This window comes from Thermobia domestica, chromosome 14, assembly GCF_964235325.1.
Source record: "Thermobia domestica chromosome 14, izTheDome1.hap1.1, whole genome shotgun sequence".
Taxonomy (NCBI): Eukaryota; Metazoa; Arthropoda; class Insecta; order Zygentoma; family Lepismatidae; genus Thermobia; species Thermobia domestica.
The window spans coordinates 186,439,935-186,584,113 of NC_137467.1; positions in this window are offsets into that span (position 1 = coordinate 186,439,935).

Consider the following 144,179-nt stretch of genomic DNA (forward strand, 5'->3'; position numbering starts at 1 on the left):
TAATGTAACTTTTGATGTCTTTAGAGTAGTGCTCTCAACGGGTCGGGTCGGGTCGGGTCGGGTCGGGTTGAAGATCGACCCGACCCGAACCGTGACCCGAATTGACTGACCAGACCCGACTGACCCGAACCGTGATCCGACCTGATTGACCTGACCCGAGCTGATCCGACCCGACAACCCGACCCGACCAGACCCGTAACCCGACCCGAGCTCACCCGATCCGAGTCGGGTCGGGTCGGGTCACGCGTCGGGTCGGGTCAACCCGATCCGTTTGAGAGCACTATGGTCACGACACTGGGTGAACGCCAAAATGCACTCACATTGGGAATTAAGCCCGGACCACGTGTACCGAAGTCTTACACGTTAACCACTAGCTAGATCGAACGGGGGTTTGTATATGCATCTTAATGAATATTTGGCACTTTTGAAGTTTGGTTATTTCTTTTTATAACTATTAACAACGTCCGACGTGGGAAAAAATAATTTTTTCTTGCTTTAGTTCTATGTGACAAAAATTTTCTTCAAGGTCAGTGTTCTCACCTGCTCGGACGGCAGGGGGTCTTCTCGGAATGCAGTAGCAAGAGTCTCTTGGCGGAGACAAAAGGAAATCGTTTAACTACAATGATAAGGGTTGAGGAAACAGGAGAACACCTGTGATTTTTTGCAACCCTTCAAGTTTCATTCCAAAATAGGTTCTTATGATTCCGGGACCCGTGCCACTTTAATTTTTCTTTCTCGGTAATTAAAACGTATTTTACAGTATATATAGTTGCACGTAAGAAGATACATAAAATGAATTTTGTAATTTAAAATTTAAAAATACAGTATGATATTTAATTATAAAGTACTAATTTTATTTCATCACTTTCAGCCCAACAAATAAAATTCAAACGATTCGCTCCCTGGGTCTTGGTCATCAATACTGCGTCTTATTCTTTGTCTTGCAGTCAAGTATTGGTCCTGCATTTCGTAGTCTTGGTGGTCTTTCATGCTATACAAGAGCCAAGAATGCTCGCCTCATCGGTACAAATGAAGACCAAGTGTGATTTTTATTATGGTCTTTCATACTATACGGAAAGCAAGAAAATACGCTCATCGCTACTTGGTGATCACCAAAAGAAGGCCAAGAGCAAGATTACTATGCAATTCGTCTTGCATATCCAATCTTTATCTTGTTCTTGTATCGATGTCCTTGGGCTTGGTGAAATAAAATGAAAAATTCAGTTTAAGGTCCCTCGATTCTGCACCGAGGCTAAGGGATATGGTGACCATGAGAAATGAATGAAACGGTGGAATGAAGAAAGTGGGAGGAAACACGAGAACCCCGAGAAAACCCACTACACGGCGTTTCTCCACCCCAAAGCCTACTTAGCACAAGCTGGGATCGAACCATGGACACTATGCACCAGAGATGAATTCTCTACCACTGAGCCACCGCAGCCCTGCTTGGGCTTGGTCGTCCATATCCAATCTTTCTTTTGGCCTTACTTAAACAACTTCTAGTTTTGTTCTAAATCCAGACTCCATATTGGCGTAGATATTAATATTACAGTCGATTGGTAAAATCAATCTTCCACATTTAAAAATTAAAGTACACAGAATTACAAAAATAAGCATTTATCATAAAAGTACTAGCTTCAAGTGTTCAAAATAGATTTATGGTTTCTATAAAATCAATAGAAAATTGCTATTTTCAATTAGGCAGCTAGTAAAAAACAGCAGATTTCGACTCCAGCCGAGTTTAAGCTCAACCTAAACTCAGTTGACCAAAGTGAACTGACCCGATTGACCCGATCCGACAACCCGACCCAAGCTGACCCGACTGACCTGACCCGATAACCCGATCCGACTTGACCCGATTGACCCGACCCGACAACCCGACCCGAGCTGACCCGACTGACACGACCCGAGTAGACTAACCCGACAACGCGACCCTTGCTGACCCGACTGACCCCACCCCACAAACCGACCTGATTTGACCTGATCCGACCAGACCCGTAACCCGACCCGAGACGTGTTTGAGAGCACTACATTGGAGTAATCAAAAACCGATATGTGCGTATAATTTCCTAGGATATTTTTACCCCCCCTACCAAATCTTCGAATTTAAAGCCATCTTACCCAAAGTGAGTATGTATGTTAATAGATTCTACGGAGTGGTATCAATTTATAATGCAACATTTGAGATTGTCTTTGAAGTAACCAATAGCCCACAGGGACGTAATAATTTCCTAGAAAATTTTTACCCCTACCGAATTTTTGCATTTAAAGCCATCTTGGCTGAAGTGACTGTGTCTGTTAAGAGGTACTACAGAGTGGTATCAATTTATAATATAACATTTGTGTTTGTCTTTGAAGTAACGAATAGCCGACAGGGAGGTAATAATTTCCTAGGAAATTTTTACTCCCCTACCAAATCTTCGGATTTAAAGCCATCTTGGCTAAAGTGAATGTGTCTGTTAAGAGATACTACAGAGTGGTATCAATTTATAATATAACATTTGTGTTTGTCTTTGAAGTAACCAATAGCCGACAGGGTGGTAATAATTCCCTAGGAAATTTTTACCCCCTACCAAATCTTCGGATTTAAAGCCATCTTGGCTAAAGTGACTGTGTCTGTTAAAAGATACTACAGAGTGGTATCAATTTATAATATAACATTTGTGTTTGTCTTTGAAGTAATCAATAGTCGACAGGGAGGTAATAATTTCCTAGGAAATTTTTACCCCCCTACCAAATCTTCGCATTTAAAGCCATCTTGGCTAAAGTGACTGTGTCTGTTAAGAGATACTACAGAGTGGTATCAATTTATGATATAACATTTGAGTTTGTCTTTGAAGTAACCAATAGCCGACAGGGAGGTAATAATTTCCTAGGAAATTTTTACTCCCCTACCAAATCTTCGGATTTAAAGCCATCTTGGCCAAAGTGACTGTGTCTGTTACGAGATACTACATAGTGGTATCGGTTTATGATATAACATTTGAGTTTGTCTTTGAAGTAACCAATAGCCGACAGGGAGGTAATAATTTCCTAGGAAATTTTTACCCCCCTACCAAATCTTCGGATTTCAAGCCATCTTGGCCAAAGTGACTGTGTCTGTTAAGAGATACTACATAGTGGTATCAATTTATAATGTAACAATTGAGTTTGTCTTTGAAGTAACCAATAACCGACAGGGAGGTAATAATTTCCTAGGAAATTTTTACCCCCCTACCAAATCTCTGGATTTAAAGCCATCTTGACCAAAGTGAGTGCATACACTGAGAGAACACATTCAATTATATGAATTTTTAATGTGACTTTTGACTTTTCCTTTGAAGTTACCAGAAACCGACAAGGGGGTAAAGATTTCCAGGGGGTAAAATTTTCCAGGGGGTAAAAGTTTCCAGGGGTAAAAAATCCCTGTGACACCGGCAGTTGCAACGAACGGTGCACAACTACCTTAAAGCTTACAAATTGGGATGCTGGGTCAAAGCTTGCAACAATCTCGTTTCACTTTCACACCTTACTCAATACTGGAAACGATTCCGGCAACTTACAGGTCACAATACTCGCACAACATATCCTCTTATCGACAACAATACTCCGCTGCATACCGATACAGACGTAACACAGCCCCTGGCATGGATTGTATTACATATAGACATATTAAAGAAAGTCCGTATAGTCTTAAATCTGCTTTGTTACATCTTTACTTTTATTCTTCGCACTGGCTTTGTACCTGCTGACTGGAAAACTTCGAAAACTCTTATGTTTCTCAAACCACATAAACCTGTTGCTTCTGTTAGCTCATACCGTCCTATTCAACTAACATCGACCTTAAGTAAAATACTGGAACGGATCATTGTCAAACATCTTCATTCATACCTGGCACATCATGACGTCATTTCACTCGAACAAGCTGGTTTCAGACCCTCTTTTAATATTAATGACCAATTGCTTCGCCTCACAAATTTCATATCTAATCATTTTAACACAGGCAATCCATCCTGCTTGGTCCTGTTTTATCTCGGGAAGGCATTCGACAAGGTCTGGCATCCCGCTCTCATCTATAAACTCAAACAGCTTTGCCTGCCTATTGCTTATCTTCGATTCATCTTTAATTTTCTTAGCTATCGACTGGCTTACGTCCGTATCAACACTAGTTTTTCATTTCCTATTTTTCTTCATTCTGGAGTTCCCCAAGGATCGGCTTTGTCACCCTTACTATATATCCTATTCGTTTCTGACTTCCCAGCAATCCCAGGTTCTGTTAAGCTCTTTCAGTATGCCGATGACAGTGCACTTTTTGCCACGGGAAAAACATTTCATCAGCTCAATTTGGCCCTCCAGATTGCTATCAATGCCTTTGTTGATTGGTGCTCCCACTGGAGACTGAAAATAAATCCAGCAAAAACTCAATCAATGGTATTTCCTGCTCCGAAGCGTTGGTCCCGTGTACATCGCAACCCAACACTCTTGAACCTCATTGTACAAGATGTACCTTTAAAACCTACTCGCAGTGTCAAATATCTAGGAGTAACCTTCGATCATCATCTAACCTGGACAGCACATCTGAAAGATATCTCCAAGAAGGCGTACTCTCGCCTCAATCTTCTGAAAAGTCTTGCTGTAACTACCTGGGGGCTCCATACTCATACAATTCTGAACATATACAAAGTTTTTCTCCGCCCTATTCTCACGTACGGATTTACAGCTTGGATATCTGCTCCGACCTCATACTACGAGAAATTACTCATCCTGGAACGTCATGCCTTGCGAATCGCTTTTCGTATCAAATTACTTAGTCCAACTCAAGATCTCTAAGATAGACTTACATTTCCGCACATCTTATATCATCTAGAAACACTACATACTAAATATATCACCCAGCGCTGCACAACAATCATCCACTCCTTCAGCAAACTTTTGCCGACCACGCTCGAAGTACTTCCTCCGTTGCTGCTCTGTACCCTCCGCTCTCATTACTATTCACTTTGAACCATTACACTCTGCCTCCAGACCACCCTGACGCCGTCTACTATGAGCCATACACTACAGCCGCTTATCTACCTCACATATGGCCATCATACGCACAGTAACACTTCTGTACTAACAGGGCTCCTGTGTCTTCATTAATGCCTAGCGCTGCCCCTAGGCGAGAAGATAACCTGCATTTGTTCCACTAACAGAACCTATGTGTTGTGATGTGTTTCGCACTTCATTTCATCATCTCACATCATATCATTACCAGTTATTACTTCCTTCACTGAAGTATGTACCTACCTTACCTCATGTTTATAATTAAATTCCATAAAGACCATTAAAGTTTGTGCAATAAAGTTTTTGGATCTACCCATATATCCACCATTGATTCCTGTACATTGTACTACATTTTCTTGCATCTCTTCCCCTACAGATGACGTAACCCTCTTCGGGTAGTAGCTAGCGTCAGCTAGCTGGACAAAAAAATTCGGTTGAATGAATAAAGTTTCAAATAAATTGATTATTAAGTAGCACGTAGACCCTCTAATAATAACTTGGACCTCTTATGATTTTCTGTCTCTTACCGAAGGAAGGGCGCAACCCTTTGAACGGGTAAACGTTAAAAAAAAAGAAGTAAGAGGTTTTCCCTTGCTCCACTCCTAAACGCTTTCATTGTTTTATTGATTTATTTTTAGAGAAGCAGCAATGGGTAATTTATACCCTTGCTTCAAGCAAAATGTTTGTTATCTGTGTGTTTGTGTAACTCTGAAGATAAGTGACTGATAGTGTAACCTGAGAATTTGATATTAGATTTCTTATACACGCTAACATTTATCCTTTCTTACAAAAACAATCTGGTTCTATAATTTTCTTCTAAAAGCAAGAAAAAATGAAATGAAATGAAATCTTTGAGTTTTACGTCCCACGATTATGCCGGTTAAGCTAAAGGAGACGGTGATGATGAGTAATGAATGAAATGGTGGAATGAAGAACGTGGGAGGAAACGGGAGAACCCCGAGAAAACCCACGCACACGGTGTTTGTCCACCACAAAGTTCACTTGGCGGGCGCTTCTAAAAGCAAGAGTAGCAGCTTAAAAGTTACGTATTTTCTTCTCGGTGTAGAATAACTTCGGCACAATACTATGTAAATAGTACATAAACGTAATGTGTGCAGTAATATTGGACTCCAGGCTCAAACTTCGGCCCCTTTCCGGTCTAAGAAAGATTTATGGTTGTGTCCCTGATCTGGAGACTAATTAAGTCCATGAGTAGTGCCACACTTGTTTTCAATATGTTAACGCAAAGTGTAAATAAACGGTTTTATTCCATTTTGTGTTTTCAAATACCGAAAGCGACCATAGTCATTTTAATTCGAACCAATCAACAGCATCACCACATTCGCTCCATTAGGTTCCATTATTTTATATCAATCGGTTGTGCTCGCGGCTCACAAAGCAGTTGTATCATTTCTGAATTAGCCATTGTTGTGAAGGTTGTTGACCTATGATTGCCTCTTAGTATATAATTTATTAAAAGCGTTTCCTTTTACAAAGGAGGGGGGAGGCAATTGCGTACTGCAATGGTCATGATGTCACTGTAACAAAGTGGTTACAAAATGAATGTGTAGGAGTTGATCGAAAGAAAAGCGTGATTTTACAAATTTAAGGGGATCTAAATTTCTCACTTTATGTTAATCCTAAACTAACAGCACGTTTTATACCTGATAGGATAATGACCGGGATATTCTTACAAAAGATTCATAGTATTTCAACTTTACTACGGTAGTTATGATTATTAGTAACTGGAGACAACATAGTCTGGGAACCTGTATACCGGGCCTACAACGAAAGCGATAAATCCTCTTTGCAACCAACACGCATAACAATGTAACAAATACAACTCTTGTAACAAGCAACATCTAACAGAAATGAATCTCAAACTACTGGTAATGTTGGGGAGTACTCTGGAGCGGCTCTGTTTGAACGTAGAGATCTCAAAAGAATCTGGAAAATAGTACTTGGTACACTGAATGTGTGTGCCTAATTTCAAGTTTCTATCTTGAATACTAAGGGCGGGAGAAATTTTACCATGAATTCCCACAATGCCTCAAATTACCGCAAAACACCATGATCTCAGGTAAAAAAAAATCCTGAGACATCTCTATTTACCGTAGGACTATAATCCGCCAACCATTATCTTCAGAATAGAACTTCCTTTGAGGATGTACCATTCACATGTCTCCATCATGTATCTAAGGCGGGAAAATCAAGAAAGATGGGATTTTTGGTCTAAATATCCCTTTTTTCAACTTTTAGCTCCTCTGGACCCCCCTGGTTTAACGCAGAAATCTGAAAATAAAAACTCTGTTAAATACTACTCGGTGGACTGAATGTTTGTGCACAATTTCAATCTTCTAGGTGCAAAAATAAGCTCGCCAAAAAAAAAAAAAATACCGAAATTGTCCCATATTCCCCTATACAGAAGTATAGTTTGATAAAAATTCCCTGACACATCCCTAATTACCCTAGGGTCATCTTTCGCCCATCATTTTCTTCAGAATAGAACTGCCTTTCAGGCGGTACCATTCACATGTCTCAATCGTGTATCTAAGGCGGGAAAATCCCGAAGAAAAGAATTTTTTGGTAAAAAATATCACTTTTTTTAATTTTTTGCCCATCTGGATACCCCGTGTTTTAACACAGAAATCTGGGAAAAAAATCTGGTAAATACTACTCGGAGGACTGAATGTTTGTGCAAACTTTGAATCTTCTACGTGCAAAAATAAGCCCGCCAAAAATCATAAACATAGGCTTAATAAAATAAAATATATTTTAGAATTATGACGTCATCACCTCCTATGTCTCGACGCAGGAAGGTGTGAAACCATACGTAAGGTCTTCTACAATGCCTCTGGACTTGGAAAACAAAACAAAAAAATGGACGAAAAAGCTCAAATAGGAAAGTTATAACGCAATGTACCATGAAACACCCGTATGGTACAAATTGTACCGTCGGATCAATCATCATCAATACGGTTTCTATACCTAATTGAAACAACTAAAATTAATCATGCTTTATATTCTCATTTCCCTAATTGGGTGCACTGTGAACTCACTACTATATTATTGCATAATAATATGGGAGTTAATATTTTTTCCCTTTAGTATTTTAATCTACATAAACACAAAGTCAGTTAATCAGACTGCTATAAACAGCATTTATTTTCTTATGAATAGCTTATTGATTCATCTTTTAAACTCCGGTTTTTAACTTCAGTGCTGTCAAGATCCGTCTTTTGATAAGGAAGCATTGTGAAAATAGAATATGCTCATACTATGTATGAATGGTGAGTTAAAATGCTTTCATGTTGTGAAAGAGGTAATTTGTTCTGCTTTTAATATGTGAAAAGCTTGCCTCCCCCTGAAAGTAATATTCCTCTAGAACAACCTGCTGGCTACACCCCTGATTATCATGTAATAAAAGTTGTGAGTCCTATTTGCAAATCGAAACAAAATCCACTGGAAATTAGACGTGGAACTCAACGCTCGTTTTACTAATTCTTTTATACGGAAACATTTCAAAGCGTCTATCATGACAAGCTTTTGACATAGAAAGATGTAGTTTTCACGTATGTGTTCGTAATTCTTTTCTCTACTTCCTAAAGTGAGCAGTTAGTGTGCTAATACAATATTTCTAAGTAGCGCCTCTGATATTGTCAAGATTTGCAGTAGCGTGAGAAGTCAGTGTGCAGAACTGCTTGTCGCGAACTGTCAACACCGCTCAAAGCCAATTGGACGCCGTGTGGAGCCAACTCAAGGCCATGTCGTTTCTCATTTGAAACCTGCAATATATATATATATATATTCATCCTCACGGCATTGTCAAGGCTCTATATTTGTATTTTACATTTAAAGTTGCAACCGGGTGTCTCTGACTGCCGTATTCGGTAGCCCGATCATCACCCCTGTTCTTCGCGCGCAGAGTCATTGGAAGAACTGAAAACGTACTCTGTACACAAACAGTTTATGGTTGTGAACTCGGAAAGCCTGGTACTTCTGCTTGTCAAGGTCAAAAAGTGGGAGAAAAATTGAAGTGAAGAATGTAAAGAGGGTTCAACAGTGATGGATACTTGTAAGAAACATATTCATTTGTAGTTCGTGCACATTCCGCCTGTAGCGCTACTGTGGCACAACGTATATGGTAACTGTATAACTCTTGTACACCGCTAGTAGGTCTATTCGCGTTAGTAACGACCGAAACTATGTTGTCAGCTCTGACTGCGATAAGGCACTGCCGTGCTGCTTTTGCTTTTCTTTTTTCCCCTTTTTCATTTGTGAGACGCCAAACATGTTGTTTTTGCTTGTTGCACGCGCTGAACGGGTTCCTGCGAGCGAAGTATTTAAGAAGTTGACTACATATTCTTGTTTGCGATAGTTTTAAATTGATTAACTGTTGAAAAATATACGAAAATAAAGCTGTACTTGTTAAGGTATATTAGTCGACGACGTAGCTACTGACAGTGTTGATTACAGATTTTCTCGAGGAAGAATTTAATTACAGTAGAGGTGAAAAGGAGACGTCCATTTAGACAGCCCCCCCCCCCTTATCAGACTCAATCGGAAATGGTCTCAAAAGTTTGTACACAAATGTGCAGGCGAAATTTTCGTTTGTACACAATTAGGGGCGCCCTCAGAACGAAAACAAAGTGGGGGCTGTCTAAATGGTAGTCCCCCACTATGTACAATTGAAACAGAAATTGTCGCAATCGTTTGTACAGAAATCTGCAAGCAAAATTTTCCTTTTTAGACAATTAGGGGCGTCGCCAGAACGAAAAAAAGTGGGGGACTGTCTAAATGTTAGCCCCCCAAAATGTCCAATTCAATCACAAATTATCGCAATCGTTTCTACACCTTTTGTACAGAAATGTGCAGGCAAAAGTTTTGTTTGTACACAATTAGGGGCGCCGCCAGAACGAAACCAATGTGCGGGCTGTCTAAATGGTAGCCCCCCCCACCATGTCCAATTCAATCACAAATTGTCGCAATCATTCCTACATCGTTTGTACAGAAATGTGCAGGCGAAATTTTTGTTTGTACACAATTAGGGGCGCCGCCAGAACGAAATCAAAGTGGGGTCTATCTAAATGATATTCCCTTCCACCATGTCCAATTTAATCACAAATTGTCGCAAGCGTTCCTACATGGTTTGTACAGAACTGTGCAGGCGAGATTTTTGTTTGTACAAAATTAATGGCGCCGCAAGAACGAAAATAATGTGGGGGCTGTCTAAGTGGTAGCACCCCACCATATCCAATTCAATCAGAATTTGTCGCAATCGTTTCTACATCATTTGTACAAGAATGTGCAGGCGATATTTTTGCTTGTACATAAATGGGAGCGCCGTAAAAACTGAAACAAATTGGGGACTGTCTAAGTGATAGCCCCCCACCAAATGTCCAATTCAATCACAAATTGTCGCAATCGTTTCCACATCGTTTCTACAGAAATGTGAAGGCTAAATTTTCGTTTGTACATAATTAAGGGTGCCGCCAGATCGAAAAAAAGTGGGGGTCTGTCTAAGAGATAGCCCCCCCTACCATGTCCAATTCAATCACAAATTGTCGCAATCGTTTCCACATCGTTTGTACAGAAATGTGCATGCGAAATTTTCGTTTGTACATAATTAGCGGCGCCGCCAGGGCGAAAACAAAGATGGGGACATTCTAAGTGATAGCCCAATCACCATGTTCAATTCAATCACAAATTGTCGCAATCGTTTGTGCATCGTTTGTACAGAAATATGCAGGCGAAATTTTCATTTGTACATAATTAGGGGGCAACGGCAGAACGAAAACAAAGTGGGGGCTGTCTAAATGGTAGCCTCCCACCATGTGCAATTGAACCACAAATTGTCGCAATCGTTTGAATATAGTTATAGAGAAATGTGCAGGCGAGATTTTCGTTTGTACCAGGGCCGGCGCTAGAAGTTTTGCCGCCCTGGGCGGTTCTTTCACATGCCGCCCTTTTATTGTTTTCTTTCTCAAATTTTGCCGCCCCTGTATTCTTTTCTTTTTCAAATTTTGCCGCCCATCAGACTTGCCGCCCCGGGTGGTGGCACGGCTCGACCCCCCTCGCTCCGGCCCTGGTTTGTACACAATTAGGGGCACCGCCAGAACGAAAACAAAGTGGGGGCTGCCTAAATGGTAGCCCTCCCACCATGTTCAATTCAACCACAAACTGTCGCACTTGTTTGTACGCCTTTGTACATAAATGTGCAGCTAAAATTTTCGTTTGCACATAAAAGTGGCCCCGCCAAAACGATAACAAACTATGGGCTCTCTAATTGATAGCCCTCCCACCATGAATTTTCGATTGTACACAATTGCGAGCGCGCCAAAACGATAACAAAGTATAGGCTGCCTAATTGGTAGCACCTCCCTACTCCGATTCAAAAGAAAATTATCTCAATTGTTTGTACATCGTTTGAGCAGTAATACGCAGGCGAAAGTTTTTTTTTCTACGCTATCAGGTGCGTGGACAGAACGAAAAAAAGGGGAGTTGTCTAAGTGCTAGCCCCACCATGTTCGATTGAACCACAAATTGTCGCGATCGTTTATACATCGTTTGTGCAGAAATGTGCAGGTAAAATTTTCGTTTGTATTAAATAATATACGGATGTGAGTATTTTTAATATCTGCGATCAACGTCAACCGGTTTGAATAACGGTTGCTGAGTTTGAAAATGGTACCTATTACACTAGTCGAAAAAAAATTCTTTTTCTCTGGCACACGGAAGAAAATACCTGATGCTAATAGACCTTTTCACGTAGAATTCGAATCTGCAATCAGTTTTTCTCTATCACCCTCAGTTTTTCCGTGACAGAGGTGTTTTCGGAAAATTTCCCCTCAAATTTCTTTTCTTTTTTCTTTTTTTAAAAACCATTTTCATACTTGTAGTTTGGGTACGTTAGGTATATAAACACACAAATTATATTGTATGTTAGCATGATTTGTACTTAGTAAGCCCTCTAAGTAGCATTATTCTATCTAGAGAAATAAACATATTTATATAAAAATATGCTATGTGTACTGTTCATTTTACAATATTCATTAGTGCAGATAAAATTACATATAACTTCCATTACAATATAAGCACGGTTTATATCTTATTGGATTTGAAATAAAACATATTTTCAATGATGTATACACCGTGTCAGCATTTTATATCTACTTAATAAATAATACAATAGAAGTGAGTGGTATCTTCTTAATAAATGGACACTTACTTACCTCAACTAATATGTTTTAGTTGTCGACTTTCTTCTGTGTTTGGTTTCTAGAACATCTCTTTTAAGTGTCCAACAGTAATCAGCTAGCATTTTTGAACTTCACCGTCACTGGTATCTCTTTTCCATGGAAGAATTGTCCTGATGAAAATGTTCCCCATACTCATCACTAACAGCACCAAAGTTTTCAGGAAAGAAATGCATGTGGGAGTCTAGAAAGTGAACTTTAAGTGACATGTTGCAACCCATTGCATTGAATGATTGCTGGAAATCACTCACAATTTCACGGTAATTTGGGGCTTTCTTGTTTCCTAAAAAATTCTCTGTTAAACATTTAAATGGACACCAAGCTGCTTTCTCAACCAGAGTTAAGAGATCCTCAAATTTTTGGTCACGAATCAAACATCTTATTTGGGGGTCTGCAAAACTCCCTAGCGTCACTAACCCGAGGATTTTTTTCCTTGAGGTAACAAGATCCTGCATTACTTTTGTCCATTGCCCTAACAAAGTTTTTGAAGAGCCCCAACTTTATGTGAAGAGGAGGTAGAATTATCTAATCAGGGTTCACCACTGAGGAATAAACAGCATTCTTCTGTCCAGGAGTTAATACATGCGTTGGCCATTCCTTCTTGATGTAATGTTCCGCTTTGTTCCTGCTGTCCCATTCGCAGAGGAAACAACATTTCGTATAACCAAGCTGCAAACCCATTAACAAAGAAATGGCGTAAATCACAGCAAACGGTCCACTTGTATTTCTCATACTGAATGTTTTCTAACACTATTTCGATGTTTTCATAGGTTTCCTTCATATTAGTTGCATAAGCCAAAGGCACTGAAGGAAATTTGTTGCCATTGTGCAAAAGGACAGCCTTAAAACTAGTTTTCGAAGAGTCATTAAGCAATCTCCACTCTGTACTTATGTGCATGTCCAAGTGTATCCATCACAGCACAGACATTATTACAATACACTAAATCATTTTCTTGAGAATAATAGTTTTGAAACTCTGTATGAAGGTTTCGAAAAATACACACTTTAGTGTCACGATGGAGCAGATTCTAGCCTTAAGTTTAGTATCAAGAAGTTCTGTCTGTGTCTTGGAGAGTTTTAAATCCCGTACGAGGTCATTTAGTTCACCCGGAGTTATCAGATGGGGATCCAATGTAGATGTGCTTCCTACATAAGTAGGATCATCATCTTCATTTGGAACTTCAATAGTTGCCTCAAGTACGTAATCCTCATTTACCGTAAGATGAGGAAGAGGTACTGGTACAGGTAATTCTGTACTGTGTGGAACTGGCCTAATTGCTTATGGCAAATTAGGGTACTGTACTGTGTGGTTAGATTTACTGCTTATTTCTTTTATCTGTGTCATACAAAAGTAGCAGTCTGAAGAATGATCTTTTCGTTCCCTCCAGATCATCGGTACTGCGAAGTTCATGTTTCGTCCACCATTTGCCCACCCAGTCAGACGTTTCACGCAAGTACAACAAATGTAGTGAGGAACCCAGTTCTTATCTTGGTCTCCTACACAGCAACCAAAATATAACTGATAACACTTCCTCACAAGTGGAGTAAAACATCGACGTTGTGATTTAAATATCAGCTCCCCACATACATAACAGAAATTGTCCGGTTTATTACACACTTCCTCGACATCTTGTATCCTGTAACGTATCACACACACTCACACACACACACACACACACACACACACACACACACACACACACACACACACACACACACACACACACACACACACACACAGGAATCTACACTCCATCAAATTCCCACAAAATCCCTCTAGAAATTTCCTCATACAAAAATGGTGACATGGTGAACACATCATTGAATATGTTTTATTGGAGGTCCAGTGAGGTATAAACCGTGGTATATTGTAATTTTCGTGGAAATTATATGTGTTGAAGACCGACCCGACCCCACCCGTGACCCGAATTGACTGATCCGACCGACAACCCGACCAGAGCTGACCCGATTGGCCCGACCCAAAGTGACCCGAGTGAACCAACCCGAAGTGACTTAACCCGACAACCGACCCGAGTGACCTGACCTTACAATCTAATCAGTTTGAGAGAGCTAGAACCTTACAAAACTGCCACCAGAAAAAAAAAATGCTGACCAATTCTTATGCATAAACCATTGTTTCGGCTTTTTTATTTGTAGTATAATTATCCTCCTCCTCCTCCTCCTCAGTGTTCTGCCATTAATGACAGGCCAGTTTCTGTGAACTAGGTAAGAAGCTTCCATTTTTGCGATTTCCCGCTAATATCTGCCTCGCAACCCAACATAAAGTACCACCCTCCTTATTACAATCTATCAATTGCTACCTTCTTACACACTCTCGCTCTCCTGCTATCACCCCTTTTACTACATCTCTCAGAATGCAATCCCTTAGCAAGATCGAAACTTGTGATCCGTCCATTTTTTCGCTTCCTTATATCGTCTAATATTGCTCTCGTCTCTTGCATTTTTTCAGCATTTCCTAATTCGTTTTCCTCTCTACCCTGCTAACCTTCTTTATTTTACTCCACATCCAAATTTCCAAGGTTAAAATTTAGGCAATCAACTTCGAAAATCAAAATAAAATTTGACTGAGTTCTGAAGACAAGTTCTGAAGACTAAAAGAATAAAAGTTCTGAAGACAACATTATTTTCTAGTAAGGAATGTATATAGAACTTCTTTTAATATTTTTTGCTGTGTAACAAACAAAAATTTCATCACGTTAACATCCCGATTTTGCTATTTAAAAACAGTGTTGCTGTCTGATAGAATCATAAGGAACTAATTGCACTGAAATTTCATTCTGTAGGGAATTACCTTTTATTTTTTCTTGATTAATTTATCTAGAAGATATTTGCAACATTATATAAAATTAGCAAGTATTTTATTGCGGAGAAAGTCAAATCACTACCGCAATAATAATAATAATAATAATAATAATAATAATAATAATAATAATAATAATAATAATAATAATAATCTGAAGATGACCAAGAAAGTTCTATCTCTTTGTGGAGGTCTGTGTTCAATTGGCCCTCACACCGTGAGTTGAATGCGAATGGATGTAAGGTGAAGGTCAGTTTCTGGACGAGACGAGACGAGGCAGAATTTTCATGAAGTGGTACGAGATGAGACAGAGCTCTTTCAATAGAAACATATGCACTTTTCGAGACGAGACTACCTTCACGACACATTTTCGAGACGAGAATGCCCCAAACCTGGTCTCGTGAGCAACACTAGTAAGTATATCCAACATACTACTTGGTTGTGGCTGTTCAGATACACCGTGAACGTGCGTAAGGACTGAGTGAACATGGGGCCTTCACAGAGCGTCATAAGGGCTTGTTTGCTGTACGAGTTCAAATTGCTGCTCCGCGGGGCGGAAGATATGACAGACCTTTGGTGAGGGTGTCGTGACTACGCGGAGAGTGCAGTGGTATAACGGTTTAAGGACGGTGACGAAACACTCGAAGACGCACCACGTGCCGGAAGACAAACAGATGTTCAAAATAAAGATCTTCAGGCAGCAATTGAGGAGAAGACAGATATGTGAGGAACTGGTACTACATTTCAGTGTAAGTGGAGAAACCATTCGGCACCACCACCATCAACTTGGAAAGCACTGCAAGTTGGGTTGATGGGTCCTAGATTATTTGACTTGGAGCCAGAAAGCAACGCGAGCAGACACCTGTGTTTCTTTGGTGTCTCGTCTGAGGAAGAAGCAATTTCTGGACAGGGTGTTGACATGTGATGGGAAGTGGGTCCTGTACGAAGCTCCACGTCGCTGTCATTGTTGGTTAGCATCCCATGAACCGGTTGAAAACAGCCCAAGCCAGTACTACACCAGAATAAGGTTCTCCTGTGCATTTTGTGGACTGCTCGAGGCATCGTCCATCGGGAACTGCTACAAGCTGGTCAGATCATCAATGCAACTGTGTACTGTCACTGTGTCCTGTCTGGATCCAGCAGTTCTGAATCGCAAAGGGGTCCTCTTGTTACAAGGCAACGCTAAGTCCCACGTGGCTAAAATGACCCAGTACATCATTCTACGCCTTGAATTTAAAACACTATTGGATCCGCCATACTCCACGGACATTGTACCGTCCGATTATCACCTGTTCCATTCCTTGGACAATCACCTTAGAGAACGCCAATTCAAATCGCTAGTAGAGGTTCAATATGCACTTGATACTTTCTTCACTTCACGTCCCACCAAGTTCGACTGCGATGGAATCCATAGCCTTCCAGAACGTCGGCAGAAGGTCGTCGAGGCTGATGGAGACGATTTTTGATATTCCAGGTACGTCTTAAGTTACATACCAATGTTCGAAGGTGTTGGGGAAAAGGCGGCGGAACTTTCTTGGGCACTCTTAAAGTTATAATAATAATAATAATAATAATAATAATAATAATAATAATAATAATAATAATAATAATAATAATAATAATAATAATAATAATAATGTGTCCTGCCCAAAGGCAGATGTTTGACCCGAAGATCCATGGGTATTGATTCCAGTTCGTACCAAGTAAGTTTTCTGGTGGACAAACACCATGTGCATGGGTTTTCTCGGTGTTCTCCCATTTCCTCCCACTTTCTGCATTCAACCACTTCAATTATTTCTCATCATCGCTGTCTCTCTTAGCGTTGCTGCATAACGTTGGAAGTTAACTAGATATTTCCTTTCAATTTCACTTAATGTGACATTCAACTTGACATAGAAACGCAGAAAGGAAAAAAGTCAGTAGTAATATTAATTACAATTACAATGCCAATTAGTTAATATAGGGTTAAATTAAAATTTTGTTACTATTTCACGTTCAATTAGTCACAATTATCATTCATTCACCAACTTCGAATTGAATTCTACAACAAAGCTCCTTATAGTATTCCGTATAGAAAATAAGTGAAGAATGTGACGACTCGACCCGAGTGACCCGACACGAGCTAACCCGACTGACCCGACCCGACAACCCCACTCGACCCGACCCGACCCGTAACCCGACCCGTTTGAGAGCACTATCAGAGGGGTACAATTTACAGTACAATTTATTTTGTATGGTTTAGCATACTTTAAGGCTACCACACTTTTTGAAAACAGAAAAAACGGGACATCTTACAAATAGTAGTAAATATTGCATTTTGTATTAATTTTATCTTTCCAATTTTACTACAGTATCGCACTAGTTATAAAACTTAAAATAATGTTTTAATATAGTCCATACTTAATCAACAGTGCTAAAAATTATTATAGAAGCTAGAAGCTGTTATACAATATAAACGCAATCAGTGAACATACAATATTAGGGCAAAAATTATATTTTCAATATTATTACACATACCACCTTTAAATGCTCTACATGTCTATAAAGAAAAAAATCCAGATTTATGAAGTTGTTTCCAAATTTCAATAGACTGATTTATTTTTGTTAACCTAAAATGCGAACTAAAAGAAAGCAATTTGCATAATTGTTTTTCTGAAGCAGAAAAAATGTGTTTTCGGGGCTGGTCTGCAAAGTCACCAGAATTTGTTGCCACCTCGGGGTATACATTCTTACTTTTAGTGATAAGAGTGCTACTTAGGAGGATTTAAACATTGCATGTTATATCCGGGGAAGCAGCGATTGGAATAATAATAAAGATTAGAATGAAATTGTTCCTCTAGTATTGTCGGAATTGAAAGCAAAAGGAATAAGTCGATTTTATTATCTTTTCAGAAATTTTGATATCTAATTAATAATAATAATAATAATAATAATAATAATAATAATAATAATAATAATAATAATAATAATAATAATAATAATAATAAAGAAAAAAACAGGACAAGAAGGAAAATTTCTGCACACCGGAACAAATTTTAAGAAACCGGGGCGTATGGTAGCCTTACATACTTATTTGCATGCGGAGTGTCAGTACGGAGCCACTACGTAGCAGAGTTGAAACAAAACCTCGTAAATAGGTTGCCAACTCAGGAAAACAAAATTACCGGCACACCTTCAAAATTCTCTGTACAAATGAGAAACTGAAGAATGTATTGATCGTTATTGTTTTTACCAGCAATTGCCACTTGTTTAAAATTATCGAAACAGATGAATAATACTGGATATTAATCTTTATGTAACAATAGTTGATTCATAAAATGAAATTTACTCTATAAACTTACACTTCAAACAAAGGAAATTGCTTTAGAAAGTCATTTTCTACTCTCAACAAATGTATAAAATCCTTTTACAATAAAACATAAGTGTTATCAAATTTGTTATGTTAAATAAATAAAAAAACTGCCATACATTAAAAAAAATATCGGTAATGTATAATACAACGGAAATTTGTGTTTGTAAAGGCACTGTTGAAAAATTTCGATGTTCAATGTTATATTCTGGATTGCAGATTCCAAAATACCCGTCAGAAGGGGGCTAATAAGTTTGTACCGGTCACCGGCCTTAATCAAAATCACAGCAAATACCGGCCAGTTAGCAACTCTACTCGTAAATCAGAATGCTGAATGCACCAAAATACTTCACCATGCATTCTATAGTTTCTGCAAAATGAGTTTAATGAAGATGATCAAATAAAACAACATACTGTGTTATAATTTTCCCTTTAACAGTCTACTTTGTGAATTTGTTATATCTTCCACTTATCAATTTCCTGTACGAGATGAGAATAACGGTTTCTGCGCAAGATAGAAAGAAAAAAATAAATTCTTTTCATAAGGATTCAGCTCACGTAAGAAATAATGAATAAGTTTAATAATAAGAGCAAAGGAGTGATAAACTAACTCAGCAATAATGATTGTAAGTATAAATATAAACAAAAAACAAAAAAAACAAAAAATAAACATTTAATTCCATCATCGTTAGAATAAGATCAATATAGTGAATCACACGATAGTGTGAACATACCAAACCAAACAAAAGTGTGAACAAAGTCCTGTTAGAAAAATATTCCATAAATGTGACACATTCTTTTTAATGCTTCTACCATTTAGACAGCCCCACTTTGTTTACCTTCTGGCGGCACCATTAATTGTGTACAAACGAAAATTACGCCTGCATATTTCTGTACAAACGATGTACAAACGATTAAGACAATTTGTGATTGAATTGGACATGATGGACGGGGTACCATTTAGACAGACCCCACACTAATTTCTTTCTTGCGTCGCCTCTAATTGTGTACAAAAGAAAATTTTGCCTGCACATTTCTGTACAAACGACGTACATAGGATTGCGACAATTTGTGATTGAATTGGACATGGTCGGGGGCTACCACTTAGACAGCCCCCACTTTGTTTTCGTTCTGGCGGCGCCTTTAATTGTGTACAAACAAACATTTCGCCTGCTCATTTCTGTACAAACGAAGTACAAACGCTTGCGACAATTTGTGATTCAATTGGACATGGTGGAGGGGTTATACTTAGAAAGCACCCTACTTTGCTTTCGTTCTGGCGGCGTCCCTAATTGTCTACAAACAAACATTTCGTCTGCACATTTCTGTACAAACGAAGTACAGATGATTACGACAATTTGTGATTCAATTGGACATGGTGGGTGGGCTACCAATCAGACAGCCTCCACTTTGTTTTCGTTCTGGCGGCGCCCCTAATTTTGTTCAAACAAACATTTCGCCTGCACATTTCTGTAAAAATGATGCACAAACGAATGCGACAATTTGTGATTGAATTGGACATAGTGGGGGGCTACCACTTAGACAGCTCCCCATTTTTTTCTGTTCTGGCGGCGCCCTTAATTGTGTACAATTGAAAATTTTGCCTGTACATTTCTGTACAAACGAAGTACATGCGATTGCGACAATTTGTGACTGAATAGGACATGTTGGTGGGGGACTGCCACTTAGACAGCCCCCACTTTGTTTTCGTGCTGGCGGCGCCCCTAATTGTCTACAAACGAAAATTTTACCTGCACATTTCTGTAAAATGACGTACATAGGATTGCGAAAACTTGTGAATGAATTAGGCATGGTAGGAGGCTTCCATGTAGACTGCCCTCCCACTTTGTTTTCGTTCTGGCTGCGCCCCTATTTGTGTACAAAAAAACTTTACGCCTGCACATTTCTGTACAAACGAAGTACAAACGATTGCGACAATTTGTGATTCAATTAGACATGATGGGGGGGCTAACACTTAGACAGCCTCCACTTTGTTTTCGTTCTGGCGGCGCCCCTAATTGCGTGCGAACATGCATTTCGCCTGCACATTTCTGTACAGACGAAGTACAAACAATTGCGACAATTTGTGATTGAATTGGACATAGTGGGGGGCTACCACTTAGACATCCCCCAATTTTTTCTGTTCTGGCGGCGCCCCTAATTGTGTACAAACATACATTTCGCCTGCTCATTTCTGTACAAACGAAGTGCAAACGATTGCGACAATTTGTGATTCAATTAGACATGGTGGGGGGCTACCACTTAGACAGCCCCATTTTTTATGTTCTGGCGGCGCCCCTAATTGTATACAAACGAAAATATCGCCTGCACATTTCTGTACAAACGAAGTACAAACGATTGCGATAATTTGTGATTGAATAGGACATGCTGGTGGGGGACTACCAGTTAGACAGCCCCCAATTCGTTTTCGTTTTTTCGGCACCTCTAATAGTGTAGAAACGAAAATTTGGCCTGCACATTTCTGTACAAACAATGTACAAACGATTGCGATAATTTGTAATTCAATTGGACATGGTGGGTGGGCTACCATTTAGACAGCCTCCCACTTTTTTTCGTTCTGGCGGCGCCCCTAAGATTGTTCAAACAAACATTTCGCCTGCACATTTCTGTACAAACGATGCACAAACGAATACGACAATTTGTGATACAATTGGAAATGGTGGGGGGAATACCACTTAGACAGCCCCCATTTTTTTTCTGTTCTGGCGGCGCCCCTAATTGTGTACAAACGAAAATTTTGCCTGTACATTTCTGTACAAACGAAGTACAAACGATTGCGACAATTTGTGATTCAATTTGACATGGTTGGGGGGGCTACCACTTAGACAGCCCCCCATTTTTTTCTGTTCTGGCGGCGCCCCTAATTGTGTACAAACGAAAATTTCGCCTGCACATTTCTGTACAAACGAAGTACAAACGATTGCGATAATTTGTGATTGAATAGGACATGTTGGTGGGGGGCTACCAGTTAGACAGCCCCCAATTTGTTTTCGTTCTGGCGGCGCCCGTAATAGTGTACAAACGAAAATTTGGCCTGTACATTTCTGTACAAACAATGTACAAACGATTGCGATAATTTGTGACTCAATTGGACATGGTGGGGGGGCTACCACTTAGACAGCCCCCACACTTTGTTTCCGTTCTGGCGGCGCCCCTAAGTTTGTTCAAACAAACATTTCGCCTGCATATTTCTGTACTAACGATGCACAAACGAATGCGACAACTTTTGATTGCATTGGACATGTTGGTGGGGGCTACCACTTAGACAGCCCCCAATTTGTTTTCGTTCTGGCGGCGCCCCTAATTGCGTGCGAACATACATTTCGCCTGCACATTTCTGTACAGACGAAGTACAAACAATTGCGACAATTTGTGATTGAATTGGACATAGTGGGGGGCTACTACTTAGACAGCCCCCATTTTTTCTGTTCTGGCGACGCCCCTAATTGTGTACAAACGAAAATTTCGCCTGCACATTTCTGTTCAAACGAAGTACAAACGATTGCGATAATTTGTGATTGAATAGGACATGTTGGTGGGGGGCTAAGAGTTAGACACTCCCCAATTTGTTTTCGTTCTTGCGGCGCCCCTAATAGTGTACAAACGAAAATTTGGCTTGCACATTTCTGTACAAACAATGTACAAACGATTGCGGCAATTTGTGATTCAATTGGACATGGTAGGGGCTACCATTTAGGGGAACTCCCTCCAGAAGAATCACTCTACTTATTTATTGCAAAAAGCAGAATTTAAAAATTCGCATTCGTTCAAAGTTATCGTTGGAAGTAACAGCCGTTTGTATGTACGTACTAATAGCGATAAGTTGCACTACGCGATCCCAATTAATACTTCATATACCCGCGCCACACACACACACACACTAGCATATGTACACACGAAAGTATACCTGGTAGTATCCACATGCTTACGCCGGAAACTAGAAACAAACACACACACACACACACACACACACACAGAGAGAGAGAGAGAGAGAGAGAGAGAGAGAATATCTTGTTGTACCTTTATACTGAATGCACCATTACTCACAAAATCAGTTAAAAAAGAAAAAGGAAAAGAGTTGTAAATGAAACTCTCAAAGATTGGTACCACTGCTGGGTGTCACACATGAGATTGTTCCATAATGATTGATTCGTAATATGATGTATATGGGTTTCTTAATGGTAGTATAACAAAATGCCTTCAAATTGACCACTAAATAAAAAGTGAAATTTATTTTTCAAATTTTGTAAAATCGAAGTCGGTGGGCATTATGGGAACAGTCTACAATAACAATATATGCAAATAGATATTAATATACTTCACGTTTTTCAGTGGGTGCAAGAAAGCTTCGAATTGTGTTTGTTCTGATAATGATTAGCTGACGTAAATATATATATATATATATATATATATATATATATATATATATATATATAGAGAGAGAGAGAGAGAGAGAGAGAGAGAGAGAAAGAGGTCATACTTCACCTTAAGAGAGAATTATAGAGATTTGTAGTTTCTAAAGCATGTTACTGATTTTCATTTTTTTTTTTTTCATGGTGGTACTAATAACGCACAACTATGTTTTCCTTATGTCTTTTTCGTAAACAGTGTAGGAATATTTCAGAAGAGAAGCTTTTTCTTCCTGAAAGAAGTTGCAATAATATGTACAAACAGCATCTTTGTACCACAACCAGTTACATCCAATACTAAATTATCGTCTTCCTATACATGTTTGCAAGAGTAATGGCAGCTTCTTTCCTTTCCAGTACGGATTCCTTTCAATCTGATATAAACAGCAATTTGTACCTTTGGATTAAATTCTTTATTTCCGGTAAGATGCATGCAAATGAAATGAAATTAAATCTTTAAATTTTACGACCTTCGATTACGCTGGCTAGACTAAAGGAATCTGTGATGATGGGAAATTAATGAAATGGTGGAATGAAGAAATTGAAGGGAAACGGGAGAACCCCCCCAAAAAAACACGCACACGGAGTTTGTCCATCACAAAGTTTATTTTTCGCGAGCTTGGATCGAACCAAGGACCCCATGCATCAGAAGTGAACGCTGTACTACTGAGCCGCCGTGGCCTCTGGTAAGAAGTATGATTTCGAGTTACTTGATTACCCCAAAACAAGAATCTGATTCTTCTTCTGGGTCAAATCCTTTGTTCCTAATCACTATTGAATTACTTTATTGGTATCGCATGTGCTTCTCTAATAATATTTCTCCTTTCATTCAAGTTAATCAAACCTTTTCATCAACACAAGTTATTACAGTATCTAGAGCCGCCGCGAACACATATATAAGCAACCAGATACCCAGCAAGTGGTTATAGGAAGAGATGCAATTCTCTGGACTACTAGCGTTTTACATACTCAGAGTAAACGACGAGTATTTGAAGCTATTAGTAACTCAACAAGCATACTGACACATTGCATATACATATATGTAATCACGTCCTTATTAGTATTATTATTATTAATAATATTTTCAGTGTTCTATCTCTGAAACACAAGTTTTGACATTACGGCGTTTGTTTCCCTTTGCGATTATATGGGTACAAATGAAAGTCAAGTCAGTTTCGTTCTACAGTGTACACTATGGTAGACTCGTAAACTACGTGAATAATACACACAAGCTTCAAATAGTTTACGTATAACTAATGGTTTCAATAAAGGAATAAGTTATGATAAATAGACTTTCCTTCCGACCTTGAACCCATATTTAAAAAAAGAAAATATTCGAAACCTTTACTGCTTTTCCCCATATTGAATAAGAACTCCCTTGTGACTAAGTCGTTAGCGCGCATGCCTTTGGCCTGAGAGACAGGGTTTGATTTCCGGTAGAAGCTAATGCAGTTTGGATGCCACAGTAAGGTAGAAGTCAACGTTTCACATAACGCTGCAGGTGAAAGGGACGCTAAATTGAAATCAAACTCAACTCTATAGGATTAACATTAAAACAAAAATCGATAACTGATAACCCATTTCTTGTTAGAATAACATTAGAAACAAAACATTTTTTTTTTACTGCTAGACCTTCGTTATAAAGTATAAGTATGCTATATTATTCCGAAATTCTTTCATGAAGCAAAGGCATAAGTGCCCATTCTTGCTTCTCTAAAAATTAAAAAAAAAAAAAAGGCTATAATTCACGAAAAGGGCACTTTCGGATGCTTGTTATTGTGAATTAATACTAGGATGCCCATTAAAGTACTGTGAGAAATAAAATATTAATCCCAGAATTCAACAAAATCTCTATTACTGAAAGAAAACAAAAGAGTGATTGATTTAAAAGGCAAGAAAATTAGGATATGGTTTTTAATGTGTTATCACTGTCCTTATGTTTCTAACCATTCAGTATTGAGTTCACAAATTACTACGCTGCCACCTATGAGCAACTTCTGTAGCTATAACACTGAAATTTCGGCAGTAATAAATTAAATATATTACCTTTTATATCATTGTTAGAAGGATGACATTACTATTAATTATGTGTAGATTACGTCTCAAAGACGAGCTGAACTTAGCAGGACCACTTTTGAAAATTATAAATATTTGCGTAACTTACGTTTGTAGTGCTTTTGCACCGGTTTATACCGTAATTTTTTTCATTTGTACCAGCAAAAAAAAAAAAAAAAAAAAAAAAAAACGAAAAATAATGAGTTTCTTCTAAGTTCACGTGAACATAGCATGACCCACTTTTAAAATTCTACAATTTTTAAGATTTTTCTGTATGAATCGTTTGTACTGCGTTCGTAACGGATTGTATCGTAAAAATTTTCGATTGTACTGGCCAGATATTTTAAAAAAATTGAAAAATAATGTGGTCCTTTTAAGTCCATGTGAACATAGCAGAACGACTTTTAAATTTGTACAAATTTCGAGATTCTTGTACACGGGCCGTTTGTACTGGATTGTACCGTAAAATATTCCTTTGTACCGGTCTCAAATTCGAAAAAATCGAAAACTAACGTGGTCCTATTAAGTTCATGTGAACACAGCAGGACCACTGATAAATTTCTACAAATTTTGAAATTTTTCTGTACGACTCGTTGTAAGTTACTGCGTTTGTACCGGATTATAACGTAAAAATTTTCATTTGCAACGGTCTCAGATTCGAGAAGAAATAAAAATAAAGTGGACCTGCTAACTTCACATGAAATGAGAAGGAGCAGAATACAATTTTTTTACAAATCTGAACACTTTTCTGTGCGAATCGTGTGTTCTGGGTTTGTACCGGATTGTTCCGTAAAACGTTTCGTTTGTAACGGTCTCAAATTCAAAAGAATCATAAAATAAAGTGGTTCTGCTAAATTCGCTTGAACATAGCAGGACAACTAATAAATTTCTACAAATTTTAAGATTTTTCTGTACGAATCGTTTGTACTGCGTTTGTTTCTGCTTTTAGCGTAAAAATTTTCGTCTGTACTGATCTCATATTCGAAAATTTCCAAAAACGATGTGGTCCTGCTAAGTTTACGTGAATTTAGCAGGAGCAGAACACAAATTTCTACAAATCTGTAGATTTTTCTCTATGAATCGTTTTAACTGCGTTTGTACCGGATTGTAGCGTAAAAGTTTTCTTTCTAACCGGCCATAATTTCGAAAAAATCGAAAAATAATTTGGCCCTTATAACTTCACTTGAATTTAGCAGAATCAGAATACAAATTTCTACAAATCTGAAGACTTTCGTGTACGAATCGTTTATACTGCGTTTCTACCGGATTGTACTGTAAAAAAATGTTTGGGTCAGTCTCAAGTTCGACAAAAAGAAAATCGAAAAATGAATTGGTCCGCCTAAGTTCACGTGAAAATATCTGGACCACTGATAAATATCTACAAATTTTAAGATTTTTGTGTACAAATCGTTTGTACTGCGTCTGTACCGGATTGTGCCGCAAGAATTTTCGTTTGTACCTGTCTGAAATTCGAAAAATCGAATAATAAATTTGTCCTGCTAAGTTCACGAGAACAAGCAGCAGCACTGTCTGATTTCTACGAATTTTAAAATTTTCCTGTACGAATAGTTTGTTCTGCATTTGTGTCGGATTGTAACGTACAAATTTTCATTCGTAGTGGCTTCAAATTCGAAGAAATCGAAACAAAATGTCCTGCTATGTTCACGTGAAATTAGCAGAACCAGTATACAAATTTTTAAACATCTGAAGATTTTCCTGTACGAATCTTTCGTACTGAGTTTGTACCGGATTCTAACGTAAAAAGTTTCGTTTGTAGAAAATCTTCGGGTTTGTAGAAATTAATCAATGGTCCTGCTACGTTCACCTGAACTTAGACGGACCACATTATTTTTTGATCTTTTCGAATCTAAGTAAGGTACAAACGTAAATTTCTACGGTGTAATCCGGTTCAAAGCCAGTACAAATGTATGGTATGCAAATACTTATAATTTTCTAAAGTTGTATTTCCACCAGAGCAAAGTGACTTTTTGGTTCTCCCCTAGTCATATTCTATATTATACGTTTTATTACAGTGATTTTAATATTTTAAACCTATTTTCCAGAAAGAAAAAGTAAATAAAATATTTAGTAAGAGAATTTAGTACTTAAAAAATAGTATCAATTACATTGTGGTTTTAATTATTATTATTATTATTATTATTATTATTATTATTATTATTATTATTATTATTATTATTATTATTATTATTATTTATGAACTGATATGTACAAACAAAAACAATATCCAACGCCATTTATTGAATAGGGTGTCACTAATCCTGGCATAATTTTTATTTTATTGTAAATTCTTTTGTTATATCAGTAACATCAGGAGACATTCTACCAAATATCCGACTATGTTCTAATAACGTGAAATACCAATTAGTACATTTACGATAGGTTGAACCTTTTTAACGCATATCAACATAAATAACCTTTATGTAGGTTCTAATAGTTGAAGTCCTTACTATTCACAAACCACCGCAAAAGATCACCACCAAAAAATGGCAAACAACTCCATTCAGACTCAAGGGATACATCAATTATCAATGAAACATGGAAAACTGCTAGACCCGAAACAGTCAATAGAGGTTAAGGAAACTTTTCAGTGTCACGAATCTGAAGAGAGATCATTGCTGAAATTAACGAATAATGATAAACATACTAAAAAGAAGGAAAAAAAAAACACGGAAGAAATTATATAAAACATGAGGAGATTTCATTCTTTTAATTCTAGATGTTACGGCAGTCTGATTACAATAGAGGCAGATCTGTCTCACATATTATCGCAAATGGCAATATTTCTAGGTATTAACATTGTTGATTTATATCAACGACTTGAATTTGTGTGGAGTTAGAAAATAGATATGATCACATTTAAAAGTCAAATATAAACGAGTGCAAGCTTATTGGAAATAAAAAGTTAAAGAAAGGAGGGGAATGTTGTTGGGTATTGAATAGTGGGGAATATCAGAGTTGGCAGCAAATGACTAGTGTTTTAACGCCATGTACGTGGAGTAATAGAAGAGAATGTTATGCATTCACCTGTGGTTGTTGTAAACTCTATACTGCAATGAGTAGTTATATTCATTTTACGATTGCTTGTGATTTTAAGACAAGAGTACAGCATTATTCGTAAATGTATTAAGATTATGTCGAAGTTTATTAACGTATTAAATAAGTGATTAATAAGAGTTCATGATAATTACTTGTAATAATTTAGCTACTCAGATTTAGTACCTGATCAGTGCAATTTGCTGCGCGCAATCTTTGGTTAGTCCTGTTTTTTCCTTTCATCACCTTTCAGCTGCAAAACTATGTGAAACGTAGACTTCTAGTTTACTGTGGCATTCAAACAGAATTAGCTCCTACCGGAAATTGACCCGGGGTCACCTACGCCAATGGCGCGTGTGCTAACCGCTTAGCCAAGAAGGAGTTCTTATTCCCTATATGGGAAAAGCAGTACCGTAACATATAGCGAATAATGTTTCTTTTTTAAATATGGATTGAAGGTCGGTGGGAAAATCTATTTATCATATCTTATTCCCATGGGCACCAACAAAGGGGGCATGAGGGGTCAATTGCCCCACTTGGATTTTCGAAAAAGATTAACTCTTATAGGCTGTTGTGGTGACAAAAGCTTGAGTTCAATTGCTTTCGGAAGCCGAAGATACTGTTTATTTTTAGTTTTTTAATCTCTGTTAATGGTGGTGTTCAGAATGCATATGACTTCTTTTCTAAGAGGCGAAAAAGGTGAGAATAGCGTTGTCCTTATTCCGGAATCAAGCAAATCAAGGTCCTATATTATCTTCCATCTTTTTCTGCATAACACATGATATATTACTTCGAGGTAATTAATCAAACTCGGGTGTATTCCTTGATCTCCTAGACTTATTCCGCCTTATGCAGAGTCGTTTTAAAATAAGATTAGCGTCATACTAAAGGCCTGAATACTGCAGGTAACATACGTTAGTCGAACTTTTTAGTATGGCAGTAATCACGCTTCAGAACGACTCTGGATAGGACCCTTTGTGTCGCGCCTGGAGACACTCCGCCTTACGCAAAGTCGTTTTGACGTGTGATTAGCGTCATACTAAAGGCATCACTACTGCAGGAAATATGTTAGTCGAACTCTAATATGGCACAAATCACTCGTCAGAACGACTCTGCATAAGGCCCACTGTGTTGAAAGAACACATTGAAGAACTATGCGGAAAAAAACTCCACAATGAATTCAAAATGAATTTACAGTTTGTGAAAAGGAATTTTAAAATGTTTTGTTACGGAAGCAAATAAAGAAAATCATTCAGAGTAACTGCTGATGAAAGTGTGGTCATTTCTGGTGTAGAGCAGTTGTCAGTAGGAATTATATAATATTTAGACTCAACTCTAAATCATACCCAAATAGAAGAATTCCGTGGTTTTCTGGCTCTACAGGAACTTCCAACGAAAGGCAAAGGCAGTTCCAACGAAGTTTCATCCTTTTTGTCAAAATGTGACTTGATAGTCGAAATTATGTGGACAGTGTTATGCCCTATGGGCTACAATGGTAGGAGTGGAAGATGGTGTGAACAGAATAATACAAAAACAATATCCTAAGGCGTTATTTCTTCACTGTACTAGCCATAAATTAAATTTGGTTATTAATGACACTACTGAAGTTAAAATATATTCGAAGTTCAGTTGCAACTATGCAAAATATAATCTTTTTTTTTTTTCGTAAAAGGTCTGTTAGAAATAAATCTTGTTCCTAATACGTCTCCCTTCTGTGAAATATGGTGATCTGTAAAGAACAAAAGCATCAGAATATTTTTGGAAAAATCTCAGAAATAGTGAATTGCCTAAAATAGCTCCCCCTGGTGGAAATAGAAGTGCCCAACAAAGTACTCATTACATACTTACAATGTTCAGCGTCACCTTCTACATTAGTAATATCAATGCACATCATGGCCAAACACACTGCTATTTTAGAGCCAACTACAAATGCTCTACAGGGAGAGGCAATAGATCTTTCCACGCTCGAAGATTACATTGAAGTTATTTTGAACATGTTTGAAAATCATCGCTGAGATGTCACAAACTCTTTCACCAACTATACACAGATACCGAAGCCTCAGCTGCCGCTTTTGGGAGTGTAACATAAATATTTCTTTCGCTTCCGGTGACTAGTTGCACAGTAGAACGTTCACTTAGTACTTTAATTAGAGTAAAATCTTGGTTACGCTTAAGAATGCAAGAGAAAAGATCCAGGAAAGACTGAAAACATGTGCTTCTAAACAAGAATGTGTTCATAGAGCAAGCAAATACTAGATTCATTAACGAGAGTCCTAGTCCGCTTGTATTTGTGTTTAAGGAACTCCAGTGAATGAAATGTATACTAAGTAGATTATTTATGTTGCATTTTTTTCTTGTCCATACTATTCTAATATCTAATCTGTTGATTTTTTTAAAAAAAAATATGTTTACTATATAGTTAACGAAGATATACTATGCGTTAAAATAATTGATCAGTTCGACATGAAGAATTACGTGCATATGTCTTTTGATGTGAGAGTGGGATATTTTATATATATATATATATATATATATATATATATATATATATATATATATATATATATAAAAGAGAACGTACAATTCTTTGTCCGCTCATCACGCTAATACGGCTGAACCAATTTCTTTCATTTTTGGGGGTTATTAGGATTTGGACCCTAGATGGTTTTTATCATATCACTTTAATTTTTAATTACCAGTGTCTTGAGATAATTGACCATTCAAGTGTCCATAACGTACAAATCCTTTGTTATTAGTTCATCATAGGTAAAAATAAACGTATTTATATGCAACCCGCATGACCGTGTCACTCGGCGGGTTAACATAAATGACAGGCGATATACAGCGGAAAATAGCTTGAATCTTCTGTTTAAAATTTTTTAATTGATTTGCTTATTTTTACAGACACTTTTACAATATGCCAGCACCGGGATGACCGCAGCGAAGGGGGCGGGTTAACATAAATGACAGGCGATATACAGCGGAAAATAGCTTGAATCTTCTGTTTAAAATTTTTTAATTGATTTGCTTATTTTTACAGACACTTTACAATATGCCAGCACCGGGATGACCGCAGCGAAGCGGGGCGGGTTAACATAAATGACAGGCGATATAATGTTAAGATTTACTGCAATCTTCTATGGTTTTTATCATATCACTTGAAAGCGAAAAAGTAAAAATTATCTAAGTAACAAAGTTTATTGCGTTCCGGGGTGACCGCAGCGAAGCGGGGTGAACGCTGCTAGTATATATATATATATATAATATGATTGTATGAATGTGTGTGTCTTGCCCCTCCTTGGAAAAAATCCTGCGGGCGCCCATGCTTATTCCTGCATTACAACCATTAGCTAGAGATGTATTATTCCAAGTTTCTGTGTATTGTTCACATAGTTTAGAAGTTACCATAGATTAACACTGCTGATCGTAATTGACTTTATTTTTTTAATTTATACCCATATAACTGAAACAAACTTGATAGTGTCAAAATTTGTGTTTCACAGGCATAGTGAAAATATTATCAGTATTCATAATAATAATAATAATAATAATAATAATAATAATAATAATAATAATAATAATAATAACAATAATAATAATAATGACTTGATTACGTATATGTATATGTAATGTGTCAGTATTCTTGTTGATTTAGTAATGGCTTTAAGTACTCAACGATTGCTCTGAGAACGTAAAGCGCCGAAAAGTCCAGAGAAAATGCATCTTCCCCTAAAAACACTTAATTTGTGTACGATTCATTATATACGTGGTCGCCTTGGGTCTAAATACTTTGTAAAAATTTGTGTTGTTAAAAAGGTTTGATTAGCTTGACTGAAAGTAGAAATATAATTAGAGAAATGCATGCGATAGCACAGTAATTCAACATTCATTAGAAACAAAGGATTTCACCAAAGAGACAAATGAAATTCTTGTTTAAGGGGAAACAAGTAACTCGGAATCATACTTCTTACCAGAAGCCGCTTCGGCTCAGTTTTACAGCGCTAACTTCTGACGCATGCGGTCCTTGTTTCGATCCCAGCTCGCGAAAAGTGATCTTTGTGATCAACATACTCCGTGTGTGTAGGTTTTCTCAGAGTTCTGCCCTTTCCTCCCGCTTCATTCCAACATTTCGGTCATTTCCCGTCATCACCGTTTCCTTTAGCCTAGCCAGCATAATCGAAGGTCGTAAAACTTAAAGATGTAATTCCATTTCATTTGCATTCATCTGACCGGAAATAAAGGATTTAATCCAGAGGAACAAATTCCTGTTTACATCAGATGGAAAAGAATCCATACTGGAAAGGAAAGAACCTGTCATCATTTTTGCAAACAAGACGATCATTTAGAATTAGATATATTGCACCTGTAATGTGGCACCAAGATGCTGTTTGTACACACTTTTGCAAGTTCTTTCAGGAAGAAAAAATGTATCTTGTGAAATATCCGTACACCGTTTACGAAAAAGACATAAGGAAAACACCGCTGTGCGTTATCAGTACAAATATAAGAAAACTTGATAATCAGTAGCACGTATTAGCAACTAAAAATCTCTATAATTCTTTCTTAACTGAGATATGATCTCCCTCGTTTTCTAGATATATAAACGTAGCACTGTTACTTGTGCTTTGATGTAAAATTTACTTTCCATATCTCAAGCATTCGTTTCTCGTCAAAGTGAATTGGACCCAGTCCCTTTCCCAACAACCCTTGTAAATCTGCTGGTAACTGAGATCATGTTTATATAACGCTGAAAGTGAATTAATTTTTTGAAATAAATAAAAAAGTGATATATTGGGAAGAAATGGAGAACCTCAAGTAATTTTAAATCAAGAAAATGTATGACTATTTTCGACCACAGTCTCTCTTGGCTACGGCTTACACTTGCAACATGAGCGCCTTTCACAATTGTGTAGAAAAAGCAGACAACGAAGTTTGGCATTTGTGTGAAACAAGAATATCAGGGACAGTTATGATTTCGGAGTGTTGCTCGAGGGAAATTTGCCCCGGAGATGCGAAATTAACCCTGAAGGCAGAACTCGTATCGTCGTCAATTTCCAGTATTTAAGCAGTACTTTTAAACTGCCACTAAATTTAAATCCCCATTGGGGAAAACCTTCTGAAGTCATCAATGATTTTTAGATACAAGTCTGAAGACTGTTAATCTTGTATCAAAAATTAAAGTATTTGCTAATAGTGAAAGGGGTAATGAGCAGGGTGGAAAAAAATCATGATTTTTTTTTAAAAAAATCATTTTTGTTGATTTTTTTGATTTAAATCGATTTTTTTGATTTAAATCAAATCTTTCTCCTCCTATAATACAAGTCGCGAACTGAAGAAAAAGCATTAGGAATTAGTATTAAATGCTAATTATGTCATTTCAGTGAAAATATTGAGGTTGAATATTGAATTATCCCCAATCGTTAAACTATATTAATCCCAAGAAATGTTTCTTAATCCTTTTAAATTATGGTTCTTTTTAAAGGTAAATTATAGACTTTCAGTCAGGCAGCTACAGCATCATTCCTATTTATCCTAGGATCATGGTATATGCATCACTCTCTTTAGAATAGAACAGCTTTTGAAACAGTAACATTCACATTTCCCTATCATGTCCTTGAAGCGGGAAATTTTGAGAGTAATGGACATTTTTTTTTTACTATTTTTAAAAATTTTTGATCCCGTCTGGACTCCCCTGTGTTAACGCACAGATCTCAAAATCAACTGGGATATAGTAAGGGATGTACTAAATGTGTGTACAAAATTTCAAGCTTCTATCTTGAGTAGTAAAGGTGAGGAAATTATTTAACAGTAAGCTAAGAACATTCCCACAATTCCCCAGATGGCCCGGATATAATATAAAAATTTCCTCAGACATCCCTATTTATCCTAGGATCATGATTTGTACATTATTCTCTTCAGAATAAAACAAATTTTCAAACGGTACCGTTCAAAAGTTTCCATCATGTATCTGGGGCGGGTAAATCACGAAAAAAGGAGTTTTCTGTTAAGAATATCTTTTTTTTTTTTACCTCTGTAGACCCCTTCCCCTGTTTTATAGCAGAGATCTGAAACAAATCTGAAAAATACTGAGGGGTGCACTGAATAAATGTGCAAAATTTCAATCTTGTAGGTGCAAAAGTATTCTGAGCCTGCGAAAAATAATATTCCCCAAATACCCCAGATTCCCGTATAAAACAGGATCTCAGGTAACAGTTTCCTGAGACATCCCTATTTATCCTAGGAGCATAGTATGTACATCATTTTCTTCAGAATAGAACAGCCTTTGAAACGGTACCATTCATATGCCTCTGCCTCCATCTAAAACGGGAAAATCACGAAAAAAGTTTTTTTTTTGTTAAAAATATCTTTTTTTAAAACATGTTTGCCCCTCTGGACCCCGCTGTTTCCACGCAGAGATCTGAAAATTATTAAGGGATGCACTGAACGAGTGTGCAAAATTTCAGTCTTCTGAATGCAAAATGTAACCTGCCAAAAATAATAATAATACGCATAATAAAAAATATCTTTTTAAATTTATGACGTCATCACACACTATGCCTCAACGCAGAAAGGCTTGAAAGCATATGTAATGTGTTCTAAATGTCTCTAGTCTTGAAGAAAACGAAGTAAAAAGTCTTATTGGTACTTTTTAAATCGAATAATGAAGATTGTATCTTATCACCTAAAAGTAGATGATATCATTTAAAAGGCTAAGCATTAAGGAAAAAGTAAAGCAACGTTTATCAAAATGACACTTTTTTTCACAAAAGTTACTGATATTTGGCAGAGGCCTATTTTTAAAAATTCAGAACTAGCTTGCGGCATGAAATACATAAATTTCGCCTAAAATTATAAAATTAACAAAAAAAATTTTTTTTGGAGGGGATAGGACCCTTCTAAATACGTCCTATTATCTGGGAACAAACAAACAGACACGCACAAAAAAGAATTTTCGTCTTAAATGTCGATGGTGATTTCCCCGTTGAAATAGTTAACGATTTTAAAACCCAAACCCAATGTTACGAAAAGAAGAAAGCAGGATTGCTCCCTTACCTATTCAAAACGGGATTTTCCCTAATCATTCTCTGCATGAGACTTGTTTTCATACTATAATGTACATTTGCGTCTCATTGTATTATGATTATTAACTTCCATAATCGAAATAACAGAACAGAAACGGGATTTTACTTATTTTCACTTTAAATTAATTTATTTCGGAATTTGATTTAAATCAACGATTTTTATTTTAAAAAATCAAGTGATTTCAATCTTGATTTAAATCGTGATTTAAATCAGACTGATTTAAATCAATCCACCCTGGTAATGAGCGTTATGGTGTTAGTTGCATTCACATATTATCAATAACAAAAAAAGAAAGAAAGAAAAGACAAAAAGACAAGACAGTTGAAAAGATACTAGACATAATACAACTTGGTCGATAATAATTGAACTTTCCTTGTTTATAACCTAGACATTTCAGTGCAAGATGTCTCAACCTTATTTTCTGATAATTGAACAGAACAACTCCCAGCAGCTAAGGTTAAGGGATATTCCCTTCGTTGCGTTGCATGGGAATATTAAAAAAAAAGTTAAAAGTGTTTTCACCAACTTAAAATATGTCTATGCATATAGCAAGCAAGAATCAGAAATAGGGAAGAAATGGATCTTAATCATGGGCGGCGATTAGGGGGGCAAAGGGGGGCAGTTGCCCCCCCACTTTTTTGAAGCAACCCATTAATATATATACACACACCGTAGTTTCATTTGAAAATATAAAGTTTATGTATGTATTACTGTTTCACAAGAAAAATGGTGCTATGTAATATTTGCCGTTGCGTGAGTACGTATTGGTTGTCTTCCCGTGAAGTTAAGAAAGCTAGAGGAATTGCGTTTTAAGTGCGACGGAAAACAACCCAAAAAATAATCTATTGGAGCACAACAATTCGAGCATACTTTCAATCCAGAGGTATAGAAGTCAAACCTGCTAAATCTATTTTCAGTTTTGTCACGAAACGAAGTGATGTTCTTATGTTTCAGAATTGTTTAACAATTTTCTTGTTTAGAGGTCCCTACTTAATACAAATGAGTGAAATCAGCCATTAAACAAAAAAAAGTTGTTCAACAATTCTGAAAACATGAGGGTGTCACTTTTTCTTCGTTCCCAGACAAAATCCAAAAATGGATTTAGCAGGTTTTGCTTCTATACCCCCTTTTTACAAGGGCTCGATATGTTTGTCAACCGCTTTGAAACTAATTGAGAGAGCATTAAAAAAAAAATCACAAGTTATTCTATAATTGCACAAAAATTGACAATTCCTAAAATGGCTTCTCTTCTTTCTAAAGTAAGGAATATTGATTAAAAAGAGCGTAATAAGAAACAACTTCTACCTTTTCCATTGTTTTGTAATGTAATATACGAGTGAAGGGGTGCGTGTTTAGGGGTGTAACTGTATATACAATTAAATTTAGTGAATTCAATATAATTCTAGGTTTTAGGATTATTTTGTATAACTGGAGTGTAGAGTGATTCTAAGTATTGTTGTCTTTTGATGTGTTCCAAGAAAGTGAAAACTACACCTAGTGGCAACGAACATGTTTCGAGAAGCTGCAAAAGTAAATATTGCTTTAAATGTCGTAGCATATGCTTGTAGTATTTACTGTCTTTCATTTTCTAAGAGTAATAACATGCATTTAATAGCATGTGTGGAATTAAAAATTAAGTTGTTCAATTATCCCCAGTTTCAGTATAGCATTTACAAACAAGACTCCTTATTCATTACTATGATTAATATTATTATTTCTATTTATTTGGTTTTCAAATTTGTTATTAAATAATCTGATTACACATTTTTCCAGACAGAATTTTAAGATGTTCATGAGCAAGGAATCAAATCTCTTCTTACATTTTCGTTATTTCAGAGTACAAATTTCTAGTACCTACTTGCGTTGGTTTTGTCAATTTACTTAACAAAATATGAAATACGATATACAGTATTTTAACTTAAAAATATAGTATCCTATTAGTTATACAACCTTTCGTGAAACGAAGTGTTAGAAACAACCAGGAAAACTAAGATTGATATACAAATATTCAGATCATGTCTTGCCCCCCCCGTCGGATATGGAAGTTTAATTCGATACACCAGACGAATAGCATGTCGTTCCAGGATGCTAAGTTTTTCATAGAAAGAAGCAGAAGCATTGCACCAAACGGTATGTCCAAAAGTAAGGATCGGACGAAGGAATGCTTTGTAAGTATGAAGCAATATATCGGCTTTTAATCCCCAAGTTGTTCCTGTGAGGCTTCGCAAAAGATTTAATCTAAGATTGGCCTTGTCCGTTAGTTTTTTCAAGTGAGCATTCCAGCTGAGCTTTGAATCGAAAACCACGCCTAGATAGGTAGCAGTGGTGGAAGGGCGTACAGGGTACCCATCAACACTTAGGCGCAAAAGAGTTGGGTTTCTATGGACTTTGGAACGACATTTAGGCGGTAGAAATACTAGAGCTTGTGTTTTCTCGGAGTTGATCATTAAGTGCCATTTCTTACACCGCTTGACGGAATTATCAAGTGTTGCTTGTAAAGCAATGTTAAGCTGATGCACAGTTTTACCGAGTGCAAGAAAAGCTGTATCGTCAGCGTATTGAAAAATAAATACGTTGCGTGGTACAGAAGGGATATTGGATGCATAGAGGATATATAATAAAGGACTGAGAGATGATCCTTGTGGTACACTAGTTAGAGGAAAAATCGGCCAAGAGAGGGCTTTACCAACTGTAACATAAGCAATGCGATTTGAAATGAAAGAATATATTAACCTAAGCTAGCACACGGGAAGTTTGAACGACTGCAATTTTTTAATGAGGCCATATGCCAAACCTTATCGAACGCCTTCTCTAAATCCATGAGAATAAAACATGATGGTAAAGCTTTGTTATATTGGTTAGTAATTATTGTGCTAAGACGAAGTAGCTGGTCATTTAAGGAAAATCCAGGACGAAAGCCCGCCTGATGGATAGGTAACAGAGAAGTTGTGTCAAGATACTTATGGAGTCGACAAACGATAATTTTTTCCAATAGCTTACTGAAGACTGAGGTGAGCTGGATGGGTCTGTGAGAGGATACTGAATGTACAGGTTTATTAGGTTTGTGAATCATGCAAATTTTGGAGACTTTCCAATTTGAAGATTAGAAACCAGTTTTAGGAATGAAATTGTATATTGTTACTAGGAGTAGGAGTGATGGCGGGGCTTCTTTGATATGTCGGTAAGATATCGAATCGATCTCAGGTGCAGTATTTCTTTTCCGTGCTAGTGCCGTATGGAGTTCATCGACTGTGGTGAGTGAAGTAAGAGGATGGGCTGGGTCAATGGCGTGCTCCGTGGAAGGTTGTAAGGCAGGAAGACCTGATATATCTGTCCGTTCACAATGTTTGGAAGCAGCTGATGGTGTAAAAACGTCCTGTAACTGGGCAGCAAATGCATTTGCCTTTTCTGCGTCAGAATTGAGAGGAGTACCGTCAGCTATGAGAGGGTAGGTTATTGTAGTGCTTTTACCAACAAGCTGATGAAACCGCTTCCAATAGCGAGAAGGATGAGCTTCCTCGGATAATCTGTTACAAGTTTTTATCCAGTTTCTACGTTTATACGCAACAAGATAGTTACAACCACTCTTTGCCATTGATGGTGTAAGCGTAAATATGAATCATTCCCAGTCCTATAATATTCTCGAAGATGTTTTCGAGCTTGCTGTATAAGTGGAATGTGGGTTGGCGGTAATTTCGGTCTGTGTGGGTGTACTTGCTCTCTTGGGATATGGTCCTAAGCACTTATTTGGATGGCTTTAGTGACAGTTGTAACACAGGAAACTAACTCAGTTTCATTAGTTGGAGGCGTTTCACAATGAAGAAGGCGTTCAAGATCCTGCTGGAAAAGAGGCCAGTTACCCTTATCATATCTCGGAACATGACGAGGGGCGATTTCTTGGAGTGGTCGTTGCCCTCGAGTTAGTGTGAGTTTTACTGGATGGTAATCGCTCCCAATCGAGTCCAGAACTTCTAGCTGACAGTCTGAAAGAAGATTCAGAGAAGTAATGACAACGTCAGGCGTGGTCTGACTGACAGGTCTAGTGTGCGATGGAAAGACATGTAGATGAAATTGGAGATCATTAGTTAAATACTTTTGAAAATCTCCTTTCCCACGATCACTTTTACTATGGATATTAATGTCCGCCATGATAATAATATTTCGATAATTATTGAAAATGTATCGGAAATATTCTAGCGGGATAGGTTGACGTAGACGAATATAAATCGTACTAAAATTGATGATTATAGACGGAAAGTATATGGAGTAAAGAAGATATTCCGGGAAAGTACTGAAAGCTGGCGGGTTGTACGCTCTAACTGGATATTTTGGAGAAAAGCCTATTGCAACTCCGCCTTGTGCACGAGCCAAATGGTTGTGATAGTCTTAACGTTGTAGTTGATAGCCCGGAATGCGAGGTGGCGTGTTTGGTTTAAAGCGGTTTCGTTAAGTGCAAAGACATTGATATGTTCTTCCAACAACAGTGCTTCTAATAATAGTCTATGTTGCGAAAATGATCGAATGTTACAAATAAGAAAGTAATACCCATAATGAAGAATACTATGCGGATTGTATTAAACAGCAGTTTCCAGTGATCCAATGTGAAAATGAACATAATTGTTAGTATAAGTGGCATGGAGATTGATGTGAAGGATGGATTTTGCAGCTGTGATAATGTGGTGAAGGATATTGGCTCGCTGAAAGGGAAAGATATTTTGAAGCGACAAACTGATGTAACGAAGATCTTCGACTGTTAGCGGTGGTAAGATTGATTGGTTAGGTTGAGTTGTTGTATCGGTCGTTGTTAGTGGTACTGTTAGCTCCGTGTGCTCTGGTTTCTGTACTGGTTTCGCTTTGCAACGATAGCTATATCTTGGGTGATCCACACTGCCACAGTTTTTACATTTAGGTGGTCCTCGTAAGTTGGGACATGCTTTGGTTTCATGTAGACCCAGGCCCGTGCTGGCCCACCGGGACATGTCTCGGTGCGCCTCCGAAAAATCACATTATAAATAAAGGTACGAGTTTTTTTGTATAATAAATTCTTACAGTTGTTATTGGTAGAGAACCTGCGATAAGTACACTGCGTCCTTTATATAACGCGCCCTTGCGGAACCGCATCAAAGATAAACGGTTTTATTTATTCTTCTGTATGGCACAGTTCTATACAATGAATACATACTTTTACTGTTGGTAAAGAACCTGTGGTAAGTACACTGCGTCCTTTATACAAGGCGCCCTTGCGAAACCACATCAAAGGTAAACGGTTTAATTTATTCTTCTGTATGGTACAGTTCTCTATTGGCAAATTTATTGGCAAAAAAAGTTTAAAAAGTTAAGCGTAATCGATATAGCGCAGTTTAAGAATTCAAGTTTATTTTAAGCTCTTTATTTACAGATTTGATTGTTCCTGTGCGTTTTAAGCAGTGTTCGAACAATCAATGTCCATTGCATTTCTAAAATATAAACTATATTCATATATTGATATATATTAAGCTTCATTTTGTTGGACAAAAATTTATTAGAAGAAATAATAATGTTTCTCTAATAAAGACGTTTTCACGGTTTACCTATTTATGTTACTAAATAAATTGAGTGAATTTAATACATAAAATGGAGCCTTATATACACAGGGTGTAACTTAATTATTATAACAAACCTCGGGCGGTGATTTCTGACACGAGATAAAACGAAACATATGAACCAAGCTGGGTGTAAAAATGCCTCCTTTCGGCACCTTAATCACCCAAAAATTTGTCGAAAAATGTAAAAACAACAATAACTCAAGAACAAAACGTCGGATCAAAGTCAGATAAAAGAGAATGTCCATTAATTTTAGATTCAGTTAGTGTACAATGGGATATAGTGCAATGGAAGCGCAAGGGTGACTCCCAAAGAAAGTGGAGTATTCGTTTGAGTATTTTATCAAACGTCTATCAGAAATAATAGGGAGCAAGTGGAATACGCACATTCTAGATCCAAAATTGCGCACAAATCTCTGTTGGCCTTTTTGAACACAGATTTTTGTTCAACATTGCCCCAATGATAGCTTTAAAATCTGTGCGCAAACAGGGTTTTTCTTCAGACTAGGATAGAAACAGAAATTAGAAATAAAATGCAAATTATATTGAAGCTTAATTAAATATAATTTGATTAGTAAATACAAGTCAATTCATCTCCAAAACCAAGTTTTCATATTATACAATCCACATGCTAAAATTTTCCTGGTTGCAATTTTAAGCCTACAATTTTTAGAAATTTAATTTTTTTTGTCTGATACTCTGAATATGTATAACCTTTATTCAACTCACGCTGCTTCAATATGAAGTTATGTCTCCTCAAATCTTCCTCTCTTTGTGTGTTGGTATGTTCTTTCGTAATTGACCTTAATTTCAGTTTAGTTTCTGATTGTATCTTCAACAAAGATGAAATCACTTAATAAATATTTGGACCCGGTGAATAGACTTGTTCATTGTAATGCTTATGAAATGCTTCGACCCCGTTCGTCGATCGAAGAGCTACTGAGGGTTCTGAAGCCCATATTCTAGGTGGAAACCTAAATAAAACAAAGCAAACCATTACGATGAAATTCTCGAAGTTATTATTAATAATACGTAATAATATAGACGGCATACTTCCCACTACTAGCCAAGGAAGATAAATTAGCTTCTTCATTTGCAAATAGAAACTTTTTCTCCATTTTGCCTTAACTCGTGTTCTCTTTCAACAGTTTGCTCAACGGCCTCTGTAATATTTCTCGGACGAACTGGTGAGAGTTCTTTTTTTCGAATACAGTACATCACTTCTTCATACGCTTCTGTGCTCATTTCTCTGTATTTTCAAAATTACACTTGTCAATAAAGTCACGCACATATACAAACATGACAAAAGAGAAAATATTGTCCATCTGACAACGTTGCTTCATATTTTTGTTCGCAATCTTGTACATTACGATAGCTTGTCAACGGCTTATCAGATAAAACTGATAAAACCGCAAAAGTGTGCGCAATTTCATTGCAGCCGAAATCATAGTATATCGTTCAAGTTAGAAGAATACTTTTAATTCGAAATTAAGAGAGAGAGACATATGTAATTGATATATTTTGTCTCAGCACAAAATAAACTCTCGGAAGAGAAATTTAAATTAAACGAAATCTTTAACGTATCACAATTACCGTTATGTCTTCTAGGCTAATGGTGACGGATGATAAATGAACGACTTCATGTTCAAGTTACGAGTGTGTGAAAATGAAAAAAATAACTTTGATTAAGATTAGGTTTAAAACGACTGTGCATAGGACAGTCAGGTGACATGTAAATAAACACATGTAGTATCCCAAATGCAAAGACCATAAGCGATGAACGAATGTATATACAATGGATTCTCCACATAACACAAGGATTCCCAAATACTTCCTGAATATATATTTGTCAAAAGTAAGCTGGATTCTGGATTAAAGGATTTCCTCCTCGTAATATGTAATTCCGTGGTATATATTATTTCTGTGCACAGAAGCAACAAAAATAGACGAAACACGATATGTTGTACACGTTACATATCGATAGGAAGAAATGCACTGGGACATTATACTTGATTTATCCGTTAGGTGAATATTCTTCCAGGGATTCTTTCGAGAGGCTTTTCCACTCCCTTGGAGTTGGAAAATCGCCCCTTACGCATGAGCTACGAAAAACTACATTGCTATTGTGAATATACCAAAATCGCGTCCTAGTGTAGTTCACTTAGATTCTGATTTTGTCACTGCTGTAGAAAATTTCTAGAAGAAAGGTCGTTGGAATTACATCCAAAAATGGTGGAAAATCTTTTTTCTCTGTTCTAATGTACCTTGTAGCTTGATATAATACCTACATGGAAGAAAGAGAATGTGGCACTTTTCCGTACATGTAGCAGTACATACCTAGCTTATAGTACTTTCATTAAGGGCGTGATGCTTTGGTCGCACACTACGGAACTATCGTCCCTTGTGTGTCAATTGCGAGTGGCTCGTAGAAGACTGTCTTGCAGTTTTGTTGTGGAATAGCGTCAGTTAACGTGGCTGTGTTATAGTAGGCATCTACGCAACTTGAGTGATATACATAGCCCGATAGAATTGCTGTATAACAGAATATGAAGTGATGCGTTCAACATTAGAGAGTTGTGTCTAGGTATTCACGGTCGATTAAAAGTATAGACATTGGTGTTTAAATAAAATTGATTGTGTTAATCTGTATGTGTCTGCGCAATAACAGATTACCCTATCCATGAGCTGGCACATACGCACCTCATTTATGGAGAGGCAAAAGAAATAACCCAGAGGCGATTCGTTTATATCGTGACCGTCGCCCACAAAGGAGGCTAATTTTCCTTGTATTTTTTCCACGCGTCCATATTCGCATTCGAGAGATAAGGTCTCTTCAATTTCCCCTACGTGAAATCGGAATCGCACCATGTGGGCTGTTGAATTTGAAGACAGTGAACTTGGCATGATCAGAGACCGTCCTGAAACTAGCACTAGCCAAGTGTAGGGCGTAAAAGTCCACATGCAACTCTAGTGAAGGATCAGCAGCAGAGATTTAATGCGCAGTATGGTGGATAATTTTGTGGTAGGACCTTATTTATTACGGACTCGCCTGTGTGGGAGGACATATTTTTTTTATTTTTACGTAATGTTCTCCCGAAATTGTTAGAACATATGCCCTTGAACATAAGACAGCAGATGTGATCCCAGCATGCACCTGCAAATTTTAACAAAAATATGCAGACCTACCTAAATAAAACATTCCAGATCTTTGAGCTGGGGAGAACAACCTGTGTTATGACGACCTCGTTCATCCTACCTCACGCCCGTTTGATTTCTTTCCTAAGGGGGTGATTGAAACGCGTCTTGTATGCTACACCAGCCACGACAGCCGAATAACTTGTTCCTCGAATTAATACTGTATAGCTGCGGCAGTCATTTCTGAAATTTCAGGTGTGATTCACCGCATGCGGAAAAGTATTCTTCGCCGATATCATCTTTGCCATACGGTCAATGGTCCACAATATCAGACTGTGAACTCTTATTATTCACATTTGTCTTGGGTACACAAACTGCGTTGCACAAATACTGTAAAGGTACAGTACCTTTGAATATTTCATAGTTATCCTACTTTGTACGAAATAGAATAAATCGGTAGTTTGAAACTGTATTTCTTTGTATCATTGTGCCACACACGCAACAGCTTGTGTTTCGTCGAATTTCTTGCTTCTGTGCTCGAAATTATTATCTTCCACGGAATTACGTATTTCGAGGAGCAAATCTTTTAATTCAGCTTATTTTCGCCCAAATTGTGTTGACATAATTTGTGACAATCACTGTTCTGATGTGAAGAATCCCTTGTACTCTCGTTCATCATACATGATCTTTGCTGCCTGACTTCTTATGCACAGTCGTTATAATTTAAACCTTTTTCTAAATTAATTAATTTAACAACTGTTAGGTATTTTTATTACTGTAATGCTATCTTAAATTTATATTTTTGTTTCATAATTTCAAATTAAGAGAGGCACTAAAAGTACCAAAAATGAATCATAACTGCACTTTAGATACATAGTTGCTACTCTCTACATGATTTTAATTATTTACGGGTACAGATAAACAAATTTTAAATTGTAATTGTAATTTAAACCTAATATGGATCAAAGTTATTTCTATCCACTTTCACACACTCTTACTTTGGACAGGAAGCAGTTAATTTGTCATCCATTACCATGTATTTGCGATGCGTTAAAGACTTCTTTTTATTTAAACTCTTCTTCCGAGAGTTTATTTTGTGCTCAGACAAAATAGATCAATCACCCATGTGCATTTCTCTTTCGAATTCTAAGTGTTCTAATTTGAACTCTGTACTATTACTTTCGATTTTTGTACATTTCCTCATTTAACGTTTGCTAAAATACTCGAAGGCATACTCCTGTTTCTTTGGGAGTCGCCGTTGCACCGCCCTTGCACTAGATCCGATTGTACACTAATGGAATCCACAATTAAATATAGAGATGCAAAAAAGCCGGCTTTTTTGAATCGATGGTTTTTTTTACATAAAAAGCCGGCTTTTTTGAAAAAAAAAAATATGAGAATTTTGGAAATTTTGGCTTTTTTCATTTTCATGATTTTTCTATCTAAATAGCTTTCTTATAGTATATTCTATAGTTAGATAAGAATTCCATGATCTAAATGCCATATTTCGCTCTAAAATTCACCATCAAGATGGATGGAGCACATGTTTTACGAATTAAAGCTAACATGAAGAATGTAGTATTTGAGGGCAATTTTAGAGGCTATTTAACTTTATTTTACCTTTTGAGTTATCGACATTTTTTTTCTTCTCTGGATCATTTCAATTTGTCGTCTGTGTTTCATTTCTAAGAGCTTAGTACTCTAGCTTCTTGCGCAAAAGTTAAACTTATGTTTTTCTATATATCCGTCAAAGAGTACGTTTTTCAATATATCCGTCTAACCGTACTTCAACATTTCTGTCATACTGTAGCTGTGCAACGATTTAGCAATGATTTTCCCGATACAACCTTGAATACTAATTTATACAAATAATCAGTAGCGGATTTAGAAACGTACTTTTGGACGGGTTTCTCTGATTGTTTCATTTCCTAAAATGTCCTAATTTTATTTGGGAGGAGCTTGAAGTTTATGAGTACAAGCATAACTAATAGTGTATTTCGTTTCCTTTATATATTTAGCGATAATGTTCCGGATACAACCTTGAAGATCATTTTATACTGAGAATCAGTGGCGGATTTAGAAAAGTATTTTGGGAGGGTTTTTTTCTTACTAATGTTTAGTTTTTCTAAACATTCGTAATTTTTATTTGACGGCAGGTTAAAATTATGAGTAAAGGCATACATAACTAATAGGTATTTCGTTTGTTTTAGACATTCCGTAATTTTGGGGAACAGGCTTCAGTCCGAAAGATCGACCCCTAACCTTCGCAAAACCGTCACTGCTGGTAATTAGTAATAATAACGATTTAAAAACAATAAGAAATGAAGTCGGCCAACTCACAGTACACGCACTATTTCTACTTCATAGATGGAATGAAGAAAAGTTTTGTCAGAATGGTCGAATGCTGAGTTGAATCCCGGACTTCCCGATAGAAGCGCAAAAGCTCCACTCAGTCATGTTTGTTGTGCAGTTGTATTTATCTTAACTTAAATATATTCCGTAGGCCTTTTTTTCTGTGTGTTGGTGGGGTGGGGAGAGTTCCATAATGATATGAAGGGTGTGAGCCAAGAACATGGTAACTAACAAATTTTCAATTGCTGAGCTATGCAGTACCAGATAGACAGCAACGCATACGGCTTCGTTTAATCCCTCATGTATAGTCCTATGTGAAAAATCAGCTTTCCGACTTTCAAAATGGATTGTGCAGCAGAAAATTTCTAATTTCTTAAAATAGTAAAATTGTGGGTTACCATGTTCTTACCTCACACCCTTCATATGTTGAATCCCTCTTGTTAGAAATACAGAAAACTTGAGAACTGAGTAAACCGTGATGGTGCTTATATAAAACTAGAATTTCAAGAATATACATATCCAAAAACTCTAGATGTGAAGCCTTTAAGTGTATCATATAAATCTAACAAGGAAGGGTCACGCAGTGGCTCCGCTGAGATCCGAACGAGATAATTGTGTTTGCATTTGATATGTTATAACTAGATGAATCCCAAAGTTATTCGTGCCACCGTGCGAAATATCGTGAGTTACAACAAATTTTGAAATATAAAAACTACAAAAAAATTACCTGGCAGAATATTTTTAACAGAGTCATTTGTTCGGAAACGGTTGGGTAAGTGGAAAACTCGGCCAACACGTATCCCATCATTTTCAACGCAAACTTTTTGAGGTAAGAAAACTTTGTACCAGGGCCCCTCTCAGGGTCCCAGACGGGGTCCAACTCAAACTTTTCAAATGGCAAGGGGGGTTAAGTAGCACACCATTTGAAAGCTGTTGTAAAATGAAAGAAAATGCAGCAAGTCTCGACTTTCTACAACAACCCTGTGCAAAATGGCGGCGGGTCAAAATGTAAACAAAAACTTAATTGAAAAGTCCATGGCCACCCCTATAAATCGGAAACGGTAAGACAAATGTGAAAACAGGAAACGAAGTGTGGCATTATTTTCAAAGTGCAACGATTTAACTGAAAACATCTTGTTCCAGGGTCCCCACATGGTTCCAGGTAAGGCCCAACTAAAAAGTTTCAAATGGCAAGAGTGGTAGCACATCGTTTGAAAGCTCTTGTTAACTGAAAGAAGATTGAGCACGTCTAGACTTTCTACGACAATCCTGTCCAAAATTGCGGCGGGTCAAAATGTAAACAAAAGTTTAATTGAAAATCTATGGCCATCTTGAATCCAAGATGGCCGCTTAAAACCTATATCGAAAGGATAAACATACCAAACTGCTGAAGCTAGGAAAACCAAAATTGACTTTAATGTTGATTAGTAGGTGACGAAAATATGCGAAATGTTCAAAAATGCGGCATCTTCAGTTCAAAATGCCGCACTTTGTATCGAACGCATGTCCAGCTCACACTACTGGTGTTGGAGAAGCGAAATGTGGTATTTACGTTTATGGTTAATAGTAAATATCCATTAAATATCGAAGAGTATAATCTGTAATTCAATATGGCTGCCAGCGTGAAAAATGAGTTTGTATATAAATGTGTTATTTCTTAGAATTCTGTGACCAAACCAACGAAGTTCGATCGCCAATCTTGCAAATGAATGTTTTTTTTTCTTTTTTTGTATATTTGGTATTGCTTGAAGTATTGCGATCAAACCAACGAATGGTATACAAATGTAACCTCACGAATACGTTACAATAGAGCCCCCAAACTACTGGTGCAGCGTCCTTTTTGCATGAGCTACGTAGGATAAAAGTAGAAAAATACCAGAAGGTATTCAATTTTTGTTTAGCAGTATGAGTCGGAAGTCAGAGTTGTGTGTTCATCGCATATTCGTTATATTCAAGTAAATGATGTCGAGAGAACAGTGACAAATGTGCATTAAGAACAAAATATATGTGTGTTGTTACCAAATGAAATAATAGTTGAAGTGAATCAAAATTCCATTGTTCTTTAGTCTTCCTATTGTTTCTAAATACATAATAGAGAAAAATAGAGATTTAGATTTGTACTGTTATGAATGACATAGGTTTTAAGCGGCTATCTTGAATTCAAGGTGGGCATAGTTTTTTTTTAATAAGCTTTTGTTTAAATTTTGACCCGCCGCAATTTTGAACAGGATTGTCGTAGAAAGTCGAGACTTGCTCCATCTACTTTCATTTAACAAGATCTTGCAAACGATGAGCTACTTAACTCCTCTTGCAATTTGAAACTTTTTAGTTGGGCCCCACCTGGGACCCTGTGGGAACCATGGGAAAAGATGTTTTAACTTATATTGTTGTACTTTGAAAATAATGCCACACTCTCTTTCCTATTTTCACATTTGTCTCGCCGTTTCCGATTTATAAGGGTGACCATGGACTTTTCAATTAAGTCCTTGTTTACATTTTGACCCTCACCCATTTTGCACAGAGTTGTCGTAGAGAGTCGAGACTTGCTGCATTTTCTTTCATTTTACAACAGCTTTCAAACGATGTGCTACTTAACCCTCCTTGCCATTTGAACATTTTGAGTTGGACCCCGTCTGGGACCCTGCGAGGACCCTGGTGCAAACTTTTTTATCCGAAAAAGTGTGCCCTTGAAAATGATGGAATACGTATTGTCCGAGTTTTCCATTTACCCAACCGTTTCCAAAAAATGACTAGGTTCAAACTATTCTGCCAGCTTTGTAGGTTCTATATTACAAAGTATGTTGTAACTCACGACATTCCGCCCGGTGGCACGTATAACTTTGGGATTCGTCTAGTTATAACATGTCAAATGCAAACACAGTTGTCTCGTTCGGATCTTAGCGGAGCCACTGCGTGACCCTTCCTTGTAAGTATTTTTCTTATGTTTTATTTTAATTTTATTTTGTTCCAAAAAGAGGGTATGGAATATTTTTAAGTAAAAATACTACCTACAATTTTGCTAGTTATTTGTGTATTTTTTAAAGAAGTGTTTACTTTTAAGGTTGGCTGGTTTACACCAGCTTTTTTCTTTTTTCTTTTTTTTAAATAACTGGTTTAAACCAAAAAATAAAAAAGAACGAAAAATGCGAATCGTGTGAACTTCATGGTGACGTTTCCATACATCAAACAATCTGCATTAGTTTTATTTCCTTTTCACCTTTTAATCAAGGTGTCCCATGTTCAATTCTCGGTCGAACCACAACCCTTGTTTCATGCGTAAACAAAGTAGCGGTTCGGATGTAACTTTAAGCGAAAGTCTTCTCCTTGATAACCTCGGTATTACGTAAGGATATTAAGCCTGAACATACGAAACGAAACTAAATTGTATATTTCTGTATGCCTGAATGCCTGTTGTTTTATAAAGAAAGGGCAAGGTTGCTGAAATATATTGATTAAAATTGACAAAATTTATCGATTGCCTACGTAGCTTCCAACATTAGCTTGGATTGTACTTTCAATGATATGTACGCACTAAATTTGTAATTTAATACCTCAGTTTTAGCGTACTGATTATGATACGTTGACCTTTAAATTTTACATGCAAAGCAATAACAGGATGTTTCCGTTATTGTTTTACATTTAGAGTAATGACGGGATTTTCCCGATGGCTAGGGCGGGAGTTTCTCAATTTAAGAAATTTACTGACCGGACTTCTTTAAGCTTATGTGACCTCGTACAGCATTACCCCGTTGTTGCATAATAACACCAAGGCGAAACAAACTTATTTCTGTCAATATGTAATATAAATACATAAAGCAAAATATCTAAACCCAAAAAAACCTGGTTTAAACCAAAAAAGCCTAGTCTCCGGGGTGATTTTGGCAGACTTCTGCCAGCTGGAAAGCATCACAAAACCAGGGTAGCCAGTGATACAAAAAAATTGTACCTTAAATTAGGTATCATAATCCATAACAAAGTTACTCTCCTATCGAATTCAACCAAATTAACCACAAAAAATCTGCATATAATTATCTCTGAAACGTAAAACGGAAAACTGAATATGTCTAAAGATTGCAAGAAAACGGACAATAAACAAAGTCAATATATAAATTTTTTCTGCAAAAGAATGGAAATTACCATTAGTGGCCCAACACAGAATCGAACCAAATTACTAGCAAATTATCTACATACTATCATCTTTCAAACGTAAAGCGGACAAGTTGAGATTCGGTAAACTTTCTACGAAAACGGGCAACAAACCGAGTCAATATTTTAAAAACTACCTTTTTTGTGCCAATAAATGAAAATTACCATTAGTGGCCCGACAGAGAATCGAACCAAATTACTAGCAAATTATCTACATACCATTATCTTTCAAACGTAAAGCGGACAAGTTGAGCTTCGGTAAAGTTTCTACGAAAACGGGCAAAAAACCGAGTCAATATATGAAAAATACCTTTTTTGTGCAAATAAATGAAAATTACCATTAGTGGCCCAACACAGAATCGAACCAAATTACTAGCAAGTCATCTACATACCATCATCTTTCAAACGTAAAGCGGACAGGTTGAGCTTCGGTAAACTTTCTAAGAAAACGGGGAAATAAACCGAGTCAATATATAAAAAAATACCTTTTTTGTGCAAATAAATGGAGATTACCATTAGTGGCCCAACACAGAATCGAACCAAACTACTAGCAAATTATCTACATACCATCATTTTTCAAACGTAAAACGGACAAGTTGAGCTTCGGTAAACTTTCTACGAAAACGGGCAATAAAGGTGTTTTTTTTTATCTTGACTCGGTTTACTGCCCGTTTTCGTAGAACGTTTACAAAAGCTCAACTTGTCCGCTTTACGTTTGAAAGATAATGGTATGTAGATGACTTGTTAGTAATTTGGTTCGATTCTGTGTTGGGCCACTAATGGTAATTTCCATTCATTTGCACAAAAAAGGTATTTTTTAATATATTGACTCGGATTATTGACCGTTTTCGTACGAAGTTTACCGAAGCTAAACTTCTCCGCTTTACGTTTGAAAGACGATGGTTTGTTGATAATTTGTTAGTAATTTGGTTTGATTCTGTGTTGGGCCACTAATGGTAATTTCCATTCATTTGCACAAAAAAGGTATTTTTTAATATATTGACTCGGTTTATTTCCCCGTTTTCGTAGAAAGTTTACTGAAGCTCAACTTGTCCGTCTTACGTTTGAAAGATGATGTTATTTTGATAATTTGCTAGTAATTTGGTTCGATTCTGTGTTGGGCTACCAATGGTAATTTCCATTCATTTGCACAAAAAAGGTATTTTTTATATATTGACTCGGTTTGTTGCCCGTTTTCGTAGAAAGTTTACCGCAGCTCAACTTGTCCGCTTTACGTTTGAAAGATGATGGTACGTAGATAATTTTCTAGTAATTTGGTTCGATTGTGTGTTGGGCCACTAATGGTAATTTCCATTCATTAGCACAAAAAAAGTACTTTTTTATATATTGACTCGGTTTATTGCCCCTTTTCGTAGAAAGTTTACCGAAGCTCAACTTGTCCGCTTTACGTTTGAAAGATGATAGTATGTAGATAATTTGCTAGTAATTTGGTTCGATTCTGTGTTGGGCCACTAATGGTAATTTTCATTTATTGGTACAAAAAAGGTATTTTTTATATATTGACTCGGTTTATTGCCCGTTTTCGTAGAAACTTTACGGCAGCTCAACTTGTCCGCTTTACGTTTGAAAGATAATGGTATGTAGATGACTTGCTAGTAATTTGGTTCGATTCTGTGTTGGGCCACTAATGGTAATTTCCATTCATTTGCACGAAAAAGGTATTTTTTAATATATTGACTCGGTTTATTGCCCGTTTTCGTAGAAAGTTTAAAGAAGCTCAACTTGTCCGTTTTACGTTTGAAAGACGATGGTACGTAGATAATTTGCTAGTAATTTGGTTCGATTCTGTGTTGGGCCACTAATGGTAATTTCCATTCATTTGCACAAAAAAGGTATTTTTTTATATATTGACTCGGTTTATTTCCCGTTTTCGTAGAAAGTTTACCGAAGCTTAACTTGTCCGCTTTACGTTTGAAACATGATGTTATGTTGATAATTTGCTAATAATTTGGTTCGATTCTGTGTTGGGCCACTAATGGTAATTTCCATTCATTTGCACAAAAAGGTATTTTTTTAATATATTGACTCGATTTTTTGCCCGTTTTCGTAGAAAGTTTACCGAAGCTCAACTTGTCCGCTTTACGTTTGAAAGATAATGGTATGTTGATAATTTGCTAGTAATTTGGTTCGATTCTGTGTTGGGCCACTAATGGTAATTTCCATTCATTTGCACAAAAAAGGTATTTTTTTTATATATTGACTCGGTTTATTGCCCGTTTTCGTAGAAAGTTTACCGAAGCTCAACTTGTCCGCTTTACGTTTGAAACATGATGGTATGTTGATAATTTGCTAGTAATTTGGTTCGATTCTGTGTTGGGCCACTAATGGTAATTTTCATTCATTTGCACAAAAAAGGTATTTTTTTATATATTGACTCTGTTTGGTGCCCGTTTCCGTAGAAAGTTTACCGAAGCTCAACTTGTCCGCTTTACGTTTGAAAGATGATGGCATGTAGATAATTTGCTAGTAATTTGGTTCGATTCTCTGTTGGGCCACTAATGGTAATTTCCATTCATTAGCACAAAAAAGGTATTTTTTTATATATATTGACTCGGTTTATTGCCCGTTTTCGTAGAAAGTTTACCGAAGCTCAACTTGTCCGCTTTACGTTTGAAAGATGATGGTATGTAGATAATTTGCTAGTAATTTGGTTCGATTCTGTGTTGGGGCACTAATGGTAATTTCCATTCATTTGCACAAAAAGGGTATTTTTTATATATTGACTTTGTTTATTGTCCGTTTTCTTGCAATGTTTAAAACATATTCAGTTTTCCATTTTACGTTTCAGAGATAATTATATGCAGATTTTTTGTGGTTAATTTGGTTTAATTCGGTAGGTAAGTCACTTTGTTGTGGATTGTGATACCTAATTTAAGGTACAATTTTTTTGATCACTGGCTACCCTGGTTTTGTAATGCTTTCGAGCTGGCAGAAGTCTGCCAGAATCACCGCGGTCCCCAAAAAACGGGTTTTTGGCATTTTCAAAAACAACCATGGTTCTTGCCAACCCTGCTTACTTTTGTATGTAGGAGGTTAAAAAATATCTTATTATATACATTGGTTAATCCTTTGGAATTCATAATGTAAATATGTAGAGAAGTAAAACTGTTTGAAATATCTTTTCTAAATTCATGGTTTATTTTCGAAGTTTTATTTATCATCGGAATCAATCATTAATTAAATAACTTTTTGTGTTGTAGAGAAGCGAAACAAAATCTGGTTTATCAATTTAAAGCATATTTTTTAAAAAAGCCCAAAATTTCCCAAGCAAAATAGCGAAGCAGAAAAAAACGAGTTTTTTTTTCAAAAAAGCCGTTTTTTTTTCGAGCCCTTGCATCTCTAATTAAATATAATGGATATTCTCTTTTGCCCAGTTTCGATCCGACATTTTGTTCTCGATTATGGCTGATTTTGTATTTTTCCGAAAATTTTCGACTGTCCATAGTTCCCAAGTTGGTCTATACTTTCCGTTTTATCTCGGGGACAGGAAACACCTCCGGATGTTTAAGACATTAATTAAGTTATATCGCACACACACACACTTATATATATATATATATATATATATATATATATATATATATATATATATATTCACGTTTGTATGAGCGCCCTTTTGGTAGACTTGTCCAGCGCCCTCGTTAGTATCCCAGCACGGCCTTGTGTAGACCTGAGCAATAATCGCACTTAGATGGGTTGGAACAAGCTGCTGTGGTATAGTCATTGTACGTCTGACATTTCTCTCAGCGAATAGGTAAAGGTCCTTGTGTTTTGGATTTTTCAACGCGATGTATTTTCTTGTAAATGGGTGCACCGATACGTAACAGGTAATCAATAGTGTCCTGTTGCTGAGAAAGGACACGGACCATGTACGTCGGACCATTATTATTCCTAATACGAATGCACTTATCTACTGAGATCTCTTCTAGCTTTAATTCCTCCTTGATTTCTCCATCAGTAAGCTGTGGAGAGACACCTTTAATTACGACTGATAGAAATGGTGGTTTCCGAGGTGGTGGAGGTTCTTTCTGCCACTTATCCGTCAATTTTGTTAGTTTTGCGTTTTTACCGAAGATTTCGTAGGAGGCTTTGTTGCGAATAGTAATTCCGAAATTCGGATATTTAGATTTTAGAATGAAGCCACTTTTACTGGGAACAATTTGGACCAGAGTAACCCGTACCCGTGGAACATATTTCATGATTTGCAGAAAAAATTAGTTTGGGATTAGTGTACTTTGTGTCGTAGTCTGTGAGTATGAAATAATAGAGAGGATCGACAGTCGATTGTATTGAGGATGTACCTTGAACCCCAGTAGCAATATTGTTATACTGTGGAATGAGTTCTATATCCATTGATGCCGTTGGGGACCGTGACCGTATGCGTTTTGCTGACTGTGTTGATGGATGTATTAGATGGATGTCTTTCTCTAGATGCAGACGATAGTAGTTGACTTCCCCAAGAAAAGTACCGAGTACGGTTAGAAGGTGGAATGGGTGCCGTCTGTGCAGACTGAGTGCCTAGATTTGAAGAAACGGTAGCAGGTAATCCGCAATGTTTGCCGAGATTCGATTGCCGGTTAGTGTTGCTAGAGTCCGCCATCGTAGTGAAGCAGCCAAGGGCCGAAGCCCAGATGAAGATGAAAGAGATGAACAAGATGATGAGATGAGGTTCAAAAAGCAAGGTTGCCCTTCGAAAGTGAGAACTTCCGTCAACCCTCTAAGTGGTGTATGTGTGCTTTCCTCCCAAATGCGTATTGCAACACTTGATCCTCGATGGCACACTAACTAGCACAAGAGAGGTTAGGCTCCTTGATTGAGTATGACCACAGGATGGTCGTTATTCCTTTTTAATGCCACTTACAGTATTGTGAGGAAGAAAGTATTCATCACAAAATTTATCAAAAAATTCTATTACTGAAAGAAAACAAGAGAGTGGTTGATTTATAGAAAACTAAACGTTAAGAATATAGTTTGTAAAATGTTGTCTCTTTCACTATGTTTCTAAACTGTTGGTATTGCGATGGCAAAATACTACGCTGCCACAAGTAACAAGTATTTAATAAATGGTGCGGAATTGGATAGAATCGTACCAACTTTTTCACAAAAGAGGCTGAAAATGCCAGCATGGTACCAATGGGCCGACTAATGACAAAAAGAGCTGAATTTGGTACAATTGCACTAAGTGTAGCAACACTCATTTAGAAATTCTTTCATGAAGCAAAGTCATAAAGTACCCATTCTTGCTTCTCTAAAAATAAAAGCATATATGAACCGACATGTATCGGAAACTCGTGTAACAATAGAATGCTTGTTATTCTGAATTAATACCTAGAAACCAATTTTACTCCCGTGAGAAGGAAAATATTAATCCCAGAATTCAACAAAAACTCTATTACTGAAAGAAAACAGAAGAGTGGTTGATTCAAAAGATAATGAAATTAGGAATATGGTTTTTAATGTGTTATCACTGTCTTTATGTTTCTAAACATTCAGTAATGAGTTCACAAAATACTACGCTGCCACCTATGAGCAACTGCTGTAACTATAACCCTGAAATTTCAGCTATAATAAGCTAAATATATTACCTTTTATATCATTGCTAGAAGAACGGACATTACTGTTAAGAATGTGTAGACTACGTTTTGAAGACGAATCTGAACTTAGCAGGACCACTTTTGAAAATTATAAATATTTGCGTATCATACGTTTGTACTGTTTTTGTACCGCTTTGCACAATAAGAAATTTCGTTTGTACTAGCAACAAATTCGAAAAAATCAAAAACTAAAGTGGTCCTCTGAAATTCCTACAATTTTTAATACTTTTTTTGTACGAATCGTTTGTACTGCGTTTGACCGGATTGTATCGTAAAAAGTTTCGTTTGTACTTGTCTGAAATTTAAAAAATCGAATAATAATGTGGTCCTGCTAAGTTCACGAGAACACAGCAACACCACTGACAAATTTCTACACATTTTAAGATTTTTTCTGTACGAATTGTTTTTACTGCGTTTGTAAGGGATTTTATCGTAAGAAGTGTTGTTTGTACCAGTTTCAAATTAAAATAAAATAACTTGTGATCCTGCTAAGTTCAAGTGAATTTAGCAGGACCAGCAGTGGCGGCGTAAGGGCGTTGTCAGCGGTGCCCCAGCCCCGGGCCCCACTTTGTGGGCCCCCCGGACGGTAGATAAAAAATAATTATTAAAGAACCTCGTTAGTATGAGCCGTACAAGGACCGTCAAGGTTTATAATCCACACCTTCCCTAAAAGCAAACGAAATAAATTGTCAATCGATATTATATCAAATAAGGGATGAAATAACAGATATATCCGTCTAAAAAATAAAATGAAATAATCAGTGCCGGATTTCCGTATAAGTTAAACAAGCTATAGTTTAGTGCCTCACTCTCTTGGGAACTCGCAAAGAAATTTAAAGAAAACAAACTGAATATAGATTAAAAATAAATAAAATGATAGTTTCATTATATTTGGGGGCCCCAAAGAAATTTAAAGGAAAAATTTGTGTGGATAAAAATATGAATAAAATGAAAGTTTCACTTTGTTCAATAATGTCAGCGAAATGTAAAGGAAAAATCTGAGTGTAGATTAAATTATAATAAAAGGGAAATCGAAGTAGAGAGTGTTGTTTACATTTTAAAGTCTTATGATGCAAGTAATAAGGCCGCGTGTGCTAGCCTGCTTTCTAAAAGATCACTGTTTATTTATTTATTTATTTATTTATTTATTTCTCAGTTCAAGGGAAGGACACAAAGAAGGGATCAACGTACATAATGCTTCAACAGGGTACAAAAATTCTGGTTCTAAGTAGAAGCTCATTGGTGCAGACGATAAAGTTCGCTGGTTCCTTGTTTCCTTCTTTTCTTTCTTTTGCATTTTACAAGTCGAATTTTCAGAGAGCAAAACCCTTTTCCTTAGCTGTTTTCCCCTTTCTTGATCTTGCTTTCCGGCGTATAAATTTACACTAGAGCCCACTAATTTAGAGTGAAGAAAATGTTCAATAAGAAAACAAGTACTCTAATATTCAAAGGAAAAAAATAATTTAAGTGAATTATATGTTATATTGATTCCTTCTATATTTAGATGGAATAAAACGGAACTATTTTTTACGGAGCGTAATTTGTGTGGCGTGTCCCACAGTTTCTCGATAAGCTGGGTAAACTATTGGGCAACTCCATCAAATGGATAGCTGATCACAATCGTGTCGCATGCCAATTCTTGTGATTGTATACATGCAATATAGTAAACTCAATAAATAAATAAAAACAACTGAATATCAGTGCTTTGTAACAACTTCACTAGTAAACAGAGCCTAAACAGTGTTTTGTAAGGAGTCCATGGCAATGTCTTGACTTCGACATTATAGAAAGCATTGGTACTTAAGTATAGTGAAACCTGTTTGTTTGTTTGTTTGTTTGTTGTTTCAATTGTGATTATTATTCTAAACAAGCTTGGGAGCGTCTAAGGACAGGTCCAGCAGTTTTATTAAAGTGAGCTCCGAACCACTGCGTTCCATCAGATCCCATGGATTTGAACCCATAACCGCATGTTCCAAACGCGAGCTCTCTGACCAGTAGACCAGTCAGGGATCTAGTAAAGTCTGTGGAGTTACAAGCATCAGCCGAGAAAAAGCAAACGATGAACCTTTGACTGCACAGGCCAAAGTGAAGCGCTTTATCTATGAAATTCTAGATAAGATGAGACAAAAAATGCATGACCGTTTTAGTCAGATGCATGATTTGAACGACAGATTTGGATTCCTGTGTTCTATTGCCAACTTTGTGTAGCAACCAGGTGATGAGAGTGAGAAAAGACTAAAAGCATGTTGCTCTGATTTAGCTTTGTTCTACCCGAATGACCTGGGTGGCGTAGACTTATTTAAGGATTGTAAGGATATAAGACCGTTCATTAAGGTGTGCTCAGAAAGCTAAAGAACAACTTGACATTTCCTCACAAGGCATACAGAAATATGTATCTTCAATGGGGCTAGAAGCTTACTAAGGTTTGGCAACCGCTTTTCAGATTTTGGTAACAATTCCTGTATCTGTCGCATCATGTGAAAGGCCTTTCAGTAAAATGAAGCTGATAAAATCATACTTGCGCTCCACAATGAGTCAAGAAAGACTCACGAATCTGGACATTCTACCAGAAACGAAATACCATCTACTTTGGATATAGTTAAGACTTTCGCACCTACCAAAGCAAGGAAGATAGCATTTCTGAATGTTGCTGGAACGCAGTCTAATAAGGTAGCGGAACTATAGTCGAAAGTAGTTTCATGTTTCAGCTTAAGACAATTAAAATACAAAAGTACCAAAATAATAACAAAAAGCCGTCAAGATCTGTCAATTGACTGGTGATTGAAGGTAATGAAAAGTAGGATGGTAAAATCCGTAGTAAAAGTCTGTGCTTACATATTTAATCTACGATATTTCCCCAATTATTAAATATATTCAGGATTTTTTTGTTGTAATATATTCTAATACTAAGTGTGTTAGTAAGTGGTAATGTAAACAGTCATACAGGACAGAATAAGAACATGATTGAATTATTAAATACAAAAAATATAATCACAAAACAAATGTTCAATCTGGAAACAATAGTTAGAAAAAAACAGAAAAGAAACATTCTAGTGCTTAATTTTCATTGATATTTCGGCAAAAATAGTGGTACTAAATAGATAGTATATTATCACTGGAAAGAACCCTAGTAAAAAAATAAATGAAGACACGCAGGAGAGAAATCATTTCTAGCAATTATTTACTGATAGTACAAAAAAAAAAGAAGTTTAGGTATCGTGTATGATCACTGGAGAGAAACCGAATGTTAAAGTGAATGGCACTAATTGTAGGAAAACAATCTTGTCAAATAAATGTAGCGTAAACTCAGATAGGTGAGAAACCATGAATAAACTAAACCATATGAAAAAAATCAACAGGAGAAACACCAAAGGCAAGAAACTGAACAAGAAAATTCTACAGAACATAGAGCTTACATTTAGAAATCCCATCGGTTGTATTATTATTTACAGTTTTTTTTTTCAATATTAGCTGATTGTTGCATTTTGTACATAAATATATCTCTAAATGTACTATTAGGAGAATTATTTCCACTATTCCATCTAATTACAGGTCGCGTTTAAACTAGGATAGTATAGGTGTACGATAAATTTTGAATTCGTTATTACGTTTTGTTTGTTCTTAAGATATTGTTATTTCTGTCGTGGGTTGTAGTTTCCCTAATCCCTAATACATTTTCCATCGTGTACTTTGTTTAAAAATGAATAAAAAAGAGACAATTACGCAATTATAGCCCTAGTGAGATCTTATTTTTAGATACCAGCCTGAAGGCGATTCTCAGCATTAAAAAAATATAGATAGGGATGCTGAATGTCACCCCCATTTATTTAATATATCCCAGATTAAGATGGTTTAATCACACACACCAACGGGAAAGGGGGAGGAGTAAACAGGAACAATAATTATGCAAATGAATGTCAAAAAAAGCAGCGTATAAATCATGATTGTTCGAGAAGAGGCCCCGATCTACTTCACTGACCCCGAACCCCAGTTTGACTTACGCCGCCACTCAGGACCAGAATACAATTTTTTTCATATCTGAATTTTTTTCTGTACGAATCTTTTGTACTACTTTATTATTACCAGTCTGTACTGTAAAAATGTTCGTTTTTACCTGCCATAAATTCGAAAAAGGAAAGTTGTCTTGTTAAGTTTACGTGAACTTACCATTACCATTGATAAATTTATATAAATTTTAAGATTTTCCTGTACGAATGTTTGTACTGCATTTTTACGGATACTAACTTAAAACTTTTCGTTCGTAGCGGTCGAAGAAATCGAAAAATAACATGGTCCTGCTAAGTTCACGTTAAATTCATTGTTTACCAGCGAAATTCAAATATATATTTTTTTTAATCTTTCGAGTTTTCTCCTTCTTTTCTGCTGCTGCTTTATGTATCTGAACAACACGAGACAGTATTGTCAAAATGCTCTTGTATAATTTGTTCCTCTCCGTGGGGAGTGGGAGTGATACATCACTAGCCAATCGTATTTGTGACAAGCGGAAGGATACAAATATTTTGTTTATCGGAGTTTAGAGCTTACTCTGAACAGGGAATAGAATAGAATTTTCTAGCGACTGTAAACTACCGAGAAATCATGTCACGAGACGCCACTGCTCCTTTGATATTTTTTTACCTTTAAGGATATCAATTTCCTTCCTCTGGTTAGCACATCTTCGTACCGTTAGTCTACTTCAGACTTACAGTCAAAGTTGGCCCGAGATAAAGTGAGTATTGCTGTATAACATTTAACTACTCGATCATAATAATGGAGTAATTAGAATTGAAAATCACAAAGCCACTAAGCACCAATCTAATAAACAGCAGATGGAGTAAATTCAAGCCACTTTTGCGGTCACAATTAAACGACCACAAAAGCTCCTTCCGGGACACCAAATTAACTTCATCAAACATCGAAAAATTTCACCAAATAAAAGGAAAAAAATCACAGCGATAAATTATTAAATAAACATCTTAATAACTTGCACAAAAAAGCCTTCTTAATACACTCACTTTTCTTTTGGCCACTTGCTTTCTCAACTATATTACATTGTATCCAACACGAAGACATGCTGCATAATAACAATGTGAAAACTACATGTCGAAACAATCTCGCGCGAAACCAACACCACAGCTGTAGGGCAAAGAAACAAGCAAAAGCCTGGCAAGGAAGACTTGTTCTTCAGGGTTGGAAACTCTCTCACTCTCATCATTATCGTTCTTTCTTTCTCCTTTTTCTTTTTCTTTTTTAATAGAACTAAATACTTAGACACCAGATAACAATAACAAACGTTAAACTATCGTTAAGATAAATAGAAATCTAACCTTAATATTTTATATATACTGATTACATATCAATAACATTGTGGCTATTAATACATTTAACATAATTTTCAGCATTTATTTAGTCTTCAAGGTGCAAAATTCCACTCAATCCGAGTGACTCTTAATTCGAAAAGTACCAGTCATATTTATGTAGCTGATCCGCTACAAAATACAATCTAGCATATAAGAAAGTGAAGCTATGTATGAAAATCTAAGCCATAAACGTATTTAAAAAAAATAAGTGAAACACTTTCAAAGTGGCACTTACATTATTTTCTACAGTTTTTGTAAATTTTGAGCTACCCTGTTTCATTGGTCTATGAATATCTTGAACAATTCAAATATAATAATTTTTAATTGCCATTAATTTATCAGGGGTATACTGATCATCTAGTTTATTTTCGTGATGGGTAGCGGTGAAGTCATAAAAGTTCGAGTACTCACCACCCTCGAACCTGTTCTCAGGAGAAGGCTAATGGTTCTCCATCCCTTGACCGCAAATAGAAAGCCATTTCCTTCCGTTACCTTATCTAAAGGCGTACATAACCTCGGTGTTGGTTCCCATGTCTTGTTCTTTCTGCCCTTCCAAAACGGAACGACCAAAATCACTGAACGACAACAGAAGAAAGAAAGCTAAATGGCAATAGATTTATGCTGTTATGACCTGTATTTTTTTTTTATCATAGGCTATATACTCGTAACTTACATTCATACTTATAGTGGAGGAGATGTTGGTAGAGTTTCTCTGAAAATATTTGACAAAGAAAGGGCTTAAGCCCCTAAAAAGGTGTTAAGCCATAAGTTGCCCCACAGATATAATAGGTAAGAGAATATTTTTAATGTTTCCTGGTTAAGATATTACAGATGCCAGGCTCTTTAAATTCAAAATATTTTTTGTAGCTTTCCAATCGTCTATTTTAGTCTTGTACTGTAACGGCATCTATGACTTGCTGTCACATTACTGAGGAGTTCCAACATTATTTATATTAATGAATGTATTAATTTGTTATAGAGGAAAAACACACTTATGTATTTCAATAGTCATTACCGCACTTTTGTGTCATTACTGGAACAAAAATGTATGTTGCGTTAATGTCAAAATGACTATAAATCTCTATTGCCATTGTTCATTGTTAAATAACGGCCATCAAGTAAAACCTGGACAAATATAATGCATTAGAGCACAATGTAACTTCTTAAATGATTTATGATTACAAAGATCATTAAAACAAAACAATCTTTGTGGTAATGGCGTTGAATAAAAACACTCACCCAAACATAAAAGTTTGAAGAGCAATAAATATGTTTTACGTGTGACCTATCGCGTACATCACACACAACTAGGATGTCAAATCGTTCTTAACTTGTTACTTCTTCAATCTTGCCAATTTGAAATCTATAAATAATTGAATTATCAGATTTCTGCGCTCAGTAGCGTACCCAGGAATTTATTTCGGGGGGGGGTCCAAACTAAATATGAAGCTATTTTATATTAAAATTGCTAAAATTGCCCCTAAAATTAGGCTAAATTTTTAAAAAGTCGAAATTTCGGGGGGGGGGTCCGGACCCCCGTGTCCCCCCCCTCCGTACGTCCCTGTCTGCGCTAATGACATACTAAGCTGGAGACTAAGGTTTTAGAAACAATAAAATAAATATAATTAAAGCTGGAATATTTTATTCATCGGAGTAATGAGGAGCAATGTATATTCTCTTCAATGTGTCAATTATTTAAAAAAAAATAAAATATTCGAAAGTGACACAAAGCTATGTATTTTGAAAATTTATTAGTGAGGAGAAGTTGCGGTAATGACATTTGCATAAAAACTTAGTTTTTAAAAAACACAAAGAATTGATGCTAATGTAAAAATCATATTGTTACACTCGTAATAGTTCATGAGGAATATCAGGAAAACAAGTGTATTATGTATTTTTTTTTAAAGAAGTACAGTGAAAAATCAATGGGACACGTTTTTACCTAATCAAATATTTACCCGGGTAAGAACACGTACCAAATGTGGATGATTTACACAGTATTTCATTAAAATATAATTCGAAATTTCGTCTGCAAATTTTACAAATATGTGCATTAGTATAATTAATCTGCAGCAACTTATTAAACTTCAAGCGAAATAAATTTCTTGGGCATTATGTAGAGTCGTTTTAACGTATGATTAGCGTCGTAGTAAAGGTCTGACTACTGCAGGAAACATAAGTTAGTCCAACTCTCTAGTATGGTACTAATCACCTGCCAGAACGATTCTGCATAAGGCGACTTGAGTTTAAACAATTTCATTTACAATAGAAATATTCACAAATGAAAACCAAATTCAATATAATAGTTAAAATTAAAGGAAAAGATGGCAGCACAGGCATTCTGTATAAAATTATAGATATTTACTCAGATTAGATACAAAATTAAAAGAGAGAGGAATTTATCTAATTGAAAATAGACATCCTGACAAATATCATTACCTTTATGATAATCTTGCATTCTTTGATGTATTAAATTTGTAAAACATAAAGTCGGCCACAGATATATGGATTTAAATCTCTTTCATATATCTTTATGAAGTTGTAAGGGGAACCCGAAGAAAGGGCGTTACCCTTTAAACGGGATGACGACAAAAAAAAATGTAAGGGGAGTGCACCACTTTTATATGTGTTCTTTTGTGCACTCATATTTAATATTTGCACTGATATTGTGTTTAGTTTTCTTTTTTTTCATTAATCTTTGTTTTTGATAATTTCACATAGACCATCATCAAATCTTTAATCAACAGTGTAATAAAATCTGTGCCAAAGAGAGGGCGTAACCCTCTAATGGCTCGGGTTAGAAATATTCTTTGAATTTATATGATGAATAAAGAATTCCCTAAATTCCTAACCCTTTACTACTACTAAAAAAAATGTAAGGGGAGTTGTCTTAGCAACACCAATACGTATTGTAACCTATGCCAAAGAGAGGGCGTAACCCTCTAATGGCTGGGAGTAGGAACTTATTTTATAAGGATACAGCACTTAGATGGATAAAAATTTCAATGTTACCCTATTCCCGTACAAAAAAAAATGTAAGTGGACATCTTTTGTAATATCCAGCTTTCTCACTGGAGGCATTGTTTGCAGTGTCAAGTCTAGGCTAGGATTATTACGTGCTTGTGGACGCAAGCAAGGCAAGTCTTAGTTACGGGCAAGAGAGTGAGAGAGACTAAGGGTTTTACCCAAGTGGAGACTGCCTTACCGTGCACACTAGTGTACAAGATTTTTGGAAGCTTAGCTTCATCATTCATATATCATTTCTTCTTCTGCTTCATTTTCACATTCATTTCAACTCACTACAGGACGGAGACTATCACGAGCTCAGGCGTGCCTTATGGCATCTCAACCAATGAGTGGCCAACACTGTGGTTTACCACCAGTTATACAGCAACCCTCCTGCTCTTCCGGGACATCGATAAGACGAAGATGTCATTCATTGGAGCGAATTTCTGCCAGCCAGGGTTCTTCAGCTCGCTCCCGTTCCCCAGTGGCATCAACAAAACTTCCGCCTGCTAAAAGACAGCATAAGATCAGTGACACTAGTTCCGAATCCTCAATGCATATTGACATTCACGACAGTAACAAATTTCCTAATCTGCCTCCACCGGATCGACCAGCTCTTTATTCTTATTTACTTCAAAACTTTAATCCGAAATTCCTTAATACGAAACTTCTTTTTGTTCAGATCACGAAGTACATGCCTCGTGCCAATATCAATCAGATCATAAAGACCAGGAACGGGATGATAATCAAAACACCGGATCCGGAATAAATTCAGTTTCGAAATTTTCGGAGTAAAATCTACCATGACCAAGCTGAGTGACCAACGCACCAAACAGCCACCACCACCGAGAAAATCGCCCACTCTATCTGTTGTTATTCGTGGTGTAGATCCGAGCTATACTGATGATGAGGTACTTGAAGAACTCAAGTTAGAAGGCTACACTATCATCAAATGTATCAGGATCAAAGGCGACCATGGTCCGACATACATGGTGCGCGTCCTTACTAACTCACAGCAGACTATTGATGACTTGCTTACTCGCGGTGCCTATATCTACAAACAGCGCCATCGTGTAGAACCGTCTCGCACCTCTTCCCCATTACCTCTTCGCTGTGAGCGCTGTCAGGTTTATGGTCAGCACTCTACTTCTAAGTGCAAAAATCCATTTAAGTGTTGCTACTGTTCAGGTCCACACCCTACACGCAGTTGTACAAATTTAAAATCACCTCCGACGTGTTCCACATGTCAAGAAAATTCACATCCGACATATAGTTACAAATGCCGATCCAAACCAGCTCCTGAGCCATCAAAACCAGAAACAGTAGTGCCACTGCGCATACCTGAACAAATCCAACCACCTACAAATCCAGCACTTCAACAGCCTGTAACTGTTCATCAGCTCTTAACATTTCTCACTCTCTCTTTACAAAATATTCATCGGTTCTTACGTAACCACATCGCTCAACAAATTCAGTATGCAGCCAAGGCAATTTTCCACGCCAACATCCGTCCTACATATTCTGGTAATAATGTCTATTATCATTCAAATGTATTGGAAACCGAAGTTTGAAAGCCATCTTATCTTTCTTCATTGCACTATGGCGCTCTCTTTCTTGTTTTTGAACATACGTTCTCTACCACAACACAAGCCGCTTTTTGAAGCGCTTCTGCTCGAAGAAAAGATCCATGCATTTCTCCTAAAAGAGACTCATCTCACACACAAACTGACATGCCGCATACCTCGATTTCAATTGCTACGACAGGATAGCACGATAGCAGCAAGGCGAGCTAACGGGGGAGTAGCGATTGGATTTTCTCCTTCCATTCCATTCCGCAGTCATTCACCAGCTTTTCCAAATCTTCCTTAACATCTTGTCACATCTTTATACTATAAGGAACTTTACGTGACCGTTGCTACTGTGTATATCCGTCCTGGCCATGATATTCCTCTTAATTTCTTCCAATACATCTCGAATAACTTTCGCACCTACATAATCATGGCAGACGTGAATTTACATAGCCGACCAGCCAATCAGCGAGATCAGTTCCTTAATTACATCTCTAGCCATACTACTGGCGTGACTCTGCCACTACCAAAACATACCAGGCCTTCTAGTCAGGCTACCCCGGATATCGTTCTTGTGTCGAATAACCTATATCATCGTAGCAGTGTTGAGGTCCTTGATCTCATTGGTAGCGATCATGCTCCCATCAAACTACTTATTACAACTCGCTCAGCCAATACTTCTCAGGATACACATAACCGAACTACTTACCGCTATCGCTATGATAAAGCAAATTGGCCTGCATATAGATCGCATCTCACGGACCATCTTTCTGATCTATCGCCACCTACTACTGAGTCAGAACTTTACCATTCTCTCGACTCTCTGGTTACTGTCATGCAAAACGCTACCGACAAATATGTTCCTAAGTCTACTGCTTCTATATTTCGGCCATCCTTGCCTCCTCAATATCTGCCGCTGATTAGACGTTCTCGTCAGTTTTATAGGGATTTCGTTGCTACTGGCAACCTAGACTCCTTGCATCATCACCGACAACTACAACGTACCGTTCATAACTACCTTAGAGCTTACAAACTACGATGCTGGATAAAAACTTGCAACCATCTTGGTTCTCTTTCTCATCCAACGCAGTATTGGAAGCGTTTCCGGCAACTCACTGGTCAAACTACACGAACAACTTACCCTCTGATAGACAACAATACGCCTCTTCATACCGATACTGATAAGGCAAATGCTTTTGCACACTATCTTCAAGGCATATTTACACCACTCACACCTGATTTGCCTCCTCGTCGTCATCCCGTCGACAAACTAAACCTTGAATCTCCGCATTTACAACCAAATATTCAACACACTCTTCCTGAGAACAATCCTCTTACCGAGCCAGTTCAAATTTCTGACATCACTTCTGTCGTTTCTCATAGGCGCAACACTGCTCCAGGCATGGACTCTATCACATATAGGCACGTTCAAGAAAGTCCCTACACTGTTTTATATTTGCTCTCTCTCATCTATACATTTATTCTTCGCACCGGCTATATCCCAGCTGACTGGAAGACGTCCAAAACCCTTATGTTTCTCAAACCAGGCAAACCGGCCCACAATGTCAGCCCTTACCGGCCTATTCAGCTAACATCAACTTTCTGTAAAATTTTGGAGCGTATCCTTGTCAAGCGTCTCCATTGCTATCTGGCACTTCACAACAGTCTTCCTCTCGCACAAGCTGGTTTCAGACCCTCCTTCAGCATCAACGACCAATTATTACGCCTTACAAATTCCATCTATAATCATTTTAATACAGGACATCCATCTTGCTTGGTTCTGTTTGACTTAGAAAAGGCATTTGACAAGGTTTGGCATCCTGCTCTTCTATATAAACTCAAACAGCTCAGATTACCTCTTCCATATCTTCGCTTCATTTTCAATTTTCTCACCTGTCGCCTGGCTTACGTCTACATAAATTGCAGCTCCTCATTTCCAATTTTTCTACATTCTGGGGTTCCACAAGGATCGGCTTTGTCACCATTACTGTACATTCTATATGTTGCCGACTTTCCTGCTGTTCCAGCCACAGTACAGCTATTTCAATATGCAGACGACACTGCTTTATTCGCCACTGGTAACACTATCCACCAACTCAATTTGGCTTTACAAGAAGCAATCAATACTTTTGTCGATTGGTGCTCTCACTGGCGCTTGAAAATAAATCCGACGAAAACTCAAGCTATTGTATTCCAATCTCCAACATGTCGTTCCCGTATACACCGTAACCCCAGGCTCTTAAATCTCACTGTTCAAGATGTACCACTCAAGCCTTCTCGTACTGTTAAATATCTTGGCCTTACTTTCGATCACCGCCTTAACTGGTCGGCACATCTACAAGATATTTCAAAAAAGGCGTATGGTCGTCTAAATCTGTTGAAAAGTCTTGCTGGAACAACCTGGGGACTCTCTGCGACTACTATCCTGAATACCTATAAAGTTTTTCTGCGCCCTATACTTGTCTACGGTCTAACAGCCTGGTTATCTGCACCACCATCATATTATGAGAAACTACGCGTTCTTGAACGACATGCCTTGCGTATAGCTTTTCGCATTAAGCTGCCCAGTCCAACCCGGGACCTCTATGCTCGACTCACATTTCCGCATATCTTATACCATCTGGAAACACTTCGCACCAAATATATTACCCGCCGTCTGCAATCGAATCATCCACTTCTCCAGCAGACATTTGAAGAACACGCCCGTAAGCTCTCCCCTTCTGCTACTCTCATTCCTCCGCTTTCATTACTGCTTACTCTGTACCGTTACACCATTCCTCCTGACCATCCTGACAGCCAATATTACGCACCATACTCTTCAGATGTTCATCTCCCTCATATCTGACCATCATATGCACCGTAACACCTACTGTTTTAACAGGGCACCCCTGTCTTCATTAATGTCTAGCGTCGCCCCTAGGCGAGAAGATCACACACATTCGTCTTACTAACCGAACCTCTGTGTTGTGATGTGATCTGCACTTCATTTTATCTTTCATCCAAACTTGATGCTTCTCCTCTATCTGTACCTATTACACCTTAACAATGATTCTGGTTAAAGGCCATAATGACCTATAAATTTATTATCAATAAAGTATTTCCTTTAACCACCCATATCCCATCTGTATGTTTGTTCTGACTGCCATAATATTTCTGAATCTCTTCCCCTACAGAGGGCATAACCCTCTTCGGGCAGTAGCTAGCTTTTGCTAGCGGACAAAAAAAATCCTGTGGTATTAAGAAAGCATACAGGCTTAGTTTGCAGTGTTCATTTGTGGTTTATGGGGTTCTTGGTTCGATTCCAGATCGAATTTTGTAACAGTGTTGTCAGATGGCCGGAAATTCTGGTTAAAAATGGGAAATTCTGTCAACTTTTCTTCCTTTTCATGTCGTCTCTTTCTCACTCCTTGTCTTCATCTCTTTGTACATGGAATAATACTTGGATTGGAAGCATCTTCGAAGGTCAAAAGAAACAGAACAGCAAGAGGGTCTTATTCAGGGGCGTCATCTCGGATTCGCTTGCGGAGGGGAGCAAGAGCACCGCCGACATAAGACTTTCGTGCTTTGTGCTAGTATATTAGTAGAAAATCGATTAAAATATATGTATCCTCAAACTCTTGGGGTGGGGGCAATTGCCCCTTCCTGCTCCCTAAATGACGCCCCTGGTCTTATAAACCGAACCAAAGGAAAAGATGCTTCTGATTGATTGTTCATAGTTATTTGATTTGAATTTGAAATTATCAATATAATGATTAATTAATTAATTATTAATGATTAATGTTCTTTCTTGGCGAGAAATTTTGCAAGCGATCGGGAAATTTCAGAGCTTTGGGCGGGAAGTCTGTTATTCTGAATATAACAACACTGTTTTGTAATGAATGAACTTCGTGCGCGTGGGTTTTATCGGTTTACTTCCGTTTCCTACCACTTTATTCATTCCCCCATTTCATTCATTTCTTATCATCACCGTCTCCTTTAGCCTAATCGGCATACCGTGGAAAGTAAAATTCAAAGATTTCATTTCGTTTTCAGACAACACAAAGCAACAAGTGCGAAATGGATCTGTAACAACAAAGCGTAACATGAGGTGAAATCATAGGTAAAACCACATAAACAGGAATACTGTTAGAACACATTCCGTCAAAGTCTTATCGATATTTCGGAGCTCAAACTGAAAAGCAACAACAATAAGTAAACACGTTGCTCGATACCAGTAACGAATCTGGAATATAAAAATCAGCAAATAAAAGAAATGAATGAATTTACATAAGTAAAAACTTCCCTAAAGATATATTAAACACAGCGTAGCAACTTTTAGAGTAGAAACACAATATTCAATGAAATATGTAATATGAAGAGGAACCGATATCGGCAATGTTAACCGGCAACAAGTGCGATGTTAACCGAAAATTAAATTTACTATAGCTTTCGGTTTCGGAACAGATACCAATTTCTGTTTAAATTCCGTTGGTCCTTTTTCATACCCTTGTTGCATTGTATTGTTTTAAGTACTAAACAAGTGTGATGAATACAAAGATTGGAGTCGTCTAGGGAGCAGCGGATTATCATTTGGGGTCAGGAACCCTCCATAAACTAACTCAAAATAAGTAGCCCAGTACCAAAAAGTAAACAGGTACTGTTATGTACTAAATTTATTTTAGAAATTAAGTGTCCTTCTTTCTGGGTGTGATGTCAGACGGTCGGGTAGGTCATTAGGGGTTGATGACATGATTACGTGTATGTTCGGTTTGGAAAGTTCCTATGTTTCTTTTTTTAGCTGTGATTACATGTGTGTATCGTTGGAAAGGTCGTGTCCTCTTTTTCGAGTGTGTATATTGGATATTTTTAAAAATAATAATGGAAATTTAAATTTGAATTTTAATTGGTTCGATTTGAATTAAATCTGTTGATATGTTAGTTAATTAGAATATTGGTAGATATGATGAAACGTTATTCTTTATCACTTACTTCCGTAGCAGTGGTTAAATTAATAATAATATTGAATATATTTACATTATTGACATTGAGATGAAGACCCGTGTTCGAATCTCGTATTATACAGATGGTTTTTGACTAATAGAAGCTCACATTGAGATATATATATATAATTTGGAAAAATGAAATATTTGAGTCCCACGGTTATGGCGGTTAGGCTAAAGGAGATGTTGATTATTTTATTTATTCGTTTCTTATTTTTATACTCTCCTAATAAATTAGTCGTAGCAACTTATTTTGGGAGGAAACCATTTTATAAAAGGTATTGAAAAATATATATATATTATAAAAGTTTATGTGGTGGGTACTGAGAATGAACCCGGCACCCTTAGCACCAGGACCAGAGGTGAACAATGTATGATGGATGGGAAATATATATTTATTCATGCGGGACACATTGTGGATTTTCCGTATGAAAGACGTCGTGTACGGAATATGTATACTCCGGGACGATACGCCATGCTGGTACATATACAGACCGTGTTTTCCGTACATCTTTTGCTGGTGAACTCAAGACATGAACTGAACTTTTCGCGCGCTTTTGGAAAACCGGTTGGGTAAGAGTGATGATGATGATGTGTGCTTGCAGGGCGTTGCTAAAACTTGAATTCAAATACAAAGGAAGACCGTTGACACGTTTGGTAAACATCACAGAATACAGCCAGACTAATAGAAATAACTTTGTTGCCGCGGTAGGTGAGCAAAAGAAAGATTGCGGACGTGTAAGATAAACATCACAGGTTGGAGACAAACTAATAGAAATAACTTTGGCGAGGTGAACAAAAGACATTGTCGGTGAAAAACAAAAGAAAGATTGGGGATGTGGTAGGTGAGCATTTTGAAACATGTCCGTATGGTATTTAAGAATAGAAAAGAACTTTAATGTTGGGAATGCTGAACACGTGATTACACTGCGGTTATGAAAATACTTTAAATACAGGTTATAAGAAACAAAATATATAAAGATACATCATGCAGTCGTACGAGAAGAAGGATCTTTGCAATAGCAATATTGAAGGAATATCTGATGCTGAAACAGAAATATACGAATCATTGTCAGATGAAGAATTTGATTTTGACGCAATGGATTCACCGGCGCTAACAGTTTCACCAACACCACCATCATCTCCAGTTGTATTATCAAGAACATCACGATTTTGGGCTTTAGATTGTTGTTGTAATAGTGATAAAGTGGATCGCGAATGTATAAAGAAGGCTATTGAAAAATGGAATTTTAATGAATCACTAATGTGTGAGGGATGTACGGCAGGATCTAATCATGATTTTGCTCATGATTGTATGACTATGCGTCCAGAATTATGGTAACCAGCGCTTGGAGTATTATAGCAAGTCCTAGTGTTGAAGATGATGTGTTTTATTTGTACGCAAACACGCATATTATCGGACTATTAACAAGAGAAAAATTTTATGATACCTATGTGGAATTATTAAGTGATACAGACTATTTACCGGAATTCTTATAGATTTTCATAAGAAAACAAAAACGGAAAGCGAATATTTCAGATTGAAAAAATGTATTCGAATAGTGCTAGTGTTTCATATGTGCTATGTACTGGTGAAAACATTAATGTGAACTGTGTATTAAAAACTATAAAAGTATACTTACACAACAATAATCCAATGGAATGCGTGGAATCAAAGTTAAATCTTCCTCATCAATGTAGACATTTTCATAATACTGGATCATTTGCAGTGAAGTATTTATCTCTTGATAAAACTCTTAGTGAACTCTTTGAAGTGTTTGAACAAGAACATAGTGAATCTCATTTCTATGCTTAATGCATAAAACTTATGATCTTTTACAAAATACAGAATTTGTTGGACAGATAATTCCGTTTTTTATTTTTCATACAAATGAAATTTCACCGTGTGTAAATCAGTATATTATCGATATTCAAGGTTTTAAAATGTCCGATAACGAATTTATTATTCGTGAGTTTTGTTTAACTGCATGTGATGATACAGTAATTTTCCATTGTTTGGTAAAATCAACAGTAGAATATAATTTATTATCACTAGGATGTCAAAAACAGATTGACTGGTTAACATTAAATTTGCATGGATTGAAATGGAATAGCAAAACTGGATATACTGTATCATGCATACGAAACCTTGTATATCAATTATGCGCAAAGAATTCAACCTTTTATTGTAAAGGTTTAGAGAAATCTCTTTGGATTTAAAGAATATTTGCATTAGATAAAGTCATTGATTTAGAAACAAAACGTTGTCTTTCATTAAATGAATTATGTGGAAATACATTTAATGAATATTGTTCTTTTCACACAACTATAGTAAAGAAATCAGGATGTGCATATCGTAATGCACAACAGTTGAATTATTGGTGGAAATATGAAAGATCAAAAGCATTAACTAATGCATTATCAAGATTGTAAAGAGGAATTGTAAAAAAATGCATGGGTGTAAGTTTTAAAAATTTATTGTAAATTAAAAAATGTAAATTAAAAGAATGTAAATATATAATAAAAATAAAAAATAAAAAATATTTGTTTTCTTTTTAAAAATTTGTTTAGATGTTTATAAACGATATCATCATTCTTTTTCAAACAAGTTTAAACACTTTTCAAATGATTGAGTGCGAATACTATGATCCAGTAAATATAAGACAAAATAGCCACATAACACAGAATTATCATGTTGATATTGTTTAATATTTGTAAAGTAAATTTTAGTACTTTTCGACAAGAAGTTTTTTATTTCCTTGGGAATGTCCATAGCAAGACTGTCAAAGTAGAAACCATGTTTTTTTCTTATTGATGTACACTGCAACCCAGTGGGAATCAGCAGAATCAGATGTATCAAGATTAATCACAAGTGCCGCAGGAGGTTTCACCGTTACAGGAAGTTTGTCAATAGGGTAAATTTCAGTAACACTTGCACCAGTTACTTTATCACTTAGTAACACTTTTAATAATTCGTCACTATACATGATGAAGATTATTATTATTATTTTTTATTGTAGTAGGTATGTAATTATCACTATTATTCACTTGTAACACATAATCATACACTTTCACATATTCACTATACAGTAATGCTTCATGAACAATACACCTATATTGTCCGAAACGATGCTTATTATGTGCACACCGATGAACGTGAAAATTTAATGCAGTATACTTTGGACAGTTTATTTCTTCCAAATTTGTAACTTCTCTTTGAAGAATTTCTTGAAGAAAACACTTTCTATTTATTCCGTATGTGTATATGGTTGTAGTATTTGAACAATATGTTTGAAGTATTTCCTTAAGATGTGAATATTCTACATCACCTTCGTGCCAGGTAATGCCATACAAATTCTCACCTAGATATTTGTTTGTACTTACGATTGGCTCAGCTAACTTATTTAAAGAAAATGGTGGTTTAAAAACCTAATTTTGAGAATAGGCAACGTCAGGATTTACAATGGCTAGCTCTTTTATAATAAAGTCATGGTCGTTATCATGATACGCCAAGAAGTGAACAACAACCCTCATCGTACTCAACTGAATAAATTAGAAGGTGTTATGAGTATAAATATTTCTGTCTTTGTCTACTTGTGCTAGAGAATCGAATTGAGCGTACACAATGCATGTAACAGGCTCAGTTAAAGTTTCTGAAAATGATACTTTTAAATTTACAGGGAAATCGCGTACTACATCCCACGTGTTATCATCTAAAGTTCCTGTTGGAGATAGAATAAAAGCATACAGAGCATATCCGTTTGGATACTCATCAAGAGTAACAGTATGTGAATAATTTTGATAATATATACCAGTACCTGAAAGCAAAGTATAGTAACTTAGAAGGTATAAATTATTATTAAACTCAGAAGTGAGGGGGTTGGGAGGAAAGGGTTTTGAACCGACTTGTAATTGCAGTTTGTTAACGTTAAAGTTTCCAAATTCAAAGGGATTAAGATGTGATTTCCCATTGAATGCTGTGTTGGAGATGAAACCAATAATCAGGCCTTTAGCAACATTACCCAGTAAAAGATTATCAATGTTGTACGACTTTAGTTGTGCAGGTATAGTATAAGATCTTGTTTCCACTCTCGTCAGAGGTAGCTTGGCTGTTTCCGAACCCATTCGTGTATTTAATTGCATAGCTAAATCTGTAGCAACATCAATACGTCGTACATGAAGAATAATTTCCTCAAGGGCAACTTTATAACTTGTATTTTCAGGAGACATTAAGCAAAAATTATCTTTACTACGATGTAGTTTTACAAGCAAACTTACTTTGTTAGGAAGCATACGATCTAAACTTACAATATCAGTATGAAGACGTCCATACATTTCAAAAGATTTACTATTTTTCACCTTATTAGCACGTTTTTGTAAACCAGCATTTGTATTATCTAATTTACTAAAATTTTTTGCAGTATCTTTATGCCACATGGCACATGCTAAATGTGTTTCAGAAGCATCATAAGAATAATTTTATAATGTTTCCATATATGCACGATAAGGATAAGATCCTGATGAAGAACTAATTAATTTATCATTTAGCGAAATATCAATTTGGCTAAATAAAGAATGTAAGAAATTATTTACGGGTGCAACAATGTCATCATTAGCTAAAGTTGTACCATCAGCTTTAGTAATTTTACAACGTACATAAAGATATAGAAATGCGGAATGAATTAATTCACCTGTTTCTCCTGGAATAACAAATTCAACAGGTCCTTCTGAGGTTAATGTGGAAATAGGACGATATTCAGCATTTGTAGTTGCATCAATAGCTGTTTGTGTCATTGGTATAGAAGAGAAATCAAATTCATTGGTACAACGTTCAAAAATACTTGAATTTAGGAGCGCCATTATGAAAAGATATCGTGTATATGTTTAGGTTTTGTTGGTGGTCCAAACTTACAATTGCTGGAGCTTTCTTCTTGCGTGACCGTCTCTGGCCGTTACCAGTTAGCAACTGCCCAACTTTATTAATTGCTTTTGTCTTTAAACTATTACCAGCTTCTTTTACACGTGCTCGAACCGATTCTTTAAATGGTCGATTTTCTAATACATCACCCGCAAATTTTATTAATCAATTAAAAAATAATATTCGTTTATCAGAATCCGATTGGCATGTAGGATTAAGTGAAGTAGATATTCCATTAACATGTTATAATGTTACCGCGGGTGAACACGTTATATGGTACAAATTCAAAAATGCAGAACCTATGAAAAGTAAAATTCTTGTTGGATATTATCCGTCCATTCATCATTTACTAGATGAATTAAACGTAATATCGAGTTTTATAAGATTTAGTTTTTCAAATGTTGTTCATGTTGAATGTGATGAACGTGTAGAATCAGTTACATTGTCGCCTACATTAGCTCTACAATTAGGTTTTTCTGAAAAATCAGATCTTGCAAAAGAATCTCATGGATTCAAACAACCATACATAGATATCGCATATCCACATCAAATTTTTATTTATACAAATATTATACAATATCAATTTTTAGGTGATACAAAAGCACCATTATTACGTATAGCAACAATCTCTGATATTAAATACGGAAAAGCTCAAACAATTACATTTGAAGATATTCATTATATGCCACTTGCAAAATTTTGTTTTAACACAATTGAAATACTATTAAAAGATCATGCAGGGCGAAATTAGCCATTTCGTTCTGGGACACTGACCGTAACACTACATTTTAAACGTTCTCCTGCATCTTCTAAATAATAATAATAGTAAAAAAAATGAGAGGAAGACGTGTTACTTATCACCGTGGACGTGGAATACCATATTTTTCAGGATATTTTTGATATTTTTGAACTTTGATATTTTTCTGTATATCAAAGGGGACATGGTATAGGAAGTTTCTTTAAAGGATTATTTCGTTTTGCTTTACCATTTCTTAAACAAGGTGCAAAAACTGTAGGACGTCAAGCATTACAAACCGGTATGCAAGTTGCGGGTGATGTATTAGAAAATCGACCATTTAAAGAATCGGTTCGAGCACGTGTAAAAGAAGCTGGTAATAGTTTAAAGACAAAAGCAATTAAAACAGTTGGGCAGTTGCTAACTGGTAACGGCAAGAGACGGTCACGCAAGAGGAAATCTCCTGCAATTGTAAGGTTTGGACCACCAACAAAACCTAAACATATACAGGATATCTTTTCATAATGGCGCTCCTAAATTCAAGTATTTTTGAATGTTGTACCAATGAATTTGATTTCTTTTCTACACCAATGACACAAACAGCTATTGAAACAACTACAAATGCTGAATATCGTCAGTAGTTAGATATGGTTACTACGAGCGCATTTCCCCTCCACTCCCTAACTACCAAAAAATTATGAACCCACCACTAAGCGTTACACTTTAACACAGAAGGACCGAGCTAATTACACCAAGTTACACGGCGCAAAGTATTCCCATAACTACAATGTTAAAGTGAGATCGCATAGGCTTTTATGACATTTAAAATCATAAAAACTTACATCTAAAATATTACATTGGAATCCTACACAAAATATATTTATTGCATCTTAACCCTTAAACGGCCAACGTGAGTCCAATGGACTCATCGCGTATAATTTTTATCTACCTGCAATTTATTTCTTGCTCAATAGATGTCTCTTTATAGATATGCTATCTGTAGGTAATGTAAAGTGTGAATACAATTTGGAATTGAAAAAATATACATTAGGGTAGGTTTTAAAAATATATTTCTAATTCCGTACCACAAAAGGCCAACGTGAGTCCAATGGACTCATTACTAAATTGCTTCATATATTTGGGTTCCCAGTGGTAATATAGGTAATTGTCTTTAAATTATTAATTATATGGCACATTTGTATCAGTTGATTCTTGTTGTGGTGAGATTGTGGAACTGTTAGTGTATGTTAGTGCTAATGGAAGTGCATAAATGTCTGCTTCTTCAAATATTGTATAAGTAAATCGCCAGTTATTGGGGATGAAGACGAACACATTATGTGTAGTGAACTTGAAGATAGCGGAAGTATTTGGGAAAGTGAAGCATTAGAAGTTTCTGATACAATTAGTAATTCTGAGATTGAAGATTTTGGAAATCGGTGCCAAAGTAATGAAAATATTTTATATGCAAAGGAGGGAACCACATTATATTTTGAACCTCCTTGACCACAGAAGACAAAATCTCAGAACATCATCAGGGGGAGTAAATGAGGTTCCTTTTTCCAAATAAAATAATTGAAGATCCCTTAGACGCTCTGTTATTATTTATTCAAGACGGTGTGAAGACTATCGTTCGGTATACTCATGAAGAAGCAATATGCAGAATCAGTGGAAGCCGGTCGAGAGAACTGAAGTATTTACTTGCACCTTTGTATAATACTGGTTGTCTCAATGCCAAAGATCTGAACATAGAACTGCTATGGGACAAAAAGTATGGACCACCAATATTTCGCGGTGCTATGAGTAAAAACAGGTACAAGTATTTGCGCATATTTATCCAATTTGATGACATAACAACAAGAAGTGACAGAAGAAATAGATAAACTGGCGTCAATGCGTGAAGTTTAGGAAGGAATGAACCAATGCTAGAGAAGCCACTATGACCCTGGAGAAAATCTGAATGCTGACGAATGGCTTGTTCCATTCGTAGGTAGTGTCTATTTACGCAATATTTGCCGTTGAAACCAGGTAAGTGTGAGATGAAAGTATGATGAATAGCAGATTCCAAAACACAATATCCTTTTGTGTGGTACAACTTGCTTTAGGAAGGAAAGTAACAACCAAACACTTGGGACAAAAAGTGGTCTTGCATTTGGCGGAGTCTTATTCTGGGAGTGAAAAATAATTATTTCACACATTTTGATCTCGCCAACACATTGCTTGGCAATGGTCTTACACTAGTGGGAACAGTGAAGAACAAAAGACGTTCGTTCCACCCGAATTCTTACCAAACTGAAAGAAGGAAGAAACCAATTGGCCCATGATATTCATGGCAAAGAAAGACTAATATATAACCATTTACTTTTTATGAATAGGCTTGATGTATGAGCTGTTGCAGCCTATTCGTTTGGAGTACATTATATCCTGATGGGAGTACTTTCAGAAAGGATATTCTTACTGCAATAGCAGAAAGTCTCATCCAGCCACATATTGGCAATAGACTTGCTGTAGTCTTGACAAATCAATCCAGTCTGTGGCTGCCGAGTTTAAAACTATTGATATAGGCTAACGCATGTTACCAACATAAGGTTGGAGAAAGAAAGAAGAAAATATTTTTTACTTATGTGATGCGCGAAAAGGACAATTACAAAGGAACTGCCAAAAGTATGTGTGTTCTGAAGATTCGGTTGTTCTTAGATACTGCAAAAAATGTAAATCAACAAACAAGTAAAACGAAGCATGTTCTTCAGTAGTTCCAGGAAATCACGAGAACATTCCAAACCAGCAATTGAAGAGCTCAATTCCAAAAGAGCCTAAGTCAAGAAAGTAAGCTTTTCAGGAGAGGATATTTTGTGTGAGTTTCCATCATTCTATTTCCGTGAAAGAAAAGTAATCTGCGTAAAAGAAAATTTTAATTCTCTACGTTTCGTAAGATAACGGTGAAATTATCATATATAGCAAGGGATTTGTAAGTGTTTGTTAGGCATGAGTCACAAAATAACTTCAGAGAATGCTGTTGACTAAGGGCATTTTGGACAATAACTCAGTTTTCTCTTGCCTACAACTACTTTGATTTATGTAGTTTTGGCATGAAAGCCTGCTCAATATACGAAGATGTTGAAATGGAACTTAATAGAACCAATATCTCAAAATTGACGAAAATTGACTTAGGCTTTTTTGGAATCCACCTCTTCAATTGCATTATTAATATTGTTTCTAATTACTTACAGTACTTAGAAAAAAACGTTTCTTGAAAATCTAGTAGTTAGCAAAAGTTGTTTTTACTAAAATTTATATTTACACTACCTTTTAAACAATACAAGGAAAATAATTTTAATTTCCACGTAAATTTTACATCAGATGGCAACACTGACGAGCTTGTAAACACTATAAGAATACGTAGTTGTTATACTTGCATGTTCCGTCGGAAAAACTTCAAAATATTATACGAAATTACACTCAATAACACAATATAAGATCTGATAACACAATATCAACAGTGTGAGTCCATTGGACTCACCTTGGCTGTTTATGTTAGGAAAATAGGTTGGCCGTTGTAGGGTTAATCTCCAGTTTATAAGCTTCCATTTAACACTTGAATCATGAACATTCGTTAATAATTAGCTTTAAAAACTCAATGAGAAGGAATACATACAAATACTACATCTACTCCGGAACAGGTGATCTGTAAGTGATTCATTTTGAACGATTCCAGTACTAACATTGGAACACCACAACAGGAGCAGCAATTCGATTACATACTAACACACAACTTCCTCAGCGACATATATAAAAATTGCCTGGAGCATGCATGCATACTACCATCCCACAGCCAGTCTAGCTGCAGAAGACATCAGATGGAGCTGTTATATGACGTAATCCCACGGGATGGGACTACGCAATAACTGTGATGTCAATTGATACACGTCATATATCCTTCCATCTCCAGCAAGAGAAAGAGAGAATGACTTACATATAGCTCAACATGATTTCCTCAACATCAGTTCCTCAAATAAAAGAAAGAAATTCACAACTCTCAAATGGTACATGCTGTTCTCACTAGATCTTTTTTTCAGAATCAGTGTTTCCAACTGAATATTTTTTCGGAACGTTCCAGAATTTAATTTTTCAAGATATCGCTTTAAAACATATAGGGATGAATTCACCCCATTACTAATAAATATGATAATTGTTAAAAGTGAGTTGGCAACACTGCAACCTCGCCCCCAAATAACATTAAAATTCAATAGCTCGGTCCTAATTAACTGATTTCAAAAATTCAAACGGCAAATGAATACTAATAACATTGCCAATCTTATAAAATGCATAACTGGTTGCATAACTCTCAGGATATTTCTCCTTTTTTCAATATCTCTACAAAGTTTCATTAAATCGAAAAAATAAAAATATTATCGTAATCTACATTTTTTCTAAGCCTTTTTTTAAGAACAACATTTTCCCAGAAACTCAAAAAAAAAAAAAAAAAAAAACGTAAAAAATTCCCGAAATTTTGAATTTGTTATATCTCCGTTGTTTATTAACCGATTTTCAAATTTCAAACGGCAATCAATAGAGAAATAAATTTACTATCTATCGAATGCCTTACAAATTGCATAACTGTAAGGATATAATTATAAAAAACTCAAATAAATCCCTTATTTTTACATGTATCTTTAAAATTCAAATGACATTGTGTTCTATATATCCAAAGGCCTTAGTTTTTTATAGTCTTTATACTATAAAAACACTTATACACTTAAAACACATACACTTAGAACATACTTAAAATTACAAGTTCGGATATTGAAAATGGAATCTTCTGCTATTTTTTGGATTCATTTCTAAAGTAAAACTGATGTATTTTATAAGAATTATCTAAATCTTTCAAACCCGCATACTTAACAAACAGCTTATATTTTTTTCAAATCTTTCAATACTTGCTCAGTTTCATCATTATATCTTTGTGTTAGTAACATTTTATAATTCTCATCTAAATGTACTAAAACTCTTTGACCATTACGCTGTGTTTGAATCAATTTCCATAATGTTATCTCGTACGCTTTACCTTTTTCTAAGTCATCTATGCGAAGGAATCTCAATGCTTTAACGTCATTTTTTATTCAAATAATTAGCCATAGCTGCTTATTTGTTATAAGGAAAATGTTCGTCTTATGAGATTATTCATAAAACCAAGCCTCATTTACATACAGAAAATTTACATACAGAACTCAACAGTTGGATAAGTATCTTTTAGACCAGTGTATTTGATTTTCATTCCATCTTTAACGATCTCATCAATCATTTTATCTGTAAAGTGTTTTGTAAATCTAGGTGGAAGAAAGACAAACTCCTCACACTCAACTAAAATGCTCTTTCCAAACTTAGTTTTAATCTTTTGCATTTTCACAATCTTATATTCTGTATTTAATTCAAATTCTCCTAATCCAATAACTTGTGTTTGCTCAAGACTTCCAAGTTTATTTAAACCTCAATATGACACGCCATCGTATTTATTATAAAGAAAATCAACGATCACTCTTCAATTTTTTATCTTCATCAAAAATATTTTAATCATTTTTGGCAATTTCTTTTATAGAAAAACTTCCATAAAACAATACAAACATACATTTAACTATTTAAAACTCTTCTACTACTTTCTCATTCTTACGATCATATGTAAAGTTTTTTTGTCCAATTAAAATCGCATAACATTTTTATTCATTGCAGCCACAGCTTCTGCAAAGTCTACTACAATCTTTATGTTTGTTCTCTCATTTACCGATACATTCTTCCTCTTACTACAATTAATCACATACATTGGTCTGTTATCTATAAACTCTTTAGGATCATAGTACATTTCGGTATTGCCACATGTTATTCTCTTAAATGCAGTATAATCTTCATACATTTTAAAATAATCCCTGTTAGCAATATCTAAGTTTCTTGATTCTTTTGGAAATACCTCATTCCTCCCATTCTTAAGATAGATATTCTTTACCTTACAATGATCAAACTTACTTGCATATGCTGTTTGTTTGCCACTTCTATCAGTGTAGAACATTACAACTACGAAATCAGGCATATCAAATTGTCTAGAATTAAATTGAGTAGTAACATCGAACTCCAAGAAAGAACCTACAACAGTCTTCTGAACACATTGATAAGTATGGAATGAAAACATGATTTTAGGTTCTTTAAGAATATTCAACTTTAACTTGTTTTCATAATTAGATTCGTATTCAACAATAGGCATTCTTATCTCCATACTCTTTATTGTTATTTTTCCATCATGAGGAGCTGTTGCACCTGCTCCTGATCCAGTCCATTTGTACAAGACATCGTTATTGTTGTTAGCTTTTGTAAATGTTATTCTCAATCCACCTTTCCACATAACCTCTTTATAATCACTTAAAAAGCCTGGAATTAATCTTAATGGGTACAAAACGCTAAAGTCCTTTCTTAGACCAAGTTTATCATCTGTTTCAAATCCTGCTTGTTTTAGATATTCAACTTCTGGTTTGGAAATCCTTAATGTTCCAATAACTGTAGATGTTATTCCTGGTAGTTCAGTCTTATCTATTCCAACTCCATGCTCCCTAACCTCAATTTGAGAAAAAAAGAATGGTAAGAAGTTATCTACAAGTTTTATAGTATCATTTGCACCAAATGTTCCTCCAACTGATGCACCAACAACTTCAAAAGTCATATGACAATCTGCTTTGTTTGGATGTATGAACCCACCCTCCACATCGAAATCAAACTCAATATCTTTGTTAGCTTCATTCAAATTATTAAATGTTCTTTTGTTAGCTTTAAAACTCTGTAACTCGTAACTCTCAACACATCCATTTATTATAAAGAAAATCTTGAAACAACGCTTTTATGGCATAAAAGAATCATACATAATAAACATTTAAAAAACTTATAATCCCCATTCTAACTTATAATCCCCATCCTAACTTAACCTTAGCATTCGTAGCAGTACCAACCCCAAAAGCAGCTAATCGTTCACCAGTTGATGCATCACTACTAAATGCTCTATTCTATGCTTTAGTTTCTAGTTCCTTATCTGCAATATGTCTTGACTCTGTATCTTTATTGTCTCTGTAGTATATATCGTGTTCTTTACAAGCCTCATCTAATGGGTTAATACCTTTATCACCTCTTTCTAATCTTTCCTGTAGCTTAGTTCCCGGACCACAGTACGAAAATCCTGGAATATGTAATTCAAATGGGAGTTTATTAATCAAATCATTTACTAATCCTTTTCCAAGCTTCTCATCATTCCAGAATCGTGGGTCGTAATATATTTAAGATATTAATCAAATAACCTATACTTTCGGAACATTAGGAATAAATTGTGAAAGCTTATTATTAATCATACTATACCTACTTTCTCATTATAAAAGTTATTATTACCAGCCTTTTCTTCTTCATCTATAACTATGAACCGATCAATTACCTTTCTCACATCATCCATCCATATATATTCTTTAGTTATCTCAGTATATAGTTTAATACCTTCACCAGTCCTTTTAGGAGTTGGAGGTAAAGTGTGTTTAATATAATCGTCCCAAATAGGCTTGATAATATTAATGTATTTAGAACCTCTATTAGATGCTACTTTTTTATCTCGATTATATTTTTGGAAGGCAGCATCTGATTTTATTATTATTTCCTTGTATTGTTCAAAATCGTCATCATCATAATTTTCAATGGTTTTATTAATATTCATCGTTAACAATTCCCATAGACCTTCTGTTCCTTTATAAGTTTTACCATTAATTATCAAATCATCACCACTCACTTTAACTTCAGAATTTCATATCTTATTTATTATTTTCGCATCTTCTTCAACAGTTCTTATTCCAAATACACTATCATTTCTTTTACTATAATATTTCGTTGCAATCTTACCAAATGAATGTGCTGTTGTTAAAGGTTCTACTCCTTCAAGTTTGTCTTTAATTTGTTTTCTCATCTGCTTTATTTCTCCCGTTATAGGTGTATCACTACTCCTTGAAGAACTATCATAAGTTATCTCTTTAGGTGTTTCTAGTAGACTAGGATCTATTGAAGCCGTCTTATGTACAGCAGGAACAAGTTCAGTTATTAGATTTTTATTTTGTTCTGCTACTTCTTTGATCTCACTTCCCAAGTTTTGAATAGCATCAATTGCAGGCTGTTCTTGCGTCTTAAATTTATCATATATACCTGCTCTTTTTTTCTTCCAAGATTTGAAGCCCTTTATCAAGAACTCCTTTAACTTAATATTCTTATGAATTTCTTTCTCATCCATTTATTATATAGAAAACGAACAAACATAAAAAAACGTCAAAGAACATCAATAAACATGAAAAAACGTCAAACGTTTATAAAGTGTTTTAGTTTGTTACTATACTTACCATTGTTTACCTTCCTTGTCATATCAATTACTATAAAACCATAATCTTCCTGCCAACATTTTGAACATATCTCTTTAAATGTATCATAAGACATATCTCCTCCAACAAACTCATTATACACATGTTTAAGATTAGTATCATCTTGTCTGAATATTCATAGGAAGTTAACGTTATCTCTTGTAAGCTGTTTAGGTACTTTTGAATATGTTTGTGCAATATAGAAACAGTCTAAATGTCTATGTCTACCTCTTGTAAAGTAATTTCTAACAGTATCTTGATTCTCTAAAATGTAATCGTGAAACACAACTATAGAGTATTTTTCACATTCATCAATAGGTACAGTAGGATCATTACCGCTTAAGAACGTTGCTATTTGCTTCTTAAACTTTAGTTCTGGTTTTTCAAATCGATCTTTTAATTGCTCATACTTTGGCTGATTCATGCTTTTAGAATATATGTAGAAGTAATTATTGTTTAACCAACCTGGCTGTAATAAAAAATTAAATAACAAAAAAGTTATTTAAAAGTTATTTACCACACCCAGATGAACCCACTATAAGACATCGAATATCATCAGGTATAAGTTCTCCATTTCTTTTCTTAACTGTTGTTTCTTTTATCATCTCTTTTACATTACAATTAATAGTTTCCTCATTTATTATAGAGAAAATCGTCTCTTTTATGATCTTATATCTTTAAGTTGTTCTCTGATCTTAAGCAACGTATCTTTTATATATTCGTTATCCATTTCACCATTTAATGTTATTATCATCACTAACTGTTCTTTAAATGAGTTAATACAAGTGACAATGGTTTTATATTCGTCTTCTTTTGCTTATGTTTAATTTAGAAGACAAACCTGTTATTATAGCACTTCGAGTTGCAAGAGACGTTGTTAATATTGAGTAAATTGTTACAGGTATAAAAATATTAATAAACCAGTTGTTGCAGAAAGTATAACCGATAACGTAATCAAAGTGTAGTATGCATATCTAACAATTCGTAGTGATCTCTTTTTCTCCTTTAAACTGTATTCTAACTTTTGAATGATATCTTCTATTAACTTGATTACTTTCTCTCTTGGAATATCTCTAGGTAAATCAAACTCATTCATTTATTATATAATAAATGGCTAAGGTATTTAAGTTAACGAGTGATACTTCTGTTTTAAAGAAGAAACTCCATTGCGAATTAGATAATAGTAGCTTCTATTTAAGTATAGGACTAGTTGGGTTTTACACAACATACTTAACTGCAAATATTACAGAAAAAATAATAAATTAACATTTTGTAGTAACCTTCATCCTAATCTTACAAACAACTCATAGTTCAACGTGGTCAATATAGTTTAAAAGAGAAGAACATATTAAATCAATTCTTCCATACACTGTTGATGCTTTTAAAAATATTAAATTTACTGAGGACAGAGAGAAAAATAGAGTTAAATATTTAGCGAGCATTGTGATATAACCTTAGACACCATTAACACTGTATTAGGTTTTAGTGAAAAAAACTTAACCAGAAACATAGAACATGTTGGAGATAAGATACCAAAGTTTCATCCGTTTGATACTATAAATGTTCACTGTAATATAGCAGATGGTATGTTTGTTAAAGATACTGAGTACACACATAGAGAAACAGGAATTATGGCATCATTTAAAACAGATGCCGAGTTTAAACATAGTATTATTTACGAGCCTACTTATCCATTATTTTTCCCTATATCCGAAGACAAGGTTGATAATTTTGAGATAAGGATAACAAATGAGAATGATTCCTTAATTGAATTTGGTGGAGCAACAACAACTGTACTTTTACAAACTAGGATTATCTCTTAAATAAATAGGAAGATGTGTTCTATTAAAGGTTGTATGTTTAGTGTTCCTTATAACGAACTAAAGGATTTAAATATCGATCATGTATTAACAAAGAAACAACTTAGCGATAAATCTAGGAAAATTAAAGAAGGTAAAGGAATGGATTTAGCTTCAACTACTGCACAAATGAAAAAGATTAAGAAAGAGCATATGGGTGGTTTTATCTTTACAATTACAGCCATTCTAGCAGCTTTAGAAGCAGTTGGTTAATTAGCAGGTGGTGCAGCAGCGATTACTAAAACTGCACTGGATGCTAAGAAGAATAAACAAGAGCCTGAAGAACAAAAAAGGCACAATATGGCTATGGAAGAAAAGCAGGGAGCAGGTAAACCAAACAAGTCAAAAAATAAAATCATTGACCAGCTTCGATATAGAGAGGTTGGTTAAAGAATTAAAGATAAAACGATTTAGAGGTGTATTTATGAGTGACGACCTTCCACAAAAACCATATGTAAATGAGTGTGGTATAGTTAACCTCGATAAATCAGAAAACATTGGTACTCATTGGATATGCTATTATAAAGATAACAACATAAAGTACGTGTTCGATTCTTATGGTGGTGTTCCTCCTAAACAACTAGCACAATATCTTGGTACCAAAAACTTATTTTACAATGACGAACGAATACAAGACTTTAATTCAGTTATATGTGGTCATCTTTGTGTTAAGGTTTTAAATCTTCTAAGTCAAGGGTATTCTTTTAGTGATGTTATGTATATGATTAAAAATGATTAAATATTATTAAGTTTAAGTGCTTTTATGAATTATATTCATAAAAGTTTTGTTTTAAGATAAATCTGGAAGCTGTACACAATACATTTTTAGATTATTTTGAGAAGCATGAGGATGAACTAGATGCACTAGTTAGATTTAATTTTAATTGGTATTTTCGAAATGTTAGTAAGATAGACTTAAAAGATAAAAACAACGCATATACAGTTATTCTGTTATAAAAAATGTTAATACCTAAATTTTTGTACACGGAAGAAGAGTTGGTAAACTTATATCCAATAATTACCTTAAAAAACATGTTATCAAATTATAACACCGGACGATTAAAATGTAGTTATTGTAACAGTAAGTCATTAACAAAATGTATTAGCAGTTACATTTGTGATTATTATTCTGTAGCGAATGGTCGGGTTTTCAGTACTAATGAAGGAATGAGAGCTGCTTTAGCAGTTACATTTGTGATTATTGTTCTGTAGCGAATGGTCGGGTTTTCAGTACTAATGAAGGAATGAGAGCTGCTCGTGTAAGAAAACCATGGTATGATACTCCAAAAAGATCTAAGTTACAGCTATCTCGTTTGCAAGCTTTACAGGATAGAATTATTCCTGAAGATGTGTTCAAGGTGTTAAATGATGAATTTAGAGATATATCAAAACATTTAATATCAACAAAAGATGTTCTAGAAGTACTAAAGAAAAATAAATACACTAAATATTATGATGATATCTATTTAATACACTATCACGTTACCAATCAAAAATCATTAAACTTTCGACATATGGAAGAAACACTTATAAACGACTTCGAAAACTTATACGATACCTTTACAGAACTGTATCCGAAAAGAGTATTGTTTATTAACTTAAAATGTGTTTTTTACTATTTGTTGAAAAAGAATGATGTTCATGTTGATATTGATTTTAAACATTCATCTAAACAAATAGAGATGTTAAAGAAATGTTTTGAAAAATTGGGATGGGCATTTTCTGTATAAGAAATGAGTATGGATATATTTGATAATGTTAAAGATAGAAAAGATAATGTTGATATTAGTGAATAAAAATTAAAATTGTTGGAGAATTTAAATGATGTTGTTAGCGTAAGTCAACTTAGGTCAATAGAAGCCCAATTAGAGAAAGATAGAAAACGATTTGAAGACGCATTAGAAACGTTACAAGACACATACATAAAGAAAGAAGATTTTCAAAAGATTAGGATGGATACTACTAAATTGATCATGCAAAAAGAAACTATGCCTCTATTATATCGATTGAGAACTAAGAATGTTAAAGACCCAATCTTTAGAATATTTAATCTCTCTAATGGTTACAAATTTCTCTATAATGGGAAAATAATGCACATGGAATTAAGTTTGGATAAATACCTTCTAGAGATATATTTGGGGGATACTTTGATTGAAAATTTACCTTTTAACTTTAACAAGAACGATATAGTCACAATTAAACCAAATAAAAGCTATGGAAGAAGGTCAATTATTGTTTGTTGTAATGTATCCTCGTCGCCTGAAGTGCCTTTACATCACCGTGACGGGTATGTGACACCGCAGTACTCCAAGGAAGGGATGGTTGTATAAGAATTTGTGATTAATTTTGAAGAGTTTTTATTTTGACTAGGGAATTAACATAGGTGAAGGGAGTAAAGACACAGATTTGAAGCATCAGCGCCGAAAACATTCGTATTCTCAGTTTTTCTATTTATTGTTTTATATGTTAAGTTAAACACCACAATATGTATCACTGATATCGCAGATCGTATTATTTTTTAAAATCGTGTTTGTAACCTATTATCAAAACATTCATCTCCAGACATGATGTAGAGAGAAGAGAAAGAGATACGTCATCTGTAATATATGTATATGTGATTCACTAAGTAACTGTAGAAATTAGTTAAAGGACACATAAGAGAGCGAAAAGGAGGTCTAGAAGTCTGAACTTTTCAGAGACGTCCTAGATAGGTGAAAATATAGTTAAAAATTGCAAAGGGTATCATGTAATTTACCTTTCTTTTCTTATATTCTAGTATACTTTTTCTTTCACATCCAAACATCTCTATTCAGAATTATGAGATAAAGGTGAAGAGAGAAACATTTCCATTTCAAGAATTATATCAGGAAAAAAAACTTTTGATTTAGAATAGATTCGAACTCGCAACTCTTGAATCCATGGCTCAGCGCTCTACCGATTGAGCTAACAACTTCTGTTGGCAAAGCCTGATTTCTACAACTACCGGTTGCTGAATGGTGTGTATTAACCAAGTTTGCCGAGATAATTGCTTCATATAGGTATTGCAATAATAATAATAATAATAATAATAATAATAATAATAATAATAATAATAATAATAATAATAATAATAATAATAATAAGAATAAGAATAAGAATAATAACAATAATAACAATAATAATAATAATAATAATAATAATAATAATAATAATAATAATAATAAAGCAGAAGAAGAAGAAGAACAGAATTTAAAAGTCGCATATGTTAAAAGTTTGACGTGCAGAGTAAGTCCTAATATGAGATTTTATTATTTTTATATAATAAATGTAAGCGTGGTTTATTCGTGCGTGCTACTCAAACTGCGCAACTCACTACCTAGTCCCATAAGAGTAGGTACAGTAGCCTTGCGTCCTCCAACCGTGAAGAATGTTTGGGTTTGAACCTATGCGTGTCCTAAGAGGAAGGAAGAGATTGAAAGAAAGAAAAGTGGTTTAAAAATTATGCAAATGTAGAATATCTCACGAGGTGAGGTGATATAGAGTTCAGCGTGTCTTTCAACTACTACTCTATACAAGACGTGCATCTACGACTTAACGCGGAACCCGAACCACACGACTCCTGACTGGAATCGAAATCCGTATCACCTCTAGTTCAATTATGGGAGACATAGGAACATGTAAAAATAATCGAAAATGAACGATATTAATGTTAAATCCATAGCTTTTGAGTACATGAATTATGTATGATACCCTCTATATCGTTCACATCAAAGTTTAGCATTATCGGCATGGAGGTTTAATGGGAGGGGTGAAAATTAAAAATTCCTAATTGAAAGATATGAGTATCTATTCAATAGCTTTCGGGGTCGCTGAAATGAATAATTACACTCCCGATACTATTAAAGCCCAAAGCTTTACTCTTTCGTTAGCAGGAAGTTTATTCATTTACTTAACTCAGGACACCTTAAAGTTAAGGATATGAAACTCGATGCATATATTTCTAATTCAAAATTATTAGATGCGTATTGCAGCTTAGACTTCTAAAGAGTGGAAGGGACAATTTATGCAATGTCGAATAAAATACTGCCCCATTATATTGCGAAAACTCATTTCGAGTAGTGTCATTGCTAATAGCTTTCCGTATTTGTTTATATCCCTACTCATTTATAACAGTATCTCAGTTTTCCTGTGACGAGAGCAACACCTAAGCAAGCATTCAGTAAAGTAAATGCCATTAAAATCTATATTCATAGCACAGTGGTGCAAATAAAGTTGAGTTCTTTGGCAATCTTTAGCATGGGAAGCGAATAAAGCCACCACATTGGAAAAGTAGCTAATGAATTCCTTTCCGAAAAAGATCACCCGCCAGGCTCGTATCCACGGGGGGAAGGGGGCCGGGCCCCCCTAAACTTTGGTTGGCCCCCATAAAATTTCAAGGTAGGATTTCAAATGAACTATAATATGGTGATGAAGTATAATATGATTGGGTCGGGCCCCCTAACTTCTACCGCCCCCCCCCCTAAATTTTTGGGCTGGCTACGGGCCTGTCACCCGCACATTTATTTTACAGATTGTGGTTTAAGTTCGTTGAAATTGCTCCAGTGGGGCGAAACACTGAAGCCATTCGTAACAAAGGGGGAAGGGACATGTTAAAGTAGTCAAATATGAACAACATTAGTATCGAAATCATAGTTTTCGTGGTCGCAGATTAATAGTGACGCTGTCGATGTTGCTTAAGTACAAGTTAAGCCTTGGTTGGCATGGAGGTGACAGGCAATAAATAAATAAATAAATAAATAAATAAAATCGAAAACATCCTATATTTGTGTCGAATATATATTTTTCGTTATCTCTGACATAAATAATAATATTCCAGATGTGGTATATGACCAAGGTCGGCCCCATTCGCATGCGGTTTCAGAGGAGAGAACCGGTGAACATTTCAGAACAGTTCCTTATACTTAAGTTTCGGTACACTGAGAGTGAAGAGTGGTAATACACAAATACCGTTGTCACATCCGGACCTATCAGAGGTAATTATGATTTCTGGGGAACTGTCGTTGCTCCAGGTGAGGTGTATAGAGTTCAGCGTGTCTTTCAGCTACTACTCTATACAAGACGTGCATCTACGACTTAACGTGGAACCCGAACCACACGACTCCTGACGGGAATCGAAACCCGTATCACCTCTAGTTCTATCATGGGAGACACAGGAACATGCAAAAATAATCGAAAATGAACGATATTAATGTTAAATTCATAGCTTTCGAGGTCCTAAAAATTCCTAATAAAAAGATATGATTGTCTATTCAATAGTTTTCGGTGTCGCTGAAGTGAATAATGACACTTCCGATACCATAAAAGCCCAAGGCTTTATTCTTCGTTAGCGGCAAGTTTATTCAGTAGATCCTGCTGGAAATATTAGCTCCTTCGTGGCTAAGCGGTTAGCGTACGCGCCTTTGGCGTGGGAGACCCGGGTTCGATTCCCGGCGGGAGCTCATGTGGTTCGGATTCCACGTTAGTCAGTAGGTCCACGTCTCATATAGCCTCGCTGCTGAACGGGACGTTAAACTAAAAATCAACTCAACTCCTGCTGGAAAAGGATTCGTACTATTTCATTCCGATTCAAATACATATTCTACTGGGAAGACTAATCTCAAATATATCTTTGAAATATAAACCTATTCTTTCCGTGCAACGCCGGGTATTTCAATTAGTAAATGAAATTTAAGAAACAATGAGTATATTTAATGTAAAAAGACATATGCAGTTTTGAATGTTGTATATGATTTGCTAGTAGAATGGTAGACATACTTTATCTAGTAGAAAATGGTGCATCCAGGATATATTCTGAAGTAATAGGGAGAACTATTGGAGGTATATTTTATTTATCTACTGTCGAATTTAGTGTGGAATAATTTCACACAATTTATTTCGGAACTATCGAGACGAGACTGAGACCGCTGTAAGTAGTCTCGTATTGTCTCGTTTTGATACCAGTTCTACTTCGGGGCTTGTTCTCTAGTAACTGGTTGCGTAGTGCACCTACATAAAACGTCGTATATTTAAATGTTTGAGAACTTACCCCACCTCCTGTTGACGGATCGTTCTATCTAAAACTACCAGACCGTTTTTGTAATTTTGCGTTTCAATACAGGTCCTATCCTTATGTCAATTATTTTCTTGCAACAGAGAATGAAAAATGTAACAGTTATAATATTATCCTGTATAATATCGAGCATAATCCTGTATAATAAAAGGCACTTTATAGAGTGTCGGACTCCGCGCACTTCTTCTGGTAAATACAGTAGTTACTGCCTTGGTAAGTTCATCACTGAATGCGTTTCCGTCCTAGTCGTGCAATGACGTCACCTTTGACACGCGCTCGGGACAGGACCACAGGAGGAGTAACGCTGTTGTCTGTCTGCTTACTCGCTTGCTACTGTGTATTATCTTTGGAACCTGATGTAAAATTACTGTTTTCTCCTTACTTTCAGCTGTCTTTGCTATTTCTAATTTAGATGTCTATTATATTAGTGGAATTTTATTCCGTCATGCAAATATATTTTATTTCTTTTTAAATGTAAATAAAAAAGTCTATTTGGACAAGTTTCCCCACAACTCTAGAGGTATTGTCTGTGGTGCGCTTTTCTTTTCTTTTCCTTAAGGGCCGCGGTGGGTCAGTGGTAGAGCGTTCACCTCTGGTGCTTGGGGTCCCGCGTTCGATCCCGCCACCTTCAAGTGAACTTTGTGGTGGACAAACACCGTGTGCGTAGGTTTCCTCGGGTTTCTCCCGTTTCCTCCCACTTTCTTCATTTCATTCATTACTCATCATCACCGTCCCCTTTAGCCTAACCGGTATAACCGTCGGACGTAAAACTCAAAGATTTCATTTTCATTTTTCTTCTTTTCCTTAAATTGTATCCCCAGTTGGCCTAATCCAATTGCGTTTGTCAATCAGAATTTCTTTTCTGAACTTTTAATTTTCTAACTTCAACACTTTCTTCATTTGCTTGTAATATGTTCTTTTGGAGGAAGAACTTTTCAGTTGCTTGTTTAGTTAATTTATTCTTATGTATGTTCTAAATGGGATAAAATATTAAAACCTCCGGTTCACACTTGCTAACAAATTCATTTTTTTAATGATGCCTGTTAATTTTCTAATGATGTTCTTTCCTTTGCGAATAAATTCTACATTACATTCTTCAAGAAAATATTCGTTAGCTTTTTTGATTGTGTCTAGAAGTTCCTTTGATGAAAATGTTAGTTCTCCTTTTGAGATAAATTTTGTCCAGTTGCACTGTAGTCCCTGAAGAGGTTCTTTGACATAGAGCTGTGGATATTTGATTTTAAATTAGAAAGCTAGCTTCTCAGCTATAAATTCAAGATTTTGTTCTTCAAGATCGTGCGTATTAAATGAATACATTTGATCTTCAATTTCATTTTTATCTTCTGGTAAAATATGCGTCTACAGCTGTACTGTTTAGTGATGTCAGCCGGCTCGGTTACGATGAGCCATTGGCTCGGTTCGTCTCGGCTCAGGTGAGCTATCGGCTCGGTTCGGCTTGACTTAGTTGAGCCATCGGCTTGGCTCTGTTCGGCCCAACTGAATCGAGGGCTCGAGCCGGCTCGGTTGGGTGAACTGTTGGCTCGGCTCGGTGGTGACAGCCTTGAGCCGAGCCACTCGAGCCGTTTACAACACTAGTTACAGGAAACTACGATCTCAACATTCAAACTCCGATTGCTCCTTGACGTTCATTCGGTTCGATTTTAATCTCCGAACTGCAAGTACCACTCAACCTCCAAACTCCAACAATAAATCATTTTCCGTCGACCTCAACCTCCGAACTCAAATTACCAATGGAACTGATAGAGTGCTAACTTGGGTGAAAACTATCTGATTCGAAGACCAAGACCGAGTATTTATATGCAAGACCGAGACCAAAATCAAGTGTGCAAAAACAAGTCCAAGTCCGCAAGATTCGGACAAGAATGAGACCCACTTGCGAGAGTCTTGTAGTCTTCCAAATTAAATACCTTTATAAATAAACGAAGAATACAGAGGTTTTATGTCTTAAATTCACCATTTTTTAAATTATGTTGTCTGTTTAAGCTATGGGGATAGACGGGGGGTTAGGAGAATGTAAGTTCTTCTTAAACAAGAATAAGTTATAATCGAAATCTTTTGAAATACCCAACTGAGGAAAGAATGATGGGTTTCGTATTGCATTTCGTATGTATAATGTGACAGAGTTTATCGGCCCAAAAATTACTAAGAATGAAACATAGTAGAAACTGGTTGTTGGTCCATTGGAAACAAACTTACATGCGGAGATCAACGCATTTTATCAAAAATCTAAAAGAGTGATACACCTGCGTTGCAAATCAGCAGTAACGTGTAGTTGTTAAAGACGCTTGTTTCGGAGCGCTTTTTCTTGCTTGTAGTAAACATAACAAATATTATTATTATTATTATTATTATTATTATTATTATTATTATTATTATTATTATTATTATTATTATTATTATTATTATTATTATTATTATGGAAACCAGCACCAAGACCTTTCCTTTCGCCCCCACTGGGAATCAAACCTGAAGACTTCTGCGTCAAACATAGGTGTGTTATACGTTCAACCATAGTGGGCTCACGTAACAAGTAAAAAATTGATGTAGAATATACGTATTTCTTCAAATTCATCTGGTTATTTTGTCATAACCTTTGTAATTATAAAGTTAATACTTCATGCAGTTTATTAAGATAATTAGTTGTTTTACAATGTAATAAATCTGTGATTTAAGTTGCTAACTACTTGCTACGAAATGTTAAAACAAAAGCCTAATTTTCGAAGTTGGATTACGTGAAGACAAACAAAATGTTTGATATTTGAGTTTGTAGTAACTGATTCGTTAATCAATCTCTTAAATCAGTGGGCATTAGTTTGATCTCTGCTGTAAATATTATTCATTAAACTAATGAAGTATTAGTACAAATATGTAAAAGTTCGAGTACGTCTAAAACTATTATTGTTAAGGTCGTGTAACAGCATCTATGTAGTTTTTTAAAGGCATTTTTTGTGTTTATCTAGAGACTTGTTTTGTTTTATTACTTCCATTTATTTATCAATAACTGAAAAAATATTTCTAAGCGAACTTGTATTTTTTTCTTTGTTGTTAATCAGGACGATGTTGCACCCAACCGGCTTGGTTCGGCTCGACTCAGGTGAGAAATCGGCTCGAGCCGGCTCGGTTCGGGTGAGCCATCAGTTCGGCCCAACTGAGCCGAGGGCTCGAGCCGGCTCCGTTGGGTGAGTTGTTGGCTTGGCTCACTTTTCGGCTCGGCTCGGTGGTTACTGAGCCGTGATCCGATCCGCTCAAGCCGTTGACAACACTGGTACTGTTGTAAATAATTCATCATGCAGTGCCGAGTTTTTCAAGTATATATATATATCTTCAATTAATGCAGATGTTACTGTTTCCTGCTGTGTAAAAGGTTCTTCAATATCTTCAATATTTTTACATAGAATGCTTTTCCATTATATATCCTCTTAGTCTGTACTTAAATCCTAGAGAATCCGGATGGTCATTGCTTGAACTCATTAGTTTTCTAGGTATCAGGACATTTGTGGTAAAACCAGAACACCAGTTTTTATGGGATATTTGCGGTACTGTTCAAAACTTTCCCTTAAACAGTAGGACATTTGCGATACACACCGTGGAACGTACGCCGAAATCATCCGTTTCAGCCCCGTTAATCGAAATTAAATTGAATACATTAATAAAGAGGTTGGGTATGCAGATGCAACAGCCTAATATATGTGATTCATTCTGTTTGGCTGATTTTAGTAGGTCATGAATATATAAGAGGAGATCACGCGGGCTGCTTAATGGAAACTATCACAATAATCGAAACAAATAACAGCTGAAATAAAAACGGAAAAGGACGAATTTTACTTCTTTCTGTTCCTTGCTTGATCTACATAAATAATTTTAGAAAGAATAGGATTATTTTTTTAAATGAAACATGTAACATTAGGGTGGTCCAAAATCAAATGAAAAAATTCAACTTGTTCAAAATAATAGTCCACAAGGCTTATTTTTTCCCCTCTAGTCATAAGCTACTTACCTGCTTAATTTCAGCTCTATTGCTTAATATTTACAGGTCGCTCCATTTTAAATCTTTTTGTTTATGTGGTATTACCAATGAACTAACGCTAGAAGTTTTCTGAGGTATACGCTGGACCGTTTTCAAAAATATAGCGTATACCCTTCTCCGTATATACTCGTTCATTCGTAAATTTAAGATAAATATATGCTGCACTATAAAAATATTAGGTTGATAATGGGTATACGCTCCATTATATTCATGTATACTATATTATAGGCGTCAAGACTACAATGTAATTTAACACAGTTGCTGTGCTAATAGCCGGATAGCCGGATAAGTTCGTAGCTTTCATCGTGATCATTAGATGGTGTCATCATGTTATGGGGGTAGTCCTCCCTAGTGTATTAAAAATGAAATGAAATTTTTGAGTTTTACGTCCCACGTTTATGCCGGCTAGGCTAAAGGAGACGGTGATGTTGAGAAATGAATGAAATGGTGGAATGAAGAAAGTAGGAGGAAACGGGAGAACCCCGAGGAAATCAACGCACATGGTGTTTGTCCACTACAAAGTTCACTTGGCGGGAGCAGAATTTGAACCCGGGACCCCGTGAACGCCTACCACTGACACATCACGGCCCCTCTCTAGTATATTCAAATGTTTGTTTAGTCCGGCAGAAAGTCTATCAACTTCATCGTTCAAACGATTTCATAAGCAGTGGTCATCAATAAATCAGGATGATTTACAAAGACAACTGACGACCTATTTGAGAGTCCAGTGATGCACAGATGGTATGCATGAAATCCATTGATGCACAAACATATCAGATGTTAAAATATTTACCAAGTGCTCCTTAAGCCAAGAAGCCTAGAGATGATTATAAGGAACTTTTGCGTTTATTTCTCATATTTCTTGGTGGATGCAACGACAATCAGTCATTTCGAGCTCGAGACCCACAACATCACGCTAGGTGGATGAGGAAAGGCATTTAAGCATTGATTTTTTTTAAAGTCTCAATTCAGGATGACTGTGCGCGAAAGCAAAATTATCACATGTTTAGCGCTGTTTGTCAGCCTTGTTTACGTAAAAAAGTGGAATGAAGCTCCCCTTGTCGACCAAACCTCTCTCAATGACTAATTTTATGTCACTTCTGTAAACTTACCCAGAGGGCTGCATTTCTAGTAGTGCATGTGCAGCATTTTCAAGATATCTCTAGTTTTTGTCTAAACTTTTATCAGGATTAGCATTATTTTTTATTTTTATTTTTATTTTTATTTTTTTTATTTTTTTTTTATGAAAGAGTATCAGAAGAAACAAAGGAAAAGATGGTCCAAAGCCTGCAGCGCCCAGCATTACCAAACATTCCACTACGACTTAAGTTGACAAAGAAACCCGAATAACTTAATTTGAAGGATCTAGTAACAGCGAGAACACTCAATATTTGATGTCCTAATGAAAAAAGGCAAAGAGAAGTCTCAATCTTTCCTCAAACAAACACTACAACGCTGGAGAGATAATGCTTTTTTTTTTTTCAAGAATTTTGTGAATTATCAAAATAAATGGCTGTGGTGAATAATGTAGCTGAAAGAGGTATCAGTCTCATCCAAAAGTATAATGAAGCCTTGACAAAAGACTAGGAACAGAAACAGTTTATTCTTCGATTGGTCGTAAACCATCTTAAAAATGTTTCCACTCCACTGAAGAAAGCGTTTTTTAAATTGAGGATACAAATAGTGACATTTTTCTAAAAGTTTTGGCAACAAATCAGGGGTAAAACTGAGGGGGAATGGGGGGGCCGCCGTTAGCCTCACTTCAAAAAATATACGTTGCATCTCCTACTTCTTAAAATATTACATTGGGCAAAAATAGGCACGCGGGACAGCGTGACCGAATGCGTCCCCATGCCTTTTCAGATCCACTTTTAATCCTACAATAACTAAAACAAGGCAAAAATGAAGCGACCTGTAAATGTGACTTAATTGTACAGAAATTTCGTTGGTTATTTGTATACATCACAAGGAATAAAATAAACCTTGTGGACAATCGGCTACTGTTCGTTTTATATTTTAGTCCACCCTAATGTGACATATTAAAGGAGAGTGCTTAAGATTGAAATTATTGTATAACAAAAGCCTCAGCCATGAAAATATTCTAATATTATCTTCTATCTTTCTGATAAAGAAAATAAAGTTGATACCAGATATAAATAACGAAAAAACATATGAATTTAAATGTAAAATTTGAGTCCAAAATACCCACTTATAAACAACTACTGAATTTTAGAAACTAAACACATGTAAATTGAAATTATGTGATTAACTTGGAGCTTCAAAAACCAACACCCAGAAACCGCCGTGTAAAGTCTAACTGATGCATATTTTTTAATTGCATAACTAGCTTTCGGCTAGGCAGGGAGTCCGCCCCCAGACGCTTGCATTTGCTCTTTCTCCGGCCTCTCACTTCTCATATCCCTAAGATCTCTGATCTTAAGTAATTTCGAGATATGGATATCTTATTGTAACAATTTCAACCCCCAACTTTGTCTACCTGCTGTTTTTCTTCTAACCGTAATATCAAAAAACGCTGAAATACATCTTTAATCAAGATGCTTCTACTCTTAAGGGATTTCGGAATATGTCCATTCTATTTTACCAATTACAATTTAAACCTTTTTTTTTCTAAGGAAAATGAAGAAAAAACGCAGAAACATGTCTTTAATTGTTTTACATGCAAAACCTAAACATCAATTTTCATTCCCGGCGGGAGCTCATGTATTTCGAATTCCACGTTAATCAGTAGGTTCACGTTTCATATAGCTTCGCTGCTGAATGGGACGTTAAACTCAAAATCAACTCAACCAATTTTCATGTCAATAACCTTAAAGATTTTCGAGTTATGACCATCCAATTATAACAATTATAACTTTACCCTATTTTCTTCCTTTCTAGGGCAAATATCATAAAAACGCTTACATACATATCTAATTATTTTAAATGAGAAGTCCATATACCAAATTTCATGTCGTTAACACTCAAAGATTCCAAGGTATGGGCATTTTAAGATAATAATTGCCACTTCTCTTTCTCCCTTTTCCCTTCAAATTTCCAAATATTCTTCTTTTAGTGGGACCTTACATTACAAATCATATGCCCTTTCTAAACTTCAAGTTTCTAGCTTAAATAGTTTGGCCTAGGCGTTGATCAATCAGCCAGCCAGAACTTGTTATTTTATATAGAAAGATACATAATAAGCAAATTAATGACAAAAGTATTATTACAAAAGCAGTATAGCAAAGAACTCATATATTGTGTTAAAATATGTAGATATTCATTCATTTGGTAAAATTCATAAAACTAAGGGCACAAGCTTAGTGTTCGCGCGTTTGGCGTAGGAGACCCAGGTTCGATTCCCGGTTGGAGCTCATGTGATTCGGATTCCACGTTAATCAGTAGGTCTACGTCTCACATAGCCTCGCTGCTGAACGGAACGTTAAACTCAAAATCAGCTCAGCTCTGCTAAGGGCATAAGCAGCGTGGACCTACGGCTTTTTGGGTCCAACCACAGATGACAAAATTACACCCCTATTGCTTTACAATTGCTGTAAATCTCCCTGCTTTTGAAATGAACGGAATTTTGACATTCTCTTCATCAACTTTTCTATTTCGTGTGTTCATTTTAAAGCCGTAAACAGCGCATGAGGGCATTGCTAAAGTTTGCAAAGTCAATGTAAGAAATACAGATGAGTTCTATTTACACAATGTTTACAGTACAAAATATACAATAATATTCCACATAGAAAATTCATACACAACAGTGTGTAAGAAATTCATCAAATGTTTAAAAACCTAAGAAAACGTACTTCAACGCAAATGCAATTAAAACCTGGCTCTGAGAGCACGACAATGTTATCTTGTTCGAAGGGTCAGTGATTTTGTGTCGAACAGGCTGAGCGTGGGCTTACATTGTCTTATGTTTGGCAACATTGCTCTTGGTCAAGTGACCTATTGCTTGTGCCTTTAGGTATTTGCCCTAAAGCTATATAGCGAGTTGTGTGCGTTCTGTGTTACTCCCTGCGCCTGGATGTTTGCGAAAATATCATTTGCTTTTCATGCATTGGGATAAGGGGCAAGACATCTTGCACCTTGGAAGGAAGTAACATATAAAATGATCGAAAACGACAACCGATGTTAATGTAGAGTTCATAGTTTCGAGGTCGCTGAGATGGTTAGGCGTAAAGCTATCAGCTATTTTCTGTTAGTGATTTCTTCATATACGTCTACCAAGTTAACGAATCAGTGGTAGAGCGTTCACCTCTGGTGCTTGGGGTCGCGGGTTCGATCCCAGCCCCCGCAAAGTGAACTTTGTGGTGGACAAACACCGTGTGCATGGGTTTTCTCGGGGTTCTCCTGTTTCTTCCCACTTTCTTCATTACACCATTTCATTCATTACTCATCATCACCGTCTCCTTTAGCCTAACCGCATAACCGCGGGACGTAAAACTCAAAGATTTAATTTCATCTCATTTTCAAGTTAACGAACCTTGACTTATCTACGTACAGTGGTTGGTTAGTGTGTCCTCGATGGCTATTTTTACTTTTTACATGATCGTCCCATACCATACAGTATTTTGTATGTTTTGAAAAAGCTTGATTCTTCGTTAAACAACAATCCTTCTTTTTTTTCTAATCATGTTTTTTAGTATTATCCTCTTCATTCTAATTTAAATATTTTCAATAATTCAGAATTTAGATTAAAAATGTTACAATGATCAAGAATTGTATAAGAAGAGGAGCCTTCATTTCTAATCATTGTCATAACCGGAAGGGAAAACTTATAAAAAATTGAAATAACTTAGTAGACGTGGAAATTCGACGTAAATAATGAACATCAACTATTACTTGACTCTTAGAAGTATAGTAGATATAGTTCTCAACCCAAGTAAAAGATGCACTCTTTGCTTCATGAAAATAATAAACATTTTCCAAAAATAATTACAGAAAAGTAATTTCATGACATTTACTGAGCGAACGTAAGTTACTGGTTAGCGTTGACCTTTGTAATTGGGAGTCTCCAGGTTCAAATTTCGATACGAGGCATCCTGACTAGTGATTTTGCAGTACCACTGGGCGAATACCGGGATACTTTTAATACATAAGCTTTGGCAAATTTTCTTGAAAACTTTGTTCTTATGTTGTTAATGTTTCAGTGTGAAATGGCATTTTGCTGCATGGAAAATATTTTTAGTAAACAAAATATAGTAGATGAATGGTTAGTATAAGGGACTCCTACTTGTTTTCTTTAGGTTCAAATCCCGACTGTTCTTATTGATTTTTTCTTTTAGTTACGCTCATATATTGCGCTCCAGAAGTTCAATTTTTAATTAAATGTAGTCGCAGCTAGTTTAAACTGAAATTATGTTCAAAACTTTTTGCTATTACATGTTTTTGTTTTACTTGCGATGTTTGAACTTTGATATTAGATCTTAGACCTTAATGTAACTCATTTTCCTACGTCATATCATGATGAATGTTTTCACAACAACGATTGTCGGGCGGTAATACAGAATTCCATCGTTACTGCAGGGCCGGATCTTGAATCCTGCGAACTACGCGTTCGCAAGAGGCGCCAGGTGAACAGGGCGCCAAATTAGAAAAATGACTTTTGCTTTAAATGTAAATATTTATTTAAAAAATGTTATGATGAAAAATGTTCCTCATATAGCTTCAAACAAATATTGTACAGACTGAGATACAGATACAATACACCAAAAGGACAATAAAGTTGAATCTTCGCGTGGTTGGCTGTAAAACACCCCTTTACAAATGAAATGGACGTATACATCAATTGATGCCACTGCCACAGTCACAAGAGATGCTAGTTTGAGGAAAATTTCCACGGCACAGGATAGATCTTTTAAAGAGGGAAAAGGGATATTTTACGACTATGAGATAAAATGAAGCTAAATTCAGCTTTCCAATAGATGTTGTATTAAGCACTATGACCGTAGAGCTAAAGACAGTGGTATTCTTTCCACAATCCCACCATATGCACAAAATACAAATATAACAGACTCTTCATTCCTTTCTCAACAGTTAAGGGTTGAGAAAGATCACCGTAAATGAAATGCACATTATTAAAGTTGAATCAAGCATGGGCGCCCAAAAGGGGATGAAGGGGCCAGGCCCCACCTGGCTTACGACAAGTATAATGTATATGTATAATTTCTTAAGATTTTCTTAATACAAATCAAAATACCAAACGTAATATAGTAACGAGGGAGATGACCACCCTAAAAACATTCTTCGGGCCCCCATGCAAGCAAGTAGACTTTCTTGTCCATTCGTCCAGGGAGTGGAGCGAATACTAAGAAAAGACGGGCGGTACAAATGGATTTTTTTTAATCATTTCTGAGGGAAATTTTAACTTAAGTTCCTAATGACTCACAATCGCTGTCCACTGCTTAATGCTCACTTTGTTAATATCTATTAGTCTATTTGTCATTCGTCAACATTTTCATTTCTGTCCTAAGTCGTTTCGTTTTTGTTTATATTTTTAATTTATAATGATGTGTGCTTTCACTTTTTAATAGTACTTTGTTTTTCATGTAATAATAATGACCAACGATATAAAACCAAGTGAGCATTTTATCGGAAAAGAAAGCTACAAAACGTGAAAGAAGATAAGGGGCAACCGAAAGCTCTAAAAAGTTTCTTTCGAGTGCTGGAAAAAATCATACAAATGTTGAGGTGGGGAGTTGTCAATATCAGTCACTGTTAACGAAGCATTTGCAGGTCGACATTCTTTTGAAGCTGTAAATTTATTTTACCTGATTGCAGTGATTTAATTGTTGAATTAAAATGGAACGATACGGTCATTTCGATTACGGGTCTGAATTAAATTTCATGTATTTCAAAATTTGTTTGAATACAATTAGCGACGAAAGGTCATTTGGATGACAAGTATTTTTTTTTACAGTACTCTCACTTTCAATCCAGCAGCGTATACAGGTGCTCGTTTTATTATGACAGATAACAATAATTATTAATCCATTCTCTGTTATTAAATTTAGATGGAGCGATATTTTAAATTAGTAATAATTCTATTGCAAAGTAGAGTTTTGATTATTAGTTACTTGTGTTCAGGGATGTACCGACATAGGTGCTAGGGATGCGCACGAGAGGAGTCGAGACAGGATTTTCCAGACAAAATTCGAGTCGACACACGGCTCTTCCAATAGAGAAATATACATTTTTCGAGTCGAGCCATCACTTTTACAGCACATTTTCGAGACGGGACAGCCACAAATCTTGTCTCGTGCGCTAGGTGCAGTGTTCCATTCGGAAAAAATCTTCCGGGGGGGCACACTTAGTCTGAGAGTCTGGATCCCCCAATTAGCACAATTTCATTGGGCAAATACACAAAATTATTTGCACTTTATAGGCTATTCCGAAAAAATCTTCGGACCCCAAAGAAAAATCTTGGGTGCATCATTGCTTGTGTTTACATTGTGTTACTGCCTGATTTCGAACGTCTATGTTGGAAAGAAACATGAAAGAATTGAATTGTTCTATAGGCCTAAGGAGCCCAGAAAAGAATTTTTTTGCAGAGAAACCTGATTTTAAAGTTCTGCCACTGATCGGAGACAAATTACATATCAATTAAGACACACACTTTTGTCATTTGTCGTGTATTGAACTAGTTTAACTAAAATTAATAAAGAATTATTTGAAATCAAGTATATCTCAAGAACGATTAAATGGACTAGCTTTGATGGCCATTGAAAATGACATTCTGAATGAAATTGATATGGATGCGATAATAAGAGATTTTGCCAAATTGAAAGCCAGAAAAGTGTCTTTATAACATGAACTTTACAGTAACAAAAAAAAAACGAGAAATTAAGCTAATTACCATATTTGTATCACTAGAAAACAATATTTAAATATGCTTTTAATGAAGTGTAAGAGCATATCTCTTTATTTATTTATTTATTTATTTATTTAACGGCAGAGTTAAGGCTATGTTTGCCTTTTCTTACACTCAACCAACTCAAATGTATACAAGATATACATACTACAATTGATGTCAAATCCATAAAAAATACAATTACTACATTAATGCATATATACCTACACACACACATATACCCCTACACACGAATCTGCTCCCTTACATACCCCCTATCCCCATACCCTCATACTATTTATCATAAAAACAAGAAAACTATACATACAACATACACAGAACGATATATATATTCTTAAAAGTATACTACCATACATTCCCCCCTCCCCCATACCTCCCCACTAACCTAGTATTATAGATACATACCTCAAGTTTCTGTTTACAATTGGTTGCTACTGCTCAGCTTTATGGAAAAAAAAGAAAAAAAAACATTATTCCCGAGATTGGTGTACATTGGCTAAGGCTATCAGATATTGCTTCAAATTTCTTTTGAATGTCACAATTGAAGTTGAATTCCTTACATCTGGTGGAAGTCTGTTCCATTCTCTAATACCAGAGATTGTGAATGAATTAGCCATTTGATTCGTATTATGACGAGGTATCGACAGCAGTGTTGATCTGCTAGAGCGAGTATCACGATTGTGGCTATCTCTAACATACTGTAGTTTATTGTGAAGATATATAGGCACACCAAATGTCAAAACTTTAAATAAAATTGTCATTGATTGATATATGTAGCGAGCTTGGATATCTAGCCAGCCCAATTCATTAAAAAATGGCGTCAAGTGATCTGAACGTTTCAGATTAAAAACATACCGAACGCATGCATTCTGAACCCTCTGTAACTTTCAAACTGAACCCTCTTTGTCAAAATCAAACCTGTGATAATGTTAGACTTGAAGCTCGGTAGTTTTATTCTATTTCGACTTTTATGTTTCAACTGTATTTGTCAAAACACATCTTAGGTATATATTTTAGTTGTTCCCTGTGCTTATTTAAAAAAAAGATATAAATTATTAACACTGGGACTTTGGTCATGATTCATCCACAGTTAATTAGGTTTAATTTCGCCATTTTCTTTAATACTCACAGGAAGACTGAATTATTATATATTGAAGAAATTTGTAATTGTAACAATTATCTGAAGAATTTTTGTCCATTACAGCATTCTATTTTTTTATTATCTTATAGGCGGGACGCCTAAATATTGTTGGCTTATACTTACGAAATGTCTACAACCGACCCTGTTACTGTTATATATATATATATGCCCCTGTAAAGCAGTAAGAATTTTAGGGACTGATCAGGGGATAATGCCTCCCTGATCCCAGTTCCCCAGAAATCATAATTACCTCTGATAGGTCCGGATGTGACAACGGTATTTGTGTATTACCACTCTTCACTCTCAGTGTACTGAAACTTAAGTAAAAGGTTCTGAAATGTTCACCGGTTCTCTCCTCTGAAACCGCATGCGAATGGGGCTGACCTTGGTCATATACCACATCTGGAATATTATTATTTATGTCAGAGATAACGAAAAATATATATTCGACACAAATATAGGATGTTTTCGATTTTATTTATTTATTTATTTATTGCCTCTCATCTCCATGCCAACCAAGGCTTAACTTGTACTTAAGCAACATCGACAGCGTCACTATTAATCTGAGACCACGAAAACTATGATTTCGATACTAATGTTGTTCATATTTGACTACTTTAACATGTCCCTTCCCCCTTTGTTACGAATGGCTTCAGTGTTTCGCCCCACTGGAGCAATTTCAACGAACTTAAGTATAGCTATAAACCACAATCTGTAAAATAAATGTGCGGGTGACAGGCCCGTAGCCAGCCCAAAAATTTAGGGGGGGGGCGGTAGAAGTTAGGGGGGCCCGACCCAATCATATTATACTTCATCACCATATTATAGTTCATTTGAAATCCTACCTTGAAATTTTATGGGGGCCAACCAAAGTTTAGGGGGGCCCGGCCCCCTTCCCCCCCGTGGATACGGGCCTGGCGGGTGATCTTTTTCGGAAAGGAATTCATTAGCTACTTTTCCAATGTGGTGGCTTTATTCGCTTCCCATGCTAAAGATTGCCAAAGAACTCAACTTTATTTGCACCACTGTGCTATGAATATAGATTTTAATGGCATTTACTTTACTGAATGCTTGCTTAGGTGTTGCTCTCGTCACAGGAAAACTGAGATACTGTTATAAATGAGTAGGGATATAAACAAATACGGAAAGCTATTAGCAATGACACTACTCGAAATGAGTTTTCGCAATATAATGGGGCAGTATTTTATTCGACATTGCATAAATTGTCCCTTCCACTCTTTAGAAGTCTAAGCTGCAATACGCATCTAATAATTTTGAATTAGAAATATATGCATCGAGTTTCATATCCTTAACTTTAAGGTGTCCTGAGTTAAGTAAATGAATAAACTTCCTGCTAACGAAAGAGTAAAGCTTTGGGCTTTAATAGTATCGGGAGTGTAATTATTCATTTCAGCGACCCCGAAAGCTATTGGATAGATACTCATATCTTTCAATTAGGAATTTTTAATTTTCACCCCTCCCATTAAACCTCCATGCCGATAATGCTAAACTTTGATGTGAACGATATAGAGGGTATCATACATAATTCATGTACTCAAAAGCTATGGATTTAACATTAATATCGTTCATTTTCGATTATTTTTACATGTTCCTATGTCTCCCATAATAGAACTAGAGGTGATACGGATTTCGATTCCAGTCAGGAGTCGTGTGGTTCGGGTTCCGCGTTAAGTCGTAGATGCACGTCTTGTATAGAGTAGTAGTTGAAAGACACGCTGAACTCTATACCACCTCACCTCGTGAGATATTCTACGTTTGCATAATTTCTAAACCACTTTTCTTTCTTTCAATCTCTTCCTTCCTCTTAGGACACGCATAGGTTCAAACCCAAACATTCTTCACGGTTGGAGGACGCAAGGCTACTGTACCTACTCTTATGGGACTAGATAGTGAGTTGCGCAGTTTGAATAGCACGCACGAATAAACCACGCTTACATTTATTATATAAAAATAATAAAATCTCATATTAGGACTTACTCTGCACGTCAAACTTTTAATATATGCGACTTTTAAATTCTGTTCTTCTTCTTCTTCTGCTTTATTATTATTATTATTATTATTATTATTATTATTATTATTATTATTATTATTATTATTATTATTATTATTATTATTATTGCAATACCTATATGAAGCAATTATCTCGGCAAACTTGGTTAATACACACCATTCAGCAACCGGTAGTTGTAGAAATCAGGCTTTGCCAACAGAAGTTGTTAGCTCAATCGGTAGAGCGCTGAGCCATGGATTCAAGGGTTGCGAGTTCGAATCTAGTCTAAGTCAAAAGTTTTTTTTCCTGATATAATTCTTGAAATGGAAATGTTTCTCTCTTCACCTTTATCTCATAATTCTTAATAGAGATGTTTGGATGTGAAAGAAAAAGTATACTAGAATATAAGAAAAGAAAGGTAAATTACATGATACCCTTTGCAATTTTTAACTATATTTTCACCTATCTAGGACGTCTCTAAAAAGTTCAGACTTCTAGACCTCCTTTTCGCTCTCTTATGTATCCTTTAACTAATTTCTACAGTTACTTAGTGAATCACATATACATATATTACAGATGACGTATCTCTTTCTCTTCTCTCTACATCATGTCTGGAGATGAATGTTTTGATAATAGGTTACAAACACGATTTTAAAAAATAATACGATCTGCGATATCAGTGATACATATTGTGGTGTTTAACTTAACATATAAAACAATAAATAGAAAAACTGAGAATACGAATGTTTTCGTGCACTGATGCTTCAAATCTGTGTCTTTACTCCCTTCACCTATGTTAATTCCCTAGTCAAAATAAAAACTCTTCAAAATTAATCACAAATTCTTATACAACCATCCCTTCCTTGGAGTACTGCGGTGTCACATACCCGTCACGGTGATGTAAAGGCACTTCTGGCGACGAGGATACATAGAAAGAGAGCTTTCCTAAAGACGTTTGCTATACAATAAATATGGATATTTTTGGTAACTTTAAAAGTATAAAGGAAGAATCTAGAGAAGTTTTAGATCAAATTACACATCCTTGGTTGATTTTAAGAATAAAAGAATGGTTAATGTATCTAATGCTATTGATAAACAAGATGTTGTAACATTAGAACAGCTTGAATCAGTGAAAAAAAGAGTTTAATTTACTTACAAGAAAAGAAATTGTTTAATTACCATGTCGATCGGCAGAAGATGATCTTGGGACACCAGCCTTTTTTCTATATAATCTAGCTCCAGCCTACATATTTCTTTATAGAGGTAGCTTAATGCATATTGAATCGAGTCTTAATAAACATCTTATAGATCTATTTTTAAATGACGCTTTAGTTGAAAGTTTTCCATTACACTTTAATATACATGATCAGTTAACAATTAGACGATCCAAAAATTTTGAATTAGAAGAAGGTAAATTATTATTAATTATTATGTACATAGAAACAGAAGATGAAACGAATCAAGTGATGATGATGATAATGTTAAAAGTATAGCATTAGGTAATGATAAATTTTATTTTTTTTCATTGATTTTCTATACAATAAATAGTAATGATAATGTATTGTGTTAAATGTAAGAAATCAACAGATACAGAGAAAGATACCATTAGAATTGAACAAACAAAGAATGGGAGATATCTAAAGAAAGGTATTTGTTCTATATGTGGTGTTACTAAAACTCAGTTCATTAAAAAGAATGATTGACTATATGATGGTAAAGGTGTTAGAAAAGACATTATAGAAGAAATTCACAAACCATCTATCAAAAACTTTGACAGACTAATTGTGGTTATAAAAGGTATTGATGATCTTCGGACAGCTGATCTTGTGGAAATGGATAGTGAAGTATTAAAAGGTGTTTCCAAATTAAACAAAGGTTATAAGTATTTGCTAACGATTATAGATGTGTTTTCGAAATATGCGTTTGCTGTTCCTGTTAAAGATAAGAGTTGTAAAAATGTTACAGAAGCATTTGAATCCATATTAAGAGTGAGAAAACCTAGTAACTTACAAACTGATCAAGGTAAAGAGTTTTATAATAAAGAGTTTAAGAACTTAATGGATGAAAATAAGATTAATCATTACTCAACCTATAGTGGTAAGAAAGCTTCTGTTTTTGAGAGATTTAATAGAACACTTAAACAAAACATGTGGAAAAGGTTCACAATACAAGGGAATTATAAATGGGTAGAGATATTACCAACATTGGTTAGTGAGTATAATAATAGAGTACATAGAACAATTGGTTTAAAGCCTATAGAAGTTAATAAGAAGAATGAGCGAACAATATTGGAGAAAGTGTATAAGAATGAATATAAGCATGTTAAACCCAAATAAAAATTAGGTGATCATGTTCGTATAAGTAAATCGAAATGGTTATTTGAGAAAGGATATACACCTAATTGGTCAACAGAAGTATTTGTTATCAGTGAAGTTGTTCCATCTAATCCACCTACATATAGAATTAAAGATTTAGAAGAAGAGGATGTACAAGGTAGATTTTACGAACCAGAACTATTAAAGACGAAACATAAAGATGAATACTTGGTGGAAAAGGTGTTAAGAAAGAAAGGCGATAAAGTATACGTTAAATGGCTAGGATTTGATGATTCACATAATAGCTGGATAGATAAAAGTAATGTTGTTATGTAAATATAAATGTTGTCTTTTATGGAATAATAAGCATAAAAGGCTCGAACAGGTTAAAGGTAATTAATAATTAAGGTTACGACTTTTATGATATAATAGTCATAAAAGGTAATTGGTTAAACATTAAACAAACCATCTGTTGTAACATCGAATGCTAAATTCAATATACTACCTAAATCAGAATTATTATGATATTTTCTTATTATAACTCTCCAATCCACAAAGTGTCTAAATACATATATAAACTCTACAGAAAGGTGTAGATAAATTCAAATGTTATCCCAATAAACGCGGTCTTTGAACTCTGCAATAAATTCTTCTGTTAAATTTTGAAATATTGAAATCGTTCTCCAATCTACTTTGTCAGCGTAATCTCTTATAAGGTTTTCTGATAATTGCTGAGTCCTACATAAGCTCCACCAATCAACTCTATCTGCATGTTTTCGTATAAAGGCTTCAGAGAGTTTGCTTCCATAAGATATAGCATCAAAATCAACTTTGTCTATAAACTCATTAATAAATTCTTCAGATAGGTTTTGATTTAACGATATTTCTTTCCAATCAACTCTATCTGCAAATTCTCTTATAAAGTCTTCTGATAATTCTTGGCTTTCTGAAATAATCTCCCAATTAACTTTATCATCTAATTCTCTTATAAACTCTTCTGATAACTTTTTCCATGAACATATTTTACTCCAATTAACTTTCTCCTTATATTTGCGTATGAAGTCTTCTGTAATGTGATCATAGTTATATTCCTCCTCATAATCATCATAACCTATAGATAACCATTGTTCATCAGTCAGTGAATCTAACATCTCATCAGACAAATTCATAACGTTTGCAAAGAGAATGTTTTGTATAAGAAAGTTGTATAAGAAGAGTTGTTTTCTTTAGCGGCTTTCTTGAACAAATGATCTAACATACCTATGGATACGCTAAAATTTATTTTGTCTTCATCATTATAACCACCAATATCTAGATGTTTACATAGACAATCAAATATAGGTTTGTAAGATAATATTTCCTTAGCACTAGTCATATTCACCTGTTCGTTTTTATTCTTAGATTTTTAAAATTTATCTCATTTTTGTTGGTTTTCTATATAATAAATATGGAAGCACATTTTGATTTATTACATGATAGACTTAAACTAATTCATCATGATCTTAAACTCTTAGCAGCACTATTAGAGAAACAAATACTGTTAAAGGAAAAAGAATTATTAATAATGCAACAAAAAACATCTGATTTGAGTAGTGATGATGAATATAAATATGGTAGTGATGATTATGACGAAGATGATTATGACAATGATAACTAAGTTTACAAAAATGATTTAATTTTAATATGTGTATATGTAACTTTGATGGGTTATTCCCATGAAAGTCGTGTTCTAATACAACGCGTAATATGTAGACAATGGCAGGAGTGTACAATGTTAAGTGTTGTATTAGGATAAATGGAAGTAAAAATAGTACAAAAATGATTAGAAATAATCCGGCGAAGATAAAAAAATGAAGAGTAAGATTTTCTATATAGTAAATAAGATGAGTAATTATAGTAAATTTACCGTAATAGAGCTAAGACGACAATGTAAAGAAAAGAGAATCAAAAGATATTCCCGATTAAGAAAAGCAGAACTGATAGACTTTCTTAAACAATACGATGATGAACAAAGCAGAATACAGATTAGAGATATATTCCCATTTAAACAAGAAGTAATTGAAGAACCGAAACCAGCACCTATACCTATAAAAGTAGAATTAGAAGAAACAGCATTAAAGAAGCGTTTACAAACCATTAAAGTTGAAAACAAAGGAGGATATAAAGACACAATAAAATTTTTAGATACAAATCGAAGAGTTGCTATTAACAAAATCAAAGAAGAATTAAAATTCCACCCTGTTAAAGTAAATCTCGTTTTCATTTGTGACTATATTAAAGATAAAGAAATACAAGAGCGCAATTTCAAAACATCAAACGAGAGAGTATTAGAATCAACTTACTTAAATTAATATATATCTTATGCCAAACAAAAACTTCATAGAGAAATGTAAGAGTTTGAAGACAGAGGATCAGGATGGACATTACATCAAATTAAATATTTACAAATCAGATTAAACAAGTATGTACCATTAAGAGCTTCTTCCTATATTGAACTTCCTAAACCAATTAAAGTTAAGAAATCAGTGATTAATGTTAAAAATAAAGACAATAAATGTTTCTTGTATTCTATTGCAAGTTACTTAAAACCTGTTGAAATACATCTTGAAAGACCTTCACAGTATAAACGACTTGTTGGTAAATTAGAAAAGAAATATTGTGATAACATTGAATTTCCTGTACAATTAAAAGATATTCTAAAATTTGAAAGAAGAAGTTATATTTCTATCAATGTTTACAGCTATGACAAGAACTATAATGTATATCCACTTCAAATCACAAAAGCAAAGCAAGAAAAACATGCTAACTTATTATATATAAAAGATGATCAAAAAATAGTCATTTTTGTTGGATAAAAGACCTATCACGATTAATAAGAAGTCAAGTGACAAAACATACCGAGAAGTTATACTTTTGTGATAGATGTTTAACAAGACACTATCGAAATGAGAAGCAATTACAGAACCATGAGCTATATTGTAAAGAGCATGAGGCTATTAGAATAGAACATCCAAAACCATACGACAATCAAATAGAGTTTCAAAAGTATAATTGTTCATTAAGAGTTCCATTTGTCATATTTGTCAACTGAATGTATCTTATGTAAGTTAAAAAAATAGAGCATAATTGTAGTAAAACAGTAAAATATCAGAAGCATGAACCAATGAGTTTTTGTTACTATGTCAAATATTCAAATGCGAACTATAAAGCCCCTGTTAGTTATATAGGTCCAGATGCTGCGAAAGTATTTATTGAAATGTTACAAAAAGAAGCAATAGAAATTATGGAAATATATAACAGGGTAGTTGATATGACCCCGCTTAGTGAGGAGGAAATAGAAGCTTATAACAGTTCGGATACTTGTCATATATGTGAGAAAAACTTGAATGACTTACCACCAGCTGTTGAGAAAAAAATAAATATATTAAAGAAGAAAATAGAGTTCTACAAGGATAAAGATGATATGAGTGAAAAAATAAAAGAATGGAAATACGAATTAAGAAAATGTTTGTATAAGATAAATAAAAATAAAGCAAAAGTAAGAGATCATGATCATTTAACTGGAAAGTTAGAGGTGCAGCTCACAGTTATTGCAATTTAAACTATAAAAATCCTAAGTTTGTTCCTGCATTTCTTCACAACTGGCTATGATACGCATTTGTTTATTAAGGAGTTAGCTTATGATACACAGAAAATTAAACTGATCGCTAATAATGAAGAAAGGTACATAACATATGAAAAATATATAAAAGCAGGACCAGAAAAAGATGGAATAAATTTAAGATTTGTTGATTCATTTAGATTTATGCCAGAGTTTAGCAGAGTTAACTAGTAATTTAAAACCAGAACAATTTCGAGAAACATTAAAGTTTTTCCCGATTAATAAACTTGATCTAGTTAATACTAAAGGTGATTATCCGTTTGAGTTTGTTGATTCATTTGAAAAATTATAAGAACCCGTTCCACTATCTCCAGACAAATTTACAAACAGATTAACAGGAGGAAAAATGAGTCCTGAACGTCATAAGCTTCATGTTCGAGTTTGTAAAGAATTCGATCTGAAGTTAGTGAGGGACTTAACTGAACATTATAACAAAACAGATGTTCTTCAATTAACAGATATATTTGAAAACTTTAGAGATGTGTGTTTAAAGGCATATGGATTAGATCCTGCTTGGTATTATACAGCACCGGGCCTATCGTGGGATGCGATGTTAAAGATGACTAAAATTAACTTAGAAATGTTGACTGATTATGAGAAAATACTAATGTTAGAAAAAAATATACGAGGAGGAATCTCACAATGCAGTAAACGATATGTAAAAGTTAACAACAAATATATGCAAGATTATAATAAGGATGAGTGTTCAACATATCTAGCATATTTAGACGCAAACAATTTATATGGATGGGCTATGAGTCAATACATGCCTTATAAAGACTTTAAGTGGATAAAACCTTACATAGATATAATGAACATTCCAGATGACTCAGAAACTGGATACATATTAGTAGATTAGAATATCCGAAGTATTTACACAACAAAAAATTTTGATTTACCATGAGCTCCAGAAAACATGTGTCCACCAGAATCTAAACAATCAAAACTACTAACGACACTTCATAATAAGGAAAGATATGTAATTCACTATAGGAACTTAAAACTATATATGTCGCTTGGAATGGAATGAAAGAAAGAGCATAGAGTATTAGAATTCAAACAATCAGACTGGTTAAAGAAATACATTGATTTAAATACAAATATGAGAACGCAAGCTAAAAACAAGTTTGAAGAAGACTTTTATAAGCTCATGAATAACTCAGTATTTGGAAAGACTATGGAAAATATTAGAAAGGGGCAGCCGATACAATTAGAATGTGATCCTGAAAGAGTAGAAAAATTAATTGCAAAACCTAATTTTGATTACAGAACAATATTTACAGAGAATTTATATGCTATACATATGAAAAAAGAGCGATTAACATTTAATAAGCCAATATATGTTGGTATGAGTGTATTAGAACTATCAAAACTATTAATGTATGATTTTCATTATAACACTATGAAGCCAAAATATGGAAACAATATAGATTTATGTTACATGGATACCGATAGCTTTATATATGAAATTGAGAGTGTAGACTTTTATAAAGATATAGCAGTAATAGTTGACCAGTTTGACACGAGTGAATATAAGGAAAATAATATATATGGACTAGCACTAATAAACAAAAAAATAATAGGTAAGATGAAAGATGAGAATAAAGGTAAGATAATGACGGAGTTTATTGGATTGAGATCAAAGATGTATGCTTATAGAATAGAAAATAAAGATGAGAAAAAGTCTAAAGGAGTAACTAAAGCTGTAATATCAAAGGAGTTGCAGTTTGATGATTATAAAGAAAGCTTATTTTAAAATGTTAAAACGTATAAAGACATAAACCTCATTAGAAGTTATAAGCACGATATATATAGCATAACCGTTCATAAGCTAGCACTAGATTCTTCAGATGATAAAAGATATATTATGCGAGATGGTATAAATACATTAGCTTGGGGTCATTATGGGATTAAAGAAGAGTAGTTGTAGTTTTACTTATAAGTATTAGATGTAAGTTAGTTATAAGTTTTTAGATATAAGTTTTTATGATTTTAAATGTCATAAAAGCCTATGCGATCTCACTTTGGGTTATCCCTCTGTGTTAAAGTGCAATAGTCAGTGGTGGATTCGTAGTTTTTTTTTGCTAGTTAGGGGTGGAAGGGGGAAAAATGTAATAAAACATACATACATACACTACTATCGTCCTATTTCCACATTAACTTCAGAAGGACCTACTGAATTTGTTATTCCAGGAGAAACAGGTGAATATATTCATTCCGCATTTCTATATCTTTATGTACGTTGTAAAATTACTAAAGCTGATGGTACAACTTTAGCTAATGATGATATTGTTGCACCCGTAAATAATTTCTTACATTCTTTATTTAGCCAAATTGATATTTCGTTAAATGATAAATTAATTAGTTCTTCATCAGGATCTTATCCTTATCGTGCATACATTGAAATATTATTAAATTATTATTATGATGTTTCTCAAACACATTTAGCATGTACCATGTGGCATAAAGATACTGCAAAAATTTTTAGTAAATTAGATAATACAAATGCTGGTTTTCAAAAACGTGCTAATAAGGTGAAAAATAGTAAATCTTTTGAAATGAATGGACGTCTTCATACTGATATTGTAAGTTTAGATCGTATGCTTCCTAACAAAGTAAGTTTGCTTGTAAAACTACATCGTAGTAAAGATAATTTTTGCTTAATGTCTCCTGAAAATACAAGTTATAAAGTTGCACTTGAGGATATTATTCTTCATGTACGACGTATTGATTTGGCTGCAGATTTAACTATGCAATTAAATACACGAATGAGTTCGGAAACAGCCAAGTTACCTCTGACGAGAGTGGAAACAAGATCTTATACTATACCTGCACAACTAAAGTCGTACAACATTGATAATCTTTTACTGGGTAATGTTCCTAAAGGCCTGATTATTGGTTTCATCTCCAACACAGCCTTCAATGGGAAATCACATCTTAATCTCATTGAATTTGGAAACTTTAACGTTAACAAACTGCAATTACAAATCGGTTCAAAACCCTTTCCTCCCAACCCCCTCACTTCTGAGTTTAATAATAATTTATACCTTCTAAGTTACTATACTTTGCTTTCAGGTACTGGTATATATTATCAAAATTATTCACATACTGTTACTCTTGATGAGTATCCAAACGGATATGCTCTGTATGCTTTTATTCTATCTCCAACAGGAACTTTAGATGATAACACGTGGGATGTAGTACGCGATTTCCCTGTAAATTTAAAAGTATCATTTTCAGAAACTTTAACTGAGCCTGTTACATGCATTGTGTACGCTCAATTCGATTCTTTAGCACAAGTAGACAAAGACAGAAATATTTATACTCATAACACCTTCTAATTTATTCAGTTGAGTACGATGAGGGTTGTTGTTCACTTCTTGGCGTATCATGATAACGACCATGACTTTATTATAAAAGAGCTAGCCATTGTAAATCCTGACGTTGCCTTTTCTCAAAATTAGGTTTTTAAACCACCATTTTCTTTAAATAAGTTAGCTGAGCCAATCGTAAGTACAAACAAATATCTAGGTGAGAATTTGTGTGGCATTACCTGGCACGAAGGTGATGTAGAATATTCACATCTTAAGGAAATACTTCAAACATATTGTTCAAATACTACAACCATATACACATACGGAATAAATAGAAAGTGTTTTCTTCAAGAAATTCTTCAAAGAGAAGTTACAAATTTGGAAGAAATAAACTGTCCAAAGTATACTGCATTAAGTTTTCACGTTCATCGGTGTGCACATAATAAGCATCGTTTCGGACAATATAGGTGTACTGTTCATGAGGCATTACTGTATAGTGAATATGTGAAAGTGTATGATTATGTGTTACATGTGAATAACAGTGATAAATACATACCTACTACAATTAAAGATAATAATAATAATCTTCATCATGTATAGTGACGAATTATTAAAAGTGTTACTAAGTGATAAAGTAACTGGTGCAAGTGTTACTGAAATTTACCCTATTGACAAACTTCCTGTAACGGTAAAACCTCCTGTGGCACTTGTGATTAATCTTGATACATCTGATTCTGCTGGTTCCCACTGGGTTGCAGTGTACATCAATAAGAAAAAACATGGTTTCTACTTTGACAGTCTTGCTATGGACATTCCCAAGGAAATAAAAAACTTTTTGTCGAGAAATACTAAAATGTACTTTACAAATATTCAACAATATCAACATGATAATTCTGTGTTATGTGGCTATTTTGTCTTATACTTTCTGCATCATATTATTCGCACTCAATCATTTGAAAAGTGTTTTAACTTGTTTGAAAAAGAATGATGATATCGTTCGTAAACATGTAAACAAATTTTTAAAAAGAAAACAAATATTTTTTTTATTTTTTATTTTTATTATATATTTACATTCTTTTAATTTACATTTTTTAATTTACAATAAATTTTTAAAACTTACACCCATGCATTTTTTTACAATTCCTCTTTACAATCTTGATAATGCATTAGTTAATGCTGTTGATCTTTCATATTTTTCACCAATAATTCAACTGTTGTGCATTACGATATGCACATCCTGATTTCTTTACTATAGTTGTGTGAAAAGAACAATATTCATTAAATGTATTTCCACATAATTCATTTAATGAAAGACAACGTTTTGTTTCTAAATCAATGACATTATCTAATGCAAATATTCTTTAAATCCAAAGAGATTTCTCTAAACCTTTACAATAAAAGGTTGAATTCTTTGCGCATAATTGATATACAAGGTTTCGTATGCATGATACAGTATATCCAGTTTTGCTATTCCATTTCAATCCATGCAAATTTAATGTTAACCAGTCAATCTGTTTTTGGCATCCTAGTGATAATAAATTATATTCTACTTTTGATTTTACCAAACAATTTAAATTTACTGTATCATCGCATGCAGCTAAACAAAACTCACGAATAATAAATTCGTTATCGGACATTTTAAAACCTTGAATATCGATAATATACTGATTTACACACGGTGAAATTTCATTTGTATGAAAAATAAAAAACGGAATTATCTGTCCAACAAATTCTGTATTTTGTAAAAGATCACAAGTTTTATGCATAAAGCATAGAAATGAGATTTCACTATGTTCTTGTTCAAACACTTCAAAGAGTTCACTAAGAGTTTTATCAAGAGATAAATACTTCACTGCAAATGATCCAGAATTATGAAAATGTCTACATTGATGAGGAAGATTTAACTTTAATTCCACGCATTCCATTGGATTATTGTTGTGTAAGTATACTTTTATAGTTTTTAATACACAGTTCACATTAATGTTTTCACCAGTACATAGCACACATGAAACACTAGCACTATTCGAATACATTTTTTCAATCTGAAATATTCGCTTTCCGTTTGTCTTTTCTTATGAAAATCTCTAAGAATTCCGGTAAGTAGTCTGTATCACTTAGTAATTCCACATAGGTATCATAAATTTTTTCTCTTGTTAATAGTCCGATAATATGCGTGTTTGCGTACAAATAAAACGCATCATCTTCAACACTAGGACTTGCTATAATACTCCAAGCGCTGGTTACAATAATTCTGGACGCATAGTCATACAATCATGAGCAAAATCATGATTAGATCCTGCCGTACATCCCTCACATATTAGTGTTTCATTAAAATTCCATTTTTCAATAGCCTTCTTTATACATTCGCGATCCACTTTTTTACTATTACAACAACAATCTAAAGCCCAAAATCGTGATGTTCTTGATAATACAACTGGAAATGATGGTGGTGTTGGTGAAACTGTTAGCGCCGGTGAATCCATTGCGTCAAAATCAAATTCTTCATCTGACGATGATTCGTGTATTTCTGTTTCAGCATCGGATATTGCTTTAGTATTGCTATTGCAAAGATCCTTCTTCTCATACGACTGCATGATGTATCTTTATATATTTTGTTTCTTATAACCTGTATTTAAAGTACTTTCGTAACCGCAGGGTAATCACGTGTTCAGCATTCCCAACATTAAAGTTCTTTTCTATTCTTAAATACCATACGGACATGTTTCAAAATGCTCACCTACCACATCCCCAATCTTTCTTTTATGTTTTTCACCGACAATGTCTTTTGTTCACCTACTGCGGCAATAAAGTTATTTCTATTAGTCTGGTTGTATTCTGTGATGTTTACCAAACGTGTCAACGGTCTTCCTTTGTATTTGAATTCAAGTTTTAGCAACGCCCTGCAAGCACACATCATCATCATCACTCTTACCCAACCGGTTTTCCAAAAGCGCGCGAAAAGTTCAGTTCATGTCTTGAGTTCACCAGCAAAAGATGTACGGAAAACACGGTCTGTATATGTACCAGCATGGCGTATCGTCCCGGAGTATACATATTTTGTACACGACGTCTTTCATAAGGAAAATCCACAATGTGTCCCGCATGAATAAATAAATATTTCCCATCCATCATACATTGTTCACCTCTGGTCCTGGTGCTAAGGGTCCCGGGTTCATTCTCAGTACCCACCACATAAACTTTTATAATATATATATATTTTTCAATACCTTTTATAAAATGGTTTCCTCCCAAAATAAGTTGCTACGACTAATTTATTAGGAGAGTATAAATAATTAGTATACTCACATATTGTTCGAGTAATTTATTACGAAAGGTTAAATAAATAATTAGTTTGCACAGCAAACAACCCAATAAAAAAATAGAAATCGATCCGTAAAATAAGTTGCTCCGACTAATTTATTAGGAGAATATAAAAAGAAGAAACGAACAAATAAAATAATCAACATCTCCTTTAGCCTAACCGGCATAACCGTGGGACTCAAATATTTCATTTTTCCAAATTATATATATATCTCAATGTGAGTTTCTATTAGTCAAAAACCATCTGTATAATACGAGATTCGAACATGGGTCTTCATCTCAATGTCAATAATGTAAATATATTCAATATTATTATTAATTTAACCACTGCTACGGAAGTAAGTGATACAGAATAACGTTTCATCATATCTACCAATATTCTAATTAACTAACATATCAACAGGTTTAATTCAAATCGAACCAATTAAAATTTAAATTTAAATTTCCATTATTATTTTTAAAAATATTCAATATACACACTCGAAAAAGAGGACACGACCTTTCCAACGATATACACATGTAATCACAGCTAAAAAAAGAAACATAGGAACTTTCCAAACCAAACATACACTTAATCAACTCTTCAACCCCTAATGACCTACCCGACCGTCTGACATCACACCCAGAAAGAAGAACACGGAGTTTCTAAAATAAATTTAGTACATAACGGTACCTGTTTACTTTTTGGTACTGGGCTACTTAAATATAGGCATATAAAGAGGAACTGTCATCTTTCAGTAGGATCCATTAAGATCCATTTCTTCCCGATTTTTGATTCTTGCTTGCTATATTTAAAGACATATTTTACGTGAGTGAAACCATTTTTAACTATCTTTTTAAATGGTAGGCACTGCGTGGCTAGGATGACCCAGGGCACCACCCTACGCCTTGGATGTGAAATAGTGTTACATCCGCCATACTCCCATGACATGACATACTCAAATTATTACCTGTTCCATTCCTTGAACAATCATCTTAGAGGACACCAGTTTAAATCCGTAATAGAACTGCAAAATGCACTTGAAGCCTTCTTCACTTTATGGTCTACCAACTTCCACCGATGTTAATGGGGACTATTTTTGATCTTCCAGGAACGTCTTAGCTGACATATCGATGTTCGAAGGTGGCGAGTGAAAACGAGACAGAACTTTCTTGGTTATATTTATATTAATTCCTTCTGCTTTTTTTATCTGAACACTTTCTATTATTTTCTTCTTTCCATAGAAATTTAAAATAGATGTAAAAAAATATCCGTTGGAGTACGCAAAGGATATATCTTTAGCAAACTTTGTAGATTACAGACACTGCAGAAAATTATACCTTTCTTGTCGCCACTCAATATCACGAAGCCACCACCTTTCTAATCTTAGGTTTAACAATATAGTACAGACCTCTTTCTTCATCAGATTTTTATTAACTTTCTTCTAAATCTAACCTTTTGTTTAGATGTAGACTTCGAAGAACGCGGAATCTTGTCAAGGAAACAATCAAGCTTCCAAGTGCATGTCATTTCAGGCATTCGTACAAATTCCTTAAGAAGTTAAATGTTGATTTTGCGTAATACGACGCTAAAGGGGAAATAAATCCTGGAACTTCCCTTTGCGTACGTCACTGTTATCAATTGTAAATAAAATAGATAAAAATTTAGATATTTTATCATATTCCTCTATTTTTTAACATTATCTTTAATCTTTTTTCTCAAAGAGAGTCAGATGGCTTTGAATGCTTAAAATAAGCATTTGGTCATTAGCGCTTAGAATTTTAAAACAGTTGAAAAAACTATTCTGTATTAAGTGCTTTAATTGGTTTGAAAGAAGGCATTTGTCATTTAGTTACTGTGCTTCAAACACTTTAATTCTTTTACTGTTATATCTAACCAGATCTTAAATTTCTGTTTAGCAATGGAAGTACTGGATTTAGCTATGGCGTGGAATCGTATAACATCACGAGGTCTGTACTGGGTAAGCGGTTAGCGTACGCGATTTTGGCGTGGAAGACCCGGCTTCGATTCCCGGTGGAAGATCAAGTGGTTAATCAGTAGGTCCACGTCTGAAATTTAGGAATTATTTTAACACTAGTTACACATGGTGAAACGATAGACAGTTCTTCTTCTTCTTCTTCTTTATTATTATTATTATTATTATTATTATTATTATTATTATTATTATTATTATTATTATTATAAAAAGTAACTGTAGTGAGGGATATAATGAATAGTGAATAATGAATGTAGTTATATAATATATATAGGGGTTGCATGCCTGAATGCAATTGTTCCGTCATTTTTAAATCAGCCGAGACTTTGTTGGGTCTAGTATCACACTCCACTCCTTGCATGAGTAGCGAAGTTAAGTGCAGGCTTTCATTATTGTCTTTGATGATTTGGAGTTTAGTATCTCTCTTAGCAATGACACTATATCAGACGTGGATCTAGAACTTCACTTGGAGTCGAAACCACATAAGCCCAGACCAAGGAATGGAGTTTTACTCCACAACGTAAGATGTCATTCGAGAAAATTTGACTTTCCCCACGAAGAATTCCATAAAACATTATTTTTTAAATTTAGTAGCGATGTGTTATAAATGGAGAAGAATTGACAGACAAATGTTAATAAATATAGCCTAACAATAAACTACTTTTTGAATATGTAGAGGCTTTAAAACATGTAAATCCATTGATATTTCGAACTCGATCTTTTCCTGATGACCATACTCTCCTCTTTCTTATCGTCTCTCGAAAGAAAAAAAAACTGAATGGATTTATAATTTATATTTATGGGCTTACGGCATCTATGGCCATTTAATCCATTTAGCCCGGATGACGTCCCTCGCTAAGCGCACTATCCTGGGAAAAGGGAAGGAAGAAAGACCCCCTGGGACTTATAAGTTAGGGTCCACCCTGGCATTTGATGGTTGTGAATGAGGAAAAGGCAGGAAAACCTCATTCAGAATGGGTGTCCTGGAAAACCTATTTACACTTTTATCACCGAGAAACGAACCCGGGACCGCTCGCACCGAAGGCGAGAGCGTTAGAAAAGAGAACAGAATATAAGACAATATAAACTAGAAGACATCTCAAAAATGTTTTATTTTCCGTTGACCACGTTTGCTTATATACAAATGTAGCAAAGGATAAAACTATTAGACCGGAAGAAAATTATAACAAGCAAACTGTGATAGAATTTGAGTGTGATAAGGTGATAGGGAGTGTATGGGCGAATGAGAGTAAATAAGGGAGTTAAGTGTGGGTCAGTCTGAATGAGGGTATCAATAATATTTGAGGAAGACAGTGTTGGGAGGTTCATGGTAAATCATTTTCAAGTTTCAGTATTTCATTTTGAAATCGATTTTCAGATAATGTAAGTAAATTAATAATTTGCTTTCAAAATTTAAAGACATCGAAATTGTACCGCTACATTATGTACAAAATTGTGACTATATCAGAAGCATGGAAAGGCTTATGTACTTGAACTTTTAATAGGATATTGGAAACAGAAATATGTCAACCGAATGGAGAATTAGCTACAATGTACCGCTTAAGAATGTGGCAACTGAAGTGCAACAAAACTTATGAGTCATCCAATGAAGTTCTGGGAAGGAATGATAGAACGAATATTGAGAGAAGAGACTCAAATTATAAAAAAAGCAATTTTGTTTCTTGCCAGGGCGATCGACAACGGATGCAATGTTTGCACTTAGGATGCTAATGGAAAAGTACAGACAATACCAGAAGATCCTTTATATGGTTTTCATCTCTAGAGAAAGCGTATGACAGAGTGCACAGCATCATTCACCGCCATTTGAGATTGATAAAGCAAGAGAAGGCGTGACTTCATAAGTTCTTGCTAAGAAATGTCCACGAATATCTTACCAACTGATGAAAACTGTATGAACGATGTCTGACCGGTGGAAAGAAGAAGTTCATTGTAAACACTGGACGAAGGGTATGATTATCTGCATGACTGTAGAAGAGGAGATGAAAACAAGAGGAGATACGTTTTCAAGAATATGATGTCAGGATCCAAGATTACCGAAAAGAGGTTATCAAGTATTTTATCGCGTGATTTATGTAATGGTAAAAGTGGAGCCTGCGAGGATTTTTGATCTGTGGTCTGCGTCCTAGTATAGGATGTAAGAAAGCAATCTTATTTATATTCACTTTTATTTAAGGTTGAAGACAAGTAATTTCAGGTTGTTTAACATTTACACTTACATAAATCTTACATTGGCATGTTCCTTCTACAAAATTTCATTATACGTAGCTAACGTTATTTGAATTCTGCTAAATCAGTAACAAGAATCAATATATTAATAATTTCTTCTGACCAATAGAGTCAATGGACAGATTACTGATTACTAGTAATCATTCTAATAAACCTGGTCTTTCAGTTCAATACATCATCATCAGCCATCATTATTGTCAGTAGTTTTGAAATAAAATATTAAAAAAAAATACAAACTCTTTATCATTCATTTATATTGTATGCAGTGGCGTATTTAGGGGGGTGGCTTCCGGGCTTAAGCCACCAACCCGGAATCTTACTTAGTATAGTAAAGTAAATGAAATATCTTGCAGAATTTTCACTTTTCCAGGCAAAGGCTCCCCCGAAAGTTAGCATAGCCCCTCCCGAAACAAAATCGTAAATACGCCACTGATTGTATGAATTAGAACGTTTTCTGATGCGCTGTATATGAACATTCAAACAGTGTAATTTCACATAGTGACAATTTGGGACTTCGATGGTGTACCATTATATTGACCCTGAAGCATATTAAGTAGATCCCTTCTGCTGTTAGGGTAATACATTAGTGCGTAAAAAGCAAACTTTTATAAATATTTTTATAAACATGTTTTAATTAATAACATTCTTCCATTTTGTTTTGTCCATAAATTATGTTAAGTATTGACGGCTATTAACTCAATAAACGTAACAATGGTTAAAATACAAATATAAAGCGAAACAGCTTACTATCCTTTAAACAAAATTCTTATATTCACTACGAGTTACCGGCCATTCAAAATAAGATTCAGGTCAATCAACCCGTTTAGAGGAGGAATAGAAAAAGAGAAAACAAAGAACGTAGATTGTTTTACCTGACTCTCTCTTCGATACAATAATATAAACCTCAGTTCATACTGTAATACTAAATACGTAGCTCCCTCGGTAATTGCAGGTATCAGTGGATATTTATCGTTCCCATCTTTTACAAAATTTGCATAACGCAACGGAACGCAACGCAACAGAAAGTGAAAATTCAATATAACTACTATTATCAACAACAACAACAAAAATCTTGCGTTGCTTTGTTACAACCGTTAAGCAATAGGACAAAATAAGCACTTCCCCCCCCCCCCCGAAAAAATAAAGTTTTATGTTATAATGTCTTCCACAGACGTGGTTTCTATTCCCATTAAGAAGTGGTGTAGCACGGATTGCAGGTAGTCCTTGTCTGGCATAGCCTTCGTACTAAAAGGGACGAGGATTTCCAACCCAACTAGAAATATCATTTAATTAACAATCCCCTCCGCCTTCCGTGACACTACAGTGTGGACTACTTGTCTCCCTTGCTCTGTTACACACAGTTCTTACGTGACATCCTTGTTATAGAACAATGGTTCTCAAAGTGGGGTACGCGAACCTCTGAATGTCCGTGGGAATTATACAGGGGGTCCGCGACGCCTAAAATTTGAAATGTGTTATAATAAAATGGAATTCACAGCTGTTATGCAAGAACTACTTATTTTCAGTTACTAAAAACAAAGCAATTAGAAAGTATACTTACGTTTGTATACTTAAATGTTTTCCTACTTTTCTAAATGTCTGCCCTGTAAGTATGAGGAGTTGTCTAAAAAGGCATTGCAATATTCGATGTGTTTCCCTACCACTCACTTACGTGAATATACCTTTTCTGCTTTTTGCAGTATTAAAGTCTGAAAGCAAAATCGTTTTAATGTGGAATCGGACTTAACATTAAATGGTGACAAAACTTATTCCGGATGGAAAAACAGAAAGAATTTCATTCCTCAAATTAGTGACGCCATATTTGAAAACATTGTTTATCAGGTGACTTTCCTTTTTAAAAAAGTACATTAATTTTCAGTCTTGAAAGTTATTGTAAAATTAATTATTGCAATGTTTTTCTTTAACTTTTTCTTGTCAGTTGTGATTTTAATCAGTATAGTTTTTAATACCATGTGATATTTCTGATAGCATTACAAGGGGGTTCGCGGATCACTTTACGAATGCACAGGAGTTCGCGTTATCGGAAAGTTTGAGAACCACTGTTCTAGAGGTTATATAAAGCTGGCGGACACTCACACAAAACATATGCATATTTTAAATATGTAAGATTAAGGGCAGATTTTCATGAAAGCGTCCATTGCTTGTGATTTCTATGTGTAGCCAACAGAAAGATGTGTTACGCGTAGTACCGTACTTAAAGAAGTTTCTCAATTGACTATTCAGGCACATCGCAAGCAGTGTTGAATTCAGACATTTTCACCCGGGGGGAATGTCAACTCCTCGGAGGGGGTTGTTTTTCTGTATTTTTGCAAGAAAGCAGCATATTTAACAATTCAATTCTCATTCACATCTTACCTAATTGCTGATGAATATTCAATGCGAGATTATAATAATAAGAAAACAATCGTTTAATTTTATCTAAAACATTAAATAAAGATTGGCAAAAATATTTTACACTAAAGTTTAACTGCTATTTACGGTAGCTATTTTTGTTATTATTTCCTATATTCAGTAGTTACTGTTTGTTACTAATGTAGATGTTTTTAAAAAGATTTAAATAACTCAAATATTTTCTGTCCTAAAACAAACATACATAGGAATATCTTAACAAAAAGTTATCATTCTTTCTCACACTACTGGTTCTAAATCGAGCATATTAGACTTGGTTTCTTCACTGTATACAGATCAATAGTTTACGAAATCTTCAGTAGGATTAGTGCCGTATCGTGGAAAATCAGCGCTTGGGGCGAGAGTATATATTTTTTTTTAAAGGCTAGCCTTAGGCTAGCAACCTGTCAGAGGGCTACACCCTCTTTTAGGGAAGGGAAGTTATAGGTCTAGTAGGAGTTTGGAAATGGATGGATGGGCTATGGGCTGTTTTATTGATAACTTTATTTCATCTTAAAAGGTCTTTATGATCTTTGCGATCATAAACATAGAGCAGAGGTAGAAGGAACTATACATTGTACAGTACTATCGAAATAACAAAAGAATAATACATTAAATGAAAGAATACGGATAAAGAAACGAGTAATTACAAACTATCTAAATTAATAATATATAAGAGCGAAAATAATACAGTAAATGAAGGAACTTAAAACAAGTAACAAGAAAAAAAAACGGACGAATGTAGGGATAACTAAGATACAAAGTAGAAATCATAAGCACTGATGGAGATGAGAGATGAAATGAAGTGCACTTGACGCCACAACACATCATAAGGAGTGTTAGAGAGACAAATGCGGTTATCTTCTGCCTAGGGGCTTCTCTAGGCTGATGAGAACGTGGTGAGCCCTGTTAGTAATGATGGAATCACTGTGCACAAAATGATGGAAAAATATGAGGGAGATGAACATGCAGGCGATAGTCGTCAAGGAGTTGTCTATCGAGGTGGTCTGGTGGTACGGTGTAGCAGTATAATGTAAACAGAAGATGAAGTGGGGTATAATGGTATCTAGCGGGAGCAGAGTGAAGTGCAAGGTGATGCATTGTGTCAAAGAGAAGAGGTTGATGATGGGTGTAACGTTGAGTGATGAACTTTAAACGGAGTGCTTCAAGGTGATAGCGGAGAGTAGGAAATGATATCAAGGAATAGAGATCACGAGTCGGACTAGGCAGAGTGATTCGGAAGGCAATACGAAAAGCATGTCGTTCAAAAATTGCTAGTTTGTCATAGTAGGAAGAAGAAGCGGAAATCCAAGCCGGAAAGCCATACGTAAGAACTGGCCTAAGAAAGACTTTGTAGGTGTTAAGAACAAGATTCGAAGAGAGACCCCAGGTGGTACCTGTTAAACGCTTCAGAAGATTAAGTCTGTTATATGCTTTTGCCTTGACTGAGTTGAGATGTGGTGTCCAGGTGAGGTGGTGGTCGAATGTGATGCCTAGATAGGTAACTGTTTTGGTAGGATGTAACGGTACGTCATTGACTTGTAAGGATAGCTTGGAAGGATTCCGATGGACCTTCGTACGTTTTCGTGGTGGAATGAAAACGATGGCTTGTGTCTTGGCGGCATTGATGGTTAGTTGCCAAGTGTGGCACCAGTCCGTGAAACGATTAATTGCTTCCTGAAGAGTAAGATTGATTTGTGCTATTGTGCGACAGAGGGCAAGAAATGCAGTATCATCGGCGTATTGGAATAAAGAGACGTGCGGAGGTAGTTCAGGAAAGTCGGCTACAAAAAGCAGATAGAGGAGTGGTGATAATGCCGAACCCTGTGGAACGCCTGATAACAAGAAGATCGGGTGTGACAGCTGATCGTTGATGGCAACATAGGCAAGACGGCAGGTAAGGAAATGAAAGATAAGCCGGATATATGCAACAGGAAATCGTAATTTGATAAGTTTATAGATGAGCCCTAGGTGCCAAACTTTATCAAACGCCTTTTCAAGGTCGAAGAGAACCAGACAAGATTGCTGAATAGAGTTATAGTGATTGGTGATAAGTGATGTAAGACGAAGGAGCTGGTCGTTAATTGAATATGAGGGCCGAAAGCCAGCTTGATGTGTTGGAATGATATGATGATCGTTTAAGTATGGGTGTAATCTTTTAACCAGGATTCGTTCGAAAATTTTACTGAAGGTGGAGGTGAGTTGTATTGGCCTATAGGATGCAACATCGGACGGTGGTTTTTTAGGTTTGAGAAACATGAGTGTTTTCGAAACCTTCCAGTCAGTGGGAAAGAGACCGGTGCGGAGAATAAAGGTGTATATAAGAGCAAGAAGTGAGAGAAGAGCAAATGGACATTCTTTAATATGTCTATAAGTGATGCCATCGAATCCGGGAGCGGTGTTTCTCTTGCGGCGTAGTACAGCGGTGATTTCATTAGGTGTAATGGGAACAGTAAGTACATGCTGCGGAAGAGTGTGAGTGATGTTGGGCTGTAATTGAGGTGAATCAGTGTTGACTTGAGCAGTAGGATGAGTGCGGTAGGTATGATCGGAAGCTAAGGGCGTAAAAATGCTTTGAAGATGATCAGCGAAAGCATTTGAGATGTCTAGATCTGATTGGAGCGGCTTATCATGGACAAGGAGAGGATATGTTGTCTTAGTGGTTTTGCCACATAAAGCATTGAAACGCTTCCAATAGATTGTTGGATGTGAAGTTTCTGCTAGACTATTGCATGTTTTAATCCACTGACGTTGTTTATAGGCGGAGAGATAATTCCGGACAGTACGCTGCAATTGATGATGAAGTGCAAGTGCATCAGGATTATGTGTGCGAAGGTAATCGCGGTAGCATTGGCGAGAGCGTCGAACCAGAGCAAGATAATGGGGTGGAAGTTTGGGGCGAAATGGAACGGATGAAGACTGCGGGATATAGAGGGTAGATGCACGCTGGATTGCTGTAGTGAGAGTGCCAATTTGTACAGTAAGATCATCAGAAGTGACTGGGGCTTGGTAGGGTTCTATGGTAGAAGATATATAAGAACGATAGCTAAGCCAGTCGGCCTTGTCATATCGAGGAGTGACTCCAAAAGTAGGCAAACGTGATGGACATGCAAGACCTGTATGGTAGGTCAGTTTGATAGGAGCATGATCGCTACCGAGCAAATCTAAGACTGTGACAGTGCAGTGAGTAGCTAATGTATTGGAAGTAAGTGCGATGTCTGGCGTAGTGTTTGAGATCGGTCGGGTAGGAGAAGGAAGTGCAAGTAGTATGCCAGTAGTATGAGTGGTGATGAAGTCACAAAACTGAATGCGTTCCTGGGCTGATCGACTGTGAAGGTTTATATCTGCAAGGATAATGAAATGTTTGTATGTATCTGATATATATGAAAAGAAGGCGGTTGGAATGGGATTGCCAGGTCGAACATAGATTGTAGCGAACGTAATTTCTATGGACTTGAAATAAATGGTGGTGATGACATATTCAGGTAATTGAAGGTGAGGACAAGAGTGCTGTCTGTATGGCAGGTTATTGCGAAACCCAATAGCAGCTCCACCGTTAGCGCGAAGGGTTGGCAGGGTATTGTCATGTCGGATCAAGTCATAGCGAGGGATTCTGCACGTGATGGACTTTTTAAGAAATGTTTCGTTTAGAAGAAAGACAGTGACATGCTCTTCTAATAGTACTGCCTGGAAAAGGTCTTTGTTTTTAGGGAGTGAGCGGATGTTGAGAAATAAAAAGTTTAAATCCATGATGCGTATGAAGTTAGACAGTAGTTTCGTATCGAATGGTATGAAAATGAACGTAATTATTTGAATACGTAGCATAGAGAGAAATGTTAAACATTTGTTTTGCTGCTAAGGTGAGTTGTTGGAGAACATGCTGTCTATGAAAGGGGTGAATATTCTGAAGAGCAAGTGTAAGGAATTCCAACAATTTGCCTACTGTCACGGGATCATCAACATGCTGATCTGTGTTTGTTGAGGTTGACTGTGTGCGTAAGGGGGCCACTAATTCAGGATGTGCCTGGTCAGGAAGAGGTTTACTTTTACATTTGTAGCTATAAGAAGGATGCTGATCTTTGCAGGTAGAACACTGAGGAGGGAGTTGCATATTCGGACAGAGACGTGTTTGGTGTGGACCGGAACAATAGCCACAAACAGCAGGGTTTGTACATTGAGCCGTCGAATGGCTGTTGTACGCCTGACATTTCTCACACCTGAGTGGCATAGGTGCAGGTGACCGAGAAGGTTCTACGCGGTGTCTGCGTTTATAGATGTATGCACCTTGGGTAAGAAGGCGGTCAATAGTTTCCTGTGATGGTGTAAGGACACGCACCATGTAGGTGACACCGCTGTTGTTACGAATGCGGATGATTTTGTGAATCGTGTGTCCTTCGGATTGCAATTCATCCGTAATTTCCTCATCTGAATAGGTAGGATCGACTCCTCGAATTACAACAGATAACATGGGGGGTCGCTTCGGGGGAGGAGGTTGTTTACGACGAGAAGATTGGAGGTTGGTGAGGATTGATTGTTTTCCGAAGATTTCAAAGGATGCTTTGTTGCGAACAGTAGTTGCGAAATTTGGATCTGGAGATTTAAAGATATAGCCATTGCGTGTTTTTACTACTTCGTGAAGTGGGAGGCTAGGTAGATATTTTCGTAATTGCAAGATGATGAGTTTTTCGTTGGAGAACTTAGAGTCGTAGTGTTGGAGCAGGAAAGAGTGCAGAGATGGAGTAGCGTTTGATGAAAGAATGATTTGTTCAGATGTTTTGCGTACTGCTGAAGTGCCTTCGGCTTCCATATCTGAAGATTCAGAAGCGGAAACAAAGTGTTGTTTCTTAGCTGGTGGTGAATGTTTTACCTTGGCAGCAAAACTCGTACGACTCTGAGGTGATCGAGACCTCGTCCGAGTTGAAGTGCCAGAAGCTGCGGAAGCAGTAGAGCATTCGGAGTTTTGGCGATGTCTCTCCTTGCGGTCTTTCCGCTTCTCTACCTTCGCAGTGTGACCAGCGGGACTAGGGATAACTGGCGGTAAAAAATCGTGACGACATTCTAAGGATTGTCCAGAAACTAAGCCAGGGTCCGCCATTAGAGAAGCCGATCAAGAGGCACAAAGCTGTGCCAAACTAGTAAATACGATGATAGGATGCTATGAGATGAAAAATGTAAGGTGAGACGACCCGTTTGGATAGCCGTCAAGGTTGAGTAGTTTCAGGTGCCAAACTCGTAGCACTAGCGCCCTTGGCTGGATTAGTCTGACGTATAGTGCTCGGAAGTAAGGCAAGAGAAAAAACCCGGGATGAGGAGCAGGAAGGTAGCAAAAAGCAGTCGTTCTGACGTGTGGTACGTCACGACTGATAGATCGAAATAAGTATCGATCGAGAGTATTGCGAGAGTATACGACGGCACCCCCGTATATATGAGTGAGGTCGACAGACCAGCCACGAAAGGTAAGAAAATTTTAAAAAGTAAACCCTGCTTTTCCTTGATTTTGAGCACTTTTTATTTATTATTTTTTTCCTTTTATTTTTTATTTGTGCACATGTGTTTCATTCCTCTGTTTTTCTTTCCTTCTTTTCTTTTCTTTTTCCCTCCCGAATTTTTCGCCCCTTACTTCGGCGCCCGGGGCCGTTGCCCCGCTTGCCCCTCCCCCATGGCACGGCACTAAGCAGGATCTTCATCACCTTCAATAGCATTCTTTCACTTATATACTACTATCATATTGATGAATTCTATATAAATCTCTAACCCAGGAGGGATAACTGTTCCTCCCTGATCCCTCTGAATCTCACTCTTTAACTGACTTATTTTTAATTAAAGAAACGTGTGTTTACTTTAACAATCGTAAATCACATTTACGTCTGTTATTTCCGATGCGCGAAATAAGATTTAGGCGCTGTATTTCAAATAATGCAAGAACTGTACATTTTCAAGAACTGAAGTCTGCTGACATCAGAGAACATATGGAATGATCGAAAGATCTTCCCTATCTTTCCTTTCCTATCTGAATCTCTGCTAGTGCTACCTACTAATATATACTATAGGCCGGAAGTATAGTACCTACTAAAATACAAACCTTTCTTCAACAGTTAACAATTTCGTGTTCTGCCAAACTCGGTCATAACGTTAAGAAATACAAGTTTTATTGACTATTTGGTATTCTATCTTAGATATTACATGTTTAATATTTATATAGAACGCCTACCGGGTCTACGTCATTTATATGTATATTGAGAGACCGGATTTCGTCTGCACGTGCACGGAAAGAAAAGCAAATAATTGGTGAAGTAGTTTCTACATTTTGTGACTGAAATTTCTTGAGTTTCTCCGGGGGGAAATGAATTTTCTTGGGGGGGATTCCCCCGCGCGCTACCTTAAATTCAACCCTGATCGCATGGCAAGTACTCAAGGGACGCTTAAATGTACATTTGCCTTAAGCGTGACAATGGTAATATTCTTGTAACATTTACATCACAGCTTAACTTCATAGCTAAAACGTAATTCATAGATAGCAGCACAGCTTTGCATAAACACTAAATCGACAGTTTGATTACAAACCTGCAAATAAGGTTTAACTTTAACAAGATTTTGTGACAAGTTAATCAACTAATTTAGATACTATCTTGTTTTGTTATAGGAATAACCATTTATGTTGACATTTTTGCGAATATATTCCTTCCTACAAGGCTCTAATTAAGACCCGAAGAAAGGGCGTTACCCTTTAAACGGGATGACGACAAAAAAAAAATGGTAGAGGAATTTTAACGGAGATGGTCTTGGAAATTAAATTTTTAGAGAGGCAAAGATGGGTAATTTAAGCCCTTGCCTTCGAAAGAAACAAGGAATGAAATGAAATTACTGTTTGACATGGGGACTGACCATCGTCAAGCCAACGTAAAAGGAAATACCTTTATTTACTTGTGTTGCGGGTCTGGGTAAATGGAAACGTCAGAGCCCAAACAGCTCGTCGGAATTAAAAAATAAATTCCTTCACTTTATATAGAAAATATCTTATTTGGAGATGGTTTTCTCTCTTTTTGTTGTAACTCTGATAACAATAGAGTTACCCAATGTGAGAGGACTTTTAGACAACGCCCAATATAGTGATGGCTAAATTCCAGCTAAAATATTTACCGAGAAGATTCCCCAAAATGAAAATATTCCTTGAATTTATGTACAAACACAAAGAAAACTGCATTCTATTACTATATTATGATTTCAAAATAAAATTCGATTTTTATCAAAGTATAGGCCTACTTATTACTGTTGTCTCCAGAGGATTCTTTAAAATGTATCTTCTGAACGGTATTAGGTCATATTATTATTATTTTATGCTATTTAGAGACTATGCATAAATGTATGTTTACTTGCAATTTGTTTTATGCGAGTAAATATTTTAGGAAAAAGATTTTGTATAGAAAGTCCTCATACCTTTGCACCATTAAACAGTTTAAATTTATATGTAAGTGGATATTCGAAACTTGATCCTACTACTAATATTATAATCATAATTAATTTTTAAATGTTATAAAGAAACTAGGCTAGTAACTTCCAGATAACATACGTAGTCTCTCGAAAAATTCGTAACGTTGTCAGTGTATCTGATGTCATATTACAGAATGTTGATCTCAGATACACCGTGCTTTGTTAGTATGTTCTTACTGAGTAGTATTAAATCTCTAATTAAAGAAGGTAGGCTGTTTCGACAATATACACGATGTTAAGAAAATTCGCCAACAAAGCTTGGGGCATGAACACACACGTAAGGGAAACAAACAAATCGTAATTAACACAGAAACATTCTGAGAAGCAACACAAATTTTGATATGTGATCATTACCTTTCAAAAGTACATGCATTTACGACTATATAGATTTCTTTATTCAATATTTGATTCTTTCTCACAGAGTGAAATTTGGAATTAGACACAGACCACCATCATTTATAAATTAGTACTTTGTTACTTTCTCGTTCAAATAGTAATGGAAGTTAAAAAATGATATTATTAATTAGTTATATAAAGTACAGTTAACGAATTCCAATTTTTCTAATCTCCATATCATTTAAAACCTACAATGAAACGATAATAGGTGAAACATAAGGTAATTAGTCATATTTTTCTTATACATATACTTTTACAGAGGTTCGCCTCTGAAGCGCCACCTACTTAGAACGGTGACAATTTTTTAAAAACCTCCCTACTCCTATTCCTGGGCTTTTCTCCGCGTTTTTGCAGGAGACTGTTCATCAGACTTATCTCAGCCAAGGGTGTACAGAGTCACTGCATTAATAGGGGAACTGTCTAAGCTGTACTACTTTCCAAACGTTAGTCGAACCTTGCTAACAGATCATTCCATTACATTACATCTCATCATATCCATACTATCGTATTGTCTTTGTTTTTTGGGCATTAGCCCACTGGATAGATCTCACTATGGCGGACTCTTTCACGAGAACGTGGCAAACGAACAAACGGTCGACATCTAAATTTACCTTCTGTTGTTGATGAATCATCCGTTTGTCCCACGAAGGTGGGGCCACGGAAAGGGCCGTCAAAATCACAACAAAGTACTTCAGGCTCTCGCCAACGGAGAGACTCTCAGACTTCCGGCACATCCTTTGCATCTTCTGCTCCAGTTCGATCCAGGTCGCCTCAATCCAAGAGTAGCTGTGCCGCCAAAGTACAAGACTCTCCTCCAAAGAAAAAGCATCACACGGAATACTCTGATAATGACACCATGGATACAGGAAACGCACCAGCAGCTTCTACTCTTCCAACTGTTCCAACAACATTTTCCATCCTTCTTCGTAATTATGATACCAAGTTCTCAAATGAGAAATTTGTTGCTCTTCAGCTCAGGAAATACCTTCTACGTGCTTCCATCAAGGAAATCATGCTCACAAGAAACGGCTACACCCTTAAAACATCTGATCCTGATCTCTACAACACGAACCGGAACAAAGTTCATTCGATACAAGCCGAAATCACTCATTTTAACACTTCGACACAAAAGCAGCCCCCTCCCCCTCGGAGGGAGTCCCAGCTTTCAGTTGTCATCCGCGGAGTCGCCCCGTCTTACACGGACGAGGAAGTTCACGATTAACTAAAACTGGATGGTTTCACCATTTCCAAAGTAGATAGAATCCGGAATGACCGTGGACCAACCTTCATGGTTCGCATTCTTACTCCCCATCAAAAGACAATAGATGACCTGTTTGCTCATGGACCTTAAATATACAATCGGAAACATAGAGTCGAACCATCACGTTCAATGCCACCATTACCAGTACGTTGCAAACGTTGTCAGGCATATCACACCCATAGTACAGCTGAATGTAAGAATAATTTCAAACGTCGCTACTGTGCAGGACCACATTCTACACGCCTATGTACTAATTTGTGCCAGCCAACGAAATGCTCTACAATGTCGTGATAACCACCCTACATATAGTTACAAATGTAAAGCGAAACCGGAACCAACGCCGGAACATCCTGAACTGGTTGTCCCATTACGTGCAACGTCCATTGCTACCACCACCCCGCCTACAAGGGATACTCCGTTTACAGTAAATCAACTGTTCTGATTTCTAATCCTTTCGCTACAGAATATCCACCCTTTCATCCGTCCACACACTTTGCAGCAAATCACCCTTGCAACCAAGGCAACATTTCACATTCACTTCACGGCAACATATTCTGGGACTTCAGTACATTTTCATGCATCTCCAATAACTCCAAAAGGTTAAATTTCATTTCATCATGGCACTTAACTTTGTATATTTCAACATCAGATCCTTTTCAAAGAACAAACTACTGTTTGAAACTCTGTTACTAGAGGAGCATATCATAGTTTTTCTCCTCAATGAAACATTTCTAACCAGAGCAACTCCATGTCGACTACCGGGATATACAATTCTACGCGCTAACAATCTCTTGCCTACACAGCGAGCTAATGGGGGTGTAGCGGTTGGGTTTTCCCCTCATTTGCCTTATCGCCAGTTGTACTGTATTCTGTTACCCGAATACATAATTACCACTGTGTATTTCAAATCAATTATCATTACTGTTGCAAATATCTACACCTGGCCTGAGCATCCCCTTCCGATACAATTTGTACAGCACATTTCAAACACATATCGCCACTACATCATCATGGCAGATTTAAATATGCATAGTCGCTCAGATCTCGATCGTACCAATTTTGCAGCTTTTATCACCACACACAACACTGGAACCATTCATCATTTACCCAAACCTACTCGCCCAGAGTCAAATACAACAGCGGACATCGTTATAACATCTAGCAAAATCCTAACTCATAGCAGCATTGCAGTACTTGCTACACTAGGTAGTGGTCACGTTCCTGTTAAATTCAGCACAAACTTCCATCCCTCTGCATCATTTCGCTCGCAAATGCCTTCCCGTAACTATTTTCGATTTGATAAAGCAAACTGTATCAGTTATCGCTCTTACCTCGCTCAAAGCAACGAGCACCTGTCATCCCACACTACAGAAGACGATATATACTCCACGGTTGATACACTTACTCAAACCATACAGGAAGCAAGCACTCTCTTCATTCCCACTAGCAAAACTATTCCATATCAACTTCGACTGCCCCCACATTATCTGACTATGATCTCACGCTCTCGTCAACTCTATCGAGATTACATTCGCACCAGAAATCCTGAAGCCCTACGCCATCAACATTTCCAAAGAACTGTTCGCAACTACATCCAGGCATACAAACTTCGTTGTTGGGTTAAAACCTGCAATAATCTGTCTACCACCAGTCATCCTACCAAATTGTGAAAAAAGTTTAACTCTTTGTGCAGCAAGTTCACAAAAACACCATACCCAATTCTGATCGGCAATTCTGTTGCTCAAACAGATACGAAGGAATGAAATGCTTTCGCAGACCATCTGCAGAACATCTTGACCCACCGCAACCTGGAACTACACCCCATATTGCATACAGTGTTGTCACCTCGCCATTCTTGCAACCCAACCCCGTGCATAAACTCAGTGTAAATCAAGTTGTTACTGCACCTATCACTGTTGAAAAGGTCACAGATACTGTCAAATGTAAACGAAACACAGCACCTGGCTTTGATAATATTACCTATCGCCAGATCATAGAGTGTCCACCTACATTACTCATCCTCATCGCCAATCTCTTCACCTTCGTACTGCGTACAGGTTACTTTCATCTACCCTGGAAAGCATCTAAAACTGTTATGTTTCCAAAACCACATAAGGCTGCTCATGAGATCTCCTCTTACAGGCCAATCCTGCTCACAAACACATTTAGCAAAATCCTCGAACGCATTCTCTTTAAACGGTTTCATGCTTACCTCAATACTAGAAATATCATTCCTCTCACTCAAGCAAGCTTCCGTCCTTGTTTCTCCATAAACGATAAACTCTTACGTCTCAAAAGCCTTATCACTACGCATTAAAATAGAGTGAAACCATCATGTCTAGTCTCATTCGATCTCGAGAAAGCTTTCGATAAAGTGTGGCATCTTGGTCTTATTTATAAACTGATTAGGCTCCAGCTTCCTCCAGCATACATACGACTTATCTTTAACTTCCTCTCAGGTCGTATTACCTATGTTGTCATTAACGAACATTTGTCTCTACCCATTTTCTTACTGTCAGGAGTTCCACAGGGTTCTGGCCTTTCCCCTTGTTATACATTCTGTTTGTTGATGACATGCCACACCTTCCAGACAACATTTACTCTTTCCAGTATGCAGATGATACTGCTTTTCTCGCTCTAGGAACATCCACCCAACATATAAATAAGATCTTACAAATAACCATCTCTGACTTCTGCCTTTGGTGCAGACACTGGAAATTCACCATCAATGCTACAAAAACGCAGGCTATCATCTTCATTCCAGCAAAGAAAACAACCAAAGTCCGCAGAAATCGACGTTGCTTATCTCTCCTTTGCAACTGCAAAAGCAGTCACATACTTAGGCATCACGTTTGAGACACACCTCACCTGGATGCAACACCTTAAAACAATTTCAACTAAATCTTACAATCGTCTCAACCTGCTTAAACGTCTCGCAGGAACGACCTGGGTTCTCAAATCACACACAGTCTTGAACACCTACAAAAGTCTTTCTCCGCCCTACTCTCACCCATGGTTTCACAGCTTGGATTGCCGCATTAGAAAAATTCTACCACAAACTTATTTTTCTCGAACGCCACGCTTTCCCATCAAATTACCTAGCCTCACACGAGAACTATATCAGCGCATTACTTTTTCCGCCGTGCAGTACCACCTTGAATCTCTTCGACTCTCATACATACGCCGCCGATTTCAAATCTAACATTCACTACCTTTCGAAGCAATGCACTATTTAGCTCTACATCCTACACCTACCCGTTATCTTCACACTCCATTATCTCTTTTGTTTACGTTATACCATTACACTCTTCCTCCTGATGATTCCTCACTCTTGCTTCTGAACGATTACGTCACTCATGCTCATCTACCTCTTATTTTTCCACCATTTCATGCACAGTAATATTCACATACTAACTTGAGTTCATCATGTCTCTCATCATAGCCTAGAGTCCCTTTAGGCAAGAAGATAAATGCATTCGTCCGCTAACATTTTCCTATCTGTTGTTCTGTGATTGCACCTCATCTCATACTTCATGCTCATAAATTATATTTCTATAATACTACATTACTATAACTTAGCTTCTATTCTTCTCAACGTGTTTATTGTATATATTGTTTATTGATCCTCATTTAATATCTTGTAGATCATTGTTCATCTACTTTCATAACAGCTATATATCTATGTTTTATGTTGAATATATGTATTTATGTCTATCTCTCCACCTAATGTTAAGGAACGCAAAGTTCCTTATGACCATTACTCCAATGAAATAAATAACTAAATAAAGCACTTAGACCAACCACCGACCTAAAAACCAACAATCCCTTCAAATCACTTCAATAAAAGAGGGCGTAATCCTCTCAGAGGTAGCTAGCCTTAGCTAGTAATGTAAAAAAATTCTTATAAGAGAAAATAATTTCTTATAATTTGAAAAATAAAGTAAAGAAATTCCTTCAAGGGATTTTATATGCCAGAGAAAAAACCGAGAATATTCAAACTTTTTATTTTCCTTCCACCGAGAATATTCCCACTATATATATTCGATTTTAATAAAAGGCCATTGCGAAGATATGCGGATAAATTATTGATGTGTCCTAGAAAGCCTACTTAAATATTACGTGTTGTCTTCTCGGTGTATGATAACTCCGGTTCCATAGACGTATTGTTTTTGTAATATTGAATTCCTTCCCGAAATCTCAGGTCACCTCTTATCCAAAATTTTTGGATGCGCGCCCCAACTGGAGATTAATTGAGATCAGAAGTAGGGCTCGAACTTCGGACATGTCTGCAGTGTTAGTGCTAGTGTAATTTTTAAATAACGAAATCGGCCATACTGATTTTATTTCAAACACATCGTGAGCATTACCACAGCCGGCTCATTAGGTTCGATTATTTTATCTGAACCATTGTTCACACTTTACACATAAGAGTAGCGCCATTTTAGGCTTTTCCATGGGAGGTCAAGATTGTCTAACAGACACTGTATTTTTATTATTATATTAGTATAAAAAACATATGTTTTTCAGATTCAAGAGGGAAATTGTTCCCTGTCCTACCCAAATGATAGCCCTCTTGCAAGGTTAACACAAAATGAATGTGTAAGAGCTCATCGATAGAAAACAGTGATTACACACATTAATGAGATTTAAATCATTTACTTTATCTTCACCCTAAATTAATAGTACGTATTTATATCCCATAATATTAGGGGTCCACGTTTGCCAGAATGATTCAAACGTAGTTGGCACGAATGAGTCAGAGATGCTTTGGCCCGGGATCGCAACACCTACGGCAATTTTGCTTATGCTCGCTCAGGGGCAAGGTACCAGGGAATACATAGGATCACTCTGGGTACATAAGATCATCGTCATCCACATGAGGAGGGGTTCCTATAGGACCTCGTTCCCTTTGATTAATATAAAAAATATCAATTTTCGAGTTTTCGGAAATCCATCGCAACCATGGTTATACAATTTAAGGCCCACGGACCATAACCCACTTAGTGGGAATGAGTCAGAGATGCTTTTGCCCGGGATTGCGTTATCTATTGAAATTTTACTTATGCTTACTCAGGGGCCATGCACGCTGCTGCGAATGAGTCAGCGGTACCATGGCCCGGCTAATGTGTTAGTATTACGTCATTGAATTAGAGTTTCGGAGTCAGAGGTTATGCTGGTTTAATTGTTTCTTTAATGGGCACAAAATTATTAAAAAAGCATGGTGTTTAATCTCTTTCTTAATGATTTATTACGTTATGAATTAGAACAAGTTTATGAATGCTTTTTATTTCGTTCCCTTTTATGACATAAATTTGGAGATTCTTATCCCCGTTGATGAGATGTTATTACCCTATATCGTTATATATTTGAACTAACACCGGTGCGGTACTTGGTCCGAGCTAATGTAGTCGTATGACGTCACTAACCTGGGATGGATAGCTGGGAGGTTATGATGGCTTGTTTCGTTCTCTTCTATGGGTATAAAATTACTAAAACAAAGTCTTTGATCTTCTTGTTGATGGTTTATTACATTATGAATTAGTAGACCCCAGTAATTGTATGAATTAGTATTAGCATTTATACGAATATCTAAAATTCTGGGAAGAATATTTAACTTTTGGTTAAGGTTTAGTTTTCATTGATGGGACTTATGGGACACAAACCACGATATTTAATTGTCAACCGTGTGTCCAGATAAGCATACATTTATATGAGACGCAAAAAGCAGGGATGGAGGCAAAGCCGGACTTGACTAGTATCTCGTAAATAACAACAATAATTTATATCGCATTCGTTTATGGATTAAATAAAAATGTTTCAAAGTTTAAAAAGCTTCTTCATGTACTGGCTTATAATATATGTTTAACAGCAAACGTCAGCTATATTATGTTATATGTGCTTATATGTTTGTTGTGAATATCGTTGACATTCTTTCTTTATTGTATATCAAACATAGACGGTGTTTAATTGTCAAATAGTTGTAATGGTTTACTTTGAAAGGATATAATGATTCTTTGAGAAGGAAAAAAGGGTTGGGATGAGGTGATTTTGGGCCCAGTTAGTACATTTTGTTTTCGTTAGTGGATTAAAATAAAAAATGACACCACATTTGCTTTTCGCTTAAATCTTATTGGTTCATTGTAATAACGATTAATCATACGTATGTAACGAGATAATATCGAGGAGTTATTTCGTACGACAAAAGAAGAACATAGCCTATATGTGTAATGGTTTACTTGGAAAGAATCCGTTAATTCCTAGAGAAGGTGAAACAAGAGGAATGTGGTGATTTCGATCCTAGTTCGTATGTTTCGTTTCCGTTCATGGATAAATAATAATAAAGTCACATTTAATCTTTGCTTTATTCTGATTGATTCTTTGTAATAACTCATCTAAAGAGATAATCATAAGTACGAAACATTGTTAATGGTTTGAGCGATTTAAACGTTCAGCGTTCCAGTGTTTAGTTTAATTAGTAGGGGCTTAGCTGATATAAAACGTTTCGGACAGCACTTGTTATAGGCTTATTATATGTCTTTTAGGTTCATGAATAAAATGTTCTCAATATTGTCTAATATTTATTACATTGATTGGTTCTTTATTACATTATATGGATGAATGTAGGCTTCTATAGGACAAAGATACATGTACGACAACTTTAACATTTCATGATTAGTACCAACTTTCTCTAGGTTAATTTCGCAGAACAAAAGCCATGGTTTTCAGAACTAATTTTAGTATTTGAAGACCTTAAATTGCTAAAAATGTAACTTGTGAAGTTTACAAACCTCAAGCATTCTCTTTATTACGTTATGTAATGCATTGTCTAGATTTAGTCTTCGAAGGTCATGAGTTTGAATCTCGATGAGAGTTTATATGACTTTGATATTCACTTAAATTCTTGTGGTATTTAGGATTTATGCTCTACATAGATGTTGTGTGAACTCTTCAAAGTAGAGTTTGCTGTCACTTTATTTACATGTAATGAGGATATTTGTACCTTAATGCACTCATCTTAAGCTTTTGATAAGAGAGAATCACGGAAGCTATATGATATTCTAAGGTAACCTTCTTAGTTTAGGTGATAGCTCGTATGAGTTATATCTTAAATAACCTTGACGGTCTAGTTTAAACCATTATCTCAAAATGTTTTAATATGTACCAAAAATTTTCAGCGTGCAAATATGGAATTGTTTCACGGTTAACCGTTAAACATTCGGTTTTTAACTATTTGATTAAAATAAGGTTTTTAACTTTTCGATCAACAAATAAACGGTGTTCAATTATTCGATTAAATTTTGAGTCTCAATTAATTTCCAGTTATTACAAAAGTTCAACTGAAAATTTGAAACTAAAGTTTTCCGCATTCAAAAGTTACAAATCAAAAATATTGAAACTGATTTTATTTCGAATGAAAAGCATCAAACTAAACTTTTCAAACAAAAAAGTTGAAATCAAAATTTTCGAATTAAATTTTTAAACCTAAATAATCAAACTGAAATTTTCGAACTAAAAATTTATCAAACTGATACAAAAAAAAATCAAAAAAATTCAAACCAAAATTTTCGAACAAAAAATGAAATAAATATTTTCGAATTCAATTTTCAAAAGCACACAATCTCTTACTGAAATTTTCCAAAAATGAAATCAAAATTTTCGAATAAAGCTTTCACACCAAAAAAAGTTCAAATTAAATTTTAGAACTAGAAAGTTGAAACTAAAATTTTCCAACAAAGAAATGAAATCAAGGTTTCTTAAACCAAAAATTTCTAACTGAAATTTGCAAATTAAAATTTCAACCCGTTTTCGAACTAAAAGTTTTACAACATGAAATTTTCAAATCAAGTTATTGAATCTAAAATTTCGAACAAAAAT